The sequence below is a fragment of the Microchirus variegatus genome (genome assembly GCF_963457635.1).
Source record: "Microchirus variegatus genome assembly, chromosome: 7".
Taxonomy (NCBI): Eukaryota; Metazoa; Chordata; class Actinopteri; order Pleuronectiformes; family Soleidae; genus Microchirus; species Microchirus variegatus.
In genome coordinates, this window is record NC_139808.1 from 7,427,084 (window position 1) to 7,549,338 (window position 122,255).

Genomic DNA, 122,255 nt, shown 5'->3' on the forward strand with positions numbered 1-122,255 from the left:
ACGCGCACGCACACGCACACGCACCCACACACACACAATGACATGTAATATTAAAGAAGAAACAAATCTATGCAGACTTTCAATTCCCAATCTGATCCCATAAAAGTGATATTTACAATCACACTGTGACAGCTCAGTCGACCGAAACAGGTCTTTAATATTAAAAAAAAAAAAAAATCTTTTTTTTTTGTTTGGTTTCTCTTCCCCCCCACCCAAGAATTTTTTTTTGTTTATTCATTTGCAGCCCCCACACCCCGTAAGCAAATCTTCCATAACATCAAGAACCCGTGCTGAACCTACTAGAAGTTAATATTTCTCTACAGTACAGGGCCCAAGAAAAAACTTTGCAAGGCAGAAATAAATAAAACAACGATAACAACAATGGCAACAACAAAAAAAGGGGTAAAAAAAAAAACAATAATACAAATTAAAATGATTAAAGAAAGGGGAATAGTAGTTGTTTTTTCTTCTTCTTATTCTAATTAAAGCTGGATGGGTCCCTGAAGGGGACTTTGATGGTGACGTATAGGAGAGGAGCACTCTGCAGCCCAGCCTTTATCACAGGGGGCACAGGCACACAACTGAGAGGAAGCATGGGAGGGTACGGGGCATAATAATAATAATAATAATAATAATAATAAGTGCTTGGCAAATGTAAAAAACAGCAAGAGGACTGCTAACACATTAAGTGGTACAGACAGTAGTAAAACAACTCTGCTCACAAACTCTTCTAGAAAAGGAGAAAATGAATAGTTACACTGACAAAAAAAAAAAGTAGGTGGTGTTTGGGAGGCAGAATGTGGGCATTGTGTGCGTGTTAAGTGTGCACTGTGTGTGTGTGTGCATCAGAGGGAAGGGTGCGGGGGGGTGGTGGTTGACGGGGAGGGTCGGGGTGAGAGTAGACTCCTCTGCGTTGTATTTTGTTTGGCAGAGATCTTCTGTTTTCAGGTGAGGTAGAGTGGCTTGTCCCTGCCTATCATGCTGCCACTGTACACACACACAGAGAAACACAGAGGTACAGGTTAGATTAAAAAAAAAAGCTGAATAAAAGAGTAAAGAAAAGGGATTCAAATGCACATTTTTACAGAATCACGTACAATGCAACCTAGCGTATAAGGCGTTAAATGCTCAAGAGGCCAAAATACACATATTTGGGATACGACATGACTAGATTGGCAACGCTAATCTAAGCATTTAACCCTTAAAGGTACGTGCCAAGAAAAAGCAAAGGAAAAATGTCTTTGCATTTTTTGTATTATTTTCTTTTATTTACTTATGATAACAATAACGACAATCAATATTTATTTATTTTTAACATTACATTAAGTGTTAGTGAGTTCAGCTTGATGCATTTTTCAATGAGATATAGTGACTTAAAGTGTGGTCGACCAAATGGTTGAGTAGTACCTTAAAGGGTTAAAGGTGCTATATCGTTAGCCTGATAGCATAGTTGCCTAAGTCATATTTGAACGTTTTCAGGCAAACAAGTAAAAGCTTTTTTTTTAGCAAGCACATTGGTAAAGTTAGACCTTAGGCAATTAGGCTATTAGGCTAACGATATGTAATAAATGTATTGTTTTAGGTCATACAATAATAATTTATCATCTGCGAATATGTACGCTGTAATTACTTGAACATACTGTGCTAAAGAACAAACAGAATTTTGGCAAATTTGAGCCAAACTTGAACTGCAGGGGCTTCTCTGAGAAGCACAACATTCAACCACTACATCTAACTTAGTAAATATCTATAATTTGACATCATAACTATTATTTTTTTTATCAATTCAGTGAAAGAGCTTCTACACACTTGTGATTTAACCATTACAGAAATAGATATAAAAAAAATGATTTTGATAATTACCAATGCTGCTAATTTAGGGCAGCTGTGGCTTTAGGGCAAACCTAAAAAGCCTCACTACACCTCTCAAAGACGTCTCAACCTACGGAGAAGAAAATTGAGGGTCTGAAGTGGGAAATGAGTTGGAACATAGATAGACTGTGAATCATTTTCTACAAGACAGGGAACAATGTTTCTCCCTCACTGGACATTTAACACATGGTCCTTTATTGTCATCTTCTCTAATCACATATTTAGAGTAGTCTCTCAATGCATTCGTACAATAATGACTTCATCAAGCAAAACAGGTGTGTGAGGTCACAGTGACCCTTTGACCACCAAAATCTATTCCGTTAACCCCTGAGTCAAAGTGACAAAGCGTGTGTGTTGTCCCTTGTGGTATTCCTGAGATATCACATGAAACGGCCACAATTAAATGCAAAAACTCCAACAGCTTCTACGTTATTCTCAACCAAACCCTCCGGTGGACAGGACAACACAGCCTGCCAAAGCCTTTAATATAATAACCGTGAAAAACTAGTGTGAGGAACATCTGTTTTTACTGCCGTTACTGACAAACACATGACGAGCTCCATTATCTCGCCATTACCTCTGCAGCTGTCTCTCTGTAACAGACCTGACAGCGTTCAGTGCTCTGCAATGTTGTGAAAGCAGCGATGACTAAGGTGACAATACACGGCTATTCCTGAAGGGGGGGCTCACATACGAGCTTTATCCAGAAAGGTGGAACTAAAATACTGACATAACGTTAGAGTCCCGTAAACTTGACATACTTTTACAATAAAGGTCAGTTGATTGCCTCCTTCACTCAAGAGTTGATTCAGAGTCACGTCTTGATTTGATTTCCGGTTCAATTTGAAGTCAATTCATTGAGGGATATTTCAGTTACAACACAGAACCAAAAACATCGTGTTCAGCTCTCATTTCAAAGTTTTATTTAGATCTGAAATGAAACTGGTAGCGCGGTGGAGGAGCTCCCACTGGTGCCGTGCTTTCAGGTTCGCTTCTTTTCACGTGGATCCAGATCTCACGACACACGTTTATAATAAATATGCTATTTTATGAAACACAATATTGGATCACTTTGACCCGAGGATGCAGAAATCTCAGAAGCGACTCCTCGCTCTCTTTGCACACTCACCTGAAGTGGTTGCCACACTCCCGATTGCAGTATTCGCTGTCCCAGTCATGGCTCTGAGCCACTCCAGAACCTGGACCAGGGCCAGGGGCTCCTGGAGACTGGGGACCCCCAATGCTCTTCTGATACTCTGACTGGAGGTGAGAAAAACCCTAGGGAAAGACGGGGAAATTAATGGGACGCTTCTTGACATCAAAAAGTGCACGAGCGTCTCGGTTTGTTTACGGTACCTGCTGCCCATGAGGGGGGGAGTGAAGAGAGGCCTGCAGCCCCATCTGGTGAGAAATGATTTGCTGGGACTGGGCCTGCTGCATGCGGATAGGCGGGTTGAGGAGCGAGCTCTGGTGCAGGGAGAGCTGCTGGTGGGGGTGAAGGGGTGGGCTGATCTGGAAGGAGGACGGGGGAGAGGCACTAATGCTGGGCAGAATCTGCGATTGGCTGAGCGTCTGCGACAGGGTGTGGCGAGGGGCGTGTCCCGCGTAGCTCTGCAGGTCGGTGAGGGGGAAGGCCCCCGGCCCCAGGTAGGGTGACGACGGCTGGGGAGGAGGCGGCACGCTGTACAGGGGCGCGTTGGCGGGCATCATGTGCGGAGAAACCTGGCTCGATTGGGCACCTTTTGTCTCCACTGGATCGTGACATGTCTGGATGTGAGAGAGGAGGCGGGATTTGGTTCATCGGTTCACTGCAACAGTATCTCAGCATCCTAGGATAATCCTGTTCCTTTATTTTTGACCTCCGCCAGGAGTTTGTCTGTCTGTCTGTCTGTTAGCAACATAACTCGGAAAAGTCTGGCACAGATTTGGATGAAACTGGAACAGGAAATGTCCACAATGGGACCAGGGACAATTGATCAAACTTTGGGCGAGATCCGTCTACGATATCATGATTTTTATCGCTATTTTGCGACACTTTTCTAGTTGTACGTGTGGACACAAAGGGGGGTTATTTGTATACACTTAATAACGTCTCTTATCCTGTCTGATTTCATTGAGGGTCAAAACTACAACAACGATGCATCAAAACTGAATTATCGACTGAGAGTTAAAGGTCGGGATTATGTGGGACCTCAGGATGTGCTGTGTGTAACGGCTAATGTGGGTCTTACGAATAGTAGTAATGAATAGTTTTGCACTTTTTTGTCACAGTATCTCACAGTAGTACTTTGACCCAGAGCATATACTGTATGTACTGTATGTGCAGCAGCTGAAAATACACAAATATATACAGTGTATATATAATTTACAGCTATAATCACATAACAGCTGATAGAGCAGATGTGATAAAGACACTACACTGGCTCATTGTGCCTATACCACTGCACCTCCTCTTACACTCTTAGAAATAAAAGTGCTAAGTAGAACCATATAAGGTTCTTTGGCTTGTCCTCATGGGAGAACCCTTTTTGGCTCCAAGTAGAACCTTTTTATAAAGGTTTCACCTGGAACCCTGTTGGAGGGTTCTACCAAGAACCCATTTGAAACCCTTTATTCGGGAAAGGGGTTTTAAAGGGTTCTCTGGATCAAAATGGTTCTTACTGGAACCATTAGTGTTACCAAGAACCCTGTTTTTTCCAGAAGCAAATAATTCCAGGTAGAACCTCAGCCCTTGTAGAAGGACCCTTTTGGAACCCTTATTTCTAAGAGTGTAGGGGAGGGACAGTATGTCAATAAATTGAAACATTTGACTATAAATACTCTATATATTTGACTATATAGAGTGTGAACATGGTCAAGTTTACGTAATAACTCTTCTTAAACTTCTTAAACTTTCTATGCAGATTTAAAATTCTGTCATATTCTGCTCTAGTGCAGCCTGGTTTTGCAGCCTCTCTACCTGCCAAACTCAAAACCACAATCAAATAAAAGTTTGTGCAGAGAACATTTCCCAACCCATGGCACACTCTTTTCAAGCAGCTCCAAAAAAAAAAAAGAAGAAGAAAAAAAAGAGAGCTCTTGCTCAGCCATGCTCTCAGTGTCTCCCTGGCCTCTCTCTGCATGTGTTAAATTCACCAACACAAACTTCTGCCAGAAGAGATGATTTTCAGAATCCCTCTTCGTGTCTGCATTTTACACCTTTATCTAATATGTCACGGATCTATAGAGAGATATATCATGACAATGTCAATGTATTGTATGTTGGTAATGTGTCATGAAAAGGAAGCTATAATATAATAATAAGTATATGCTGAGTGTATACGGCAGGACTTTAGACTTTATTAATGCAGTGACTTTTCAAAGTCTTTCAAAATCACATTCCGTACAAGTTTCCGAAATCAAATAAACGCCATAACGACAGACGTCGTTCCCTGTGACACAGCATGGTGCAATCCAACTTTATCTTTTATTTTTTTCACTTCTATTACACAAACTGACATGTGTCACAAAACAAAAAGGCAACAGGTGCACACTGAAGATGTGAATCCTCCAAATGATGCTCCAATTACCTCTAATTCCATCCAATCCAATTCACTTTGAAAAGACTCCTTCATTGGTAATTAAAAGAGAGAGAGAGAGAGAGAGAGCTGTGTTGAATCGTGGGATTCGGCGCTTCATTCTGATTGGCTGGTAATGAATGAGTGAAATGGGGGGGGGGGGGGGGGGTGTTGGTTCTGCAGGTTTATTTTTGTCAGTAAATTTTTTTTTTTTTTTTGACTGGCAATCTACCAACATATAGTATCAATCAAGTCTCTCTATAGAAGCTCTGACGTGAATGTCTAATTGCACCGCCGAAGACAAGCGATGAGAACGGTCTCTTTTGGTTGAAATGATGCCGCGGTGAAAGAGGCTGATGAATTAACCATTCATGCCTTAATCAAGGTGCTTGTTTTCAGCCCATAAGCGCGAGAGGAAGTGTGGCGCTGTGCCGGAGCGGGGGGAGGAGGAAGAGGAGGCGGAGGAGGAGGTACAGGGAGAGGGGGACGTGGAGGAGGAGGAGGAGGGAGCTCGGTATATGCTAATGTAATTTAGGACTGTGTTGAGAAAACAATGCAGGGGAAAAAGTGAGGAATGAAATGCCCTGCAGAAACAACCCAATAGTGGGATAACTTTTTTTTATGGAAGAGGGGGGGACGAGGGGGGGGAGGGCATCTCAAGATTCAGCTCCATCTACAAATGTGGACGATGAGAATGTTCTCAACTGACGCTTGAGATGGAACCTCTCGGGGAGAGGACAGAGAACACGGGGGGGGAGGACAGCAAATGATAGGTAATGTCCACTTGTGCTCTTAAATGTGCTCACAAACATGCTCTTTCTCTCTCTCTCTCTCGCTCCGTCTCTCAAACACACACACATTACTTTTTTATTCCTCCCCAGGTTGCAAATTGGGTGTGTTTGAGGCCTAATTTTCACTGTTGTCCTCTGAGCACACACACACACACACACCTACCTCCCTACCTACCTACACACACACACCACTCAGTGCAGTAAGTGGACCCTTTCCATGGAATAAGAGTGAGAGGAATTCTGTGTCTAATTTATCATCCCTTATATCGCCGCTGACCCATGTATATCAAAGACGTGACCCCCGCCCCCCCCCCCCCCCCCCCCCAGTTACCTTGGAAACCAGGCTGGCTCTGTAGGCGGCCAATGCTTTCAGGTACTCCTTCTTTGCAGCCTCTGTTTTCCTCTTGTAGTTCTGCAGGAGCAAACACAACAACAAGAAGAAGAAGAAGAAGAAGAAAAAACGATTGATTACAAGGTTGATACCAAAGGCTAAAACGACCCTGCGGTCATAGTCATATATATGTACTGACTGATGTGGATGAGATTTTGGGGGAGTCATGGTTGTGATTGTGTGTCCCGCGGGGGCAAAAGAAAACAAAACACATGAGACGAATTCATCGCAACACCAAGTTGTCGAGTCAAAGAAAGCTTTTGACCATCTACGTGAACCCTCGCTGCTGCTGCTGCTGCACCTGAAACATTTCAAAATAATAGAAAATGTGGTTTGATGATTACTGATCGGTGTCCGAGGCTCCATGCGTTTTGTTTGTGGGGGGGGGGTAGAATAACCATTAAGCATTCATGTGTTGCAGCAGCTCACATATGCCGTCAATAAACAGAGTAAACAAACCAAAGAATCAAGATGGACATAACCTCTCGCTCAAACACTCAATCCATATTTACATTGCAATTATTCCCCCCCCCTCCATCTACAGTATCGTTCAGATTTTTTTGTTCATACGCCACACACACTTTTGTAACAAAAACAAGATTACGCATTATTTTAACGTGAATTAAGAAAACAACAACAACAAAAAACAGAGAAGTCGCAATCTCACCGCTCACCACTTAAAGGTACAATATGTAGTATTTATGGGTTTATATAACCCAAAATCCACTTTTTTATACATATTATGTGCTCCTGCATTGTCTAGTCGCTGTATAATAGTTTTTGTTTCATTTTCGTAGTGTTTCAAAAAGTCATGTAAAATAACATGGTCGCGGGCCGCGGTTGCATAGCCACTGTTAGCAGCGAGACGCCATGTTTCTACCGGAGCCTGTAAGGACAAACGCGAGAGAACAAATCAAGCGTCTCTTTACTTGTAGCAGAAGTCCCGCCTCCACTCTCTCCGCTTACTCTGCTACGGCCGCGGTAGCTCGCCCTCTCCCTCACCTCACGAACCTCATCTGCTGACACGGAGAAAGACGACGAGGACGACATTTGACCAGCTGCGGATTCCGTAGCGCTCAAGGGAAGGGAGGGGGTGAGCAGAGCAGCAGGTCTTTGTTGTAAATTTCAGCCTCTCCTCTAGATGGCACTATAAACTACTTATTTCCCCTTTAAATACTGACAGACGCCGCCACTTTAACGAACCCCCAAACTACGCTCGCTCCAAACGAACGTAACGCAGGCTAATGACTCGTACAATGACGGATACTTTTAAATAAATTACCATGCCTGAGGATGTCTAATTATTCCAAAGTGAGAGGATTCATTAGCAATTGAAGCCGTCAGAGGCCGCAGGTCAGTGTGAATTAAAAATAACAAAGCTGCGCTGGGAGAGAGAGAGAGAGCGAGAGAGAGCAAGAGAGAGCGAACGTACGCCTGCCTCCTCATCGCCGTCCTGACACGGAGGTGTCCCGCCTGAATTAGCCCCTAATTGTACCTTAATGAAATGTTCTTGTTTGATAACCAGTTAATTACAGGAGACAATAACTTTGCACCCTGCCGACACTTAGGAGAGTGATTACCCCGGCGACTGAGCAACTGGTGAGAGGAGGAGGAGAGAGGAGGCAATTACACATTGAAAGAGTAGAACATTCTTTGTACACTCTTAGAAATAAAAGTGCTAAGTAGAGCCTTATAAGGTCATTTCGCTTTTCCTCATAGGAGAACCCTTTTTGGCTCCAGGTAGAACCTTTTTATAAAGGTTCCACCAAGAACCCTTTTAAAACCCTTTATTCAGGGAAAGGGGTTTTAAAGGGTTCTCTGGATCAAAGTGGTTCTTACTGGAACCATTAGTGTTACTAAAAACCCGTAAAAAAACTTTCTTCAGGAAAGGGAAGCAAATGGTTCCAGGTAGAACCTCAGCCCTTGTAGAAGGACCCTTTTGGAACCCTTAATTTTGGGTGTGTTTATGTTCCCTTGTTTCTATGCTGGGTTTTATATTTAAGATTGCTGTGATCATTTTCTGACAAAAAAGGTTTGGTAGCACTTTAGATTAGGGAACAAATATTCACCAACATGCATATAAGTAGCATACTAGCCCTTTATTAGTAAATATTTAGCACGTATTAACACATTATGTAGGAAAAATCTTAATTCATCTCACAATCATCCATAGACCCGACAATTGCATATTACTCTGTTTATCTGTGAATTACTTACAATTTTATTCTGTACATAGCATATAATATTATTTTTGCACTTCCTGTTTGTTGCACTTCTGGTGAGATGCAAAACTGCATTTGGTTGACAATAAAGTTGAATCTCATCTAATAGAGGTAGAAAACGTTGTTAATATGTGCTTAATGATTACTAATAAAGGGCTAGTATGCGACTTATATATGTCAGCAAGCACCTATTGATGGTGAATGTGTTCCCTAATCTAAAGTGTGACCTAAAGTACTGATTCCATTGTTTTTGTTTTACCTCCTGTCCCCAAATCCAGCTCCAACACAGCAGTCATAGTAATATAATAAGGTAGCTCCTCCCCTCCTCCTCAAGTTCATTATCATTGCCCCCTCCCCTACTTTCTTGTAAAGACTGGAAATTGATCTTAATAACAAAAACAGTAAAAAAAAACAACAACAACAAAAAAAAACGTTTCTTTTGTTTTTCTGCAGCAGCTTTAGCATGTTAGTCACCTTGAGGGATAACAGCAGCGCAAACACCTCATTGATCTTACACAATAAAGCGTGGCCCCTTTGGGGAATTGAAAAAAAAATAACGATAAAAAAAAATGCTGTATAGCGCGGAAGCCGCATGCAGGAACATCTTAATAAAAAGGAAACAATATGAACATTAATATGAATAAAAAGAAGAAGAAAAAAAAACCAAAACACAATGATGCATTGGAGAATACACACGAGGAAAAGAATCACAAGGAGCTGAACCTGAACTGAGATGTTCCTTGAATAAAACCATGAAACGAGCTGCTTTCAATGCACTTTTGTAAATTCAGCTGCACGGTGTGTTTGAAAAAAAAAAAAAAAAAAAAAAAAAGTAGTGTAGTGCGAGGGTAATTGGAAACAGGGGCCGCGCGTCCTAGTTAAAACAAAGCTGTGTATATGGGGGGGGGAAGGGGTTGTGTTTACATTATGGTGCTCCTGCGTGGCTCCACAGGGTCTGACTGTGATATTATAGAACGCACCTCATCGCTCCTACAGGGATGACGTGACAGCCATAACTGTGTATACATTGACTGATCAAGAACAGGGGGGTGGATGTATGGATATTAAAGCTGTGTGTTTAAGGCATGAGACCGTGCCTCGGTTACGTTTTAAACCGTGTTTTTTACGATATAAAGGCACAGAAACTCAAACGTGAGGATTTAGCTGTGCTGTTTGTGGTGGAACCGGTGACAGTGCCCCCTGTCAGCGGGAATAATTAGAACGATTATAATAGCGTTATTGGCCCAGGCGCGGCGCTACATTTCGGTCCATAATGATATCATTACCTGGAGCTAATTATCGGTCTTGTGAGGTGACATGTTTGATGAAACACATGAGCGCAGAAACAAATCACAAAATTGGCTGCGGAATGGCACAACAAACGGACGGATGGATTTATAATGGTGAAAAAAATGCCCTTTTGTTGGTTTCTCCTCTGTTCCCGAGTAAAACTGTGAAGGACAAATGCGTTTAGGATGAGAGAGAGAGAGAGAGAGAGAGAGAGAGAGAGGGGGAATTGCATCGAGAATACAAAGTCGAAGTCAAAAATGGGGCCAAGACACAAAGAGTTAAGAAGCGCAAACAATAACATTTCAGGAGCAGATGTCCTTGAGGGCGAAAACCAAGGACAAGGCAATTGCTAATCTTGTATTCGCAGCATGATCAAATCACCAGGCAACAGATATAAATAAAAGGACAGGAAATGAGGAATTCACATTCAAGGGTGTCAGCGGCGAAATGAAGATTCATGGTGAAGAGCCCCGGTGAAGGCAGCAAAAATTAACTGCAAATAAAAGGGACAGGGCGGCCTCCAAAGTCCAGCGTATAAAGTAGGTTTGGTGGGAGAAAAAACGCACACACACACACAAACACAGACACACACACACACACACACATTCTAGATGGGGTCTCGTCGACGGTGGCTGAGGCAGAGGAGAATGGGCTGCACTTTGTCATGGAGACAGGTGCTTTTATTTGACAGCCAATAGGCTGGATATCCTAAAAATATGAGTCTGCGCATGGTCATCAGACTCAGACTCTCATTTTCCATTCATTTCACACCATCATTTCTTACCACAAACACACGGAAAAAAACCTTATTGACTTTGTCTGTCGGGGCTGCGATGGTGAAGTAAATCGAAAAAACATAACTAAATGTCGTGATGAATGTAGCCGCAGCAGTTTAAAGCAGTTCCATAAAAAAAACAGGTCAAGCTTTTGGTAAAAAAATATGAGGATGTTAAATAAGTCTATGGATTTTCACATCTTTCAGGATATTGTTATTAGAAATGTGACACTATATATGTGGGATAATTCTATACTGTCAGTGTATTAATACAGATTAATGCATTTATAGTTGAAATAATAAAAGTATGAATCTGTTTGAATCATTTCATCACTTTGTATTCTTTTTTTTAGAGAGAAAAACTGTCAAACATAGATGTAATGATTGAATCATTCTCTAGTCGGGCTGTGCAATTAATCTAAACGTGTGTTTCGTTTGCGATTATGGTCCCAAACGATTACAAGTGGTGCCTTTTATTCTGAAAATAATAGTTCCTTAGTTATATATTTTTTTTTTTCCCCATAAACGGGCAGCCCTAATAGAAAGTATATAAAAAATGGACAGTAGCCTTTCAATTTGCCAGCTGAAGCTAAACAGGAAGTAGGAGTATAGTGAATAGCCACAAGGGGGTGACTTTGCTTTTTTCTTTGGGGAAAATATAAGCCATTTAATGGTCTCAATTTTGTAAATGATGTTCCTGTTTCGAGACAATCAAACATATGAGTGGACACCAGTGTGATTGACAGATATCATCAACAAAACAGTCCAGATTATTAACCTTTTAACACCTTGGCCTCAAAATGTCCTGTTATTTTAGCCAAAAAAGTGCCAGAAAAATGTCCTCAAAGTAAGTGATTTTGACCATTTTTCCAGAATAACTTTGAATATCTGGCAATTATTTACAATTTACTGTGTGTTATAATAGTGTATTACTACTATGATCACTGCAGTTGTACACGAACAACAGATCATGTATGTTGAATTTGAATTTTGAACAGTATAAAACATATTTGCAATAACATTTTTAATAAAAAAGCATTTATCTCAATGTGCAAAAAGAGCCGACAAAAATACTGAAACAGTAATAAGTAATACTGTAATAAGCACATAATGGCTTTGATGTGCAACTTCTCTGCTTTCAGAAACTGATAGCACAAACCGTACAGCGTGTTAAAGCGTTAATGCTTGATCTGCATGAGCAAAACAACAGATACACATCATGACTTTCAGATCATTGGCAGTCACAGGATAATGTGAAACACCACTTTACCTGTTTCTGCTCCTCCCCCAGGCCGTCCCACATGGAGGCTACTATCTTGGACACGTCACCAAAGGTGGCGTTGGGGTTCTGTCCTTTAATGGCCGCCTGGGTGTCTCTGAAGAACAACGCGTACGCCGACACGGGCTTCGTGGGTTCGTTGGGATCCTTCTTCTTCTTCTTTTTCTGGGGCTTGGGCTTGGGCTTCATCATCTCTGAAGATGGCCGCTTCTCGCCTGTGATCTACAGAAGACGAACACGCACACACGGAGGGGAGGGAAAAAAAAAACAACAACACAAAACACAACGGTTGATTGACAACGTAGAAACAAGGTGGAACAATGCAAGTGCATCTGTGATGAATAAGACCCAGAGTGGGTGAAGCATGTGAACTTCATTAGATCATTAATTTCGATCAGGGCGTTTGTGTTATTGCAGCGATGTTTCAGTCAAACTCTGACTTTTTACGTTAGTTGAACGTATCAAACCTTTTCAAATGTTTATTTTTCAGTTTGTTCAGCAAGTCATAAATTCTGACTTTTTCATGCTGCGGGTGAGAGAGGAATTTTAAATCACCTGCTGTATCTGCTCTGGCTTTGATGTGGAGAGCAAATGGAATTACCTACTGATACGAGAGATGCTAATCAGTTTTATTCACGTGTGAACGGCACGGCGGAGATGTAAAAGCTGGGAATATATATATATATATATATATATATATATATATTTTAACTTACAGGATCTCCCTCTTGTTATATCACTATCACTGCACAGTCATTTAAATACGCAGATGAGTCTGAAACACTGTGGATGTGGCAGATTAAATTATACACTTTCACATTCCCCTGATGGAAATGAAGCAAATCCACAGGGATAGTTTTTTTTTTTCGAATGCAATTTATGAAAGCAGTTTTGCAGATTTATGGAAACCGAATGAATGCAAACAAGTGTCGTTCTCCTCCTATTTAAATAAATATGTTTTTTTTTTTTTCTTAAAGAAAGGCTGCATATGACAGAATTTGTTGGCTAATTAAAATACACCTCACACTTGAGCACAAAAGGACGTCGTCCTCACTTCAGAATATATATAAAAAAGTGCATTTACAGCAACATGGAAAAACATTCTCACGTCGTTAAAAATGAATTTGTCTGAGGGTGAAATTATGTCGCTCTAAAAAAGAGTGGCATGAACTAAAGTTTTTTTTTTTCTTCTTCTTCTTCTTTTAATCCATTCTGAATTTCACTTTGGATTTCAATGTGCTGCTCACAGTGAAAGGAAGAACAAATAAAACCCGAATGCAATCATGAACTATAATTTTCTTTTCTAATACGACAGGGCACTGCACCACACCATTACATAGACAAAAGGAAGAAAAAAAAAGAAATCACAGCAATAACCCACTATTCCAGCAGAACTGTTCAAAGAAGACTGCGTTTTTTTAAAGCAAACGTAGAAGGAAAAAACACACAATTACTCCTTATTTTCCTGTTTAACTGCCTTTTTTTTTTTTTTTTTTACATGCAAACCATCCTGATTATCGCCGCCAAACGTCGCCGCTGCTGCTCAACTACGACTACAAGCCAGAGAAGCGATGCCGCATCAGTACCTTCGAATGAGGATCGGTCTCCTCTTCCTGATTGGAGCTCGAGGGGGAGGGTGTGGCCGATTTACTTCCAGGAGGTGAGGGGGAGCCGTGGGGCAGAGCACCGCGGCTGACCTGAGAGTTTAGCTGAGACAGCGCACTCATGTGGTTGGACAGTATCGGAGGTGACCTGTTTATCAGGGGGTGGTTACGGGCAGGTTCATAATGAGCGCCGTCTCGATGCTGGTGATGGTGTTGCTGTTGGTGGTGGTGCAAAGCCATCTCCTGCATCTGGGGTGAAAGAACAAGACCAGCTTTACTATCGTCTCTTCCACTCATAGTGATCAAAGATTTGCCAATCAGCTAAATATGCAGTTACTTTAAAGTCATATGCCATATGTGGCCAAAAAACGGTTACTACATTCAAATCAAAATACTGAGGTCTTTTAGGTTTCGTTTTCTGACGTAACTGGCAACCAGGGGTTTGCTCGGCAGCTGAGACTCTACTGACTGCAATGATTGGTAGACGGCGGTAGGTGGCGCCACATGCCAAAACATGATTTACAGTCTGCAAAATATTTTGACTGTACTGTTGTTGTTGGTGAGTTCAGTTTGTTATATGAACATTATTCCTGAGTCTCTGTGACATATTAGGAGGATTTTACGGCCAGTTGCTTTAGATTTATTACATAATGCACCTTTAAAAGGAAAGGTTCTCTGCCTCTGTTGACCTGAGTTGTCCCCAGACATACACTACTCACAAAAGGTAAAGGTTCTTTGGCTTTTGGATTACATTTCACAATGCACCTAAAATGCACTATAGCCTTTACATGTGAACTTAAGTTAACCTTCTCTAAACTTTTGAATGCACGTGTCCAATTGTTCAATGTGTCAGTACTTAGTGAATAACATGCATGTTACATGTCTGAAGTAGTGGTTCAATTCAGTTATTGAACCACTAAAAGTTCGGGTTCAATGACATCATCATGATGTTCACATTTTGACATCATGAGACCAAGACAGCACTTTAAAATGGACCAAGTTATTGAGACATTGAGATTTTGTTGTTGTGGTACACTAAGGGAATAAGGGTTCTTCTACAAGGGCTGAGGTTCTACCTGGAACCATTTGTTTTTCAAGGGTTCTTGGTAACAGTGATGTTCCAGTAAGAACCATTTTGATCCAGAGAACCCTTTAAAACCCCTTTCCTGAATAAAGGGTTTTAAAAGGGTTCTTGGTAACACTAAGGGTTCTCCTATGAGGACAAGCCGAAGAACCTTATATGGTTCTACTTAGCACTTTTATTTCTATGAGAGTACACTCTTAGAAATAAGGGTTCCTTCCCAAAGTGTTCTTCTCCAAGGGCTGAGGTTCTACCTGGAACCATTTGTTTCTCAAGGGTTCTTGGTAACACTAATGGTTCCAGTAAGAACCATTTTGATCCAGAGAACCCTTTAAAACCCCTTTCCTGAATGAAGGGTATTAAAGGGGTACTTGGTAACACTAAAGGTTCAAGGTAGAACCTTTATAAAAAGGTTCCAATGAGGACAAGCTGAAGAACCTTATATGGTTCTACTTAGCACATTTATTTCTAAGAGTGTATTGCCACCACTGTTGTTGTTGCATCCTTCTACTTAAATGCCCTGCTCTCATGGTAGAATATCGCCGTAGCATGAACTTTTCATTGAGATATTCTTGTCCAATATCCCTAACTTTTTGTGAGTGGTGTATAACGTTGTTGAAGGAGTTTGATATTTGTGACCTGGACATTGAAGCTTAGTGAGTAAAAAAGATTCTCTCAAGGTCTTCCTCAGATACAAAACTGAGGGCTTTTGTGAGGTCACAAAACCCCTTGACCACCAAAAAACATCAAAATAAGCTCATCCTTGAGTCCAAATAAATGTTTTTGGCACATGTCTCATGTGTTCTCAGTGTGTGAAGTTGATAAAAACACGAGGCCACCGCGACTCGGACATTTGACCACCGATATCTGTTCGGTTCAGTCGTGAATGTTGAACGTTAAAAAAAGGGAGGAATTTACTCAAAAGTTTCTTGAAAATCAGATCACAGTAGCTAAGAAGTTGTAATCACATCCAGGAGTTCCAAGTGAAAACCTTTAGTAAATTTAAAGGTGTTGTTTCGATGTTATCTTTACACACAGAAAGGGGAAAACATAACGTGGTTGTTTCCTGCCATGAAAGCAAAAAAGGACAAACAATCTTGCAGAAATTGAGATGTGTTGTAAAAGAGGGAAATGTGTCTGCTGGAAACTAGACAAACCAACAATCCTCATACTGGTCACAGTTGAGCTGAGGCTGGTGGTTAAAAACATTCTTTTTTTTTTTTTTCTCCCTCTCCATGCAGTGTCTTTATTTAGGGCAGGAACACACACTCATGCCTGCAGGCTTGTGGCTAAGTTTATCTGATGCTGGTTTTGATACCTACAGTATGTTCAGCAACTGACCTTGATGGAGAAAACCCTGAAAGTTGCCATGCATATCCAAATTGAACAAGATTATAATTAGCAAAAAAAAAATGAACAGTCTCCTCCCAGTCCAAGCCAATGAAGATTACACTATGTACAAGTTCACTGCAGATGTCTACAGTCTCATTCTGAGAACTGGAAGAATTCTGGTTTGTTAACCTGCAACAATCGCTCCATCACATGACCCAGAAAAAACACATTCTCCAAGATGGAGGTGGACCGATGTAAAACTCTTTTTTTCCCCCAACTTCTGGGTTCCTAAATGAGTGAAAATGACCTGGAAGTGTCCAAGTGGCATACAAGATAAGAGTTGGACCACTTCCTTAATAGCGAAAGTGCTGCAATGCTTCCTTCAGCACAGGATATACAACAAAGGACAACCTTTTAGAAAATGAAAAAATAATATTATTCCTTTAGCACAGTTCCTGTGTAAAAAACACAAAATGTTATTTTATGTTTTAGGGACAGGAAATGACATCAGCCACAGAGGCTACTGGGAGCTAACAGCAAGTTAGCATTTGGAAAAGCGATCATTTGCAGGCTTTAGCCGGCACATTGCCGTCATACATAACATGTATCCACTGGACAGATAAAACCTCTGAGGCTGGAAGTTTGTGTAGAACTCTGTGCTGCACTGTGGAGCAAAGAATAGAACATTCCGCGGACTTCCGGTTTTCGGACACCGTTGCCCTCGCCAGCACTCTCGCGTGTTTTACGGACAAAGCGGAGCTCCGCGAGACAACAATTCCAGGAATTTAGCGCATTGTGACGTCCGAATGAGTGCGGAGGTCAACGTTGCGTGTTTTATGTCCTGTGCTTAGACTGAGGAGGACCACAAAAACATGAGTGAGTCATCTTTTTTCATAATTTAGGGCCTCCACAGTCCCCGATATGAGGATTTAAATAATTAAAAAGTTGATTCTGCATAATATCTGCATAATAACAATTGAATACGTCACTACAACACTAAGTATATTTATTTTACAGTTATTGATATACAACTGTATAATCATGATGTTGTATTTCCTCCAGATACTGTGCTTTAGCATGCAACGTAGCCACACACACCAGCCCATTACCGCTTAGATGCAGTGATATATAATTTCCAGGGAGCTTCTCTATTGCAGTTAAGGGTATAATCTGTTATTTTCATTGACTTCTACTTGCAGAAGTAGAACAAGTACCACTCTCTGTGGTCCTTGAGATACAGAGGCCCGGCTGATGGTTCAATTTTATGAGCCAAAAAAAAATGACAACAACTTGATCAATCCCTTATAGATGTAGTGTTCTCTGCATGTACAATAAAGGAGGAACATGCACCATGCTTCCATGTTGTAAGAACACCTTTTACAAACCAAAATAAACTGTGTTGCTCAGCGATGGAGAATGACCCTCGCACGGTGAACACATGCACTTCAGACTGATAAAAGAATCAGACTCTCACTGCTCTTTGCAGCTTTGTAAGATCTTCAGTAATAACTACATCTAAAGCTTTCCCTCAAGAATCATCAGGCTACAACATGAACACGGAGCAAAGGATGCTTTTAATGCAGGCATAAATGGGAATGTTTGGCACTTTGCGGATCAGAAAGTGATGAACTTGCATTTGTTAGCTCTTTTAAACATTTATGAGTTAAATAATACATTACGCATTAGTGCAGTGCAAAAAAAAAAAACCACATCAAATTGAAAGGGCTGAAGCATATGAGGTCTTGATAAACACAAGTAGAGGTTCAGAGATGAAAGCTCAGCTCTCTAATCGTAATTGGTCCCAGTAGATTCGTCGAATAAAAATGCACAACAAAGTAATGTTGTATGAAGCTCTGGCCTGCTTTGAAAACTCATAATATTCACACGACATTATATTCTGCGCCTCAGCAGCTGCTCACAAAAGCCAGCCACGAACAAAGGCATTCCTTTTGCATTTCAAATAACCACGGCTGAAACACCCCCCCCCCCATCCTCAGCGATCTCCAACTTCCAATCAGACGTAAAAAAAAACAAAAAAACATCATTGCCACACTTTTTAAAACAGGGAAGGAAATCACGTCAAAATGAAAATAAGACACGGAATAGAGGAAAGATGAAGAGAAAAAGAAAAGAAAAAAAAATTCTATGGTTTGGCTCTTTATTTGGGTTATTTCTTCCCACAAACCAGGAAGCATTGGAAAACAATTAATCAAACATGAATGGCCTATCATAGATAGAGCACATGCAGTTCCATAGCAACAGCCTCCAGGCAAAACTGTCACCTTTTTTTAGAGAAAGGCACCGATGCATTGTGGGTACTGGCTGTCAGCCTCGTCGTCATACGGGAAAAAAATGATTTACATCGTTTTGAATTCCTGTTACTAATTAATTTGAGACGCGTACTGTACGCAAACATCGGCCTTAGAAAATACACTGTACAAATACTCAGTTACAGGAAAGTCAATGAAGGAGGAGCAAAGGGCTAATATCTGCGTGTTTATAATGTGTTTATAAAAATTAAAAGGTCAAAAAAGTAATAAGTTATAGTTACTAGTTACCCAAAAAGTAACTGAGTGAGTAACTGACTTAAAGTAACTAGTTATCAGTGAAAATTACGACACTTTTTCTTCTTCTTATGTTCAAATGTTAAAGAATTTGGAACTTTGCGTTCAACTGTATGTTCAATTGTTTATTATAATAATAATAATAACACTAATAAACGTAATACTAATAACTAAAGAAAATGGACCCTTCATAGAATAAAATATGAACAGAAAACATTGTACATTAATCAATGTGAGGCAAAATAAAGCTATCTATCAAACTTTATTGCAGATATTATCACGACTATGTTTTATAATAGTAGAACAAAGCCGATGTGTGTGTTTGTGTGTTAGCTTCCGCCCATCTAGAGAAATGCTACTCTAATTTTGCCAGTCATCGTTACGTATGCGGTTGCCCCGCCCCCTCCTCACCAAATAAAATAAAATAACACCGGAGAGAGCCTGGTCGGATGAGGGGCTTCTTCAATGAGCTTAGTTATCGTATCGCTCAGTAACAGTAATGGTGTTATAACGATTTAAACCGTAGGCGTTGGTAACACCTTTTATTTTAACGGCGTTATTCCCATCACTGCCATCTTACTCTTACATATATATACAGTATAATATACTGTATATATATATATATATGGGTTACACCATATTATGTGGTGTAGATAAATGTCTGTTACACATATTTGACACACATTGCTAATTAACCCCGTCGGCTCCACATGACTCCACATGTCTGTCAGTATCGCTGCGTCGTGTGTCACCCGGTGACATTCCGGCATTCTGTCGCGACAGATGGAGGCGGCGGCAAAAAACAGAGCTGGTAAAGTGACACGGAGTCGGAGTACGAGACGTGAAAAAGACAGTTTCAGGGAGTGAATTCTGCTGCTCAAAAAGATGCTTATTGTCCCTGCACTGCCACTGTAGTCCCTCAGTCAGGTCTGATAGTATTGCCTGACAGATGAAGGCATTAAAATGTTATGTTATTGAATTATAAATTATTATATTATCATATATAACTTTTTTTCCCAGGCATGTTGGTTCCAAGAAAGAGATGATCTCCAACACCCTGAGGACACAATGCTAAAACACTGTTATTGTGATGATTTACTTTTAATGTTTCTATTTCTTTTTTTTCCTCCCACCCCCGTGACCTTCTACGAAATGTTTCAGTGCTTTTGAGTTCACCTGTGTTTCGACAGAGAGACCAAGAAGTTATCACAAAGCCCCATCAAGCCTGAGCTAAATAAAGCGAGCAGCAGACGGCTGCACAAATATTATGAAATGAAAGGTTGCTGGTTGCCATAGGTACTGTATGCTAATTCGTAATGGTATCATCCAGCTGGCTGGACAAGTGAGGTGGTGGTGGGGGGAGTGGGCACTGAGGAAGAGGATTTAGTTGGTCATTACATTTGTGTGTATATGTACATATATACAGTATATATATGTGTGTTTTACTTTTCTTTACCTGGACGTTGAGCTCTCTTGGGCTTTGTCTTAGTTGTGTTTTTTAAACACCAACAATTGAGGTGTTTGTCGTAAAGCCCCCGGAGATTAGAGTCCCACATACGCAAAGGAGGAAAAGTACGAAGTAAAGAAATGATGAACGACAAAACACAAGGACAAGAAAATGAAACAGATACAGGAAAAAGTCCCATATGACCAAAGCATTAAATTCCATCTTTTATAAGTTAGCACGGGGACAGTAAGATATTGCTTTTTTTGGGGGGGGGGGGGGGGGGGTCGTGATGAGAAGCCAGTCGGACCCAAACCGTGACGTAGGGCGAGGAAACTCGTCGCGAGCATTACGCCTGTCGTGTTTGTATTCACATCTTGTACATCATAGTCAAATGGGAGTCAAATAACAAAGGCTTTCCAATTATGTGCAGCACATTGTGTGTGAGATGGAATATCACAAAGCCATTGTTCCCCCCCTGCTCCTGCTGACCTTACCTTTGAAATGGTTTCACGGCCGCTTCCAATTGCCTGCACCATTTGATTTAGCTAAGGGGATTTGACCACCAGCACATAAATGAGAGAAGGGTAGAAAAGAGAACTATATACAGCTACTCGGAGAGAGAGAGAGAGAGAGAAGGGAGAGTAAAATAGCTAACCTTGCTTTGTCCTCATGATGATGAAACCAGAGCGGCATCTGTTTTATTACTTAAATAAGCAGGTTGATTGCTATTCAAACCTTTATTACACTGACATCATAATAAAGCGAACTCAGTGCTACAAAAAAAAAAAAAAAATGTTATTTGCAACATCTAAAATAAATCTGTCTGTCACATTTTAATTAAGAGCCATCTGTGGAGCTGCAGTCAATAGTTGTAAACTAAAATTTACTCGACAGGGAAAGAACATTTTGGACCTGGTATCACTTACTGTACTGCATTTTTAAATCCCACACTTCTTCTTCTCCTTCTTCCTCTTCCTCTTCCTGTCCATCTTGGACATAAAAGATCGACGCCCGTGCCAGTTTAAAGACTTCTCCTCTCCTCTCTCCGCTACCCTCTCTCCCTGCTTGACTGGAACCATCTTGTTTAGAGTGATGGCTCACTCACACAGGTTCACGGCTGCTATTGTAAAATCACCCAGCGTTTAATTGAAACAAATGACTATAATAATAGAACATTATCCCTGCAGGCACCCAGCCATGACAGCTTTAATTAGAGGCGCGTTCGAGACTGATCCTTCAAAAGCGCCGCCGCTGTGCAACACGGCGGTAAACACGCCTTTAGGCTGGGGGGAGCCAACCCTGGGCTCCACAGCCCCTCAAAGCTACTTCTCATTCACCCCGAGGGCAAAGTACTAACAACTCCGTTCCTCAAAGAGCCTTCAAGCCTTCGCCCTGCACTCTCTCCCCTCCACCACCTCCTCTCTCTCTCTCTCTCTCTCTTTCTCCTCTGTCCCTTCATCCATGTCTTTGGTTTATCAAGCTTATAAATGCCCAGAAGGGTCATTTACACAAGCTGAGGAGAATTAATAAGAGAGAGGATATATGAATCACACGCTACTTAAGTATGAAAGCAAAGGCAATGTGCTGCCTCTGCTTTTCCTCTGCGACATCAGGCAGATGCTAAGTGAGGAGACGTGATGGGCAGTGCATGCTGCACGGGGTGTTTAAGGAAAAACACACACGTTTGTTAAGAATACTAGTGCAGTGCCCGTTAGGAAGTATGTATTACTATAGTGGGAGGTGAAGAAGATTTTGCAATTATGGTAATGCATGATAAGGAACGACTGTGGCGGACAGTCACAACAGCTAGCTACGCTAATGCTAATCGTAGCCTCGCTAGCTCACCTTTGGAAACAGGTTCGCCAAGATAGCCGCAAAGTAGTAGCATGCTAATGCAAAATAAATAATAATAAATATATAATACATTGTTTCAGTATAACACCATGTTCGGTGCGGTGAACCGTTAAAATGTTGAAAATGTCTCACCCACCGCGAGGACAGCGCAGCTGCTGCTGATGAGCCGCTGTCTGCCTGGAGTAGCGTGATAAATCCGCGAAAATTTAAATTCCTCCAAAAAATTAGAAAATCAAGGATGCACACCATCGGGCCATGCTCAAACCATATCCAAAGTCTTAGGGCGATCTGACTAACGGCCAGCGAGATATGCCCGTCACAGACACACATTCAGCAACTTCTTTTATACACTCTTAGAAATAAGGGTTCCAAAAGGGTCCTTCTTCAAGGGCTGAGGTTCTTACCTGGAACCATTTGCTTCTGAAAAACACTTTCCTGAAAGACAAAGTGTTTTCAAGGGTTCTTGGTAACACTAATGGTTCCAGTAAGAACCATTTTGATCCAGAGGACCCTTTAAGAATCCCTTTTACTGAATAAAGGGTTTTAAAAGGGTTCTTGGTGGAATCCTCCGAAAGTATATCATAAAAGTTCCACCTGGAGCCAAAAAGGGTTCTCCTTTGAGGACAAGCCGAAGAACCTTATATGGTTCTACTTAGCACTTTTATTTCTAAGAGTGTATATAGATGCACTCATAAGGCTGATTCGAATGTAACACGAAATGATCCACGTGTAGCATCAGCCAGCTGGATTTAGCAACGCAATTTTCCTTGCATTAGCTTTGAACGTCAATGAAATGTAAACACTCGCTGGTGCAGCTCCTGCACTGACATGTGATCGAGCAACGAACATGGAGGGAACAAAAAAACAACAATATCTCGCAGAAGTGGCAGCACGGGGAAACAATTACGAGTATCGACGCAAACTTTGTGTTTTTAATGACATCTAACTGAAATGGACGTGGTTTCAAAGCCAAGCGTGATGCGTCAAAGCCAAGGTGTATAGTTTCATGTTGTGCATTCTTTAAAACACACACACACACAGACAGGAAATGACATCCTAGTCCTTTATTATCATTATTATTATCATAAAATAAAACATAGCTGGGAGCACAAAGCACAATCAAGAAGAGAATGTTCTCGTTTGTGATTGACTGGTGGCTTTGAAAAACCGTACCGTACCGCCCCTGAACGCCTCACACATAGAATCTGTGGGAGCAACAAGGCAGTGGTTGATTTGCAGATAGTAATGTCATGATGTCCCCCTTGGCACCATCCTCCATGTTCCTCATTACTGCTAATGTCAGAACCTACTTTGCTTTTATTTCCTCTCTCTCTCTCTCTCTCTTCCCCTCTATTTATCTCTCCCCCTCCAGTTCTCTCTCTCTCTCTCTCTCTCTCTTATTTGACTTTATTTTTTTTCTTTCTCTCTGGCTTGGTTGTGTGCGCTCTCAGCCCGGGCGTGTCTCGCTCTCTCTCTCTCTCTGTGTGTGTGTGTGTGCGTGTGCGTGCGCTCACCTCACAAAGCACGGCGTCACAGAATCAGAGCCTTGTCTGACATGACATGCAGGAGATGGTTGTGAGGAGCGGTGGGGACGTACAGTCTCTGACAGCAGAAGGCAAAGCATCCTCTGCTCCCACTAATGAGACTCCTGACTGCCGTGTCAAACACACTTTGTGTATATATGTATGTATGCGTGTTTGTGTGGGTGTACATACATATATATATATATATATATATGTATAAAACAATACAAAAGAAAAGAAAAATAGAATGTAGATGCAGAAATAATGAATCCAAAAACAACAACAAAAAGGAGCACACGAATGAAAGGAAGCCGGCCGTGCTACTGTATGTGTCGTACAAGGTTATGACAAGCTGATTTGCATTTGTTTCAAAACCTCACTCAGACCAAAATATATCTACTTTATTCTGACATTACTTTCTTAATATTAAAGATCTCTTCTCTCATCAGTGCACGACAGTACACTCTTTGAAATAAGGGTTCCAAAAGGGTTCTTCTACAAGGGCTGATGAGGTTCTACCTGGAACCATTTGCTTCTAAAAAAACCCTTTTCCAGAAGAAAGGGTTTTTCAAGGTGTTCTTGGTAACACTAATGGTTCCAGTGAGAACCATTTCGATCCAGAGAACGCTTTATAACCCCTTTCCTGAATAAAGGGTTTTAAAAGGGTTCCAGGAGCCAAACAGGGTTCTCCTATGAGGAGAAGCCGAAGAACTGTATATGGTTGTACTTAGAACTTTTATTTCTAAGTGTGTATAAAATGTAGAGTAGAGAGATTTCTCATTTTATGTGAATTTTCGCACCAACAGTTTCTGCATCTGATTCTAAAATTGCCTGATTTTCACAATAAGAGTCCTCTTTATTGGCACAAGCACACAAGGATATTTGACTCCAGTTGTACCCTAACTTTGTGGCTTTGCACATGCGGTGCTAAAACAAGGGGAACAAAAGTATATAAAACCAAACATCACATTACATTTCAAGGAAAAAATGGCACGAGAACAGTGCACGAGTAGTTAAATATGTGGAGGCAGAAGAAAAAAGAAAAAAAAAAAATATTATGGCCCAGACTTTTAAAAAAAGGAGCACATAAAAAGTGAACAGCTTTTACCCATAAGATTTATCGTCCCGGCAAAAAGCTACAGTATGTCTCCTGTACTGTAAGATAACACCTGCATGTACGTTTACGGTCAACTTAAGTCTAGAACATTGGTTCTCAAAGTGCGGCCCGCGAGCCAACGGCGGCCCGCAGAAACATTTCTGGCGGCCCGCACTGAATTACAGTTGATAGTTTTAATCCAGGAGCTTCTAAGCTTGTTAAATGTTTACTGGACATTACTGGAGACAGACCAATCTTTGGCGGCCCTCAGTCCAATGTTGGGTTCCTAAATTGGCCCTCAGGTCCCCTGGTCTACAAGTAACTGGAAGTGGAAAAAATGCAACGGAAAACATAGTAGAAACATTAAAAACAACTCAAACTGTGGTCTGTGTCGCATATACAAGTGTCTTAATCGTCCCTGGCTCGAGCCGCGCTTGTACACATTAGCTGGCATCGTGGCGGCGTAATGTTGTCGTGGTGGCTGGCGGCACAGCAGGGAGCTACGTCCCTGAGCGGAAGAGGACACGGTACGAATCTCGGGGGGCCAAACATTCGCGGCGGTGGCGGCGGCGGCGAGAGACAAGAATGAGCTGATGGATGGTTGAGATTAGGGCCACAGTGCAATATGGACACGATTACACGGCGAGATACAGCTCAGCGGGGGCCCTCTGGCTAAGTGTAATATGAAATCCCTTATCTTATGTATCTGCTTCATAACGCCGGCGCGTATCTGCCCGCTGATGAGTCTGCCTTTGTGTCTTTAGCCACTCTGAATGACACGGATGATCACATCTGCATTATGGAGGAGGACAATATGTGTGTGTACATGACGTGATGAATTATCAAAGTGAAGATTTGCCACAGCCAGAGATCCTCGTCCGTTACCCGGGATCACGGCGATAAGCGGCGTTATTAGCGAAAAAAAGGGCTTCCGCACACCACACTGTATCAGCTTATATTTGTACAAAAGCAAGTTTAAATTACACCTCGCAATATAAATGAAATGTAATTTGTCTCCCGGCGCTGATCTCTTTAAAGTTCAGAGTTATTTAACACCCTCTCTTTGCAGTTTTCTGATTAAAAAGAAGAAGAAAGTGAGTTGATATGTAATCCTCTGATTTCGCTTAATCTGATAGGTTAATTGACTTTATCAGGAAAAAAAAAAAAGAATTGCCACCGTCCCAGCCTGCAATAAAAAGCCATCCAAAATGATGTAACTGGAAAATAACCTACACTTCTTTTAAGATATTTCTTAATATACAACTACAGTTTCATATCACATTGCCAGAGAAATAAGGCACTTTCTCCCAGGAGATGAGAAAAGAATTGAATTTTTCCTTATCGGCCATCTATTTTTCCACAGAATGCTATTACTCGCTGCCTGCCGTTGCTAAGCAACAGGACATATTAATAGGACCTTTTATTAGCTAGGCTATAGCAGTGGAGTACTAAAATGAGGAAGTGGAAAACATGAATGTGTTACATAAATCTCCAAACCTTTCAGGGTTTGTACAAGTCTCTGTTTGTCCAGTGATTTATGGCCCGCGATGGTTCATTTATGGGGGAGGGAGGTGTGAAAAAGCCAAAATGGAACATTAGCCCAGGGGATGATTTGAAAATAAATAATCACAAAAAAAGTGTGTGGGGGGGTTTAATGAAGAGCCCCTCCCTTTTTCATGCAGATGGTGCAGAGACGTTGAAACACAGGCTTGACCATTCAGTATCATCAACAGTGGAATAACTAACACAAGCCCCCGCTCTATCACTGGGCTTGTTCAAGTGTAGTAAGGACGCGACAGACATTCCATCATTTTTTTTTTTTTCTTTTTTTTTTTTGCAGAGCAGATGCTCTAATCCTTCTAAAAAGAAAAAAAAAGGACTGAAAATGATGGTCTTTCAAAGGAGAAATGGCTTTTTTTTTTTTTCTTCATCGAAATGTAAAGCCTCAAAGAGCAGAAAGTCTTTCATGTCCATATTGGAAGAAAAAAAAATGTCATTACATAAACATTTAATTGCAATATTTTACAAAAACACTTGGCAACTGTGTATAGGTGATTTAATAATCATCCCTTATGCCTAAATACTAGCTCCTGTATAACTTTATTCTCCAGTCCGACTGTACGGCGTGCGATTAAGCGTCCGCTAAGACCCTCCATCAGAAGAGAGAGAACGCATTAAAACACACCTCTGCTCTCTTGTCATTAATTCACCCCAAAAGCTTGTCTGTGACAAGTTGAGTTGACATTGCAGCTCGTATTTCATTTCGCACACAGAGTCTGAAGAGCGACCACCTGCCACCGGCACTTAATACCTTGTGAGGGAGGAGCGATAGATAGATAAATAAATAAATAAAGGGATAAAAGAAAAGAAAAGAAAAAAAGTGCAGGCGTCCAAACGAATTAACATGACAATCAGGGGTTGGGTTAACACTTGATAATTAACCTCCACGACCGCAGATAAGGACCTCGTGTGGAGGGAATTCCTACGTTTAAGCGTCGCAACAAAAGAAATTACGGAATTAATTCTGATTATGAATATTAAGGTGCCACAACCCTCATTATGAATAGACTGACCCTCCTTCAGGCACTTTCTCATCTTGTACTCTGCAAAAAAAAAACACCAAATAATTAGATTATACCTGACTGCACCAAAGGCTGCATCTGCATCATAACGTCCCCTCGCGTTCATCACCTGCTTCATATTCAGAATATCACACCGGAGACAAGCTTGACGACGGCTAACGTTGCGTAATTACACGTCATTTATTCCACTTGGAGGGTAAATAAATGACAAAGTGGATTTAACAGATTCCACATGTATTATTGTGATACATCTTTACGTTTGATAGTAAAGGTAGTTCTTTTTTGTTATATTTTAATAAGTTTTAGTGTAAATAAAGATGCAACAGACAACAAACGGAGGAGGGGGGGGGGGGCATTTTGTGTTTGTGATTCCAGAGTCGAGATGTGCATCTTTCTGGGCTGTATTGATAAGATCAATGCAACCTGAGCATGGCTATTAAATGTCTAATGTGTTTTGGAACATGTAGATGCAATGACAGTGTGTGTGCGTGTGTGCGTCTCACAAGAGTTCTATGAATTGAAAAGGGGAATTAGACGAGACATTTAAAGGTCACATTTATTCTTATTATTTCAATATCTCTATAATATAAAGCGGGTCAAACCATTTAATACATTGCATCAGGGTAGGACCTCTTCTCCTGATAATCATACCATATTTATTATGAGGTATTTATGAGGGCATATTTTTCTTAGTATGAATCATATTTTAAAAAATTACCTTCAAAAATGTTTTGTTCATACAGATAGATTTTTTTTCGGGCTAATTGATCCTTGAATACACTACACTATGCTGTTATTTATTTCCATTCTGTTAGTTTTCATTGGTCAGGAAGGTCACAGTGTGTGTAATAGAACCTGAACGTCTGCAGTCTAAACAGCCTCTTTAGTCCCACAGTCCTTTTTGAAAATGAGCCATTGTCATACTCTCCTCTCCTCTAAATACCGCCCCCCCCCCCCCGTCTTTGTTGCATAATCATTCTATTTATTTTATGTTTACATCGCTGCACCTGCAGTGGACCACTTTCACACACTCGAATCCCGTAGGCGCACACATGAAATGATAAAAAAAAAAAAAAAAGAGAGGCTCTCAGCTCCTTTTTTTTGTTGAGACAGAATAACCTTATTTCACTCAACTGAATTATCTCTAAAATATCTAATAATGAAATCCAGGCGGTACAGAAAACTGGAGGTATATTCTCATTCTGAATAAGAGTTACCTCTTTGCAATTTCTCTCCTCCACTATCCTTCCTCTCTCCTCTCTTCATCCAAAGTCTATTGCACTCTTTTCATTGCCCAGCTCACGTATTGAATCTGCCTGATGAAAACAGATCTCACTGCAGCACCACAATAGAATGGCTGATGCAGGAAAGATGAACCCTAATGGATTTTTTTTTTTTTTTTCTCAGTGTGCTCAAGATTGAATATAAGGCCTGACCTCCAGATGTAGTGGATCCATTTCAACAGCAGAGATATTGTTTATAGTGAAGCCACAGAAACGCACAGACACACTTGGACACACACCTACAGGGCAATGTCAACAATAGCAGCAGCAGCAGCAGCAGCAGCAGCAGCAGCAGCAGCAGCAGCAGCAGCAGCAGCAGCAGCAGCAGCAGCAGCAGCAGCAGGGAAAAGGCCGTCTCTACATCCACATACTGTAACAATAACTTTCAGCCACCGAAATAGTCTTCAAAATTAGAATTAACCCTTGCTATTTATCTATCCGTGTCAAGTGAGGTATTCATAATGATACCAATCTCGTGTTTGAACTGCTCAGTTTGCTTAATTACTTTGCTCAGCAGACTGTGTCAAGGTGAGGCACCGATTTTAATAGACACTCTGCTCTTAGCGAGAAAAAAAAAAATAAATAAAATGAACCTCTGCTACGCTTTGGTAGTTCTGCCATGGTGTCTATTTGATTTAGAAATTTCAGAGTTTGCTTTATATTCTCCCTGAGCTGAAGAAGCAGAGAGCTGCCATATCAGCGAGTGGCTTCTCTCTCTCTCTCTCTCTCTCTCTCTCTCTCAGAGAGAGTGTTTGAAATTTTGAAATAACATCAGATATCAAGATTGGGGAGGTTATTCAAGTTAAACACATTTTTTCTTTTTTCTTTTTTTTGATAGGAGTGGTAAAAATGTTTATTTTAAAAATATTTCATGAAATATTTACTTTTGTATATCTGAGCACTGGAAAAACCCCCCAAAAAACGCAACACTTAATCCATCAAGGCCTCGCCGTCGTCACCAGCGTTTTGTAGTTATCGCACACGTAGAATGGAAGCAAAGTGAACGTTGTGAAAAGAAAAAAAAGATCTCATGCATTTTTATCACAGAGCTGGAGCAGCAGTATATTTTCAGCCTATTAAAAACCACCGGGTGTGGTCCTTTCTGTAACAGTAACAAATACCCGCACTGCCAAGCAAAAGACTCTCTCTATCAACCACTGTCTCCGTAGTAAAGGTCACGACCAAAACTGAGAAATGAATATCAAGATAAATGACACATGAATCCAATATGAAGGTGAAGAGGGGGGGGGGATTTGTATAAAATATACAGAATGTTTATATTTCCGATCTTTATCATGTCATATTTGGGTTATTTGCTGACTGTTTATCGTTGGATCTCTACTGGGAAACATTTGAACGCATCCTGCTCGACCTTGATATGCATCTGCGTGTTTAATGCGTTAATGTCTTCTCTTGTCTTTAAGCACATTTAAACTGACTCCAAGACGAGACACAAAAAGAATATTAAATATATATAATACTGTAAACCGTATCGTGGTAATTCATTAAATTAGATGGGGGGGAAAAAGGCACAGCTGTCGAGTGCAGTTACTTCTGCATCTGTTTGTATCACAGTTAAAAATCTTTGGAGGTTTGAATTCTGACCTTCAAACCATATACTTTGCTGCAAGTTATAATAATCATTTACATTGGTATGTAATTTCAAATAGATAATAAATATATGGCACCATCAAATACTGATGTTAACCCTGACTTTTTGTTTTGCTTATTTTAAAGGTTCATTATGTAATAAATCTAAAGCAACTGGCCATAAAATCCTCCTAATATGTCACAGATTCAGGAATAATGTTCATATAACAAACTGAACTCACCAACAACAACAGTACAGACAAAATATTTTGCAGACTGCAAATCATGTTTATGTTTTGAATCATGTTTTGGCATGTGGCGCCATCTACCGCCGTCTACCAATCATTGCAGTCAATAGAGTCTCTGCTGCCAAGCAACCACGGGGTTGCTAGTTAGAAAATGAACCCTAAAACACCTCGGTAATTTAGAATTTTAGTGTAGTAACCGTTTTTGGCCACATTCTTACATATGGCGCCTTTAAATATAAAAGGACCAGAGAATGTCCTGTAACTAAGTGATTATTCCAGCATAATGTTCCATATCTAGCAGTTGTTTACAATTTACTGCATGTTAAAATGCTATTTTAACCATTTAAAACGAAGAAAAACAAAAAAAAAGTTTTATTGAGAAAAAAACACTGCACTTACAGGAGTTCTTCCCGAGTGAAATTACTGAAATAACCGGAATTTCTCCGATTGCACAGAACGTTGCATAACTACAATTATGCGCTTATAAGTGCGTTTGTTTTGAAAGGGTTAAGTGAAACTTCTATATATCACAATATTCACATTGACTGAAACAGAAAACTCAAGCTCAGCCACAGATGAACACAGATAAACACTAAAGTATACACAGCACGTGTGCTACAGAGTGTAACAAGAGAGGCCTGGTATCACACAGCATAGACCGCATGTTTCACACATGAGCTTCACATGCGACGTCTGGTGTCACAGAGAACGCAGCGATTGGTGTGGAGATGCTAATTTGTGGACGAGCGGGGTCTGTGCGGAGCTGAGGGAGCAATCAGTGAGTATTCATTCATGTTTTGAAGGCTTGACACACTGACTCACACACACTGTTGTGGTAGATCTGTAGCTGATCATATCAGAGCTGACAGTGTGACCACGGGAAAATATCATTTAAGGGTGTTTTAATTATGAAATCAGTTGTTTGCCCAATTTCCCACACTGCACACAGGAAGTGATTTGTTTTGTGCAAAGGGTGCAAACAGGTCAGAGTATGACTGGAAACATAAAGGAGTGCCCACAGAAAGAATGAAAACTGCTGACATTCAGCAGATTGAACACTTCTTGCCCATTCGTGCTTACCCCAGAACTCCTGCTGCATACATGGAAACGCTCCCTTAGTCAGGTCTGATAGTTTTCCTTGACACAGCTTACTCTTAGACTAAGAGTAAGACTTATTTCAACCTATTTATGTTGGCCTTAGAGGCCCCATAATTCTATATCTGAAGTCTCTTTCCCCGAAATTCAGCCTTTCTGTCATCGCTGACAGCATTTGGCATGCGTACCTCTCATTACCGTAACTCCTAGACCATTTGTGATATCAAGTAAATTAAAAAAAAACTATGGACTGGCGACCTGTCCAGGGTGCGGCCCAGCCTTTCGCCCTATGTCAGCTGAGATTGGCACAGCTGCGACCCTCATGTGTGAGATGAAGAAGCGGTAGAAGACGGATTGGAGCGTTGCGCTCATATACTTGTCATTACGGTAGCCCCTCAGGACTTCCTCAGAACCACCGCCCCAATCACAGATGACATTCACCAGCGTGTGTCACACGTTTGTGACGCCAGCTTCTCAATACCGTAATTCCTAAACTGCCAGATATCGAAAGTGAAATTTTTTTTTGACAATTCTACAGCCATGAAATCAAAATAAATCAAGGCGGCCTGATCATCTTGATGGTCATAAGAGGGTTAAAGCGGAACTAGACCGGAAGTTCCTATTATCGCTGTTTTTTTTGGTGTGTATCTGCGTCATTACCTTGTTTATGAAGCCCTGACGGTTCGAAACAAACAGTTCAGCCATTGCTGAGAACGTTGTGTTTTATTGTAATCTCGGGGCTCAACGAGATGACTGAAAATCTCGAATAGTTACGTAAGCAACGGTTCTCCTGAAAAAACAATCGTCCTGCTCCGGGCGGTAGTCCGGGCACATCCGGTTGCGTACATTGAACCGCAGAAGAAGAATAACGTCTGTTGTGGAGGTGTTTCACGAGCAACAGTGTCTTCTGACTCTGGGTCTGACTCTGGTTTAAAGTCATAAACGGGACTGCGGCGGGGAGTCGTGAAGAAGCTATTTTTAAACACTGTTAAAACAATGTTTTGATAATGAGGAGCAGTGCATCCGCCGTTCCAGAGGGGGGCGCTGCGCTTCTGAGAACGGATGTGCTGGATAGTACTGGCCAATCACAAGACTCTGTCTTCTGGGGGTGAAAGTTCACTCTGAAATCTCGCAGCGAAAAATCACTGTCAGAAAAGAGGATTTCTATCGGCTAGTTTACAGAAACTAGGAGGTTTTTGACCATAAAAACAAGTTCATATATGTAAGTAGACCTCCATAACTAACATATATGTGCAACAGGACCACTCTATGTGACCTTTAAAGTCTTCCAAAGTTTCATTGTGACCACAATTGTTGAAATATTAAGCATCACATTCCCCCATTCTCGCACGGCCTCCATATGAGCATTCAGGTCATGCAGCGACACACTCACCGAGGGCATTTGGCTGGAGACCAGGTGGCCGTCCTGTGTCAGCATATTGGACATCATGAGTGTGGGCAGCTCTGGGTAGGAATATGGATTGATGAGCCCATTGTGTGACAGCGAGTGGCAGAGGTAGCCTGTAGAGTCGTGCTCCATCAGGTGAAGGAGAGGAGGCTCGGGGTGGTTAGGTGGAGTGATGGGAGGGATCTCGTAGTCTTCGTCACCGTTTCCACTGCCTCCTCCGCCTCCTCCTCCGCCGCTGCCTCCAGCCTGACCTGTGTAGCTCTGAGTGGAGGGAAAGAAAAAAAGATGAGTGAGAAAGATTGGGCCTAATGAACAGAGGTTTATGTCAGAGCTGTTTTGTATATGACTCAGCGTCTCCGATGTAAACATTCAGTTTGCAGTGAAGTGGGAACGGTAATGCCAAGTCTACTTCATTTACTGCTAAAGCCAATATTGGGTGACTGGAGCACTTCCAGGGTTTGGGGTGAGCAGAAAACTCTCACGTTTGAATCGTTAGCATCACAGAGCTTCATAACATCTTCTACTTCTTTTATTTAAAAGTCAATATTCCAGACAACTTCAACGAGTGCCCAAGGTGCATTTTTGGTACGAAACATCAAACCCAAAGTACAGTCAACAGTCTGAGGATATTCTTTTCTTATTTATTGGTTTTATGTTAATTTTAAGTGGTGCCTGAAGTTGTCCACACAGTTTATAGTTAGGTAATAGAGAGAATTTGAATGAGAGGTGTCTGAAGTGTAAAACAGAACTAAGATTGGCTAAGATACTTGTAATTACAGGCCTGTATTCACCCTGCCAAAACAGCCCTGTTCAGAACGCTCGGTTTTGAGTGCCTGTCTCTTTAAATGCAAATGTAATACAGGAAACTACGTCAGCGTCACTGAGGCTCCGGCTGCTAACAGCAGTTAGCATTTGGAAAAGCCATCATTTGCCGACTCTAGTCGGCACATTGCCGTCAAATGTATCCACGGGAGATAAGAGAGATAAGATAACGTAAATCCTCTGAGGCTGGAAGTTTGTGTAGAACTCTGTGCTGCACTGTGCAGACCAGAATAGAACACTTTGCGGACCTCGGCTCTTCCGGATCGTATTGCCTTATTACTCGCGTTTTTTAGGGCCAAAACGGAGCTCCGTGAGACAACAATTCCAGGAATTTCCACATTGTGACGTCACAATGAGTGCGGAAGTCAACATTGCATGTTTCATCTCCTGTACTTAGACTGAGGCGGACCACAAAAACATGATGGAGTCATCTTTTTTCACACTTTGCCTACTCATAGGGCCTCCAGAGTCCCAAATATAAGTATTAAAATGATTAAAAAGTTGATTTTGCATAAAATGTTCCCCTTTAATTCCCCCTCTGTAACTGAGTTTGACACCCCCGTTCTTGATTATACAGTTCAATTCATCCTGTAATCTGTCATCCCAATGCTATACACTGACTTTGTTTCGAGCAGGTGTTTCATCCATCATGTTCATACATAGTATCAGGAAACATTGTTGCTTCACTGTTACTGTAGAAACAGGAGAATTTCTTGCTCAAAAGTGGCTCAAAATGTATATAATATGTGCCTGTCTGTCAAAAAATGAATGATAACGGTGGGATATCCTGATCACTACACACACACACACACTCACTCTCTCTCTGCTGCTTTGTTCTGTCAAAGCGCTGATTGATTCAAACCTTTTGCACAAACTCAAACAATACACTCTTAGAAATAAGGGTCCATCTACAAGGGCTGCGGTTCTACCTGGAACCATTTGCTTCTGAAAAACCCTTTCCCGAAGAAAGGGTTTTTCATGGGTTCTTGGTAACACTAATGGTTCAAGAACCATTTTGATCCAGAGAACCCTTTAAAATCCCTTTCCTGAATAAAGGGTTCCAAGTGGAAGTGTTATAAAAAGGTTCTACCTGGAGCCAAAAAGGGTTCTCCTATGAGGACAAGCCAAAGAAGCCTTATATGGTTCTACTTAGCACTTTTATTTCTAAGAGTATAATTGGTGATGGCGTCACTTTATTTTCTAGGAAAAATAGGCAATAGCATGTCTTTTCTGTTTCCTGTAATTTGTCTCAAAGCACTATTAACTACTGTATTTCACCCCCTCCCCCCGATCTGTCACTCGTGTGTGATTCAGTTTCAAACACGTCGTTTTTGAAACAAAAGCGACACACTCAGTAATAAAGACGCACAAATGCCTCCTGTGTTTGTGCGCCGCGCGTCCAATTGGAGCTGCTGCACAGTTTAAAAAGAAAAAGAAAAATAGCAGGGGGAAATTCAACAGGGGAATGGAAAGCAATTTTGTCTGAGTCGATCCAACTTGACTCCCATTGTAATGACTGAGTCAAATTAATCATCACAAATAATATTCTGGTGTCAGCCATTCAAGGGTTTTTTAATAGAATTTTTATGATTCATGTCTAGCAGTATACATCAAACAGTCAGTTCGGCAACATTTCTGAAATCAATTCAATATCATCTTTGTGTAGGCTGTCATCCTCAGCCGCCGAGTGGTCATTTATCTCTCAAACAGATACTTTCAGAAAATAAGGGGCAAGAGGAGACAGAAGAGAAAGAATAGGAGAGAGAGAGAGAGAGAGAGAGAGAGAGAGAGAGAGAGAGAGGATGCAGGACCCATTTGTCTTCCTTGTTTCTCTCAACCCTTACTTTATTGTACATGTGAGTGTTTTTTTGTGTTTGTTTTCCATATAAATTACAGGTTACGCTACAGAGGAGATGTATTAAAACATTAACAGTTTACATTTGAAAAACAACAAAATGTGTCACGATGTTCTGACTTATGTCTCTTCTCACATTCAGCCTTTGTACAACCAATCTAAAATCCCTGAAGTGCAATGAGAGAGAATTCACTCTGTTTTTGCATCAACACCCATCTACCTATAAAGCAATTTGCGTCTGTGTGTCTGTCTGTGACGGGCATATCTCGTTGACCGTTAGTCAGATTGCCCTACGACTCTGGATATGGTTTGAGCATGGCCCGATGGTGTGCATCCTTGATTTTCAAATATTTTGGAGGAATTTAAATTTTTGCCGATTTAGCACGCTACACCAGGCAGGCAGCGGCTCATCAGCAGCAGCTGCGCTGTCTGGTGCGAGGAGGTGGGAGTGAAGAGGCTGTCCTCACGGTGGGTGAGACATTTTCACACGGTTTATACTGAAACTACAAAGTCGGTCTCTGTTCACCAATACGCAAGCACATATTTATTTTATTTTGCATTAGCATGCTACTACTTTGCGGCTAACTTGGTGAACCAGTTTCCAAAGGTAAGCTCGCGAGGCTATGATTAGCATTAGTGTAGGGCTAACATAATACAAACACTGTGCAACCTCATTTGGCACAACGCGTATGTTTTCATCTTCGATTAGCATTAGCGTAGCTAGCTGTTGTGACTGTCACGTAACACAAACAATAGCTACAGTGTTTGTATTATGTTAGCCTTCACGTTCCTTATCATGCATTACCATAACTGAACAATCTTCTTCAGTTCCCACTATAGGAATACATACTTCCAACGGGCACTGCACTAGTTTTTTAAATTTAACCACAATCATTGTGAAGCAAGAATGTAAACACAGACACAGCATTAACGTCTCACTTTCATCTTCCTACAAAAGCAAAGAAAAGGAAGAAGAGCGTCGTGCGATTGATCGATTTGATTCACGTTGACCTGGCAACGCCTGTAAAAGCCAGTTGATATGAATTTGTCTGGACTCTCCTTTGAAGACAGATGTTTTTGTGAACCTTGTGGGACTTGTGGCTGTTATTGTTTGGTCTAATGGGCACGAAAACAAACATTTCCTGAGATTCAATTCCCCTCATAATTGTTGGAAGGAAACTAAATTGTCTACTGTAAACAGTGTGTGAAGTGTGTCCCGCTGTCATCCTCTGGGGTCGATCCACTGTGTGATCTCAGGAGCCTCGTGCGTGCCCTGAGTCATCGCGAAGCATGTTCATCAACCCTTTTTTTTTTTTTTTTTATTTGCTCACTTTTATAAATATACGTCCAGGCTGCAGAAACATCTCATCCGTGGCTTTTGATTGTGCAAAGGAATACAAAAGTGAGCGCGCGTCATGCGTTTCGATCGCTGTGAAGGCTCATCCAGTGCCCTTGATGATAAAATGTAAATACCAAGGACATGCCCAGTTGGATTGTGGCAAGATACATTATTCATATATGCCTCCATCCAGAATAAGATTGCATGTACATACATACACCTAAGCTAATGTATACTCTTTCCTGCCTTAAAAGTAAAATCCAAACAAAGGCAATGTATTTGACGGATTGCATAGACAAACATGTGTCCTAGTATGGAATTGGCTTTTCAAACAAAAGCCACCTCTTCTTCTCTTTCTCCTTTCCCCCCCCCCATCTCCTATGAGCTAATCGTCATTGGTTTACTCGCAACACACTCCGACTCCAAAAAGGCTGCATTACACAGATTCTATTTTCTCACTGGGAACAAAAAAAAAAAAAAAATCTTTTATTTTCCTCCTCAAATCAATACCCACACACTATAGGGAACATTATTTCCAATACACAGTATGCTCCGCGTGCACAGCGAGCGAAACACAATCTGTAACATTTTAATTAAGAGGCAGATCTCTCGACTGTAAGTGTTACATAGCAGCACACCTTTCATTTAAAAGAAACAGATGAATAGACAGTTGGTCTGGGACTGAGAGAGAAAATAACATTGATTGGGGAGCTTTCCAGCTTGTTTTTCTTTTTTTTTCCTTCCTTTCTTTTTTTGGCACAGATCTTTTGCTTCCTCTGTAACACTGCCTGAGTATTCAAGGCCTTCTGAAGACGATATTGACTGTGACTAATGGCTCATTATCTGTATATTCTTCTTCTTATTATTATTATTATAATAATAATAATAATAATAATAATAATAATAATTAAAAAATATTGTTGCCATGCCAGTGCAGACTTAATCCAGTTAATATGACATTGCACATTGTATTTGTACCTGGTATGTGTAAAACACAACATGATCCTTAACATTTGTGAGGCTTGAAATACACTAAGTTTGGGGTCACCTATACAATTTTTGCTGTGTTTTCCATTAAAAGTCACAAATGAATAGAAAATATCGTCAAGACATTGGAAATAATGATTTTTATTCAACATAATCATTTTGCCCTTTCGTCAAAGAACCAGCAAAAGTGTTTTCAGCTGTGCTAACATCATTGCACAAGGGTTTTCAAGGGTTTTCTAATCATCCAATAGCCTTCTAACGCGATTAGCAAACACAATGTACCATTAGAACACTGGAAATGGGCCTCTATACACCTATGTACATATTCCATTAAAGAACAGAAGCAGCTAAAATAGTCGTTTACCACATTAACAATGTATAGAGTGTATTTCTGATTCATTTGATCTTATATTCATTGGAAAAAAAGTGCTTTTTCCTTCAAAAATAAGGACATTTCTAAGTGACCCCAAACTTTTGAACGGTAGTGTACAAAACTATAAACTATATTTCTTCCTCTGCTATGTCACCTTGGCCTCGAGGTGAAGTTTTTGACATTTCACAGACTAACTCAACTAAACGGCGCATCGATTTCCGCGATGAAATAAATGATAAGTTGCAGCTCTACATCATTATCCACATCATTATTTTGACAGTTGGCTCACACTCTGCCAACCTTTTTTCCCTCTCGCAAATAATCGAGTAAGACATCGCAGTCAAACACTGTGAGCCACGTGGATGCAGACTTCGCTTTAGTTTTTGGGAGGAGATGGCGGCGGACGAGGACAGATCTTCCTCACCTCCTAATGTGCACTTATCTGCCTATTGGAGAGCTTTGTCACCTTGGTGATTTATACTTAAAATCCCCCCCCCCCTCCCTCTCTCCAGGTTCCAGCACCCTCCTGTAACCACTGTTCACACTCATGTGCATACTGAGACAAACTCTGTTATCGCTGTAAAGCGGAAATAATTTGAGAGTTTATATATTTACAAATCTTTACAAAAGAGCATGGACTGTCCTGCTATATTTTTTGTTTTGTTTTAATACCCTTCCTCCCCCTTTCTTCCTCCTTCCTCTCTCTCTTTTATCCATCCATCTCTTTCCATCAACCCCCGGCTTAATTAAAGCCACACCATCTCTTCTGCTACAATATCATGTCAGAGGATATCAACACGCCACAAAGCCCAGAGAGAGGGAGGAGGGAGGAGGGAGGAGGAGGAGGAGGAGGAGGAGAGGGGCAATGGATCCAGTTACAGCCCCACTACACCTCCACTCTCCTCTTCTTCCTTTGGCTGACCCAACCCCAAACCTTTGGACTGTCCGTTTCCAACGCCAAAACAGTTCTGGTCGCCCTCTGCTCATCCCCAGATCATCCTGACCACCATCCACTGTCCTCTCTCCTTAAAGCAGCCGAGCTGCATTACTTATCTGTGACTATGTCACTGTTTTGGAAAGTGTCTGTCCAGTGAATGAAACACGTGAGGTGTGAGGGGAGAAGGTGGGAGATGGGGAGGGTAGCAGAGTGGTGTGATGCGGAAAAATTATAGTTGAAAGCATACTTCTTTTTCTTTTTTTTTTCTCTCTCCCACAAAACAAGAAGAAGAAGAATCCGGCTATCTCCTCCGGAGATGAAATGATGCAGTGCTGTCACAGAGATGTCTTTTTTCAATCATCACTATAGGAGGAGAAAACATGGAACGGAATGGAGATAATAATTTACGCAAGCACCAAACCATCCAATACAAACTTCACCTCCCTCCCACTGACGAAAAACAGTATGTTTTTAATTGCATACGTTCCCCCCCCCCCCCCCCCCCCATTCTTTTATGTTCCCTTCCCCTCCTGTCCTTCATCCCGTTCCCCTCGCTTGCCTCGCTTGTCAGTCAAGGTCAAGAGGTCGTCCTGGTCTGATCGTGTGTCAGAGCGGATTAGAATCAGAGCTTTTGTGCCACGTCATATTTCATTATGCGTTTGACTCATCTCGCAGGTCGACGGGTCAGCGTGATTTGATTGGATGACAGAAATGATATAATTTGTCTTTAACCCTAGGCTGTACCGAGCTCTGAGCGGCGCAGTAATGCAGTTTTTTGCAAACGTCGGGGGGCAAGGCCCTTTCTCAGAGAGCGACTAATTTGAAGTGGCACGCCGCAGAGTTAAGCCAGAGCTGTTGCACAACATGCTGAGGTTATAAGGAAGGCTTTATCATATAATAAACACAACCTCCTTTAGTCCTCTCTGTTTCTGTCCGTGTCTTTCTTTTCTCTCTGTGTGAGCAGCTGCAAGAATCTAAGAGAAGCTCAAGCTCTGTCTGTGTCTTAAAGGTGCCATATGTAAGAATGTGGCCAAAAAACGGTTACTACGTTCGAATTCAAAATACCGAGGTCTTTTAGGTTTTCGTTTTCATGACTTTAACTGGCAACCCTTGGTTGCTCGGCAACTGAGACTCTAGTGACTGCAATGATTGGTAGACGGCGGTAGGTGGCGCCACATGCCAAAACATGATTTGCAGTCTGCAAAATATTTTGTTTAATGCGAATATTTTGGCTGTACTGTTGTTGTTGGTGAGTTCAGTTTGTTATATGAATTGTTATATTGTTATATTTTTTGTTTTTCTTCGTTTTAAATGGTTAAAATAGCATTTTAACATGCAGTAAATTGTAAACAACTGCTAGATATGGAACATTATGCTGGAATAATCACTTAGTTACAGGACATTCTCTGGTCCTTTTATATTTAAAGGCGCCATATGTAAGAATGTGGCCAAAAACGGTTACTACACTAATTTTCAAAATTACCGAGGGGTTTTAGGTTTCGTTTTCTAACTAGCAACCCGTGGTTGCTTGGCAGCAGAGACTCTATTGACTGCAATGATTAGTAGACGGCAGTAGATGGCGCCACATGCCAAAACATGATTCAAAACATAAACATGATTTGCAGTCTGCAAAATATTTTTTTTAATGCAAATATTTTGGCCGTACTGTTGTTGTTGGTGAGTTCAGTTTGTTATATGAACATTATTCCTGAGTCTCTGTGACATATTAGGAGGATTTTATGGCCAGTTGCTTTAGATTTATTACATAATGCACCTTTAAACATTACCTGTTTCTCTTTTCTTTATCAATTTGGTTCACAGATCCTTGTTTGCGTCTCTGTCTCTTTCTTCCACCCTCTTCTAAACAGCTCTTATAGCTCTTGATTTTGGCAAGCGAAGGAAGCGAATAACTGAAGCGCTGTCAGCAACAATAACCACAGCATTATTGCTGAGCAGTCATTTAGCGTGGAAAATGAAAAGAGATTAGACATGAAGTGGGGGGACCAAAAAAAAAAGTTGGGATAACAAGAGCATTTATTTTGTAATAAATATTGATTTATGATATGATTTATTTAGATTTTAATTATTTTTTTTTTTCTGGCAGCCACGCTCCGTATACGCACAGACGAGAGTTCAAGACCTCGCGGCGGAGTAATGATATGCAGATGCTGCCCAGTGTCGGGGCGAAAAAAAAAAAAAAAAACTCACTCAACTGTGATCTCCGCTAATGCGGTCGGAAAACAAACCACGGGTGTACAAGATATCTCAGGTTTCCCAATAGTCTCATCGAGAGTGATTGTGATGCTGATGTTGATACTGCTGTGGAAGACAGGGAGGGGGGAGGGGAAATGGAGAGAAGGGAGCAGTGTGTGTGTGTGTGAGTGTGTGTGTGAGTGTGTGAGTCCAACATTTCAAATGAGGACCATAATCAAACTTATTGCCTGACAGGATGAATCTAGTATTACAATGTTACTCTGGCAGACACACACTATTATTTCCAGGCTCCTCTGTCTTTTCAGTTCAGAGCAGACATACAGTATTTCCTTTAGAGAGAGAGAGAAAGAAAGACAGAGAGAGAGAAATGCCTTTATAACTTTAGCTCATCAGCACAACACTGTTGGTTTTTTTTTTTTTTTTACTGATCTGATCAAATAAAAGCTGGCCAGAGACTCAACAGCGACCAAACGGCAGCAGCGAGTGCACATTTCTCTTCTTTATTTATCTCTACTTTTCTTCGCCTTTGCTGTCACGCTCGCTATTAGCATATGGACAATGGTGGCGTCTGTGTCTGAGTGACAAAAAAGTAATTATTGTTATAAGAACAAGTAAATGGACAAAACAGTAGCACAAAAAAAAAGAAAAGAGGAAAAAAAAAGGGCTGGTGGATCTGTGGATCCGACTGACTCTTAACAATGTTGAGAATAACAAAGGGAGAGCTGATGGTGCACTCAGTCAAACAAATGCTCTTTATTCTCTTTATTCTGACAATTGTTAGGATCTTGTCTCCCACAAATAACTCTCTGCTATACACCAGGAGAGGTGTATCTCTAGAGAGACATACACAACCTTTCAAAAGTTTGGGGTCACTTAGAAATGTCCTTATCTCTGAAGGAAAAGCACTTTTTTCAATGAATATAACATTAAATGAATCAGAAATACACTCTATACATTGTTAATGTGGTAAATGTGGTCTGGTTTTTAATGGAATATGTGCATAGGTGTATAGAGGCCCATTTCCCAGCAACCATCTCTCCAGTGTTCTAATGGTACATTGTGTTTGCTAATCGCGTTAGAAGGCTATTGGATGATTAGAAAACCCTTGTGCAATGATGTTAGCACAGCTAAAAACACTTTTGCTGGTTCTTTGACGAAAGCAACGTTTGAAGGGCAAAGTATTTTCTTTTTGAATTTTTTTTTTATTTTGAATAAAAACCTATATTTTCTAATCTTGTCAATGTCTTGACTATATTTTCTATTCATTTTGCAACTCTTTTGATGAATAAAAGTGTGACTTTTAATGGAAAACACATAAAAATTGTATAGGTGAGCCCAAACTTTTGAACGGTAGTGTACATATATATATATATACAGTATATATATATGGAATATTAATTTGTGCTCCACCACTCTCCCACTCTGCTTGTGTGTGTGTGTGTGATGTCAGTGTGTTCTTAAGTGTCTCCCCTCCCCGTTTCAGAGTCAATGAGGCTGTGCATCGGAGGCTGGCACAGCTGGTGGGAGCAGGAGACGAACATCTGGAACCTCGCACTCTTGGTGCCATTGTTAATAAGAGGCTGGTGGGGAACGGAGGAGAGTGGAGGAGACAACTCTCCAGTGTCAATGGACCTCCCTGTCTTTCCCTTCAACGTTGCACTGCAACTCATGCTGAATGCATTACATGTGTAGAAAAAAAAAAAAAAAAAAAGTGGAACCCCCACCATCGCAGCATATTTGCAACTAAGAGGTCGGAGGTAAATCCTCATAAGTGCAGTTAACAATATCCAAAAAATAGCGACATTAATGGACCATTTCATTCCTCTTGGTCAGAAATTGCCCAGCATATATTTCACAATAAAAGAAAAAAAAAATACTGGAATCATGCTTTTAATATGAAATGGGTACAGATGTGACGGATATATTGACGCAGATATTCATTAGCTGTGGTGAGGTGTCTACAAAGTGACTTTGGGGGGGGAGCAACAACCAAGAGGCTCAGTCACTTCATCAGGAAGCGAGGCGAAGCTCATGATCCCACACAGCGCTCTGATGTCCTCAAACGAGGTCTTTTGTTTGTGTTTTGAGCGAGACACCTCCAGTAGCAGACATTTAACACAGTGCATTTTAATTGGGCCGGATTTGTGTGGGCTTTTAGCAACAATAACATTGTCTCTCTGAGTATAGCAATGTCATTCTGTTTCACAGAGACATTGATATTTTTTTCAGATGACACATCTATTGGATGCATTGCCATGATATTACAGGCAGACAGTTCTACAGTTATATAAGGTTATTAGCAATCTTATTCTGCTAATAATGCTATTGCAGTTGTTGTTTTTTTTGGTACAGAACTTTTCCATCTTGTATTTAAAAGTGTTTTATGAATACAGGACGATACAATCCTTCTATCCACGCAGCAGTTCCTTGTGCCAGCTGACACTGGGTGAGAGGAGGGTTTCACACTGAGCAGGTTGCCAGGCTCAACCTAAAGAGACCCACATTTAAACCTCCGATCAAATTTTTATGCGTCACTCTTTATAAGAAAATACATTATCACCTTATGTGAACTTTCTCTGAGCAGAGAAAACCAGTCTACATGATTTGATGTAAGTGCAGTTACTGTGCTTATACTTTTAAGATACCGCATCAATAATTAACCTCGTATATTTGTTTTGCTCACAGATGTTGATTAATTGCATTCATTTTCCTCTTAATTTCCCTTTCCCCCTTTTACAGCTATGAAAGGCCAGTTTTATTTCTACGAGAGGATAAAAATCTACGGGGGATGAAGAGGTTAAACAGACACGGGCCAGTTCATGTCTTTTATATTAGTCTGGTATGTGATCTGGCACAAGAACGAGTGTTTGGACGCTCATCATTCTATCCAGTGGGGTGAAAGGCCTAGACAAACACATTAAGGTTGCCATTAGTTTCATCCGATCACCTGGGGCAACAGGGGGACGGACAGCTTGGCAGAGCGAGGGCCTTACACAAATATACAGCTGTGCATTTATACACAGTGCCATGTCAGATGAGTATTTCAAACAGAGGGCTTTTAAAATGTGTGAGGAAAGTGAGGTGTGTGTGTGGGGAGGTGTTTCTGAACGACTAAAAAGGCCACAGGGAGAGAGAGCTTTCCATCTTTCTGCTGTCGCAACAAATATGCCTGCGCATCTTTTTGCTTTGTCTCGGCACCCTGCTTTGTCAGCGAACAGCTATAGAAATATTTTGGCAGGCTGCTCTTTGTTTTCATTTCCACCAAAAAAAAAAAAAAAAAAAAAATGTGGGGACAGAACGAGAAAGCACAGGGTGTGGGTGAGGGGTGGGGGAGGGTTGGGTAGGATAGAAGAGAGGGGAAGGGGTAGGTGGGGAAAAACGCTGGGTTCGGAAAGGTGACGGACGATATGTCGCCAGAGGTTTCGGTGGCATTTGGGAGAAGGAGGATAAGGTAGTTGTGGTACGATGTGTTAAAGGGGGCATATTATGCAAAATCAAGTTTTTAATCAATTAAATCCTTATATTTGGGACTCTGGAGACCCTATCAGTCGGGAAAGTGTGACTAACTCATGTTTTTGTGGTCTTCCTCAGTCTAAGTACAGGAGATGTTGACTTTCGCACTCATTGGGACGTCACAATGCGCTAAATTCCTGGAATTGTTGTCTCGTGGAGCTCCGATTTGTCCGTAAGTGCTGGCCAGGGCGACGGTATTCAAGGTTTGCGAAGTCCACGAGAAGTTCTATTCTTGGCTCCACAGTGCAGCACAGAGTTCTACACAAACTTCCAGCCTCAGAGGATTTATCTGTCCAGTGGATACATGTTATATATGATGGCAATGTGCCTGCTAGAGCCTGCAAATGATCACTTTTCCTTAATGCTAACTGCTGTTAGCGCCAAGTATCCTCTTTGGCTGATGTCATTTCCTGTCCCTTAAGTTTTGTTTTACTTTTTTTAAAGGTGGACCTAAAGAGATACTACTAAACTGAGTGTTCTGAACAGGGCTGTTTTGTCAGGGTGATTGAACTGCTGTGGTGCTTCATCAGGTATTTTGACCAAAGCATGTCACAGACATGTTCATTAGGACACCAGGGAACTAGGTTAACTTGGAGAAATAGGGTGTAATATGTCCCCTTTAATGAGATGAACCGGGTGACATTGCAAGAAGGTGGAAAGGAATGGAAAAGATTGGGGTGACGAGTTGAGGGTGAGGCAAACGTGGGAGAATCAATAGGCAAAAGGGGAGGGAAGGTGGGAAAGAGAAGTCTGCCACTCTGGTCCCCAGCTCCAATATAAACACCAGGAGGAAGCTGTAAATCAGACTAATGCAGCAGAGTTGTAATTCAGACCAGCAGGGCCAGGGCTCTGGTGCAGGGACCCCAAACGCTGGGAGTTTACAAAAACGCCGCCGTAAGGCTTTAATCAGTGCAACAATCCGAAGATACTGTCTCCCTGAATCAGTAGGCTTCCTGTCAGTTACACACGGCTGAACCTGACCAATCACGCTCCAACAAGGATCCAGACATGATGGCTAGGCTTTGGGCTGCAGCCAAACAAGAGAATTACTAATCTAAACTGAAAAAAAAAAAAAAGAAAAGTGGAATGAGCCTTTAATTCAGAGCACAGAGGGACGAGGTGATAGATTTGTCAAAGGGTGGACATTAAAGACGACGGGATCGTGTTCCGCAGTGTTTCATCAGAAACATATGGAGGGAAGATGGAGTCGAGCAAATCTAATCATATTTGTTAGAGTGGAGCGCCGACAAGTCAAGGCTCTCAATCTGACTAAATCTGTACAGATGAGTTCTTACACAGCTCCATCTTTAATTAAAAAAATATTAGGAAGAATAACACGGAGGCCGTGGTTTTGTGTTAAGTCTGTCGGTGTGCTCTGCAAACCTCATCATAATCGCATCTGTTGCCTTCCATATAAAAAACAAGAGACTTCATCGATCTGCCTCCGTCTCTGCTCCTCTGCGTCTCACAGATCTGCTGTTGACGCTCAAATACCTCCCTAATTGTCATTATAACTCCGAAACGAGGGGCCAGAATAATCCCTGCCAGCGATGGCTTACGGCATAACAAACTGAGACAAGAAATATCACGAAAAAAAAAAAAAGAAGCTACAGTTAAAGCATCATTTGAACTGTGAATATGTAAAGCAGACGGGCAAACTTTCAAACCCCTCGCTGCCTTTTTTTATACCGGCAATGTATTCTGAAAAAGAAAAAGGAGGGCAACGCATTCACTTACTTAAAAGTGCGCCGCGAATGCAAATGTAGTCCACTTTATCATCGGGCATTCAAATAAACCCTTTTAATTCGACAATCCATAATATTTTAGCTGTGATGCTCGGGAAATTGAAGGTAACGTTGGGGCTGGATTCTAAGTGGGACTATAGTGTGATTGGCTGGGCTACTGCTACACACACACACACACACACACACACACACACACACACACACACACACACACACACACACACACACACACACACACACATACTGTGCATGTTAAAACCACATGCAGTGTCTTGGCAGCAAAGACGCTACAGCAGCAGCCAATCAATAAAACCTTGTTACGCTAATTGCGAGATCATAATCTCCGTTCCTACTTCTGCTGAATATCCAAACAGTCACTCCATTAGCCGAATTATTCCCCTGTGCAGTTTCTCCATCTCTCTCTCTCTCTCTCTCTCTTGCCCCCCCCCACACACACTTTCCAATTCTTGCTCATGGTCTTTTTTTTTCCCTGTGACATATTTCTCTCAAACAGCAGTTCTGCTAAATTAATTCACAAGTCAGGGATAGGGAGAGAGAGACATCAAAGCAAAGCATTGTCAAGGCAAAGTGCTGATGAAGTGTAGCATTTCTCTCCGTTTTGCTGCAGAGTTATGAGAAGGCATTTTCCGCCGCATCAATATCATCTTTGATCGCGTTTTTGCTCCTTCACTCTCTGTTAGTGCGAGCGAGAAAGTCCCACTTCAGGTGACTTGTCTTCTAAAAACCTTTATAATAAGCCTCTTAACTCGCGAGGTGCTCCTCCACTTCTTGCTGTGGAGATTTGGTGCTCTTGTGTGTGTGTGTCTTTTGTGTTGAGGGTCAGATTAAACCTTGGTGAAGACACTGAGGGAAAAAAACAACAACAACAGCACCTCTTGGTTATTTACTCCTTTGGACAGTGCTGCCATGATAATGGCCAGTGGCCACAGGGGCAGACAAAGAGCTGGCTGATGCCAAGACCAGGATCGGCGACCTTGTCATTGAATCACTAACACTTTGTCACTCTGCTGGGGGCGATGAGAGACACTGGAAGAAAAAACACTGTCGAGAAGTGAGCGCGTTCTGACTATGATGCTAATGGGAACATCGATATGACAATAGCACTGACCCTGTTTCCCTGTGACTCATCGTGAGAATAGACTCACCCAAGCGTCTCTATGCGGTTACTTGGTGGCAGGGTCGTGCTTATGTCCTATAAACATACTTTTTTTTTTTTTTCTTGCATGGGCAATGTATCGATATCGACATTAAATGGAGCAATTACACGGAGGTGTGCGGCAGATGAGTTGCAGAGAGAAAGACTTTTCACACAGTCTGGAGGTGGAACCGCTGACCCAAATACATTTAAATGTCTGTGTGTTTGAGTGCGCTCGCTGAACACACACACACACACACACACACACACACACACACACGCACACACACAGTTACAGTGATTAATTTACAAATTCATTTAAAATGTAATGGTCCAGTGTGAAATAGTTAGTCACATCTCATGTCGAGGCTGCAGATTTGAACAAACGGACGACTTCTCCGCCTCGTTTCCAGTGTATTTTGGCAGCTGTGGTGGCCTTTAAAGGGATTTATGGGTTTATATGACCCCAAAATCCACTTTTTTATACATATTATGTGCTCCTGCATTGTCTAGTCGCTGTATAATAGTTTTTGTTCCATTTTCGTAGTGTTTCAAAAAGTCATGTAAAATAACATGGTCGCGGGCCGCGGTTGCATAGCCACTGTTAGCAGCGAGACGCCATGTTTCTACCGGAGCCTGTAAGGACAAACGCGAGAGAACAAATCAAGCGTCTCTTTACTTGTAGCGGAAGTCCCGCCTCCTCTCTCTCCACTTCGTCTGCTACGGCTTCCCTCACCTCACGAACCTCATCTGCTGACACGGAGAAAGACGACGAGGACGACATTTGACCGGCTGAGGATACCGTAGCGCTCAGGGAAGGGAGGGGGCAGTTCTTTGTTGTAAATTTCAGCCTCTCCTCTAGATGGCACTATAAACTACTTACTTCACCTTTAAATGGGGACATATTAAGCAAAATGAACTTTTTAATCATTTTAATACTTATATTTGGGACTCTGGAGGCCCTGTGAGTAGGCAAAGTGTGAAAAAAAGTCTCAGTCTAAGGAGATAAAACGCAATGAGACATTCCTGGAGTTGTTGTCTCGCGGAGCGCTGCTTTGTCTCTAAAAAAACGCGAGAGTGCAGGTGAGGGCAACAGTATCCGGAAGAGCCGAAGTCGGCGAAGTGTTTTTATTCTTGGCAGTGCAATGATTTTTTTTAATGTTAGCTTAGACCAGGAGGGGGTTGTTCTATGTAAATGTGATGATTCTGTCTCTTGGCTCTCAGAAGTTGTAAATCTTTGAGGCTAAAATTTAAAGTTTGAGGAGTGCTTACATTACAAATGACCACATCTTCGTCAAATATTATTCGATTTGCATGTGTTCGACATTTTTGGAAAGCTTAGAAATCACACCTTCATAGTCTGTAAATAACTTGAAATGTCCCTCGGTAGACTTGTGACCGGTTTTGCCACAAATGCTAACTGCTGTTAGCTGCCGGAGCCTCAGTGATGCTGACGTAGTTTCCTGTGTCTCATTTGCATTTAAAGAGACAGGCGATCAAAACCGAGCGTTCGGAACAGGGCTGTTTTGGCAGGGTGATTGAACTGCTGTGGTGCTTCATCCTTAAAGGTATATTGACCAAAGCATGTCACAGACATGTTCATTAGGACACCAGGGAACCAGGGGATAATATGAGTCCTTGAACATAGCATCTGTTGTTGTCCTTTATTAGAAGTAAGTTTCCAATATATTGTATGTGTGTGTGTGTGTTTGGTAATTTTCCTTGTGTGTCTATGTTTTGTTGTCAGAGTGCATGTCCCCCCCTCAGGCCCTCTCTGATTCTAGCTGTCAGAGGCATGGAGAGGCTGGGCTTGGTGAAGCAGAGAATAGAGCAAGACACATGTCAAATATGAGGGGAGTCTTGAGTAAACAACATCTAACACAGAGCAAAAGCAAAATCGTCTCTCATCGCATCACCTTCTTTCCGTGCCGTTTCCCACTCCCTGTCTCTGCATGCTTCCTTGATCCCTACCTCCACCCCCACCCCCCCCCCCCCACCTTCATTCTCTGTGTCTGTCTTCTATGCAGCTTTTGCAGAATTTCACCCGTCCCCCTAGCAAAAAACACCGTGGACATCAGCACACCTTGTAAACAGTCAATCAGCACCGCCGTAAAAAAAAACAAAAAACTTCGAAACAGCCGAGAATATGCACGGCTACAGTAACAGAAAAGAAACTACTTGGCGACAGACGTGTTTGCTGCGAGTGTGCGTCTGAAGTAATGTTGATAATCATTAACAAGAAGCGGCATATGCTGCTCTTTGTCTCATTCGGGGCCCTGAGTCACACTGTAACGAACCACAGCGATAAGAAATGAAGCAAAAACAGGGAAAACGCAACAGGGAAAAAGAGCTACTGTAGCCGACGGGTCGGTGCTAATAATTGCAATTGACAGGGACAAATTCCCTGTTCCCCTGTGCATGTCAGATGGGCTTATTCCCAAACTCCACAAATCCCTCTGTCCAAACACAACCATATGGTCTCCCAGTTGTTCACAACCAGCTGTGCTACAGTGTATCTGATATGGTTGCCATGTACTGTCAAGGAGCTCCCAACCCCCCACCCCCCCCTGCACTCAAACATAATAAATCCTTTGTAATGAGGCCAGGATTGATGCAGCATTTTCTGCTTGGCTTTCTCCAAGTCAAAAGGCGATGCAGAAACACGCATCGATTTATTGCATAATTTGGAAAAAAAAAAAGTGTAAATTTGAATTTCTGTAGTTTAACGGTTAAAACCGCTGTCAGCTCCGAAAGTAGAAGAAGTGCGACACGACCGCTCACACGAACAAATACGTGGAGAGAATGACTCCCATTAAGTGCTAGAGAGCCGCGCTACATCTGTCAGTGCAGATCACGGCTGAAACTAAGTGGAATACTTCACTTCTCCTGCTTTCAGCTGATGCCGTACAACTCCGCCGGTTGTTTCGCTAACAACGATTCGTCATCCATCCTGCTAACAAGCACACTGCTAAACAACACGCGCATGGAAATCGGCTCTGTGCAGCAACTGGGGGCAACAGCAGGTATTCCATTAAGGGCAATTTTGAGCTCACCTGGTTCGGCGGGAGGAACTCGTGGTTGTTCTCATTCATGTACATGTTGTCACCATCAAACTGTGGAACGGGAAGGAGGGAGAAAGAAATGAGGAAAAACAGTCGGGCAGAGAGTAATATATAACAAGGTCAGAAAACAGATTTTCATTCAGTCAGTGGAGATACAGAGCGAGTGTAACACAGCAGCCTAATGACTCCAGGTCCTCGGCTTATAGACCTTCGATGCTCCGGTGGATGTCAGTAATTACAGTTCATTAGAGACGCGTATAATTAGGCCCTGTCAAAGCTTGTGTAAGTCTCACTCTTCACCTCAGCTTCCCTGAGATTGTGTGTGAGGAAGCACACACACACACACACACACGTGATTCCACGGGTGCCGCGAGGGAGCCGGGAAGTTTTATTTCTATAGCACCATTCAGAAACAAGGTGATGCAAAGTGTTTCACAGAGGCCTGCAAATGCATTAAAATAAGACATTAGGAGGACATTAAAATTTAATTTGAAGACAATAAAAAAAAAAAGGCCAGTCCAAAGTGCTTCACAGAGAGCATGGAATAATTAAAAATATTTAAAATAAGACATTAAGAAGACTGTAAAAAAGTAATTTATAGGTAAACCTCGGTAGAGAAATTACGTTTTCAAAAAGTAAAAGTAAATTTGCGGAGTTTGACGAGTTAAATGTTATTATTAGCGGACCCAGCGGCACGGCTACGCAAATAAACATTTTCACCCACAATGTGAGCCAGCCATCCAACTGAGTGAGAGGCAACAGAGTCCAAGAGGTGGGAATTTGCCTTTTTTTTTTTTTTTTAAATAATTCTTCATTTTACCACCAGAGTAAAAAAAATAAATAAATAAAGGGGGGACACAAGCGCAATCCTGATAATTTAGAGACATAGACACAGCAACCTCAAGAGGCTGGAAGGGAAGGTTTAGGCTAGACGAAAAGGTTAAAAAAAAGTGGTTCTTATGGCTGCGGTGTGAATAACACTGGCGTCACAGCCAGAGGCCACAGCTTGAAACACACACACACACACACACACACACACACACACACACACACACACACACACACACACACACACACACACACACACACACACACACACACACACACACACACACACACATAGACAAACACACACCAAACTCCTTCCCTGTCTGACACTATTTGGCAGGAGCCATTTTTTGAGGAAACAAAACCCACCCCGCGACAGCTCGTAGTAGCTGAGATTAATCGCTGCTGCTACTGTAAGGTCAAGCAACGGCGCTGGGTTGTGATTACGGACGCTACGGTTTCTCAAACTGTGGGCGGGGACCGAAAAATGGCCCACATGTTTTTTTTTTCCCCCATCGGTCATACATCACCTCGCGTAATGAGCCGTGACTTCCGTGGACTAAATTTATGGACTCCGCGTCCTTCAGTGTGCAACCTTCGTATAGGGACTTTTTTTTAACGGAATATTTGAATATCTACCATTCGGATTATGGACAATTTCGAATTCATTTTTCTTGTAATTTCTATCTTTAAATGTGCTGGCAGAGCAGCAAACACACAACAAAGGCTGTTCTTTGTGACATTATTCAATTTAAAAGCCCACTCCGCATTATCATTCAGCCCAGTAATGGAACAGTAACTCCTCATGCAATGATTTCTGCTTGATAGCACCATTAGTTTGCTGAAGGAACAATCGTTGTGTTCTGCAACGAAAATGAAATCACTTTCTTTATTGCTCTTAGAAATGATTTTACATGCTGTCCTAATCACATTGTGCGAGATGTAATGGCGTCTCGGAGTAGGTTGTTTTCAAAACCTGGAAACCGGAGGGGGAAAAAAAACACAGTACACAGAATGTCAACATGAAGTCTGTGGCGGTGTTTCTGCTGCACAATGGCAGTCAGTTCCTGAGAAAAACAAGCAATATTCGAATCAAGGGAAAACATTAAATACGCTGTGGAAACTGTTTAAAGTGTGAGTCTGTAGGTCAACGCTTTAAATGTATTATGTCTTAGTTTGCAGTTAATTACCTCAGGCTAATTTGACTTCAGAGAGTGTGAGCAATGAAAAGTAGAATTCACAAAAAAAAAAATTTAACCTTGAATCAACAGATAATTAGCTTAGCAAAAAGTTTGTAAATATGGAGACGCTGCTCTGCTCTCACTGATTAACCAATATTTGGCCAACAAAAACACAGAAAAGCTCATGATGTTGAATTATATTTAAATTAAATTAAATTAAATTAAATTAAATTAAAGTCAATAACTTTATTCACTAACTTTGCAGAGGAATAAAATGATTCTGAAATCAAATAACTTGACAGAGACAGCTTTTTATGTTTCTGCAGAATGAGTAGGAACTCACAGGAACCACTTCCTGTTTTATTTTGGTGACGAGTTTCCCGCTTTCTGTGTTCATTGTCTCTGTCTTCACCGCGCCCTGCTGATTGGTAACCACTTGCACCTGGTGATCATTACCACTGCACCTTTAAAAGCTTCACTCTCCGCTTAGTCAGTGCTTCACAAATGAGTGTTCAGAGAAGACCAAGTAGCCGAGTCTAGTGTTTTTAATCTCGTTGTTCCCTCGTTCATGGGTGTCATTTTGTTTTCTAGTTTTCGAAGCTTGGCTGTAGATTTGTTTTCTGTGTTTTTTGGGGAGGTTTTCATGGCTGTTTGCTTTTTGTTTGGACCTTTGGTTTTGCGCCTTTTTGAATTGCTTCATCTAGCAAATAAACCTATTTTTGAAACCACCTTCTGCTCTTGTGCAATTGAGTCCAAGATCCTGACTCCGGTCCTGACAAGAACCTTATATGGTTCTTCTTAGCACTTTTATTTCTGAGAGTGTATTGACAAAAGATAACGAACATAAGTTTGACCAAAAAAATGATATGCCACTTATTTATATTTATTCACCCCAAAACCACAATCAAATTCCATAAATGTGATCATTTATGTTATTTTGCAGCAAAACATTACTTCCTTCCAGGTGGTTGGTTGTCATTGAGCAGAAATCACATACAAACATGTGCATTTCATTGTATGTAGATCTCACCCCAGAAGCCACGATGTGCTCAGTGTGAACATATGGGCGTTTGACATAATACAGTATGAGGGGAAAAGTGGGGAGGTCTGTCTCTCTGTTTGCTTTCCAGAGGCTTTGAGGTCATTAATCATACAGTGGTCAAATCTACAGCATAACAATGGAGCAAAGGAAAAACACAGACAGAGAAAGGGAGAGAGTGGGGGGTGATGGTGGGGGTTGGTGGTAACGAGTGAAGGTGAAAGACGCAGTGAAAAGCTACGTTGAGGTGGAGGAGAGGGGAGTCGTGGAGTAAGATTGAGGCTCGAGAAAGAAAAAGGGACACACAACGTCTGTACGAGTGACGCACTTGACACCGCACTCCTGTTTGCATTGCAGAAATGCAAATACATGATGGGAGGGGGGAGGGGGGAGGTGGGGGGAGAGAGAGCGAGAGAACGGGAGGAAGAAAATAAAGTGGGAGAGATGCTATAAATAGCTTTGTATGAGCGTTAAAAAAAAAAAAGCCAAACCAATGTCAGTTTGATGCAGGAAGTGTGCGCCGCAGTCATCATAGAGGTGATAGAACAACTGTTGACTGGAACACAGGCCTTCATTAACGACTGTAAACTGTCACTTTTATTTCCCAAAGTTCCCCCATTCAATCATAAAACACGTTTTCTGTATGTTTTGGTGTAAAGTTTGTAAAAAAGTGTATATTTGAAGACAGAATTTGTGTCCAAAAACACATTTCTGAATTGCTGACATAGCTACTTATTTGTCCCCCCAGTGGTCCAAATCAGTAGCACCAAATTCCAAATTCTCTTATGTTGTGTGCTATTTACGTACTACATTGTATGTCTTTTGTAAAAGTTGTTTTAATGGTATAACACAATTTAAACTGTGTGTGGTTTTGCTATTTAGAATGTGTTAGGGTTAGGACGGACACATACATGGGGGAAAGATATAGCTCCTCCTCTTCCGTAAAGCATAATTAGCAAATATTCATGGTCTGTGTTTTCTCATGTTAATTTCACGATCAGTGCAAGTAAACACAAATTATCCTATGCTAATTTGCCTCTATTGGTAAAAAAAACCCTCTAAACCTCAACTCTTGGTGATTGAAAGTCCCGTTTAACTCTTTCGCTGCCATTGACCTATATATATGTCAATTACGTTACGAAGTGTGGTCAAGAAGAGTGTCGTGACAAGGGCCCTTGTAAAAGCCCTTTAAAAGTGTTGTTTGTTGTTTTATAGAAGGAAAACACTGTTCAGACGTTTGAGGTGTCACTAAAGCAACAAATATTAGCCTCAAAGTCACTGCTCTGCTTGAAATGCTTCTTTTCACAAAAATCTTGTTTTCTCAGTTTTTTTTGGTCAAAAACTGTGTTTTTGATGAAATCAGCTTATTTTTTTCAAATGGAAAAAGGTAGAAACAAACTTAAGTTTCACTGTTTACGTGGTCATAGAGCACAATATTCACAATATGGGCTAAAATGCTCGAAAACGGCTGGCAGTACGGAAAGAGTTAATACTGTTTGAATCTCATCATATGGGATGTATGGATATAAAATCCACTCTATAAACAATCCACTCACTACTATATCACTATAAAGGGGGCATTTTCAGATCAGGTTCATATCACTTCCATCATCCCTTTATATACAACGGTTGTTTAGCATTCTGCGCTACGGCGCCGCTAACCTGCACTGATCTACACAAGGGGCTTTTTTCTGTAGGTACTGAATACCAACCAGTTAACTGCAGCCAGGTGACATTGTAGATTTAAAGAAAGATGAGGTGAGAGACTTTGGAGAGGAGGAGAGGACTTAACCCTCCTTTCATGGTTGCAGTCGGCGTGTTCCTCCCCAGTTTTTTTTTTTTTTTTTTTTGTAACCCGGCGTAACGAATCACACGTCGGTCACTGCGCCGAAGGAAAAGAGGCAGCAGTCAAAATACATGCGTCAGGACTGTGGTCATTACAGCATTCAATGACTCCATGGCGCACACACACACACACACGCGCACACACACACATATAAAGCCAAAGCACAGAAGGGTATGGGGGGATGGTGCTGTAAAGGAGATATGGATTGCCAGTGTGTATGCGTGGATATTGTTGCTGCTGCTGCTGCTGCTGCATTGTGTATTTCACCTTCATGTGTTCCTTATGTACGTGCACGTGCGCCGACACAACGCCGTCAGCGTGCACGTGTCACGCTCTGGGCTCTGAGAATGTGCACACACACACACACATTGCATGCCGTCATGTTTGTGTAACGTATCCCGTCCAATAATATACACATTGATCCCAGGGAGATAAAGACAACAAAGTTAGAACCTTCCATAATATTTATTTTCCCATAACGGGACCTGTTTTCGGCCACGCCCAGTCGTACAACTCCATGCAGATGAAATATGGTCTTCATTAAATCCGAAAACCTCAACGCAGACAGAATCTACCGACGGAGGAGCAGAAATTGCCCTTCTCTCTCTCTCTCTCAACTGAAAGAGCACAAAATGAATTGGAGCAGCTGAGATTTTTACATTACCATGACAAATACGGTGAAATCGGGAGGGGAGAGGGAGAAGAGAGAGAGGAGAGAGAGAGAGAGAGAGAGATGCCGATGAAAGAGAAAAGGGCAGATCAGACAGAAAGACCAAATTGTGCGAAAAACACATCGGCTTCATTTTTGCTTGAGTGTAAGCCGCGAGCAGAGAGAAAAAGGGAAATAAAATAAGGCATTTAGCTGGGGGATCATGTTAAACCATGCAAGTGAACGAGTCCCCAGAGAAGAGCGCTCCCTCGCTCGCATATGATGGACTTAATTGCCTCTATCAATGTTAAGATACAACATTCATCTCAGGTTTTTAGTGCCCGCTTTATGGTCTTGTCCATCATACTGAGGGGTTTCAAGAGGCAGGCCACTCCTCAACTAGCTCCTTAAAATAATGAGACAAATTACGGAGGGGAAAAGAGGGAAGGAAGGGGGGGGGGGGGGGGAAATGTTTGAAATTAAAAGACAAGATCTCCGGATGAGCACAGACGTGGTGGTGGTGCGCGAGCGAGCTTAGATGCTAACGCCGACTGGATAACTGGACGGTTTCAGAATGCAAGGCTCGTCAGGCTTAAGGTTCGCACATCACCCCCTCGCCCCCCAACTCTGACCCTCCAGAGCTCATGGGTAGGTGTAGGGTTTCAGATGGCCACACAAACGCACCATTGTGCTCCTGTTAACACAATGAAAACAAAGCTAACACATCGGTGACATTCAACCTCCACCCAACCACCACCACCACCACCACACACTCCTCACCCCTGACTCAGAACTTTAACCCAGACACAGAAAACGCAGCAACACGAAGTCGATGTTTGTGATCGGGGGAAATAAATGAATGCAATTACTTTCATATGTAGATCGGATCAAATAATCATATTTAGCTTAAAGGTGCATTATGTAATAAATCTAAAGCAACTGGCCTTAAAATCCTCCTAATATGTCACAGAGACTCAGGAATAATGTTCATATAACAAACTAAACTCACCAACAACAACAGCACAGCCAAAATATTTGCATTAAAAAAAACATTTTGCAGACTGCAAATCATGTTTATGTTTTGAAATCATGTTTTGGCATGTGGCGCCACCTACCGCCGTCTACCAATCATTGCAGTCAGTAGAGTCTCAGCTGCCGAGCAACCACGGGTTGCCAGTTACGTCAGAAAACGAAAACCTAAAAGACGTCGATATTTTGAATTTGAATGTAGTAACGTTTTTTGGCCACATTCTTACATATGGCACCTTTAAATCTAACTAAAAGCTAAGCTAATGCTTTCTGGAGCACGACGACGTTCCATTTCTTTAAAACATGTGGGGTACGACGATCGCCTGAAACGGGCTCGATGACCACGTCTGTGTGTGTTCCATCAAATCTATTAAAACTACTCGCATTATATCATAGTGCTTACTGCACAATAGAGACCTTTCAAGGGCAGTCCCACAGAAAGTCAACAAAGGGCCCTCTCTTCCAGGGACTGGTCAAGTAATTTGAAAGAGACCAAACAGCATGATGTGTGTGTGTGTCTGTGTGTGTGTGTGTGTGCACCTGCAAGCATGTGTGTGTGTGTGTGTGCATCATCTTCTCTACCAGACCCACAATCAGCTATTTCACCAAGTCAAGAAATAGACTGTCAGAACAGCAAAAGAGAGCAGAGAGATACCTGTTTTTCCCACCCTCCCTTCTCAAGTACCTCATTAAAAAAGAAACAGAGCCTGGTGGAAAAGCATTCTTCCCCAAAGTCTCTGGAATAAAAGAAGAAGAAGGGAAGGAAAAAAAAAAAAACACAGACCAAGAAACAAAATGCGAGGAAGCAATCTCAGAGCAAATGAGGGTTCCACAAATACACACATTTGCATACGTAACCATTGTTACCTTAACACACAGAGGAGTCTGTCAATCTCATCAGACAACACTATAACCACACAAGGAAGAAAAAAAAAATCACACACGATTACATCCGTTGTGTATTTATATACAATTATAGTTCTAGTTATAAAAGGTGATTCACCGCTGAACTGCTACACAAGCTTTGGTATCACATCAAACGCACGCTACTTTAATGATGAGGTGCAAAACTGGCCAACGTGGATAACAATGCAGAGGTTATCAGAGAGCCTTTAAAAATAAATAAATAAAAACAGGTCAGATTCCACTTACTGTGGTTCACAATGTGCAAACTTTGTCATTGGGTCATTAGTCAGTTTCCCTTGTGAGTTAAAGATTTGCCTGGTTCCAGGTCTTTCTCTATCTGAGGATGTTACAACTGTTAGGCAAAACAACACATCTGGAGACGTCCTGTTGGGTTCTTCATTGATATTTTATGAAGACAAAGATGTTGGTAACTAATGTTAGAAATAGTCACAATCACTGCAATAGTTTTAACTGCGGGTAGTGCAACAGCAACATGATGACGAAATCCAACTTTCCTCAGTGGTGTTGATTCTGACACATTTGAAATCATGAAGGAAGTGCTGCTGAACAGACCTAAAATCATGTGTTAACCCTTTAAGACCTCATAATGTCTGTCTGGGCTTGTTTTTTTGTTGTTGTTTTTTTGCTTATTTTGACCATAAAAAGTGCTTTTGCCCATTTTTCCACAATGTCTTATATCAATATATCAATATATGTCAGTTATTTACTGCTAAAGGTGCCATATGTAAATATGTGGCCAAAAACGGTTACATTCAAATTCAAAATACCGAGGTCTTTTAGGTTCCGTTTTTTGACGTAACTGGCAACCCTTGGTTGCTCGGCAGCTAAGACTCTCTCCTCTCTAGCTAAAAAGCCTTCCTGCAACAGTGCGAGTGAAATTACCGTAATAACCACACACATTTAAAGGTGCATTATGTAATAAATCCAAAGCAACTGGCCATAAAATCCTCCTAATATGTCACAGAGACTCAGGAATAATGTTCATATAACAAACTGAACTCACCAACAACAACAGTACAGACAAAATATTTGCATTAAAAAAAATCTTTTGCAGACTGCAATTCATGTTTATGTTTTGAATCATGTTTTGGCATGTGGCGCCACCTACCGCCATCTACCAATTATTGCAGTCAGTAGCATCTCAGACCTTGGTATTTTGAATTTGAATGTAGTAACCGTTATTGGCCACATTCTTACATATGGCACATTTAATATGCGACTTATCAGCTTTCAGAAACAGTTGGTATTTTTCAGATGGCACAAACTGCCGCGTAATTAATTAAATGCAAAGTAATTTGTCCGTCGCTCACATTTATACTTGATATACGATTTCCAACATTTACATTGCACGGCACTCGCTAGTTGTATTCGATCGCAACCTTGTTACGAACACATTTTTAAGGAATCCTCATAAAACGAGCTCATCTCTCTCCATTTGCATCCGTGCAAACACGTGTTTCTTGACCGCTTGAATCCCAATTATCATCGCTCGCCATCCTGCCAACAAAAACTCCGCCGTTTAAAAAGCTGTTTTCCCAAGAAAACCGACCTGATGTGCTCAAGTACAATAATTTAAAAAGCACACAATACAGCGAAAAACCCTGTCCTTCTCCATTTTGGGACTTCACCATGTATTTAAATCTAAATGCAGCATCCACAACCATCTACTTCTGTCAATATGGCTGAAAATAATTCTGCTGTTGATTCATTCACTGCCATGCTGACTCCACATCCAGGCTCTGCCACTAACAGTCAGGCAGAATTTTCTATTACCAATCTAATTGCACATTCCACCCTGACAAGAGCTCATTAAACCTTAATTATACACATGTTGTTTTCTACAAACATCTCTATTTGGGTCTCTCTGCCTTGTAATTGTTCAGCAGGGACGACCAGTTGAGATTTCGCAGATTGAGAATGAATAAGAGTGAGCAAGAGAAAGAAAGAAAGAAAGAAAGAAAGAAAGAAAGAAAGAGAGGTAAAGGGAAAGAGAGAGAAGGAGGAGGAGGGAGAAGAATGAGGAAAAAAATACCAGAGAACGAGAGAGAGAGAGAGAGAGAGAGGGAGGAGTGACTAGAAGTAGGTCATGCCTCTCCATAAACAAGGCATGGTTTCTAAAATAATATACCCATCCAGTGGAAGTAATGCCTAACAACTGAGTGAATGTGGATCTCATGTAATATTTACAGAGCACTAATACATAAATGGCAAGTCTTTTTCTCATTCTCAGCTCCCCCACCCCTCCAAAACCAGAGGTTTCTTTCTTATTTTCTCTTTTTTTTCCCCCACTCTTGCCATTTGAATTTCAGAGAAAGTCAACTGCATTGATATCTGGCATGGTGGTGGTGGTGGGGGGTTGTGGGGGTGTTTCTCCCTTCGTTCTGCCTCTCCGGTATGTTTTTATTGCTCTCTCCCTCTGCCTTTCTTCTTCTTCTTCTATCCCTTATCCTCTACACATTGGCTTTCGTGTTTTTTTTTATTTTATTTTCCACACATTAATCTTGTTACATTTTAGTGAGGGAAAGTGGGCCTTAATCCAGACTCTTTGAGGCATGGACAATGATATTACTGTGGAGAATCAGCCCTTTTTTTTCTTCTTTTTTTATTATAAAGACTTTAAACTCCAGCTGCTGCTGTAAGGTCACCGAGCACTTGTTCGCCGTCTGGCCCAGCGTGATGCTTCTGGGCTCGGGCCTCAACTGACTGTGTCGACAACCAGGCCCCTGGCCAGGCCTATAGCGCAGCTACTGCAACTGGGGGAAAAAAAAAAACACTGTAAAGGAAACATCTCTGTCATGTTTGCAGGTCAGGTCTGAGTCCTGTGGGAGTGAGTAAACACTGTCTGGTAATTATGATGTTTGATATGCAGGAGATTTGAAGTAACTCTTCCTGTTTTGGCAGCTGTTGGCAGAGATCTTTCCTTATTTCTAAGGATGTACACTCTTAGAAATAAGGGTTCCTTCTACAAGGGCTGAGGTTCTACCTGGAACCATTTGCTTCTGAAAAACCCTTTCCCAAAGAAGGGGTTTTTCAAGGGTTCCTGGTAACACTAATGGTTCCAGTAAGAACCATTTTGATCCAGAGAACCCTGTAAAACCCCTTTTGTGAATAAAGGGTTTTAAAGAGGGTTCTTGGTGGAACCCTCCAAAAGGGTTACAGGTGGAACCTTTAATAAAAAGGTTCTACCTGGAGCCAAAAAGGGTTCTCCTATGAGGACAAGCTGAAGAACCTTATATGGTTCTACTTAGCACTTTTATTTCTAAGAGTGTACATGGGAAAATCAAAAATCCACCCCGCTGATAGAGTTTATTAAAACATAAGTATCCTTAATGTAGACAAAAAATACCAAACAACATCTAATATAATTATATTATAAGCCTGTAGTGTTTGGTACATAATAATACCTTTTTGTTCTAATTTGAGCAACTTTATCACAACTAGAAAGCTAGAAGCTCACAGAACTTCAACAATTCGCCAATTAAAGAAACTATAAGTAGTCTTTTTATCATTATTTGGTGTGACTGAGTCTGCTGGATGTGTCAGTTTGTGAGAGTTGCTCACATCACATACTTTAATGTTGATGACATGCGATGCTACGAAGGGAGAGAGAGACGTCTATCACGGACCATCTGGTGTCACCAACAACCACAACTGGCGACACTGGAGCCTCTCTGTTCCTCAGCCTGTTGCAATTTCACTGCATGCATCACATCTATCTTCATTATCTCGGTAGCGTTTGTTGTTGTTGTTTTTTTTACAGTATGCATTTCTTTGGTGTTTTTTTTTTTTTTTTGCAGTTGCCGTGTGCTAAAATATTCCATTCTTAGCGCAACTACAGTGGAACGTCCCCTCCGTTTTTTTCGCCCACAACAACAAACACGCTTTCACTGCATAAGTGTGATGTGAACCATGTCAAGATAAACAAACATGACATATTAAACAGGCAAAAACGACTCACTCTTATTATCCCACCAAAATAAATCTGCAAAAATACTAATTATAACAACCTGATCCTGACTGATTCACCCCCCTCTCTATCTGTGTGTGTGTGTGTGTGTGTGTGTGTGTGTGTGTGACATTCTCCTCCTGCTGCTGCCTTAATAGGCAGTCACTTAGATATTCGCTACAGAATAGTGCTCATGCAATATTAATATCACACCAAAATATGGAAGCCAGAGCCCTACACCATCTCTTTCTTTCCCTCCATAATTGACTATGCACTCCAAATCAGCTTGGAAAAAGAGAAAGACACAGAGAGAGAGAGAGAGGGAGCTCTAGAAACCGGTGGGGGGGGGGGAAGAGGAGTCCTGATACAATCCCTGTCATCTCTGTGCTGCGGCACATTCTGAACCTTCACCCGATGTGTCGCTGTCACAGGCGGTGGAGCTAAAACATCAACACCAACAATGTACAATGTTTGCTCAAACAGTTTGACTCGCTGCAAACAACAACCCTGACGCTCATCCAACAAACCGCCCCGACGATCCGGCAGCCTTTTTCGAGAGTCGACGCGCATCAACCCTCCATGTGTTTCCCCCGTATTCTGTGTCGTCGCGCTTTTGGACGCCTTTAGTTACGCACACACTGCAGACGGCAACACTGACAGATGACAAAGCCTGCCACTGTTTTGATGCAACACACCCGCCGCACGATAGTCACATTTGGATTTGCTTTTTTTAAGGAAGTTAACAGTGTGTGCGCTGCAACTTTAGGGGACTGTCAGTGTTTTCTTTCACAATTTTATAGTTTCTCTTTGTGTATGTAAAAAAAACAAAACACAAACTAAATGAGTTGAGTACGAGAGGAGCGAATTAGTAGATTTTTGACTTTTCTATTCAGTTTATACCCTATATACGAGTAGTTGTATAGAATTTTAGGTCCCCACAACATCAGGTCACTAAAAAACCATGTGGACCCAGACACCATCCGATCCAGACCTGTACATAATATATAGCCAATAAATCATTGATGGTTGCCAGGTTTTGACAGAATGTTTGTGTTGTAGCTGCTGTGCACTCTGCGAAATAAGGGTTCCAAAAGGGTCCTTCTACAAGGGCTGAGGTTCTACCTGGAACCATTTTCTTCTGAAAAACCCTTTCCCCAAAGAAAGGGTTTTTCAAAGGTTCTTAGTATCACAAATGGTTCCAGTAAGAACAATTTTGATCCAGAGAACCCTTTAAAACCCCTATCATGAATAAAGGGTTTTAAAAGGGTTCTTGGTGGAACCCTCCAAAAGGGTTCCAGGTGGAACCTTTATAAAAAGGTTCTACCTGGAGCCAAAAAGAGTTCTCCTTTGAGGACAAGCCAAAGAACCTTATATGGTTCTACTTAGCACTATTATTTCTAAGAGCGTAGCTTCAGTCTTTATGGAACCTAAAGGTCCAGGTAATGCAGACCAGTTGCATGTGTTGCAAGTCATCATGTGATGCATTTCAGCCAATCATGTCAGTCGATTCTGATGAGCGTTTACACTGGTGTCAGACAGTGACACAAACACCAGAGAGGGAGACGGGAGAAGAAAGAACAGACATTTTTTTTGGAGAAATGTAAGAAAATATTTTTCCAGTTAACCCTTAGTACTCACGCGGCACAGATCTGTGCCACAGGTGCACCCGTGGTACATTGCCATGGGAATGATACACAACTCCTTATATGGACATCCTGGGGGTGTGCTTTTATAGGTCACATGTTCAGGCTTCAAAAGTTTTCTTTTGTGTTGTTGAGTCAAATTTTTGGTCGTGATATAAAGTAGCAATAATTGTGCAGAAGTTATTAGAAATTAGACTGTTTTTAGTTTCTTTTTGTTCATTAAAATGAGCTCAGGTGTGTTTGTATAGTTGGGTGAAAACCAGATGGATCAGATTGCCAAGTCTGTGCTGAAAAGAAAGGATATAAGACACTCTGTATTGCACGTTCTTATAGCCTCTGTATGTTTGAAAATAGTAATTGAAAAAAGCAGCCAAAATGTGTTAAACCAAAAGAAGCAAATGGAGGTCTTGATTTACACTCTTTCTGAACGATACATCACTGTTTTATTCTTGGCTTTACGTGAGGAGAAATACTTTATTTTGCACAACTTTAAAGTATTTATTTATAATCCCTCTAGTTCAACAGTAAAATTGGCACTACACGGAAAAACATTACTTCTTTCTTTGTTTACAGAGTCAGTTGTTGACTCCGCCAAAAACGCAGGTGCACAAGTTTAAATAGATAGGAACGCAGTGAATCATAACAGTGATTAGACGTTTATTATATTCTGGAGCTTTGCTGTCCAAGCTGTGAATTTTAATCAAATAATACTGCTGCTGTGTATACTGTATGATGGGGATGGCAGGATCACTGCAGAGCACCGGAGGGTCATGCCCTCTGCACTAAGCATTTAAAGAAAAAAAAAAAAAAAAAAAAGAACTGTAGGCATTTAGACCCATAATAGATGTTGAAAAAGAAAAAAAGAAAAAAAGAAAAAGGTTGCGGGGGCAGAGTCGGAGGTTGGGGAGGAAGGGGGAGGTGGGCAGTGCACCTTGACAGGAAACACAGAGGTGAAGAGCAGCAGTCTGAGGTTAGTTTGACAGAGAGAAAAGAAGTGGTGAAGAAGAAGTGTGTGTGTGTGTGTGTGTGTGTGTGTGTGTGTGTGTGTGTGTGTGTGTGTGTGTGTGTGTGTGTGTGTGTGTGTGTGTGTGTGTGTGTGTGTTGGGGGGTAGGGTTGTAGCTACGGAAGTGCCAAGCCCAATTTTAACTGAACCAAGGGTGGTGAGGTGGTGGTGGTGGAGGGGTGAGGGAGGGAAAGAGATAGAGATCAGGTGAAAATAAAAGGGGGGTGCATAAGGGGAAGGAAGAGGGGAGGAAGCAGAGGAGAGGAGCTGGGGTTAAGTTAAGAGGGAAGGTGGGGTGGTGGTGGTGGTGGTGGGGGCGGGGGGGGGGGGGGACCTACTGCACCTTCACACTTGCTCTCGCCACAACACCTGATAAGTGCAATGGAAAAACGTTTGGTTTCCTCCTGCATGTTAAGTGGTTTATATTCTCCTCCTCTCCACGCAGCGCACAGCGTCTGCTACAGTACCTATGCTACACCCTAGGTAATAACAGACAAAAGGAAGTGCCAAAGACCAAGGCAGAAAATAGCGCACGACATCGTCTCTCCTTTCGATGAATTCTAATCCACGCGTTGTTTGCGAGCAAAAAGTGCTATTTCTCCCCCCCCCCCCCCTGCGATCCATCGAAACGTATCCGTCACCTCTGACGCGCCGCGTCTTCTTTTATAAACAGATTCCTGCCGGAGATTTAGACGTGCCGTGTTTAAATTGCACAACAGAGGATCAGATGAAAGTGGATATATATCTTTACTACCTCACGCATGTCCTGACAAGGAACTCATTCCCATGATTTGTAAGTGGGTTCTCCCTGCCACACACACACACACACACACACACACACACACACACAACAGCATTAACAATATTCACTTTAGATAACGTATGATTCCAGGCCCTGGGAGAGGATGGGTTTCTTAGAAATGCTTTGTTAGCACTCTTCTTCTCCTTGATAAATGATTTAGGACATGTGGCCTGAGACATCAATACAATCTCTTTTGTAATTAAAAAAAAAAAAAAAAAAAAAGGTGCACACACAATATTATGCAGCTTTCACTTTGTCTGTCTCGTCCTCACTCACCATCTCACCGAGCCCCGGAGCAGTGAAGAGATAATTCAAAAAAGCAACAGCATGAAGTGAAACATGAAAAAAAAAAAAAAGAAAAAAAAGAAAAACGGAAGACATAAGAAATTAAATTTTTGCTCTTTTGTTCCTTCAGTTTCTCTCTCTGGACATGAATTCATAAAAGCAACTCAAGATAGATCCTAATTATGATTTGCACTATCCCCAAAAAGATGTAATTATTTTTCATTTAAAGAAAAATGAATGAAAGAAAGAAAGGTTTCAAAAAAAATAAACTACTTTAAATAAGTTCCAGCACTTTGTTAAAGTCAAGGTACTACAAGTGCCCGCATTGCTAAACTTCAATCACCTTAATCCTCGTCCTTTCTTCTGGAACAATTATAGCTATAATAACATAGTCAAATAATTCAACTAAGTTTGTCCTGATTTGGCTGCTTCCGACACAGAAGAATCATATCCCAAAAACCCCCACAACGTGCCCTTTTTCTGTGTTAACGCAGCAAGGCACTTAAATGACTTATCAGCTGCAGTGGTGTGTGTGTTTCTGTGAAAATCCACCAGCCAGTGTTTACCGCACAAACCACCGTGTAAGACGGGGCTCTGTGCCCCGCTGGGGGCCGCTGCAGTAGCCAATCACGGCACAGGGATGAGGAACGCGGACGGTCTATCGGAGGGAGCATGCGGCGCTAGTGAGGGTGGTTAAAGAGTCATGAAAGAAAAATAACCAACTAAAAACAATGTTAAATGCTTTAAATGTCACTCCACACTGCGGCTTGTTTTTAGGTTGTGCTGCTGTGCACATGGTGAACAAGAGGTAAACTTGAAGTGCAAGAGGTGAGTGGGGGGGGGGGGGGAGGCTGAGAGAGATGAGTCTTACCCCAGTAGAGGGCAGTCTCTTGCCGTCAGGGTTTGGGCGCATGGGCAGGGAACTGTAGAGCCTCACACCTCGATCTGCAGCAGCGTATCTGCTCTGTAAGGGAGAGAGAGGAAGAAGAACAGTCAGTGTGAAACTTCACTTGGATAAAACTTCTCCTCGAACAATAATAAAATCAGACTTGACTTTAAACCTGTTTTCCAGCTCATTTAGCTCAAAAAGTAACTCTAGATTTTAAGTCGCCCATTCCTTGTTTAATTAACAGCAGTTGCACGCATTTCCTTCAAATTACAAACACAAGCACAGCGTCACTTCATGGCGATGCACCGCACGCGCGCAACAACTGGATTTTGCTCGTCTGCCGCACTGATGGGTGCTAAGTTGTTGTTGTTTGGTTACCATGGTCCCTGAGCCGTCTCCGTCTATATATTACACAGCTGATATCTGCGGTGCACTCGGTTTGCGAGCTTCCTGCCAGCTCCTCTTGTGTGTCCTTGTGTGGCTCGCAGCTGTGTGACGGAAACCTGAAGGAGTGTGGACAAATCCCTCTGTGGTTATGGGAAGCTAATGATTTGCAACAAGTGGTCCCTTTCCCAGGGAACGATGGCGCTGCGCACACAGTGGGATTCGTACTGTGGTTTCGCAGCCACAGCAGTGGTACATCCCGACATTAAATTCAAATCGCACTCTCTTCATGGCCTCGTTTAGACAGCAGCGCATTTGTAGGCAGATCCGAATCAGAATCTGTGTCCATATCGTGTAGTCTAGTCTACCACATGGATTTCTATAGTTACAGGCCACGCTTGGAGAAACAAGTATAAGGGTGAATTCCAATTCCTTGCTTAACCCTCAATCTCAAAAAAGTGCTGTCCCGATTCTCAGAAAAATCAAGTTGAGGGGCAAGTTTAAGCGCTGTATCGCCCTCAATATTGAGATTTTCCGAGACCACCCTCGGGAGCAAGGGCTACCCAGAATGCATTGCGTGTTTTGACATAACAAAGGTGGCGCCGAAAGCAGCAAAACGAGTACGCTACAAATTATTATTTGTAGCGTTATTATAACAAAGTATTTTCTTTGTTAATAGAGATATAAAAATGATGAAAACCATTGTATTATCTTAGTTTAGGCCCATATTATGGATTACTGACGTCATTGTTGCGTAACATTTATTTTTATTTTACCATTTTTGTCGGCCGGTGCGGACAAGCGATCGTTTACTTGTCAATAAGCCGTGGTGTGTGGTAACTGTCAGCTGAATATGTCCGTGGTTGTGGTATTTGTATGAGTATCATCTTATAACTAACTGACAACCTAATAACTTGACTGACAAACGGATCGTAATAAATAATTGGGATATAAATGTGTTCTTCTGCTTCTTTTTTTGGAGTTGACAGACTGGACGCAGCTTTCGCGTTATTCTGCCCCCAGCAGTCTGAAGACGTATCTGCATTTAAGGGGTGTCCCATTTCTAAGTGACAAAATAACCCTCAACACTTGGTTTTGAGGGCCAGTTAAGATTAAGGGTTGAGTTTGAGGATTAAGATTGAGGGTTAAGATAGGAATTGGAATTGGCCCTAAATAAAACCTGTGGAGCCGTGGCACAAACTTCCACTGTGTCGATCGTTTAACGCGCCTCCAATTAACTTCCATATTCCCAGATCTACGTCGTTGTTGTTGTCGTTCCGGTCGCGCTGTGAGTGACGCAGAAGACACTTTGAAATCCTATTTGAGTAAAGTTCAGATTGGAACAGATCTGTAAAAATCTCCAACTCACTTCACCAATTTCTCCAAACCGAAAACAACTAGTCCATCAAAAAAGACTCTTTTCTGACTAGCTAAAAAAATAGCTAAATCCACTGTCTTTGTGTGTATGCGCTAGCTTAAGAATGCTACCTGCTGCTAAAATAAAAGCTGGAGCTTTGTAAGAGGACAAAAATATATAGATAATGTTATATGTTATATTTGGTAAAATAGCCCTTTCTAGGCAGACGTGTGGACAAGTCCATTCAGTGGAGCGCTTGACAGTCCCGCGTTGATAAAAAGGGAGACAATAAGCACAATAAAACGTGTCATGGGTGATGGAGCCATTCATAGATTGTCTGTCGCATGTAAAACACGTCATTATCTCGTGTGGGGAGCTGAGAATCCCATCCTACAAATGTTAGTATTCAACAACCATGGGGATGAGACTCAACAATCAAGTATTTTTCGAGTAATTCAGTATACTGTGTATCCAGTTCAAAGACGAGCACAGGAATAACTACCATTAAAACACCTTTGCAAATTTGCATTTACTGGCCTAAAGCTATGGCCGTTGCAAGATTGCGGTATAACCTGATCCACGAAGCAATGTATGCAGTGGCTTATGTAATGTACCAAACATGAAACATATTCGATAGCATGTTCAAAGAGCATGATTTATACCCCATAAACAGCATTCTATACAAAGGAGTGCACTGAATGTACAGTATATGGTGCAGGCACAGTATATATACTGATGTAGGGGTGCAGCATAATTGCTGTGTAAGGTTTTGATTTCCTGTGCTCATTATGAGAGGTGAAAACAGATGAGTAGACACCAGTGGCCATCTTGTCAATACAGTTCACATACTGATGATGCAGCATGTTAAAAAAAAAAAAAAAAGGACTCTCATTTACAGCTTTCCTCGGCAACAACCGCAGAGATTGTGCTTTTTGCATCTTGAAAAAAACTTGTTTTGTTTACCAAAATCAGAAGCTTTCACGTGGAACATTCTTCAGTCAAACATTTCTTTCCCTTCCCACTTAGCAAGAGCAGCTACTGTGTACTAACTGCATGTCTCGCTTGAGACTTTTCCCTTTGTGGATTCTTAGATAGCTTGCCAGCATCGTGGCTAAACAAATGCCCGGAAGAATAGCTGCTTTATCCAGCGCAGGAGCCGCGGTAAGTGAATGTTTGATATTTCTCCAGTGTGCCAGGCTAATCTGGCCCTGTGGCATGCCATTATGGGGCTAATAACAGCTGTCTGCGGTCTGGAGGGGACACAAGCCGGGCCCCGGCTGTGCTAACTGGCCCTGACAGACTCATTAGGAGTGCTGGCACCCAGAACAGCAACAGCAAAACTCCTCACATGTGCACGCTCGCTCACAACAGTTTGCAAGTGCGAGAGGGCATTGTTCTCTACACTTGTTCTCTGACACCTTCCTTTGTTTTCCAAACCCTCACTTCAGACACTCTCACCCTTGTCACCTCCTTTTCACTTTTTGGCTGGCTTCGTTTTTTTTTTTTTGATATAAACCTAAACCAGATGCTGGCAGCCATTTAACATCACTGCTTGACACCATGTTGAGCCAAATCTCTTTCTTTTTTTATCACACCCACACTTTTGTTCTAAACCAGAACAGACGAGTAGAAGGTAGAGTTCTGATCTTAAAGGTGCCATATGTAAGAATGTTACAGTTACTACATTTTAGGTAGTAACTTTTAGGTTTCTTTTTCTGTCGTAACTGGCAACCCGTAGTTGCTCGGCAGCTGAGACTCTACTGACTGCAATGATTGGTAGATGGCGGTAGGTGGCGCCACATGCCAAAACATGATTTCAAAACATAAACAAGATTTGCAGTCTGCAAAATATTTTTTTTACTGTCTGTACTGTTGTTGTTGGTGAGTTCATTTTGTTATTTGAACATTATTCCTGAGTCTCTGTGACATATTAGGAGGATTTTATGGCCAGTTACTTCAGATGTATTACATAATGCACCTTTAATGTTACCGTGAGAACCGAAAAGGTAAATAATAATAATGAAAATAACATCAATACGTATTCTGCTCACTCGTATTTACTGACTAACTTTGGTGAGCAGCCACAGGAAGATGCTGCACCACACCAGGAAGACACTGTCATCCTCTGAACTTTGTTACTGTAGCTGTGCCTGTTTGAGGACAAGAGGGACTTCCCCCGCGCAGGCTCAGACAGCAAAAACAAACATTGTCGTGTCGCTCGGTGGGACAGAGCCAATCAGCATGAGTAAGTAGATCAGACAATAAACACAAAGAACCCAAAATGACGGCCGTCTGGGTCGAGAACCATTAACAATAGGAGGAGGGATGGGAAGTTTGGTTCTCGTGTGACGAACACGTGCGTTCATGCACAGATTTACGTTATAACGGTACGTGAGGCAGCATTTGTCACATTGTGGGACGAGTGTGATGATTCATGCTTGGAAGTACACTACTGTTCAAAAGTTCGGGGTCACTTAGAAATGTTCTTATTTTTAAAGGAAAAGCACTTTTTTTTCAATGAATATAACATTAAATGAACCAGAAATACACTCTATACATTGTTAATGTGGTAAATCGACTATTCAAGCTGCAAATGTCTGGTTTTTAATGGAATATGTACATAGGTGTATAGAGGCCCATTTCCAGCAACCATCTCTCCAGTGTTCTAATGGCACAAAGTTTGAAGGACAATATTATTATTTTTGAATAAAAATCATTATTTGTAATCTTGTCAATTTCTTGACTATATTTTCTATAAATGTTGCAACTCTTTTGATGAATAAAAGTGTGACAAAAAGTGTGACTTGAAAAAAAACAAAAGGATTGTATAGGTGACTCCGGATCCTATGTTCCCTGGTCACATAAAAAGCGGGGAACATCGGACCCGGGGAACATAGGACCCGGGGAACATAGGACCCGGGCAACATAGGACCCGGGCAACATAGGACCCGGGGAACATAAAACCCGGGGAACATAGGACCCGGGGAACATAGGACCTGAGGAACATAGGACCTGGGGAACATAGGAACCGGTCACATACAAAGTGTGGAATGTAGGACCCAGGAAAATAGGACCCGGGAAAAATAGGACCCGGGAACATAGGACCCAGGGAACATAGGACCCAGGGAACATAGGACCCGGGGAACATAGGACCCGGGGAACATAGGACCCGGGCAACATAGGACCCGGGGAACATAGGACCCGGGGAACATAGGACCCGGGGAACATAGGACCCGGGGAACATAGGACCTGAGGAACGTAGGACCTGGGGAACATAGGAACCGGTCACATACAAAGTGTGGAATGTAGGACCCAGGAAAATAGGACCCGGGAAAAATAGGACCCGGGAACATAGGACCCAGGGAACATAGGACCCAGGGAACATAGGACCCGGGGAACATAGGACCCAGGGAACATAGGACCAGGGGAACATAGGACTAGCGGAACATAGGACCAGGTGAACATAGGACCCGGGGAACATTGGACCTGGGGAACATTGGACCTGGGGAACATAGGACCTGGGGAACATAGGACCTGGGGAACATAGGACCTGGGGAACATATGACCTGGGGAACATAGGACCCGGTCACATACAAAGTGTGGAATGTAGGACCCGGGGAAAATAGGACCTGGGGAACATAGGACCAGGGGAACATAGGACCCACGGAACATAGAACCCAGAGAACATAGGAGCAGGGGAACATAGGACCCAGGGAACATAGGACCCGGGGAACATAGGTACGACCCCTAATGGGGAGTAAGACTTTTGGCATAATTACATTCACACATCATAACATACTGCAGTGCTATCTGATTTTATTTATAACACCAAAAAAACCCCTCTGCAGTCTCCTAAACCACACTAGACTCTGTACAATGTCGACTCATTAGATACATATCGTATGAGTGCTGGCTTTGCCTTTTTATAGGCTGTGGCCGGTGCAGCGTTGTAAAGCCAGAGGCACAGCTGTGAGGTTATAGTTACCTGTAACGTAAGCTGTTGCCTGTTATATTATTTACGCAGATCTGGACTTAATGTAACACATGTGCGGCTGTTGACATTCTTCTTAGATTAGCTGAAAGGCCTGCACACATCAAACTTCAACAATGAGAGGAATGCGAAGGCCCAGACTGGCTTATGATGAAACCCAATCACTCATCTACGGTATATAGTATACTTACAACCTACGTACACACACACACAATCATGCATGTGCACGCATACTGTATTTATACATTACATTAAGGGTCCCACACTGTTATGTGCAGTGTGCACACAACACTGCATGCACACTCAGCTGCAGGAGAGTTCAATTCTGCTCCCTTCGAGTGATGTTTTTTTTTTTCCCCCTCACATTTTCACTCATAAAAAACAAGTCATCCTGTCAATCGCTGTTGCATAAATACATTACATAATATCAGCTCGATTTCTCGCCGCGATGGTTTGACAGTCAATAACAGAGAGTGAATCACTTCTTCTGTGGTTTTTGAGAAATGTTCGTCTGAGGCCCTAAACACACACACACACACACATACACACACACAACTGCAATGTTTATCAGTGTTTGCGTCGCTAAACATTGCATTTGTGATGACTACGCTTATACTTCATGAATTTTTCATTGCATATGATACCCTTTAATTTGCTAATATCATAACAGTGTCGTTTCCATGGAGCTTTACATTTCCTGTGTTGTTGTTTTTGACAGATGCAGCCCTTTGTCAACTCATACTATATAAAAAAAACATTGCTTCAAGGTGCATTATGTAATAAATCTAAAGCAACTGGCCATAAAATCCTCCTAATATGTCACAGAGACTCAGGAATAATGTTCATATAACAAACTGAACTCACCAACAACAACAGTACAGACAAAATATTTGCATACTGCATTTTGCAGGACGCAAAATATTGCATTTTGCAGACTGCAAATCATGTTTATGTTTTGAAATCGTGTTTTGGCATGTGGCGCCACCTACCGCCGTCTACCGATCATTGCAGTCAGTAGAGTCTCAGCTGCCGAGCAACCACGGGTTGCCAGAGAGAAAACGAAACCTAAAAGACCTCAGTATTTTGAATTTGAATATAGTAACCGTTTTTTTGGCCACATTCTTACATATGTTACCTTTAAATATTTAGGGAAGGAGTCAATGACATATTTTAATGGTAATTTAAACACAGTATTTGTGCTTGTTCAGGCTTTGAAGACACTGACATAAAAGTGTTGTTTATATTTAAAAGGGCAAGGGTGGAAGCTGTACCCATAAAAAAAGAGTGTGTATTGTTTGGAGTCTATTGTGATGCCGTGTACTTGTGTAATATAATGAATCAATACAACACATTGATGACCATAAGCCACGAGCCACAGGGTTGAATTGTAAAATCATATTGATGCAAATTGTACATGTGTTTATAGGGATTCTTCAGACATTTCCAGTTTGTTCCATATTGCTGCATAAATCAACAGAGGTGTTATTCTATTTTGCGGCGGCACAGTATATGCCTGCGATATGTCTGTTTAAAAGTGCCTGCAGTGAGAGTCAGACAGATTTTTGTGTACTTGTGTGTGTGTGTGTCTGTGAGAAAAAAAAAAGCATAAGCACCTCGAAACCTAACCAAGGCATGAATCCAGGGACTACCTGCCTCAGGCCACTACTGATCACACCACTGGGAATATCCAGTCAACGCCAGCATTTGTGCTCAGGCTATTTATAACTGACCACAGGTTTTCCAGAGACCCTCCATCCAGTCCTGGTGTAAATATGTGAGTGTGTGTGTGTGAGAGTGTGTGTTGACATACTTTTGCTTGTGCTTCTATGGTGCAAAGAACTACTGATGTAATAATGATAAATAAATTCAACTTCAGACATAGCCGGTCCAATTTTGTTTTCACACTTTTACACTTAAGTGAAATGAAACCGAAACCTTTTGAATAACGTATTTCCCCTCCTAGCCTGAGGCGGCGCTGCATCACAGAATTACTGCAGGAGAAGAGCAAGAAAACTCGCTCGTCTGTTGGTTAAGGCAGGGCAACGTCATCAAATCCTATGGTTTTATGTGAACATACGACATTTTTTGGTTGTGTTTACCTACAATGCTCTTCTTTGTACCCACAATGCCCTGCATTGTAGTGCACTTCCTGCAGACCTATGTTTTAGGCCGACCAGAGTTCTCTTCTTTGGTGCGGATCAGAGTTCGGTTGCACATTCACACCTCCCCAGACGAACCGGACTTTCCGAGCAAATGGACTAGGATTCAAATTCAAATTCAAATCAATTTATTTTCTGTTGTGCGTTTAAGATTATATCCATGATAGCAGTTGTGTGTCGGAGCACAGTAACACAAATTAAGTGCAGATTAGATTAAGTGCATCAATGCCTGTCAGCCTTGGGTTGAGCTTGGCTAGAACCCTTTCTGGTTCTGTTGGGTTCAGACAAATAAAAAGTAATCTATTCTCCAATGCCTGCGTCACAACAGCATATCAACATTGCAACTAAGGTAACAAACTTTCATCTAATAACATTGTTTTTATCCTTGAAAAATTAATCCATGTTTTCAACTCAAATATAAAAAACTGCAATATACTGTTTTTTATTGGTCTTTCTCCAAAGTTCATTTAAAGGTTGCACCTTATCTGTTCTGAATTCTGTTGTTTGACAAAAACAAAGAGAAAAAAATAAAAATCCCAGCTGAGGCCACTCCGCAATGACATATAGTTGATTAAAAAATACAGACATAAAAATATAGTAGATTTCTACATCAGATTCCCTTCTGCCGACGAATACTTCACTTCTGGTTTTCCAAAAAACCCCAACACCAAGAATAACTCTTTTCACCTGTGCTCCAAAAGTGTGAAAATGAGCTACACTCTAAGATATTAGAGAGGTGAGCTGTGCACATTTTATGCTTCTAAATGTCTTTTTATTACTTGATTTTGTTTTTAAATGTCCCGATATATATATATTCACCGACCTTCTGAATGATTAGCGTTCTCTGAAGTGCTCTACCTTCAGTTTGGCCCGGATTAGAAACAGTGTTTTTTTGCTGTTGCAACAAAAGAATGGTCCCCACTCTTCTCCTGTATCTAACTAATATATCTACTAATGTTGATATTTAAAGAAATAGGATTAATGAGGTCAATGGCATTATCATGTTGAATTTCCCCTCACGCTCCTCTCCGAGCAGAACCTCGGTTGGCTTTGAGGAAATGGAGCAAGGCCGCAGAATATTTTTTATTAATAAGTGATTATACTCTGATGAAACTAACACATAATCCTTATCATCTCTAGATTATTGCAGTAGTTCCTCAAAGTAACTGACACAACATACAGTATTAGCACATAAGCTAATCTTACAAAACACAACTCATGGAGAAAGTGTAAAGTCATGTATCTGCAATCCAGTTTGGTTTTATGGCATTTCACTTCTCAAACTTTTTTTTTTTTTTGACACTTTGCTTCCCTCCTGCCTCTCACTTCATCTCAACTTTGTGTGTGTGTGTGTGTGTGTGTGTGTAGCAACAGAGGCCTGTCACAGAGCGCAGCTTCACTATCTATACTGGAACAACAATGCACAGAGCGCGCCTGCATGTTTTTTTGAGGTGCGATAGGAAATTCAGCAGCACTGTCTAAAATGTTAGCAAAGCCAAAGATACTAAGAAGAGCCAACTAAAATTTCTGCACGTTTGCCTGCACTTTTTTTTTGTGCAGGCAAGTGGATGTTAAAAGATATAATGTAATTAAAGATTTTTGCTCCAGTCGACGGTCAAGCTCTGCAGAAATGATCATAGCGCATAATGTAAAGTAAATTCCTTTCACGAAACGTAATCAAGCTTCATCTGCATTTCATTTGAATTTAAGAGAAATGGAATCGGTTGATTGACCGTGTCTTTTCATTTACATCACGGGCAGTTTGAAAGATCCCACAAATAGTTTTATACTCCTACAACACGCACGGCAGTAACCGCCGATGATATAAAATGTGTTCTTTTTTTTCCCTTTCACTTCCTCTCTCACACACACACACACACACACACACACACACACACACACACTTTTCTATTACCTTTTACAGAAAAGCAAGAGAAAGATGGAGCACATTAATAAAGTGCAGGCTGTGTCCTCTACCTGATACAAAGAAAACATTTTATTTTTATTTATCTTTTTTTTTTCCCCCCCTCTCCCTCTCATCTTTTTCCTGAAGGCGAAACAACAACATGATGCTGCAACAACACAAACTTAACAAACACCACAACTGACAAGCACCTCTGTTTGCATGCTGGCCACACAACGAGTCAGAAAAACAGATGGCTGGGAGAAGATTGAGCTAATGCAAAATAAGGGATTTTCGACTTTCATGTTTTTGTGTGTGTGTGTGTTTGTGTTATAATTTCCGATGGAGGTACAAGAAAAAAAGCAAGATAATACAGGCGAGAGCTGCGGGAGAATTATTCCTTTACAATTGTGTGATGCTGCAGGGAGAAGTGATTGTTGAATATCAGGCTGCATCTGTCATTTGACTTATTCTTGACTGTGATATAAACGCACCTTCAACAAAACTACACTGAACGGCAGAGTTTAAGTAATAATGGTAAAAATAGTGAATATACAATACTGAAAGTCAATTTGATTTCTTATAAAAAGCCTTCAATTCCAGCTTGTAAAATGTAACAACTGACTATATTTCTGTTTTACATCAATACATATTAAATACTGGAGCTTTTAACATTTAATCTGTTACGCTAATGAATAACAAAACAATATTGTATAGCTTAGTATTTTATTCTATAAAGACACAGTAGAACTTAAAGGTGCATTATGTAATAAATCTAAAGCAACTGGCCATAAAATCCTCCTAATATGTCACAGAGACTCAGGAATAATGTTCATATAACAAACTGAACTCACCAACAACAACAGTACAGACAAAAATATTAAAAAATAAATACATTGCGGACCGCAAGTCATCTTCATGTTTTGAAATCATGTTTTGGCATGTGGCGCCACCTACCGCCGTCGACCAATCGTTGCAGTCAGTAGAGTCTCAGCTGCCGAGCAAACCACGGGTTGCCAGTTACGTATTTTGAATTTGAATGTAGTAACCGTTTTTGGCCACATTCTTACATAATGGTGGCTTTAATAAGTGGTGTCTTGTCCAAGTAAGAGTGAAGGCAAATGAAGCATGATGCATGTTACAAGTTGTAAATGTGATACTTTAAAGTTGAATTCTTCTTTAAACACAAACATGCACGTCAGTATTTTTGATGCACTTCTTCCGTACAATAATGTGCAGACAAAGCTTTGCTTTCTATTTCAAACGTCGTACGGTATAAGTCAGCTTGAGCGACACAGTCAGAGGTTCCGATCACACATTTGAGAGACAAGAGGTAGAAAGCGATAGAAAGAGAAAGAGAGAGTTGGAGAGTGAGAGCAAGAGAGGAGGTAAGAACAGAGGCAGCGATGGAGAGATACTCGGAGAAAGTTAGTGCAGAGTTGATATGCTGACTACAGGCAGTTGATTTGGTTTCAGAGAGCATTGTTAAAGTGCTTTGAATTAATGCCTCCCAAAGAGTCCAATTGTGATTCTTGGGTTGTGCTGACAGAATATTTGACAGCCTGGGGTGAGCTGCTGATCTCAGCTGAATCCTCTGTTCAACACCCCCCCCCCCCCCTCCACACACACCCACTCCTGTGTGTGTGTGTGTGTGTGTTCCCATGCTCATGTGTGAATGTATGGTTGCTACACACTGCTATACACCTACACATGTTCACATATACACTAAGTTTGGATGTGCAGAAACACTCCAAACACCCACATAAATACAGTATATATATATGCGCACACACACACACACACACACACACACACACACACACACACACACACACACACACACACACACACACACACACACACACACACACACACACACACACACACACACACATACAGTGTCAAGCTTGAAACTTCTCCACTTGATATCTACAAAAGCTGAACCTTTACATTTTGTTTCAAATACAATGATTTGGGTTTTACACTCACACACTTTCAAAGTTCCCACTTTGCTTAATATTCACCAGAGCATGTTTGACATGATTTTAGCTTGATTTAAAAAAAAAAAAAAAAAAAAAAAAAAAAAAGCATGACAAAGTGAAGACCTGAAAATGTCCCCTGTTCAACACGAGTCCCCTCTTTGTGGGTGTGTGACGACACAGAGGTCCCCCGTTCTACTGGTTGACGAGTGCACATGCACGCAGAGGACAGCGTGTGATTGAGACACCAAAAAACGAACGCATGAATCAAATCATAAGTGACTGTTAACTAAACACAGACACACAAGCGCAAACTTCCTGACTGTGCAAACAACTGTCAGCTAAAAGGAGGACGTTCACTTAATCAAGATAAAACTGTTTGACTGAGTGCTTTTTTTTCTTCTTCTTTTTTCCTTTTGTTCTCTCTGCAGGAAACATGTTGTTCCTCTGGGCTGCTGAATAAATAACAAAAAATAATCATAATAAAAGAACACACACACACACACACACACACACACACACACATAGACAAAACCCAGATTCTTCATAACAGTGATGAGAGGAACATTGAATAGACAATGCTTCATCGGAAAAAACCTGCAGCTGCGTATAGGACTGACAGCAGCATGACATCATGAAACATGTATGTATTATTAAATAAATGTAATTATACATTAAACTTATTAGAATTGCGTGATAGCAAAAGTGACTTTATGTTTTCTATGATAAGGTAACAAGACTCAGAGGCAGTAATATTATTTTTATTAATTACTAGTGCATACTGAATGTTTTATATACCACAAGAACGTTAAATAAAAAACACAACACGGCTAACACATGCTAAGTGCTTAACTCACAGGTGTCAAACTCGAGGCCCGTGGGCCACATCCGGCCCGCCGTGCATTGTAATCGGCCCACAAAATAATACATTATATCTTTCCTGTTTTTTTTGTTTTTTTTCCCACTGACTCACTAATAAATAAATAACGAAATCAGGAAATCAGACCAACACAGATGGAAATGGACAATCGTTTGACCTCATCTGGCCCTCGACTAAGTAGTGGTAATTACAGCAATGAGCAATTTACATATTAAACCTCTTACATAAATCGCGAATGAAAACTTGCTGTAATGGGTCGACCAAGTTGTGAATTGCTTACAAAGGTTCAACTCGGTTCGACACTTTGACAAAACTGGGCTTTGACTCACGTCAGAAGGGAATTTAACCTGCGAGAGGAAATAACACACGTTACAGCGAGGCCCAACGATTCAGAGTCAGATTTTTGTTTGCTCGTGCCACAAGCTACGACGCTAATGAACGACTGTAAGCAGCAGATAAGTCAAAGGCCTGCATTTATAGTTTACACCACTTCCTTCCTATTTTCTTTAAAAGGGAAACTAATCTGAGAACTTTACTCGGAACAAAATCATAAAACATCATAAAACATTCACAGTGTACAAAGTTTCCCCATGTTTGTTCATAGGTCTTCTTCAAGCCAATAGTCTTGTCTTTTGCGGTTAAAAATGAAATGGAAAAAGGAACAAAGAAGAAAATCTGTGGTAGAAGTAGCGACAACAGGAGAGTATCACTGTAATGTCAGGTGTTGACTTTGGGAATAGACGGTTTCTCCTTGTCCACTTCTCACTTTCCAGTCTTTTCCTTGTCCCCCCCCCCCGTCTCTTTACCTCCTCTCCCTCCAACTTTCATCCATCCCTTCTCTCCATCTTGAGTGCTGTGCCTCACCCTAATTAGACATTCCCCCTCTGACCAACTGAAATTGAATTGCCCGTCATTTGCATAATGGGAGCTCACCAGGCTGTCGGCCGATTTACCATGAGATGAAATGTAGCAATCACTTAAGAGAGTGACCATGAGAATGAGAGAGAGAATATATACATATAAATACATATGTATGTATATATATATATATATATATATATACTTATATACATAGAGAAAGAAAGAGAGAGAGATGATGTAGGAATGAAATGAGATCACAAAGATAGAGCGAGGCTGAGAATCACAGCGAGGGAGAAACGGAAAAAAATCTGACAGGTATTTAGGTTATTGTCTCATACAGTAGAAATATTGCTGGAGGGAAGGCTGTGCCCTCAATGTGACAACAGCGAGACACAACAAGGACACGTAAGGACACTTACGAAACCCAGATGCGAGCGCACAGGTAGCACGTTTCACACAGACGCAGATGTTCTGCATTTTCAGAAATATTAAATACTATCGTTTACTCTAAATTCACATGTAGCTTTGGTTTCAGGTAATTAACCCTTTTGTTTTAAGTCCATTGCAAACAACGTTAACTGAAATACTCACACTAACACACCTAAGGATAAAAATGTGCTAATTGAAACCCATTCAAAACACTATTTTTGTATTATTATTATTATCATTATGACCAAAAAAATAAATAGGCAGTAATTTAATGGTTAAAAACGTTATACATTAATTAATTTTTCGATATGTATGATGAGTGAATGAATACAATTTTTAATATTTTATACAATTTGTATAGCTTATTTTTTATGAGCATTTTATGTTATATTAAACCAGCCTGTAATAATCAAACCAAAAATAATCCAGTTTGCATAATCTATATCGAAAGATAATAATAATAATAATGTATTGTGCTTTTTAGACCATAAAACAACGGTGCATCACAACAAAAAACTTAATGATAACGCTGTGAAAACATAATGTCTGACATCCAGAAACCCTAAATATCACATAGTTACTTCACTAAGCATAGGTAAAAAGTGATATGCGTCTTGTGACTTATTTTAGATTCACAGGAAATTGTGATTAGCCACTTTAAAAAAAATAAAAAAAACTTGGTTATGGCTAGGTGACAAATGCATCAGCACAAATGTGTTAATTGGTTAAAAAAACCGATGGGAAAAATAAGAGTTATGTGCCATTTCTTTTCCCAGGCTTCAAGAGGATTTTGTGTGGGGTTATGTTTGATATTATTATTATTAATAATAATAATAATAATAATAATAATAATAATAATAATAATTAACTACTGTATGTGTGTAGTTTGAACTCAGTGCAGGGTCAGACTTTTTTAAGGAACATCTGAACCACCCAGAGTTTTTAAGAAGTGGTCAGGAAGTCGACTGTGTAGGTGTCAGTGAACGCCCCATCACACCGTGTAGAGATGACTGTAATCAATGATATGATAATCATCTCGCTGCCGTCTTTGCCTCTTCTGGACCATTGATCTCTTATTCCACCAGGCGGCTAAATTTGACTTGAAGAAGGGGAAAAAAAAACAATCCCTGCTAGAGCGTAGGATATCACGTATCTAAAATCAAATAATGCTACACGGTCAGTGTGATGTGACGGAAACACAGTGTCTGCTAATGCGGACAAAGTGCTCTAAAATTGTTAACACTGAGACAAACTTAGCCCCCCCCCCCCCATAAAGATTTCATATTCACATGAGTGAGTGTAGGGCTGAGGAGAGTGGTGCAGAGGTCATCTTTGTTTCAAATATTCAGAGTGATATGTGTGGCTATCAGGTTGGAAGCTCTGTCAGGAGTCTGATAAGGCCACTGTTTATTGTCTAACTTCCACTCGCAAACCTAAGGAACCTCAGGCTCACACACACACACACACACACACACACACACACACACACACACACACACACACACACACACACACACACACACACACACACACACACACACACACACACACACACACACACACACACACACACACACACACACACACACACACACACAAGGTACTTTCCACTACCTCAATGTGTGACTGTGTGTGTGTGGTTAGTGCAGCACTGTCTGTGTATACAGTGAGTGTGTTAGCACGTGTGTGCGCGTGTGATCTTTGGTTCCCATCACCAAAGTCTTGACTTATATTATGGAAGGTTGGTGTTGATGCTTAAACCTCTTTCACAACTAAAATTAGAGATTATAATCCTGATATTTTTGTTTAAATCCTTGTGAACCTCCTAAAGAAAAGGAAATGGAACACAACACAATAGAGGTCAATGACAGCGTTTCACCGTTTTGTACGGTTTACCTCTGTCCCTTGTTCAAACTCAACGACAAGTCTTAAGATCCAAATAAAATCAAATAAGAAAAAAAATAAAAAACACTGACTATATCATGAGTTTTAAAGGTGCCATGTGTAAGAATGTGGCCAAAAACGGTTACTACATTCAAATTCAAAATACCAAGGTCTTTTAGGTTTCGTTTTCTGACGTAACTGGCAACCCGTGGTTGCTCGGCAGCTGAGACTCTACTGACTGCAATGATTGGTAGACGGCAGTAGGTGGCGCCACATGCCAAAACATGATTTCAAAACATAAACATGTGAAGGTCCAACTCGGCTAGCTGGCTGGTCGTCGCCGAAGCTGATAACAAAAAACGGGTAATTTGACCTGACAGTGAATGCTGATTAAAGACATTCCGACATTTAAAAATCGAGATTGGACTGGATTTTTTTTTGACCAGTGGTAAAAGGAAGAGAATAAATGAATTGTCAGGAAACACATGCACACATACAGACGCATAAAAAATCATTTATTCAACTCCAGTCCATCTCTACATAAGTGATCAGTGATCACATGTCACACATTAGAGTCAGCCGGCCCAGACAGGAGGGAGTTAAGTCCCTTATCTCTTCTCCCCAGAAGAAATTCCTACTAGAGGCCTCGCTCTGCTGGTTTCCTGCCTTCTTGCCCGATGCCCTATTTTTACTCATCAGGGCTCTACAATACCAGGGGCAGCTTTTTCCTTGTCACTAACACATTTCCTGCCATTCTCACTGTGACATTTTCTCCCCTCTGCACACTTCGCTCAAAATCGTTCCACCTCCTCTTTATGGGTCATAACCTTTCAGTCGGGGGGGGGGGGGGTGTTCATATTCTAATGTACCTGCCGATGCCAGGACCTGCTGCTGCTGCAAGCTTATCCATCATTTAGTTTAGTCCTTTTGTGTGTTCACGGGGTTTCTATAACACGAGCTTTCGCTCACTTTTAATGCAAGAAAAAAAATCAGTGCCACTCTGTGCTGCTGATGTCAGGCTGACTGATGAGGGTGTGTGACGGCTCATCCGCGCACAAAAAAACCCAACAGTCAGTCGGTTTCAGAGTCGTGGCACGAAAATAACAGAAAATGCATTTGATTTCTCTTCAGATTCTATTAGTGGAAGCATTTATTTGACAAACCTGCAACCTGTTGAGCCGTTTTGTGTTTCACGCTAACACTGGGCAATAGCTAAACCACCGAAACTTACATTACATCTGTCTGTTAGCAAGATAACTCGAAAAGTTGCGGACGGATTTGGCTTCAATTTTCAGGAAATGGTCCGCAATGGTACTAGGAACAAGTGATTGAATTTTGGCCGTGATCTGTAGACGATATCACTGGTTACAACACTCGCTGTCTGACCGTAGCGTTATCGCTGGTTAATGTCACTGACAGCGTTTCCCCATTTTGTACGGTTTACCTCGGTCTCCTGTTCAAACTCAACGACGAGTCGTTGCTAAGTTGCTAATAAAATCAAATAAGGAAAAATTAAACCGACACTGACTATATTATCAGTTTTAGAGTAAGGTCTATGGAAAAATAACGACTATGCTAAGGTTGGGAATATTAATGCGCGCCTTAGCGTCATTGCTGAACATGAAGTAGACGAAGGTCCAACTAAGCTAGCTAGCTGGTCGTCGCCGAAGCTGATAATGAAAAACTAGGTTACAACACTCGCTGTCTGACCATAGCGTTATCGCTGGTTAAAACTCTCGCCGTCTGACACAGGCGCGCCGACAGGGTGTATTTTGTGGGCACTGAGCTGCCTTGGCGGAGGTCTGCGCTCTCCGAGTGCTTTTCTAGTTTTGTTTGTGTCGTTTCACCGCCTACATTGTTGAGTTTGTCCAACACTGTTCAGAGCAGAAATTAACTATCTGAGAAAAAACGAACAGATTTTTTTTTTGGAAACTTTAAAGGCTTTTACTGATGAGGTATGTTTTTTTTTTTGGTGCTACTTAAATGTGTGGTAATATTATTATTAGTTGAACCTTTATTGAGTCAGTGCCAGCTTTAACGTCAGCAAGAGGCTATTGTTGAGCAGTTATTTCAAAGCTCAGAGTCTGTGACCTGACATTCCTAATGCTCAAATGAATCAAGCACATGTGCACAACTGAATGTCAGGCTCCGCCCTTCGTCTCCTCCTTCCTCTCATGCATTGGCCTCAGCATGCAATCAGTTCACCTGCTGCTGGAGCACACCTGCTCTCAATCTAATCATCCAGCCTCTACTTAGTTCCTGGCTCTGCAAGCGTCTCGTTGCCAGTTTGTTGCAGACCTCTGTGTGGCAAACATGGCGGCTCCCGCTCTCTTGAATATATCTCTGTTCTCTGGTGTTTATTTATTTACTTGTGCTTCCTCTGGTCCCTGCTTTGCTCATCTCATGTGTTAAACCGCTCTTCAAAAAAAAATGTTAAACCTTTGCCCCTGACACTGAAACTCTTCACAAATGGGACAAGACCTTTCTTCAAATCTTAAACAAAACTGTCCAACAGTTACCAAAAAGTAAAATCCTGACATGTTGAAGTGGTTGTAACCAATAATGAGGACTCAAATGAGCACCAGCCAATCTGTTTTTTCCCCCCGTACGGTGAATTGTTTTTTTGTGAGCTTAAGATGCAACTTTTAAAATACCAGTCTTGCTTCAATCCTGAGTGCAGTAACGTTGCATTTTGACAGCTGGAGCCGCCCCCGTCAGAGCCACCAATCAAGACCTAGATATTCTATTTTTTTTTTTTTTACTTTTAGTGGAGCCTTTTATAACAAGCTTGAGTGACAAGTTAAGTCAGAAGCACTACTTCACTCACACGGCACGGGAGTCTCTGGTACAGAATGTGCATTCAGAGACGTTTTAAAGCCTGAGGAGCAGATTGAATGTCAGTTTAATGAATGCCTGAGGAGATATGATATCAGCGACTGGCTCCTTCAGCGCAGCTTTCATCCTATTCATACGGCAGAATGGTCTAAAGCGCAGGTGGATCGATCGCTGCTTAAGAACACTGATGGCACATGAAGGGGGAGCAGACTTCACCGCTGTGTTTCTTTCCCGCCAAGGTCTGATCTCCACGAGACTATTAATGCGATGCAGCTCTCAGAGAAGAATCTTCAGCCTAGGTACAGGTGAAATAATAAAAGTCCATTGTTGGGAGTCTTCAAGGCTGCTTTTCTTATAATAAAAAAAATGGTGGCACCGACATCCTAGAATGAGAGAAGTTTGACTTTTCATTCGCATGAAATAAATGTGTTGGAATTCATTCTAACGAGCAGGAAGTCATGAACCCAGGGATGGTGGACACCTGTACTTGAATAACTATCTTATGTCTTTTTATGTCATTTAATGTATTCGTGAATATAATGAAACATTATTATTTCCCACCAGGAAATAATGGCTGCTGAAGGGGAGAGTGATCAGCTCACTGACGGAGCCATTCTAACATGTTATCTCTCAATCGGTGTGCATGTGCCTGAATATCACCCCGCTGCTCTGTCTGTGTATGCATCTCTATTGACAGTATGCGCATATGTGCGAAGCCTGCAGCCTCCACCAGGCCATGTGAGGAAAAAAAGTTCACGTGATGCAGGCAAATACAGCCAGTCAGCAGGATGGAAAGAGTGTAATCAAACCATAAATCAGAAATCACTGAACTGCCATCCACCCTCTGCCTCTCTCTCTCTCTCTCTTTCTCTTTGTTACTCGCCTCCTACTCCCCTCGACTAAGCTCCCTGTAAAGCATGGTATGTTATATATATATATATATATATATATATATATATATATATATATATATATATATATATAATCAGGCATATGCTGCTTTAGGAGCTGTGAAGAGCGGAAAGATCAATCAAAGATGCCTGAATTTAACTTATATAGTGGGGGGAAAAAAAGACAGATCATTCAAATTCAAGGGGACATATGCAAAATCAAATTTTTAAATAATTGTAATACTTATATTTGGGACTCTGGAGGCCCTATGAGTAGGAAAAGTGTGAAGTACAGGAGATAAAACATGTGGTGTTGACTTCCGCACTCTACGTCACAATGAGACATTCCTGGAATTGTTGTCTCACGGAACAGCGGGAAGTCCCCACAGTGTTTTATTCTTGGCTGCACAGTGCAGCACAGAGTTCTACACAAACGTTCCAGCCTCAGAGGATTTACGTGTCCAGAGGATACATTTTATATGTGACGGCAATGTGCCGGCTAGAGTCAGTAAATGATGGCTTTTCCAAATGCTAACTCCTGTTAGCTGCCGGAGTCATAGGGTGAATTCCAATTCCTTGCTTAACCCTCAATCTCAAAAATGCGCGCTCCCTCTAGTGCAAGTGCTGTCCCGATTCTCAGAAAAATTAAGTTGAGGGGCAAGTTTAAGGGCTGTATCGCCCTCAATATTGAGATTTTCCGAGACCACCCTTGGGAGCGAGGGCTACCCAGAATGCATTGCGGGTTTTCACATAAGAAAGATGGTGTCGAAAGCAGCAAAATGAGTACCCTACAAATTAAGTATTTTCTTTGTTAGTAGAGACATAAAAATTATGAAATGCATTACTGACGTCATTGTTGCGTAACATTTATTTTTATTTTACGATCTTTTGTCAATAGCGGCACACGCGATCGTTTGCTATCGTTTGCTATCGTTTACCCTTCAATAAGTCGTGGTGTGTGGTAACTGTCAGCTGAATATGTCCGTGGTTGTGGTATTTGTATGAGTATCATCTTATAACTAACTGACAACTTAATAACTTGACTGAAATAAAATAATAAATAAATAATCGTGACGTAAATGTGTTCTTCTTCTTTTTTTGGAGTTGACAGACTGGACGCAGCTTTCGCGTTATTCTGCCCCCCGCAGTCTGAAGACGTATCTGCATTTAAGGGGTGTCCCATTTCTATGTGACAAAATAACCCTCAACACTTGGTTTTGAGGGCCAGTTAAGATTGAGGGTTAAGATAGGAATTGGAATTGGCCCAAAGTTTCCTGTGTCTCATTTGCATTTACAGAGACGGGCACTCGAAACTGAACGTTCTGGCAGGGTGATTGAACTGCTGTGGTGCTTCATCATTAAGGTATTGTGACCCAACACATGTCACAGACGTGTTCATTAGGACACCAGGGAACTAGGTCAACTTGTAGAAATAGGGTATTATATAACCGAGCTGAATATCATGATTTGCTTCGAGCAATAAAAACCCCGTTTCTATGCGACACAACAAACTGCAAACGTGCATTTTTTTCCGACTGCTCCCCGAACGAACACATGCGGTCCATATTTATGTGGCCGTGACTTTCACAGCGAGCCACCTGGTGTGCTGTAATATCAGGAGAACAGTTGGGTCATTGTGAGGGGAGCTGTGTGATATCAAGGAGAGTGACCCATTTAGAGCCCATGCCACAGAGCTGACAAGCCTCCGTTATGTCTGGGACATCTGGAAGGCCGGGGGGCCGCTCGCATCGCTGTACTCTGCATGCGAGAAGTCAACCTTCCCAGAGAGAGAGAGAGAGAGACATCTGACATGGTCATGCATATTTCACACACTCACCTATAGGTTCCTGTGCTCATACGGTGGGCGCTGTAAAGGGTTACAGTGTAACAGTGTACTGTTAACAGGGAAATATGGACGCGATCCAAACACTTGTATGATGATGGGAGTTTCTCCTTACCCTGGTCGAGGGTCTAAGGACAGAGGATGTTACCAACCCTGTGAAGCCCCCGTGTTTTGTAATTGTGGGCTATATACATACAATTTGATTTGATTTGATGTTATGGGTCTTATTGCAGTGATTTGCTCTGCAAAGATTAAAGGGGAAATAAGAAGTTTATAGTGCCATCTAGAGGAGAGGCTGAAATTTACAACGAAGACCTGCTGCTCTGCTCACCCCCTCCCTTCCCTGAGCACTACGGTATCCGCAGCTGGTCAAATGTCGTCCTCGTCGTCTTTCTCCGTGTCAGCAGATGAGGTTCGTGAGGCGAAGGAGAGGGCGAGCTACCGCGGCCGTAGCAGACGAAGCGGAGAGAGAGGAGGCGGGACTTCCGCTACAAGTAAAGAGACGCTTGTTTTGTTCTCTCGCGTTTGTCCTTACAGGCTCCGGTAGAAACATGGCGTCTCGCTGCTAACAGTGGCTATGCAACCGCGGTCCGCGACCATGTTATTTTAAATGACTTTTTGTAACACCACGAAAATGACACAAAAACTATTATACAGCGACTAGACAATGCAGGAGCACATAATATGTATACAAAAGTGGATTTTGGGTCATATAAACCCATAAATACTACATATTGTACCTTTAAGTGATCATGAAGGGGGGGGGAATAAAGCATGTCAGATAAAGGTATAATCCATCTCCCATCAAAGTGACACCCTAAAAAAAACCCACAAGAAGACTATCTGGATATCAGCTCTGCTTCAGTTTGTTGTACAGCTGCACTGCAGCCAAATGACAGACTGAACGTTTTCTGAGACAACTCCATAGAACGATAAAGAAGTGCTTCTGAAAACAAATTACAGACCCTATAAGCTTTAAGAGAATTAAGATTTACTTTTTCAGTTGTTGTTTCACTCTGGTTAAGCTCCAAAACACAGACGTTCATACGAACATTGTGCAAAGGCAATGGTCGCTTGAAGAAGAAGAAGAAGAAGAAGAAGTAAGATGAAAGTAAACTGGTGCTGCTACATTATATAAATGAATACATGAATGCAATGCATAATGAGAGGCCACAATGAGCCAAGGAAAGCACAGTGAACAAAGCCCCCAGGAGGAAAGGAAATTATTCAGGATAGACGAGGACACAATTCATAATAATATTGTGAAGTGAAAGTTTTTCCTTTCATAATTCAAAATCCATGCTTTAAATCTAAAAGCCAGAACTAAACCATACTGTATGTGTGGAGCATCCATGAGCAGTGAGATAAGGATTTTTTTTAGATTACGGCCTGAGGTGAGATGATATATAATCAAAAATACAAGCGAACCTGATGTTTTTATCTTTGCACAAACGCCACAGTGCAAGAGCGAAAAGCCTGATTATTGACTCTAAAACAAGCGCCGCCGTCATTTCAATTTCTGCAGCCCAGACAATAATTCTGTATCATGAGGTAATTCATTTCAGTACGGAGACAAAATTGGCTGCAATGATTGAATCATTGGGCCTTGTTTCATTTTCCATGTAATTAAATCAGCCTCTGAAGGAAAAAAAAAAAAAAAAAAAGTAAGCTGGCACACATTTAGGGAAAATTAGCATTTTTAATCACAGTACATTATTTTAATAACTCAATAAATCTGTGGCAGCTGGAGCATCTGAGAATGTTGTCATAGCCACTTAGTTCTGCATTTGCAACTAATACAGGCTGATGAGAATCCGCCAGAGAGAGAGAGAGAGAGAATAAAAAGCGTTAAGAGAATGGAGAATGGAAAGAAATTAAACCGTGAGATTTGGGAGAAAGGGGATTCCAGCGCAAAGGAAACAAAAAAGCGGTGCAGGTGAGAGACAGAAGTGAGCTTTGGCACAAAGATGGGCTCGATGTCTCAACTCTTTCAGTTTTTTTCTTTTTAAACAGTTAATCCCCCAATTAGCTCAGCTGTTCCCTGGATGTTGTACATGAGACTTGCTTATACCCCTCATGCTGCTCTGTTGCCTCTCAGGAGCGACGGCTGCCAAACACAACAAACAAGACGGAAAACAACTACAGAAAGCAAATGTTGTTTTACTGCGAAAGGGATGTCAAAGAAACGGGAGAGTCCTCTATAACAGCCATGTACTGTAGGATGTGTGTGTGCCAAACTTCAGGTCAGATTCACATTCTATACTGTGAGAACAGCACAGATGCAAGGTACTGATATGGAATAAATACAATGTGGCATAACAAAAGCAGTGCTTTTGGCACAAGTTGTTAATACACTACTGTTCACAAGTTTGGGTTCTTATTTTGAAGGAAAAGCAATGATGAATCAGAAATACACTCTATACATTGTTAATGTGGTAAACGACGATTCGAGCTGCAAACATCTGGTTTTTAATGGAATATGTACATAGGTGTATAGAGGCCCATTTCCAGCAACTATCTCTCCAGTGTTCTCATTGTGTTTGCTAATCATGTTAGAAGGCTAATTGGATGATTAGAAAACCCTTGAAAAACCTTGAAACCCTTGTGCAATGATGTTGGCACAACTGAAAACAGTTTTGCTGGTTCTTTGACGAAATTGCAAAATGATTATTTTGAATAAAAATGTTCTAATCTTGTCAATGTCTTGACTATATTCATATATATCCATTGTGCAACTCTTTTGATAAATAAAAGTGTGACTTTTAATGGAAAACACAACAAAAAATGTATAAACGGTAGTGTATGCAACCAAGCAATGGTCAGGGCCATATTGTATTTGCTAATCCTAATTCCTAATTCTAATTATTATAATTCAGATTCATGTCATCCAGCGCGTCCTGCACTGACAACCTGACAACCTATACAGTGTAATCCAGCTGTGGTCACTTGCACGGAGAATTATAATGTGATTACATTGTGGTCGGAGAGCCCTTTTTTCTTTGATGTAGGGTTATCTGCTGTGATGAAAGTAAAAGCGAGCAGGTGCACGAGCACAAATGAAAGTGAGAGCTGGGCGTCGCGTCGGCACGCGCACGCCCGCAAATAAAGGCCTTTGTGTGTGTGTGTGTGTGTGTCCGCGTACGGTAAATGCGCTGCGCTCTTACACTGATTCTTTGTCTGGGTTCACATGCGCATGTTTTACTCGCATCCTTTTTTCCGCGTCATCGTACAGTGTCTGGCAAGGCACGCGTGGAGTACGACGACAACAAAACACTACGCGCCTTACCGAGAAGTGAGTTTACATTTATCACAGGCGTGAGAGGCACATGAAAGCATCGCGGCACACAATATAAAATGCCCTGAAGGTATATTGGCACGCATCTGTGCCTGTTCCCCTCTATCTTCGCTGCTCCATTGAGGAGACAGAGGAGCCTTGTTGCCACTGATACACAGCTTTTTGATTCACTTAGCAGGCTTTGTCGTGTGCATGTTGGATTAAGCCTCTGACTAGAAATCAACTGTTTTCAGCGTGAGGCACAGAAGCAAGCAGGCTGCAACACCCACAAATCTGCCTCTAAACAGCCATTAACACAATGGTGGTGAAGCCCTCTGCACTGTTTCACGACTCTGACTTCAAACTTTACTTTCCACACCAGTGTCATGATGGAATTGTGGTGTAAAACATAGGAGTTATATATTTTTAATGCGTTCTCTCCGGGGACGAGTGGTGACACACACAGGACGTGGAGTTTCCTCTATCGACGAATGCCAACATTGCAACCAGAGAGTCTGAGTTGATTTGACAGAGCACACACACACACACACACACACACACACACACACATACACATACACACACACACACACAAAATAGCAAGTATAATGCCATGCCAGGCTGATTTTTGTAAAAGCAGCTCTACTGGACAGCTCAATGAATTTGCAGATTAGGCAGCTAGAGGATCTAAATCAGCCGAATTTTTATGACGCTCTCCAGAAAATAACTTGCTTATACTCACGGTCCGGAATGTATCAGTTCCTTAAATTAACACTTCTCTCAGCCCTATATCTGTGTGTTATTATACGCAATATACACGCACAAGACTGACAGTTAGTGGGTTTTTTTTAAATTTGGTCTGAGGACATGAAGAGAGAATAATTATACGAGCGGCAGAAACGCAAACCTCAAGTGTCATTTAGTGCTTGTTTTAACACGGAAACGCAGATGAAAGGAAGGGAACTCGGATGTTCTATTATCTACGTCCTTATTTACGTGTCACTGCGGATTGGAACAAATATCGTCTTTGAAAACGTTTTAATTAAAATCCTTGAGCATTATTTTTTCTCAGTACAGATGTGTCTTGTAAACCAGGACTTGCCATTCAGCACTTACAGAATGGCTGCATCTTAAAGGAGTCACATTATATCCTATTTCTCCAAGTTAAACTAGTTTCCCTGGTGTCCTAATGAACATGTCTGTGACATGCTTTGGTCAAAATAGCTTAAGGATGAAGCACCACAGCAGTTCAATCACCCTGCCAAAACAGCCCTGTTCAGAACGCTCTGTTAAGTACTATCTCTTTAAAAAAACAAAAATTAATGGACAGGAAATGACATCAGCCACAGAGGCTACTGGGAGCTAACAGCAGTTAGCATTTGGAACAGTGATCATTTGCAGGCTCCAGCAGGCACATTGCCGTCATATATAACATGTATCGACTGGACAGATAAATCCTCTGGAGGCTGGAAGTTTGTGTAGAACTCTGTGCTGCACCGTGGAGACAAGAATAGAACTTTTCGCGGACTTTGCAGACTCCCCGGGTATCGGATACCGTTTCCCTCGCCAGCACTCTCACGTGTTTACAGACAAAGCTTTAAAAATCTCTCGGTATATGTGAGAACATTCGCAGACCACCACAGATTTACTATACCTTTGCTCATACACTGGAATTCCTCCAACACGTTTCACTTCTTTATGTGTTTTCTCCTCTTTCTTATGTCTGTCCTTACATGTCATTCAGGAGATGATTATTTTCAAATTAGAGACGTCTGTTACATGTCTGAGTGTGGGTTTGTTACTTTGCGGTGGAGGTGGAGGAGGAGGAGGAGGAGGCGGAGCCACTGAAAGATTCACACACTATTATATGTGTGTTGTTTCATGTGTAGCCTGGGAACAAACAACATGGGGGTTTACACGTGACTATATATATATATATATATATATATATATATATACACATCATCTCTAAGACTGTTTCTGCACTGTGGCTTAGTGGTTTCTGATAGGGCACCGTGAGTGTAATGGCAGCGAAGCCAATTTACAGTTTATAACTCAACCACACATCAATAATAGAAAAAAAAAAATAGATTACAGTAAATCCATGGTTCAAAAGCTGCATACCTTTGAAATGTCAAAGGGGAAACCGCAACGGATAACTCATCTCAAAACTCATTTCAACTGCACAATGCAAGCTGTATTACAAATATTCAGAAGCCCTGTTCCCTCCAGGTATTTTTTCTGCAAACCATTCTATACATTTTCATTTGAGATGAGAAGAAAGGAATGTGTTTTCTTTTTTTTTTTCTTTTTTTTTTTTTTGTCGTCAGTGGCAAGCAGCCAAACCAATTTAATTACATTCCAAATGGGCACAATCTTCACATAGCAACCAGGTTTATGTTTTTTTGTTTTTTTTTCTCAAAACTTCAACAACCTCCTTGACTTTCTCCGAGTAATTGAAATCTTCCACTCATTCGCCCTCATCATTATGCGAAGCAGCAGAAAGTACAACAAACCTCACCGAAAAAAGGAAGAGGGAGATCTGGCTCTCAAAAAAAAAAAAAAAAAAAAAAAAGAGCCGTTTTAGCCAATTTGTAACTTCATCAGCATGTTTTGATATAGTTTCCTCTGATGTCAATTAAAAGAATATTAGTCGGCGTACGGCGAGGAAGAGCTGACACCTTTTCTCCACTCCTGCCAAAATGCCGGTGATTACCCGTGGCTTTGTGTCAGCGAAATCCTGTCAAAGTCTAAAGAGAAGTCGTCACTTGTTTTTCATTTTTCATTTAGAATTCATTCATTCAATGCAGCCTTGAGCCACGTCAAAAAAAAAACACACAGAAACAATCCTTTCAATGTGAAATAAAATCACTTGATATGAGTGGGAGAGAAGAAAAAAACTGCATCTGCTGTGTCAAGAGGTAACATTTAAGCACAAATAAGCAGGATTGCTGTAATTAATTAACACCGCTCTGGATAACATGACAGATTGAATGAAAATAAATTAATCAGATGTTTGTCGTTTCACTTGAACCGTTCCCATCATTACACGGACGGCAATATTTCCAATTAATGTTTCGTACAATTATAAAACATCCACAGACATGTACGATTGCTGGCTGGCAAATCTTTAAAAGTGCCTGTTTTTACAGGAAAAAAAAAAGTAGGTAATTATGGGATGGTAGGCGTATATAAATCCTCCATCCGAAACTTGTGGGACGCTTCTGCACAACCCAGAGTTAAGAGGCGACCAAACTTTAACAAACATATCAGTCACAAACTGTTGAAATGTCACAGAAACATAAACTTCCAGTGTAAATGAAGATGTACCAGGAATGCTTGTTTGCATTTTAAAATAAAAAAAAAAATGATTATCAAACTTTTTTATGTACCGTCACTGGCCCTTTTCTGAAAGCGCGGCCACATGCCAGTGCCTTTGTGTCAAAGATTAAGTGAAACCAGGAGGGCGAGCAATGCTGTGTTTGCACAGTGAAGACACTCGGTTTCAGCTGCGCCAACAAATCGCATACCATTCAACGCACTGAGAGAGAACACGGGCCCGAAAGCACAATTAATAAAGAGGAGGTACACTACTGTTCAAAAGTTTGAAGTCACTTAGAAATGTCCTTATTTTTGAAGGAAAATCACTTTTTTTTTCAATGAATAACATTAAATGAATCAGAAATACACTCTATACATTGTTAATGTGGTAAACGACTATCATAGGTGTATAGAGGCCCATTTCCAGTGTTCTAATGGTACATTGTGTTTGCTAATCGCGTTAGAAGGCTATTGGATGATGAGAAAACCCTTAAAACACTTGTGCAATGATGTTAGCACAGCTGAAAACAGTTTTGCTGGTTCTCTGACGAAAGGGCAAAATTATTATTTTTAATAAAAATCATTATTTCTAATCTTGTCAATGTCTTGACTATATTTTCTATTAATTTTGCAACTCTTTTGATGGAATAAAAGTGTGACTTTTAATGGAAATGGTGACCCCAAACTTTTGAACAGTAGGGTAGTTAAAAAATACAGAGCCCCAGAAGTAACATGAAAAAAAAAAAGACAAAAAAAAAAAAAAATCTCGAGTTTCAAAGTCGAGATCTCGAGTTTCCCAAAAAATATGAAAAAAAAAAATTCATAATTTTTTGGAAACTCGAGATTTCAATTTTTTTATTTTTATCATGTCATTTCGGGGGCTCCGTAAAAAACCAAGAATATTAGAAGAGTTATTGTTTATACATTTAGGTATAGGTCAAAGATCGCTGTTATACAATCATTTCCTTCCTGTAAAACAAAACAAAGCTACGTTGAATATACTATGAGCAAAAAGGCCTAAAACACCAGAGGTGATTCTTTAGACTGAAGGAAAAAAGTGACCTGGGGGCACAGAGGGTTTTAGGTGATAGAGATGGGAGTCACTCACAGACTCGGCTCAGCTAAGACACTGAGACAGACGACGCATGGCAGAGGACCATGTCCTTAATCACCTCTGTGTCATCCTGAAGTAACTCTTAACACGATCCACAGACAAAAACAATCCGGATCACAGGCGGCTCAGCTTAAGGTGATGTGAATGTGTGACTTGAGAGCTGTATCTGGCATTTATTCATATTACTATTATCGATGTTGTCTTGTAATGAAGCTGTTCCCCCTCATACTGATGTTTATTACCTTGGCCTAGATATGTTATGTTTGCGGTGCTGTCACATATTACTCAAAAACCACCGGCCCAATGAAGCAAGGAAGAACAGATTTGGAGCAGATGTGATTAAGGATGTTGTTTAGCGTTATCTTTCATGTGATAAGGTATTTTTTTTTTTGTTTTAACGTTAACAGAGGCAGAACTCACTCTCTCTCGATAATTTCATTTACGAGTTGGCTTTCTGTAAACGCACCGTGGCGATTACAGCAGAAAATAAAGAGCCAGATGTTTGAATCAGAAAGTAAAAGCAAACAAAGCTTTTTACTTTTGTCGTTCTAATCGATCTACCGCACACACACCTCGACCACAAATCTTTTTCTTCCAAAACAGTTAACGTGTTCACAGTCACACTTCAGTGAATGTGCTGAATGTTTTCACCAAACAACAACAACAGCAACACAATTTCTTATTCATACACTATCGCATCACTACAGCAGTGGGTTCAGGCTGTTGCTGCACAACGACAGCAACACGACAACGACGACGACGACAGCATTTGCTCGTGTTTATTTACTCATCTGCACGTGTGTGTGAATCTACCTCTGTATGAGTGTGTGTGTGTGTGTGTGTAGACCCACGGCCTGTGAGTGTGGACCTGAACCAGTCATCTCCAGTTCTGTTTGCACAGGACATGCCTCAGGAAGTTAAGACAACTGCTCATGTTTGCCCAGGCCTGCGATCCTCGCTTAATACGACCAACAGCGAACATTCTACATTCGACAACAACCCTGCAGTCACTGTGTTTATCAGTGATTTCATACATTTATCCTATGGAATCTGCTGGATCATGTATAGGCCTTTTCTGAGGAAAACATCCATCCCAAGTAGAATATACAGGTAGATATGTACACTACCGTTCAAAAGTTTGGGGTCACTTAGAAATGTCCTTATTTTTGAAGGAAAAGCACTTTTCTGTCAATGAATATAACATTAAATGAATCACCTATTCCAGCTGAAAACGTCTGTTTTTAATGAAATATGTACATAAGTGTATAGAGGGCCATTTCCAGCAACCATCTCTCCAGTGTTCTAATGGTACATTGTGTTTGCTAATAGCTATTAGAAGGCTATTGGATGATAAGAAAGCCCTTTAAAACGATGTGAAATGATATTAGCAATGCTGAAAACAGGTTTGCTGGTTCTTTGACAAAAGTTTTGACGATCTTGACGATTCGTTACCCTGGATTTCCACCGGGCGCGTTACAGCAGCGGAACGCCAGTGGCGCGGTCGCCGTTGCTGATTGTTGAGCATTTCCACGGGGCACGTCTCAGCAGAAGCGGCTCGCCGCGCCGTAGCGCTATCAATAGGTAGCAGTTATATTCGTGCCGTAGCCGTTGCCGAATCACGTCAAGCTCAACAGATCCGCTTGAAACACTTCCGCACCCCCTTTCAAAATAAAACACAATACGCAGGTCATATAGCCTATCGCAAAACCACATCAACATTACGTCGTAACGGGTGTTGCCAGGTCAACAGTCAATTGATCAGAGTGCATCGGAAAGACCGATTGTTGAAGTGGAGAAACATAAAATCATTGATGACACCAGATCAACAGTTCTTCCACGTCGGAGAATGAAAGAAGTGTTGTTGTTGTTTCCTTTATACACACAGTCTATCCATTCGGGATTATGGCATGATCTTCCGTGAATACCGCTGGCTCCCAAGGCCCCGCCGTAACGCGCCTGGTGGGGATTGACGCCGGGCAGAGGACGGTGCAAAACTGCGCCGCTGATGTTCCGCTGCTGTAACGCACACCCGGTGGAAATCGGCCTTGAGAAAGGCTATTGGATGATTAGAAAACCTTTGAAAACTCTTGTGCAATTATGTTAGCAACAGCTGTTTGGCAAAAGCAAAGTTTGAAGGGCAAAGGTCATTATTTCCAATCTTGTCAATGTCTTGACTATATTTTCTATTCACTTTGCAACTCTTTTGACGGAATGAAAGTGTGAGTTTTAATGGAAAACACAAACACATTGTATAGGTGACGTCACACTTTTGAACGGCAGTGTACCTCATGTCATATTATAAGTGTGACAGGCGACATTCACTGTTCCTCTTCTGCAGTCTGAGACATTATAAGCCGTACCTGCATCAGCCGTCTTTGTGGCAAACATCTAACGATGAATCTAACGCAGAAGCACTGTCACTCCCAATCCTGTGACACCCACAACATATAGGAAATCACTCAAGGCCACAAGCTATAAAACGGTCCACATGCTGTCAAAGTGCCTCAGAGGTGCCCCCCCACCATCACCACCACACACACACACACACACACACACACACACACACACACACACACAAAATCATTCTCCCTCATGTTTCATTTCCTGTGCAAAGACTACACGGCAACCTCCAACCCGAAAAAAGGAGAGATATTGCCAAAAACATAACTGTAACATAACATTCCAAAGAGAGAGAGAGAGAGAGTGAATGAAAAACAAATTGTTGGATAAACTGTGAGATCTTTGCCGAGTGTGAAAGTGAGAGATGATGAGCTCCATCTGTGCTTATTTGAAATGCTTATATGGGTTTTCTTCTTCTCAGTGATTACGCTAATGTATGTACCAACGTCTGCTTTGCACAAATCTTGCCAAGGCCGGGAACTCTGCTCATAATCTTTAGCATCTAGAAGAATCACTTTGTGGTTCGCTTGTTTATGAAATGAAATGAAGCAATTATCCTAATGAAGATCAACTTTCCTTGCACTCACTTGGGGGGTGTGGGGGGGGGGGGGGGGGGGGGGGCTGTAGCATGTTTAAACACACAGAGAAAGTGCGTTGTCTTTGCCGCATCCACGTTGGCATCCTTCACAATAAAACAACAGGAACAATGTTAGTGTGTTATAATTGAAAGGGGTGGGCGGGTCACAGTTGGGATACTGAAACTCTCTTGCAAACAAACTGCGCACTTCCTGGCCTACAGTCTCAACCACATGCATGTGGATGATGATGCTTAAATGTCAGCAATAAAACAATGAGTTCAGCCGTGCCCTCGGTGAACCAAAGACACAGCGTTGCTCCACAGAAGGTCATCGGAGTTTGAATGTAAATATTGACGTTGGCGGGAAAAAACGACATATATATATATAATTTTCACCGTATAGTGAAACATGTTAAACTGCCTTTTTTTATTCTTTTACGCTGAAGAGAAACATAACGTCCTCCTTCTGTTGATATCAGAGGGAAATATAACGAGGCCTGATGGGGTTTTTTTTCTCTCTCTCTCATAACGGCGTGCTGATAGAAAGAAAATGAATGTGGTTTTAAAATGCTACCGTAGCATATTGAAATGCAGTTTTTCCCCCTTTGTCATCGACAGGCAGAGCAAAGGAGTGAGCACAGAAATGGTTAAATAAATCACATGAAGCAGATGCCCCTCTCTCTCTCTCTCTCTCTCTCTCTCTCTCTCTCTCTCTCTCTCTCTCTCTCTCTCTCTCTCTCTAACACACACACACACATTCTTTAGTGAAATCCATCAATCAGCATTTCATGCAGTTTGGGCTTGAACCACACCAAATGCACTAAAACAATAAACGTCTGTCTTTCAAGTCGTTATCTGGACTGGAACACATCTGGTAGCAGGGCTCATTTTGGTTTCCACATTGCTGAATGACATTAGAGCAGATTCGAACGGTGAGCTGAAAAATAAAGTACCCCCTTAAAAAAAAAAAAAAAAACAACTCTCCATTTTGCCTCCATCTACAGCCTTCTCTCTCTCTCTCTCTCTCTCTCTCTCTCTCTCTCTCTTTCTTTGCACACAAGCTAAATCTTATTCCCCCTCTTTCCCTCTCTCTCTCTCCACTAACCAGCTAGCCTCTCAAAATGCTATTCCACCACCACCACCATCCCCCATCCAATCAAGAACTGAATATAAAACAGCACAAGGAAACTGGGGCTGAGGAGGGAGGCGGTGGAGGCTGTGGAGAGAGGGGGGGAGGGAGCGAAGGAGGGAGGGGGGGGGGGGGTGCAGACAGTCAAACAGGGAGAAAGAGAGACAGACAGGCAGTCAAAGGCTATAGCCGCAGCTGACGTGAAGACAGACTAATGCTTTGGCACATCAGACACCTTTAAACAAGTGTGCGGAGAGAGGAGGATGACGGAAACGCACACCGTGCATCCAGCTGAGAAGCCGCCGGTCAATCCCCGACTGAGTAGATTTGAGTTTCAAGGGGCAGCGATGATAATTAGGGTTAATGTGATTGGGGGGGGGGGGGGGGTCAGCGCCGGCTAACTATGATTTCACAAACAATGTCAGAGTTGGAATCGCGCAGACGTCTCGCGACGGCGGTCGTGTTTCATATCACAGTTTACCATGCGTGCGCGCATGTCACCGAGCCAGTAATAACAATAAACAGACTTACTAGATGATGGAGATTACACTGTGATAGCAGCATAGAAAGTATTTGGCTAGAGGAAGTATATTAGGAATATTTAAAAAAAAAAAGAAAATGCACTGTCATGACTGAATTATTTGCAGTTAATACAATCAATCATAGACATAAATAGCCACTTTCTATGGACCTACGTGATTAAGTGGCTAAGCAGGCAGGATAAACTATACTATCTATTTTCAGCCATACATGACTTATGACCCTCTTAACACCTCAAGTAGATCTGAGACATATCTGGTCTGTTATAAAGTGCAGAGCAGAGAGGAGCGGAGGGATTGCTGCAGTGTATATAGTTAAGGCTTTGTCACCTTCACTATCCTGCAGGTTAAACTGAAGTCAACGGTAGTAAATCCCTGTTATGTTTTCGGTGCTGTGTCCATTTTCACCCGTCCTCCTCCTCTAAACACTCAATTGTTGCCCGGTTAAAATACGCCGTGAAAGCATGAAGGAATAAAAGGAACAAAAAAACTTGAGCTCAATTTTCTACGTTAAACCGGTGATGAAAATGAAAATAAAAAACCTTTAAATAGTGCAGTTTTCTCGGCACATATCTGCAGCCCCGCCGCTCCACAGAATAGCTACTTATCATTAACTCAAAGACACAATCAGCCCCGGGCGGTCTCGGCTTCCCCGCGTAACCTATTGACATTGCTGCTGGGAAGGTAAATGAGAGAAGGAGTTTGACACAGAGAGGAAAATGTGTGGAGGCATTGATTATGAATAGAGCCAGGTAGTGATTTGGCCAAAAAAAAACAACTTCATTATGTAAAAATAGTGTAATAATATCCTTTCCCTAACTCCTTATAATGTTACATTATTTCCTCGGCGTTAAAGGTGCATTATGTAATAAATCTAAAGCAACTGGCCGTACAATCCTCCTAATATGTCACAGAGACTCAGGAATAATGTTCATATAACAAACTGAACTCACCAACAACAAAAGTGCAGACAAAATATTTGCATTATAAAAAATATTTTGCAGACTGCAAATCATGTTTATGTTTTGAAATCGTGTTTTGGCATGTGGCGCCACCTACCGCCGTCTACCAATCATTGCAGTCAGTAGAGTCTCAGCTGCCGAGCAACCACGGGTTGCCAGTTACGTCAGAAAACGAAACCTAAAAGACCTCGGTGTTTTTCATTTGAATGTAGTAACTGTTTTTGGCCACATTCTCACATATGGCACCTTTAATCGACTGTAACGACGTTAGAGTAAACGCGCCACTTTGCGTATATATGTGTATATATATATATATATATATTCCCAGTTCTTGCAGTATTAGATGTTTTTCCACCCTCTTGTGTGCACTTGAGTCACGCATGGGTTAACGTTTTCCCAGTGAGAATGGTTGGGATATTGCAACTTGGACTGACCAGTCAGCAGAATGTTATGAATGGGCACAATGAGGAAGAAAGAAAAAAAAAAAAGAGAGAGAGAGAGAGAGAGAGAGAGAGAGAGAGAGAGAGAGAGAGAGAGAGAGAGAGTCCACACTGTGGACCCAAGAATGCTTGCCTCCATGTAATTAACTTCTCTCTGTATACAGAATGAGGTACTGGTAGAATAACTCTTAATTTTCTGTTTCTATTACGGTCACATTGTGAAGAGCGAGAGAGGGGAATTCAACATGGCCTGGCTGTCCATACTCCATAACATGGTAAATAGAGTGATAGAGTGGTGTGTACTCTTAAAAGCCTGCTCTCATGCTCTTTAGGTGGATACATGTCCATTCTTTAGTAATTAAAGAGACAAAGATCAAGGTATATTAAAGTTTAGGGGATGCTGTGCACACACACACACACACACATGTATACAAATCCTTAAACACAGATTAATCTCTGCACGCCAAACTCTATATCAGTGAAAAATGTTTGCACTGCACTGCGGAGAAAATGGCTCAGTTTATATAAATAATATACAGTGCATTTAGACTGTGCACTGCAGCTATGTAAAGAATAACATCTGCAAACCATTGGATTATAAAGCTACAGTATAACTACAGTATAATTATACCAGAGCCTCTCTCTCTCTCGGGCACTGCGCTGTTAGAGGGGAAGAGAGAGAGAGAGAGAGAGAGAGAGAGAGAGAGAGAGAGAGAGAGAGATGAGGAGAAAGTGGAACACCAACAGTAATCTATCCAACTTCATTTCACTGGAGTGATTCTGCCCGGGGGTATGCACAAGTCATAATGCATTTGACAAATAGTCTCCTCGCTAAAAACAGGCATTTGCGAAGAAGTGGCCTTCAGCGCTGGTGTACACGCAGCTGAGTGTGTACGCCGAACAAACAAGCCTCCCACTCAGCCAGGAAAGATACAGAGAGGCTTCAAAAAGATTAGGAGAAATCTTGGGTGAAAAAGTGAAGATGACTCACGGTGATTGTGCAAGTGCAGGACAATGTGAGCTGGATGGAGCAGGCAGAGCCACGGGGAGCTCACAGAAATACAAATCAAGGCCATTCTCGTGTGCTGTTTTTTTACAAGGCTTTTTTTGTTCATGCAGTAGACGCTCGATTGTTTTTTTAAAGGCGCCATATGTAAGAATGTGGCCAAAAACGGTTACTACATTCAAATTCAAAACACCGAGGTCTTTTAGGTTTTCGTTTTCTGACGTAACTGGCAACCCGTGGTTGCTCGGCAGCTGAGACTACTGACTGCAATGATTGGTAGACGGCGGTAGGTGGCGCCACATGCCATAACATGATTTGCAGTCTGCAAAAGATTTTTTTTTTAATGCAAATATTTTGTCTGTACTGTTGTTGTTGGTGAGTTCAGTTTGTTATATGAACATTATTCCTGAGTCTCTGTGACATATTAGGAGGATTTTATGTCCAGTTGCTTTAGATTTATTACATAATGCACCTTTAAATAATTACTTTCTGATCAGATCATGGATATCAAAGCGTAAACCCATTAAACTCACTCACCGTTTGTTTGAAACGACGAACACGTGAGTGTCAGTTTTGGAGCTTTTGAGTGAGAACCGGCATACATCAGCATATATTTGGTTGCGATGATTCAATATGCAACAGACGCTGCCTTTTATGTTAATTTAAACTCATGCACTCAATGCACTTTGGCCTATTTATGTGATCTAGAGATGACGTGCAGATTTTTCTCTCTCTTTGTTTCCCCCGCAATCAATCACTTTGTTGAAGAGCAGGTATATATACGACAGTCAGTCGATCCCAACTTTCCTTCAGTCACCCGAAGCGTTTTTTTGTTCATGTAACTCGGTCTGATTGCAAGGGAAACTGTTGGCTAAATTAAAAAAAAAAAAAAAAAAAAAATCAAGTGCATTATAGATCTGTGGCATCAGTGTTCAGTGTCATTCATTATTCCTGGCAGGCTTCAATCAATCAATCATCTCAAGTCTCCATTTGGCTGATCGGCTAAAACCAGTTTCAGCTTCTACACATTCTTAACATTTTCTGAATAATTCACCCTCTCAGGTAGAAAACAGTACACACACATGCAGTCGTTATCACATCACCAACAGTCACTCTCAGAAATAGATGTGTTTTGAAATGACACCAGGAATTAATGGGCTCACTTCCAGCTTGATGTGTGAAATACTGTACAGTTGCAGCGTTATATGTAAAAAGTATATATTTGGCTTATTTTGGTGGGGGGGAAAAAACAGAAATAACATCACTGAAAAGAACAATGTAAATCCATCAGGATTTATATCATCTTAACACCTGCATGAGACGTAGCATCAGACCACTGCGTTACTGTTAGCACAGTAGGGGTCAAATCCATCCTGCCATTGAGAAGAGACGGCCGTGAAAATGAACTATTGCCAAAATGTCATGTACATCTCATCGTGGCAGCAAACGCAGAAGATAATGTGTCACTTTACATCTTAGTCACAGCTGTTACTTTAGTAATGACAATGTTATATGATTCTGCCCTTGAAACCTAACCCACCAGGGCCTCTCACCGGGGCCAACATAACCTCTCCGCTCCCTCCCCCCCCCATGAATCCAGTATTAACTCAGTACGACTATTCGCTGTGTGTTAACACTGCGAGAGACCTGAGAGACGGTGTCTGTCAGACACAGCCAGGCTCCATTGTGATCTTAATTACTGTATACATCTGCAGCTGCTGTGTGTGTGTGTGTCACTGCTACACACAAAAACAAACAAGTGTGTACTGTTAGTGCGATTAGCAGTGTGGGAGATTGTGTGCACGTGCAGCTGACTCTGTGTGTGTGTGTGTGTGACTGTACGAACAGGGGGAGATTAACAATTCAAATATTGTACTGTGCTATAATGTTTCATTTTGTCATGAGCAAATGTTAACTGCCTGCTGGCTTCCCTCCAGGTGCTAAGGCAGGCAAACCTTTGTGAATGGCTGTGGGGTTATAATGCCCTCCAGCTCTGCCCAGTAATTTTTTCATTTTTTTTTTTTTTTACCTTGACCACAGAAAAAGAAACTACAGCCTTGTTGCTTGTGACTCATAATCTTGGGACAAATTGATGGGTTTTTGAGTCTGTCATCCGTCTAAACTTTGGTGTTTTTTTTTAATCCATAAAGCATCAAGTCAGTGCATGTGATTTATTTACAGCTGAATACATGAAATACAAATAACCGAACAACTAGAGAATTTAATCGTACACGGACCAAAAAAAACACTTCCCTTTAACTAGACGCTTTCATGTCACATCTTCCGTGCGTAATTACGCACGAGTGCAGTGCAACTTTAATGAGCTGGAAATATGAATAAACAATATTTACTGCTTTCATTTGAAGACAATATACTTTTTTTTTATTGTTCAGGTTGCTGATAAACCTCCTGTAAAGTTATTATGTGAGGATCGAGATGCGTAAAACAAAACTCCATGGGTTTTTTTTTTTCCATGCTTCCCGAACTAGTTAAGGACCAATTAATATGAAAACTGATCAGTGACAGGACGCGCTCCAAACACTTAAATACACCACAAACAACCGCTGTTAATATTTATAATTGCGCACATTGACACGTGGGGAAACAGAAAAGAGACATTTCGCAGTTTAAAATATACATGTTTTCCTGCTGCAGATGTTGTCATTAAATAATTGACAGGCGTCCAATGTGACTCCAGGTTTGTTGAGGCGGGACAGGACAGCACTGTGCGCCGGAGAGGAGAAGGGTGCGCTGCACACTCACACACAGGACACCTCCGGCACAATCATTGTACCCCATAATTCATCCAGGTGAGAACACACTGACATCTTTTCATTAAAGAACACACACACATACACACACACACACACAAACACAAACAGAGGGGAAAAACGCGCGTACACGAAACCGGACCATGTGCCATTAGTGATTTGCTGCAGAGTTTGTGACAAACGCAACAAAGTTGACCGATAACAGAACCGGTCCCACTCTCGTGTCCCGCTTCTTAAACCACGCAGAAGCTCAAAGTGCAGCACTGAAGCTCTCCCCATGGGCAACCATTGCAGGCGCACCATCAACATCATCATCATCATCATCACCACGCTGCACACATCTGATCGACTGTAAAAGAAACAGCTCGTCGTGTAAAATAAAAATAATAAAAAAAAAAGTGCGAGATGATATTGTTTATTACCTTGTTTGAGTGGTAATAGTCCAAACCGGAGTCAGTCGGTAACGTACATGAACCCACGCTTGAAGGGGGAGCTGGATAAAATCTGACGTCCATCTCAGAGTCCGCAAGACTGACGGCATGAAAGCGTAGCTCCGAAAAACCTGTGCACCTCTCTCTCTCTCTCTCTCTCTCTCTCTCTCTCTCTCTCTCTCTCTCTCTGGTGTGCGCACCCACAGTCTGTTCTCTCTCTCCCTCTCTTTCTCTCTCTCTCTCTCTCGCTCTCTTTCTCTTGAGTAATAAAACCGAACAAAAAGTGGAATAAGAGGAATAAGTGGAGCGAGTCTTTACGCGCGTCCTCCACTCACTTCAACACTGAACTGGACACTGGAGCGCGCGGTGGTGTGATGCTGCTGCTGCTGCTGCTGCTGCTCTCTCACTACAACATCCCTTCAAAGTTCACTTGGAGAAGCAGAGGAAGCAGAGATCGCGTTAATGATCTCGGGAAAACTAACACAAAAAAAAGTCTTTCTCGGTCACTGTTTGCAGGCAGAGATGCAAACTCTCGTCGACGGTTTTTCTTTTCTTTTTTTTTTTGCTGAGATCAGTTCTCCTAGATTCCAAACGTGCTGGAGCTTTGTCATGTGGGAGCACACTCACTCACTCACTCACTCCCTCACTCACTCCCTCCCTCACTCACTCACATCCATCCCTGCGTCCCCGTCCTTCTCAGCCACTGCTAGGGTACGACCTCTACCGGCCAGAGGGGGAACAGCTGTGTGGCGTGGAGTCGTCCCGTGAGTCCTCCCACACTGAGGTCAGGTTACCTCTCCAGTGTCAGTTACAGAGGACAGTATTTGGACATGATGATGATGATGACAAGATCTGAGTTGTAATTCTAACCCGGGTTAATTTAACTGTGCGTCGAGTCTCATCAGTCCGAGTTAAACATTCTTTGACAAACGGTTTGTGACAAACTTGTGTTTGTGTTTCCACAAAATCAAACCAACTATACTTATTCCTGTTGATTTTATATGACTGGATGAAAAGAAGATATTAGGTCCTGTAGATGAAGGGATGAAGGGGGCTAACACAGTAATGCAGGGAGGGAAACTTAATATAGCCTAAATATAATTGCTCCATTATCACAGTAACAACAAGCATGGATTGGCAACTTTAGGTGGATTCAACCTGGAGTGTAGTTCATAGTAGAATATGATATGATATGATATGATATGATGACATGGCATGACATGACGATCAAGCAGGTTACTATTGTAATTGGTGATTATACAATTCATCGATTATTAATCGTTTACTCATCATTTACTAAATTAATTGTCACCTTTGAATTACTTTTAATTATTATTAATAATAATAATAATAATAATTATTATTATTATTATTTTTATTATTTTTAATAATTAAAGCCAGTTTTCTGATTTTCCAACTTCTTAAATGTGCATATGTTCTGGTTTTATTGCACCATTTGACAAAGTACTCATTAAAACAAAAAAGTACAACATTAGTACTGTAAAATGAGAGCCAGTTTTATGTGCCGAACAAATACTCAATTGTGGAAACAATCATCCTGTTGCCGCCTTAAATGTAAAAGAATATAATGTGATTTGAATATCATACATTCTGGTGATGGGGTGGTGGTATATTTTAATTTTTAATTATACTTTCATGAATTAAAATGTTTTATACTGTGTTGCCTGTGTTGTTGACGATGTATCATATAGCATATAATATGTATCATATATTACTGTCAACATTTAGGCCATGATATTTATGCTATGCTATGACATTTTAGAGCATCATTGTGTCACAAAAGTTCCATTTTATTAATTGTTTTTTTTTATGCTGCCGCTCTTATTTTTGACGCTGACCACTAGTACACGTGGTTATGGTTTAAATAAGCGTTAGTTTGTCATGTTAGTTCAAGTTAGTGTATTCAAATGACACACACTGCTTTTCAGTTTTGACCCCACACACACACACACACACACACATATGAGGACACAACAGGATGTAAACATAGAACAATGTCCAACCAGAGCTTCAAAAAAAAAAAAAAAACAGTCTAGAGAAGGAAAATAACATCAGTCACAGCCAAGTGTGTCTCACACTGTTCTTAAGAATAAGGGCGGAGTGTTGTGACGAGTTCACTTGAAATAGAAAAGTCATTAATGTGTTGTTTTTTTTCCCAGACAGAGCAACATGTAAGTCTCCACATTTTTATTTTTTTTTTTTTTGCATTTGACTGAGTTTTAAGCGTGTGCTGTTGATGTTAACCAAGCTGACGCTGTCCTCCCAGTGGGTGATATGTTGGCCTCCTCAGGACCCGGGAACTACAGTACGTCTGTGGAGCTATTCGGTGGCGGTGGCGGTGGCTCTGGCCCTGGGGTGTGTGAGCCTGGCTTTAATAGCAGGCACAGATGGGTCACACAGCGGGCTCACTGTGGCAGTCTGCCATCAGCTGCCAGATCAGGCTGTCCTGACTCCGAGCGCATGAGGTTAACCGGGACAAGGATACTGATTTCTTCTTCTTCTCGGTGTTTACCTTTTGTGTCACTGTCTGTCTGTCTGATGCTTTTTTCGCTCGTCTCCCCTCTTTCTGTCTCTCGCTGTCACTTGTTTCGCTGCCATTGTTACGGCAGAGAGAACGCGGCGCAACGCTGGTATCTGGCATGACTCGACTTGTGGCTTCATGGGAAAGGAATGTGTGTAATTTATTTGTGTTGCAGGCTGTGTGTTGGCCAGACAGAGGGGGGAATTATGCCATTACAGAGAAGGGGGAAATGTGTGATATATTTTAAAGAGACGGTGGAATACATTCGGTGGAAGGAAGAAGAAAAAAGGAAAGTGAAAGATATTAAGTACATTCATCTACTCAGTGCAATTAGTGGAACAAACACACTTTTTATTATTATCATTTTCAGGGTAAGAGCTTCTGCTTCCACCACCAAATGAGAGGAAAATGTTCAACAATATTTTCCATTAAAGGTTGCAACACAATCAGAAGTAGTACTAGTTTATTCCAACATCCTGTGCTTAATTCATATTTCTTTTTTTTTAAATGTATTCATTATTTCTTATTCTAATGTGAGCTTTGTAGTGGAGAGGCTACGTTTCACATTAAAGGTGCATTATGTAATAAATCTAAAGCAACTGGCCATAGAATCCTCCTAATATGTCACAGAGACTCAGGAATAATGTTCATATAACAAACTGAACTCACCAACAACAACAGTACAGACAAAATATTTGCATTAAAAAAAATATTTTGCAGACTGCAAATCATGTTTATGTTTTGAAATCATGTTTTGGCATGTGGCGCCACCTACCGCCGTCTACCAATCATTGCAGTCAGTAGAGTCTCAGCTGCCGGGGTTGCCAGTTACGTCAGAAAATGAAACCCAAAAGACTTTGGTGTTTTGAATTTGAATGTAGTAACCGATTTTGGCCACATTCTTACATATGGCACCTTTAAAAAAAACTAAACACTTACTGACACAAGACAAAGACGGAAATATTATTTTGTCTTCCTTTGCCTCTTTGACCTCTCCTCTAATTGTGCATTAAGTGAGCTTTTTTCATTCTTTATCACCAACGAACGATAAGCAAATCCAAAAGAAAGGATTGATCCTTTTTTATCTCCAGACACAGTGTAACTGTGGGGTTTGGTTCGTTGTTTGATTGTTCACTGTATAACTTTAAGAAGTACTTTCATCATATTATTATGAAATAGTTAGCAATTTTCCCCCTGTCTCTATAATTTCTATGCAAGTATTAAATAATATAAATGGCTCTTTGGTTAAGAAACCACTTTATGTCTTTTATGACTCGCAAAAGACCCAATAACAGAAAAATATTTGGATTTATAAAGGAAGCTTCAATAGGCAATATTATAAGTAGAAAATGAAGATCGCCTGATAATGAACTTTGCATTTCTCATCACACATGGTTTAGGAATGGGATTATTGGTCACAATAATGGTTATGTTTTGGTCCATCCTTGCAATTTTGAAACACTGATGCATTTTTCAAAATTTCACTCTGACAATGATGTCACAAGAACAGATTCTGACCCTGTTTTTAAAGCGACCATAGAGTGGTCCTATCGCACATTATATGTGAGTTATGGAAGTCTACTTACATACATTAACTTGTTTTTATGGTCAAAAACCTCCTAGTTGCTGTAAGCGAGCCGATAGAAATCTCTCCTCACTGAAGCTCTCCTCAGCTGCGCTGTTTCAGACTGAAATCTCACCCCCAGAAGACAGACTGTGTTACGACTGACCAGCCAACGTGAGCGTGAACAATACCTGGAAGCTCCCCCCTCTGGAAAGGTGGATGCACTGCAACTCATAATCAAAACATTGTTTTAACAGTGTTTAAAAATGGCACTGTTGGCTCAGAAGACACTGTCGCAAGCGAAACACCTCCACAACGGACGTTATTCTTCTTCTGTAACCGGATGTGACCGTACTAGTACCCGGAGCACGATCTGCTGTTCAGGAGAAATGCTGTTCACGTAACCGGACCGGGTTTTTTTCAGAGATCTCGCTGAGCCCCGAGATTACAATAAAACACAGCGTTCTCAGCAATGGCTGAACTGCTGGTTTTGAACCTCCAGGGCTTCATAAACGAGGCGATGGCGCAGATAATCACCAAAAAAACAGCATTAATTGGTACTTCAGTTCTATTGGAGCTTTAAGCTGATAAGATGTTGCATAATGTCCTATTAGGGAAGAGGCAGACCTTTGACTTCATATTATTAGCATACTGACCCTTATTCGACTCCCCTAGAAAGTTTTTTTGGTGGCTAATTTAATCGATAGGTGGTGGCGTTGATGATATCACCAAGTGGCACGGTTTGATGTTTTATGCAATCATTTGCATTGTGAAAAGTTGCGACAGGTAACAAAATAATTGATTGGTACCAAGCCACGTTTTTTTGGCACCATGATGTTTGGACACATAAGTGGACACACGGTCACAATCCGTCGATTGCTGACGCCAGAATTTGGAGTAGAATTTCCACCGCTTTATCCTCCTCGTGAGGGTCGTGAGGTTGCTGGTGCCAATCCCAGCTGACATAGGGTGAAAGGTATGAGGAAAACAGGTCGGCCAATCCGTCACAGGGACACATGGAGACAAACAACCGTCCGCTCTCGCACCTACAGTCAATTTAGAGGGTCCAATTTCCCTAATCCCTAAATCTGGATGTTTTTTGGACTGTGGGAGGAAACCGGAGAACCCGGAGAAACACACACACACACACACACACACACACACACACACACGGTAGGAGAACAAGCAAACTCCACACAGAAAGGCAACACTGAGCACATATTTTGTTTTAAAATATATCATTAGTGGCTACGTAGTGTCACGTTGGTATGGTGTCACACTGTTTAGGTTGATGGCAGCCAGATCAAGGTTTCCTGTTCCAAACCACACTGTGCATGGCAAACTCAACTGCACTGACACTGTTTCGTGGTAATGCAACTAAACTGAATGGCAGATACTGTAAAATAGTATTTAAAGCAGCAGCAGAAAAAATGTATTGTATGTGTTTGTGTGTGTGTGTGTGTGTGTGTGTGTAGCCTTCTAGTTGAAACGGGCTTTACATTACTGTGTATCTCAGAGGTGCATGTGTGTATTCATGTGTCTCTCTAATGGCCTCCTCCTCCTCCTCCTCCTCCTGAGAGAATACACATTAGCCTATTCTCTCATCTGTAACACCACAGCAGAGTTATGCAACTGTTATTTAATGTCACTATAATAAGAAGTTTGGTTCCAGCCACCAGCTACGTACGTGAAGGCGAGGCTGTCGGGACGCAGTTTTCCCCCGAGACAACGCAGGGCTTTTTCATTGTTGTTGGTCATTTTAATGTAAAATATTAATGCTTATTCTTTTGTCGAAGCTTTCAGGTTCACACATTTACAGAGTTGAGTTTTATAGGTCAAGTGTTTTTTTCTTTTCTTTTCTTTTCTTTTCTAACGTCTGACGAGGATGTTTTTATGTTCTTATAAAGTCCAGTGGTGAAGTCTAAAGGTTGTCGTACCCTTCTTCTCTCTGGTTTCATGTAGCGCTAAGGTAAATGTTGTAACAGCACTGGTAGCTGCTCCATATAAGGTCGTCCATGAGGAAAGCAAACAGAGCGGCAGCGGTAAACAGGAAACAGTTGAATGGGGTCCACTAAGTGCAGCGATGATGACTCATTAATGACCTCAAAAACAGAATATTACAGAGAAACATCATATACATGGAAACAAATAATCGAATCGTGGAAAGCGGTTAGGCTGAAAAGGTTTACTCTTCACTCACTGATTTATGTCATTTGTGATTGTTGAGTCACTGCCCGATAGAGCAGCTTATAAAAATGCTCTGTAAATAAATACCTTTCCGAACGACTTTCGTTGTCATACCCTGACCTTCGCTTCTTGTCAATTTGAGCTAAATCACAGTGATACTCCGGTGCTTAAATGTTTCCCTTTCACATTTCCTGCTTGTCTCCAGCCATTAAAACATGCCGAACGGAAAACAGCTCAGCTCACTATGTGGGCCACGTCAACTCTTTTACATGATGTTGTTCATGTTCAAAACTGCCTGTTATCGCAAAACGGAAGACAAAGACGTTGATTTTAATTGGAAACGCTCAGAAACAACTGTGAAAACAAACAATGGAAATAATGACATGACAGGGTTTTTGGTGAGGGTTTTTTTTTTCTGTGTTTTAGCGAAGGCTTATAACGGCTCCAGATGCAGCATCCAGACCAGTGAGTAGCTTCGTGTTGCTCCAAATGTGACTCTGACCACCGTTTTACAAAGGACACCATTGTTGTCTCGAGATATTTTAACACAGAAAGCTTCTGACCCTTGACCAACTTTATTTGTCCCCCCCTGTGAGATCATATATCTGTTTTGGTCTTCGAGAGACAAGAGTAAAGACGTAACAGCAACTATCTCAAGGAAACTTTTACTCTTACTGCAACATGTCCTGGTGTAGCAACTGCACGACACAGTCACTCGCCAAATAAATACTTTGCAGAATTTGCACATCTCTTTAACAAAGCGTAGTTGAGTTTTGTATCAAAGCTTGTGTGAATAAATTCTGTGTGAGGCCGTGGCACAAAGGGCCGTTCACCAGTGAACCTTTGCTAACCTTTTCTAGCCGCTGACCTTCAATAATGAGACTATGTTGTCTCTTGTTCCTTTGGACAATCGGGCATTGAAACAACTGCCATTCACAGACTACGCTCCACCCTCTGCGTGACCCTTTTTTTTTTTTTTTTTTTCCTATAATAGCAATTAGCTACTGTTGCATTTCCACCAGATGCAAACTAGCAACATGCAATATTTAGTGTTGCTATACAGATATGAGTTTATCAAATGACACAATATGCCAATAAAAGGTACAGCATCAAAAATTTATGACATTATAACATGTAAACTCTTGGAAATAAGGGTTCCAAAAGGGTCCTTCTACAAAGGCTGGAACCATTTGCTTCTGAAAAACCCTTTCCCAAGGGTTTTTTCAAGGGTTCTTGGTAATGGTTCCAGTAAGAACCAGTTTGATCCAGAGAACCCTTTAAAACCCCTTTCCTGAATAAAGGATTTTAAAAGGGTTCCAGGTGGAACCTTCATAAAAAGGTTCTACCTGGAGCCAAAAAAGGGTTCTCCTATGAGGACAATCCGAAGAACCTTATATGGTTCTACTTAGTACTTTTATTTCTAAGAGTGCACTGCTCTCACTCTTGATTCAAACACACATTTCCGTTACTGATATACGCCAGATTTGCTCGGTGAAAAATGTTATTCATGTTTTCATAGCCCTGTCATCCACTCATCTTCCCATTCCACTGCTGACTAAAAAACCTCCACTTCATCACCCTCTCATTCCCCAACCTTCTACTTGTGTTGCACACGAGAAATGAGAGAAATGAGAGGGGGGGGGATGGGAGGGAAGATGAATGAAACAGGGAGTGGGGAATGAAAGGGAGGAGGAGGTGGAGGACGAGGAGGGGGGAGAAAAAGAAGAGAGCAAGATTGGGGAAAAAATGCCCTTTGACTGGATTTAAAAGTCTGTGGCATTTCATTTTCAGAGAGAGGGGAGCTTCATCTCCTTCAGATCCTTTAAGGGCCAACCTAATTGATTAATGTTTCCATCTCATTGGGAAGGGAGGAGAGCCATTTGAAGCTTAACTGGAGCCTTTCACATCCCAGAGTCTTAAAACAAGAACCGCTACAGAGGGAAGATGACGACAGAACGAAAGACAGAGTGATGAAACTAAAAGTAAAAAAAGAAAAGAAAAGAAAATATAATGAAATATTAAAATCATTTGTTGAAGGTCGACACAGTTTAAACAATAATATACAGACTCTTGACTGTAAGATCTGTCTGTAATGAACTAATGTGCATGGTTTTAGCGATGAGGTATTCAGTTTTCAAAGAGGCTGTTTAGGTTTCTGCACCTGTCACATGGAGCCGGCAGCAGGCACTTTATATGATTGGGAACTCTAATGCAAGAAAATCCAATGCTATTGCCTTCGAAATAATGTCTGATAAAAAAAAGAAAAAAAAAAAAGAAAGAAAAGATGGTGACATTAAATCTGCAGGCGAAGGAGAAAATCTACTGTATATTCATATCTCGATAGTTTAGTGCTTGGAAACAGGTGATAGTTTCCCTGATTACAAATTGTTTTACTTTGCAAACCGTGACACGCGATACGTCACGGTCTTAAAATAATTCCATTTTTTTTTTTTTTTCGCCACATACACAAGACTTCGGGTCATAAAGGAGAGCAGAGAAAGAAGTCGAGAGAAGGAAACTCATAACATTATAGCCGCGCGTGCGCCGGTGTAAGCTCAGGGGCGATCCTAGAGTCTGTAGGGGCCCTAAGCAAACATTCCCAGGGGGCCCTTCCTTCCAACCAGTGTTCATCACCATTATGTTACAAATAATCTGACACCAACGAAAAATGTATTAGTCCAAAATAAAAAATAAAAAATTCATAATGAATGAAATAACATGGAAAAACCTTATAATTAAAAAGTATGTGAAACTATAAATGAAATACTGTAAATAGCTTTTAAAAAAACTATATAAACTTAGTAAAAAAAATACATTACACTGTAAAGAACCCACATTATAAAACAATATAACAATAAAATACTGTAAATAACTGAAAAAAACACAAACTGAGTAAAAAAGATATGCATTGCACTGTAAATAATCCTCTTCATTTTCCAACTTGCAGAACGATAACTTCACACAGGTTAAAGTGAGGTGGGGCCCCTTAAGGGAGGTTTCCTACTGAGATGTCATTGCAAATCGCAATTGCAGTTGCTGTTTTTTAAGGGGGACGGGGAGGAGGCTGCTCACTGCACATTTCAGTAAAAACAGCCCTCAGGCTCCGAGTGTCGGGGGCCCCCTATCAGCTTGGGGGCCCCCAAGCAAATTTTGCGTGCACTTGCCTGTTCACAAACTGCGCCTCTGTGTAAGCTAATCAACCCGTGATGTGATTAGAATTCTCAAAAATCACTTACAGAAAATGTACCATGATTACTTGCCCTTTGCATGTTTTTTGACGGCAAACGCGGACATATATTTATATATTTTAAGGACTCGTGAGCATTTTTCCAATCTCGCAACAAAACCGAACAGAGAGAAGCCAAAACAGTAGTGACCTTTACCCAACATGCTATATTAAATATGAAAGGTCAGCTTTGGTGGTGGTGGTGGTGGTGGTGGGGGGAGGGGAGGGGAGGGGAGGGGTGAGACGGCACTAAAGTCTTGCACATAGCAGACACAGACAAAATACTGCATCCCATCCCTGTGCTTGCTTTTCAGAGGACATTTGAATGTGAAAAGTGTTGAGGGAAAAGAGAGGAGGGGTAGAAAAGAAAAAAAATCATTCATGGTTCATTTTCTCATTGATATCCTTCTGCTGCTCTTGAATTTGAGATGCTCCATTCTGCAGCACATCGGCCTTTTTTCCCTCTCAACCGTATTAATCTCACAGTTTCTATTAAAATCCATTCTCCTTCCCGACTCCGACATCACTGTCACGTGATCAGTGTTATGATTCATTTATAAATAAATCAATTATATCATCGCAAAACGATTTATGTCACGTTATAATTGAGGCGCCGCGTTCGCCGTCAAATGGCTACGGAAAGAGGAAGAAGAATGTAAAAAAAAAAAAAAACTAGAAGCAAAATATTATGAATAACATGGAATTCCATAATAATCCTTCAGCATAATGTAACTCAGGTGATCTGGGCTGTTTGTAACAGTGGAAATGTGACACACAATTGTCCAATCACAGGACAGTTCAGAGTGGGCGCTCAGATTGGCTACCTGCACGTACACGAATACAGTTTCTTTAAGCGAACCTTAAAAATTAAGTCAAATAATATAAAGCACTCAAGTATTGACGGAGAATTATGCTTGAATAATGTGTCATGTGTGAAGCTTTTGCTTCTGTTATTCAGAATCATCTGGCTCAGGACAGAAAGCCCAAAACTTAAGGATATAATCACCTGGTGATGAGGCTCAAAAAGCATTCACTTACAATAAAACCACCTCTTTTACATTTAGTAGCAAGTTTCTTAATATTTGGCATCCAATTTGGTGAAAGTTACACATCCTATACAGAAGAGTGTTTCTGTCTCTGGGGGAATAATAGAGACTGCCTCGATCAAGTTAAACATTAGTTTTTGATTAGATTGCTTTTAAATTAGGTTTGATCTAAAAAAAAAAAAATAAAAAAAAAATGGCATAGTCTTTAATTTCATTTTGGCTCTGTATTATCATCAGAACCATATTCCACAGTATAAATCTATTTCAAATCCATTAAGTTTATTAAAAATAATTACATGTTTGAAATGAGAGAAATTGTTTTTGAAAAATGACGCGTTTACACGGGACTGACACACCATGCCATCATGGCCCCACTATTCAAAATGACAAAGTCTGCTTTTGTACAAATCTGCCCCGCTGCAAACATATTCTGAAATATAATCCAACAAATAGGTTTTATCAGTCATTTCATATCATCAGAAAATGATCCATTAGCCCCGATGCACTTTGACAGTGAGCTGACTTTCTTCAAAAAAACAAAAAGTATCCCGGAATGACTTGAAATTTACCATCATAATAGTCGGCATCGCCCTGAACAAGGATCTGTCGAAAATATTTGCAAACCTCTTAAGGAATAATTTTAATGACTTTTTGAATTTCAGGAAATGATCCATTTGCCCTGATGCACTTGGACAGTGAGCTGACTTTCTTCAAAAAAACAAAAAGTATCTCGGAATGACTTGAAATTTACCATCATAATAGACGACATCGCCTTGAACAAGGATCCGTTGAAAATATTTGCAAATCTCTTAAGGAATTATTTGAATGAATTTTTGAAATTCAGGAAATGATCCATTTGCCCACTTTTACACATAATATGGTCAAATTAGTGTATCCAATTACCTAATCCTCACATGGCATGTTTTTGGGCTGTGGGAGGAAGACGGCGAACCCAGAGAAAACCCACGCACACGAGGAGAACATGCAAACTCCATGCACAAAGGCTGTTGTTTTCAGAAGCCACTTCGGATCGTCTACAGATCACCTCAAACCTGCCCCTCCTATGCTCTCAGAGACTGTGAGTTGGTACAGTCAGTATAAAAGAGGCTAAATGTATGTATTTGTATTAATTTATTTTTCCTTTATTTAACCAGGTAAAAAAAACCTTATTGAGATTTAAAACCTCTTTTCCAAGAGTGACCTGGTCAAGAAATGCAGCTAAATAGGCAACACTGTGGCAATAGAAAGTGTGATGTTTCATAATAAGACAGCTGCGAGTTTAAAAATACATACACATTAAACTGTATGTCAACAATAGATTAAATACACTCTGTAATGATCTGTGAAGAATATTTACATCCATTTTCACTTTCACTGACTTACGATAACCATATGAAGCCACATGACAAAGCTCTCAGAAAACTGGCTGATTAGAATATTTGCTATTGAACGCTGCAAAGGATATGAGCCACTTTTCTGTTCTATTTATGTATTTACTGCTTACTTGTTTTGCACTTGTTTTGTGAGTGGAGCTGGACTTGGAAAATGGGGCAGGAGGCCTTGTTATATACCTGTGATGCACACTCGGTATAGAAATGCTGACAGCAGGAGATCCGGCTCCTGATTAACTATGGTGATTGTTTCATACTTTCCACCACAACAATCAGCAGCCAACAGGAAGCAAAGAACTAAGTAACTTCCTGCCTTACAGTATCTCTTGGCCATATTTACGATAATATTTGCTGAATATGGAATTTTACAGTGGTGAGGAAATGAGTGGTACGACAGACAAGTTTGTGGGGGCTGAGGCTCAGTTTTGAAGTTAAACTAAACTAAAAAAAGTCCACACAAAACAGAAAAACACGCCTGCCTGAGCAGTCACATCTGAGTTTGATTACTGAATGTAAATCGAAAATGAAATATCACTTGAAATTCAGCATGCACTGGCGTTCAAAAGGGCTTAGTATCATGCTTTCAGTAGCAGACTGGCCATCTGGCGAGCCTGGAGTTTTCCCAGTTGCGAGTCGACCTGTAGGGCAGGCGGAGAGCCAAAGGAGGCTGATGCAAAAAATATATATTTTAAACCGTCCCTAACTGTAGCCTGGTCTGACAGCAAAAACTGGCAGGAAGGGAAGCTGAAATATTTGTCGAAAAAAATCTGAAAACATCAAATTAAATGCCCTAAAATGATTTATTTTATGGCGCTCTGACACCACCAGAGCTACTATTGATGCAGCAAATGTTGGTTTGTGCTAAAATCAACCTGCGGAATAGAGAAACTGGCGTTCACAAATTATAGCTGTGATCCGAGCAACCTGATACATTTTAAATATGGCAAGAAAATAATGAGAAAAACATCCTGTTTGTCTCTGAAGTAAAAATACATGGATTTAGAGTTGTAGTTTTAGTGTCGGTGACTAAGTTAGTAAGTAAATAAGTAACGGTAAGTCAGGTAAATTCAGGAAGTAGGAAGTGTGTGCACACCACAAAACAAATGCGCCTTGTAAAGAGATTCCAGCGTGGCTGACAGTCGCAAAAACAGCTAACTATGCTAATGCTAATCGTAGCCTCGCTAGCTTACCTTTGGAAACAGGTTCGCCAAGTTAGCCGCAAAATAGTAGCATGCTAAACAAATGTGTGCTCGCGTACTGGTGAATGGACACCGACTTCGTTGTTTCAGTATAACACCATGTTCTGCGGTGAACAGCGCAGCCGCTGCTGATGAGCCGCTGCTGATGAGCCGCTGCCTGCCTGGTGCAGCGTGATAAATCAACGGAAATTCAAATTCCTCCAAAAAGTGTTAAAATCAAGGATGCACACCATCGGGCCATGCTCAATCCATATCCAAAGTCTTAGGGTGATCTGACTAAAGTTGCTTTATACTGTAGGTAATATTATATGAAGATATAAATAGTGTCATGGTGGGATAACTCTAAAGATCATTTCTGCACATTGCACAAATTGGGGATTTTAGATTTATTTTGAAAGTAGCTACCTTTGCATCCATGTCTCCGGAAGTTTATCAATAATTCCATGGAAAATATCTTAAGCTGTAGAGAGTTAGAAAACTTTATTTATTTCCTACTCTAACAAATAAACATCAGTATTGAAGTAAACTTTGAAGTATCCACCTGGCAATAAGCGATGACATCCTCTCATAAACGTCCAACCAGCAGACTCAGACCATGTGAAGAAAAGAAAACCTATATGTATTTGAATCGGCGCGTTTACATTCGTAAACAACCCTCAGAAATGATTTCAGCTCGTGAATCACGGCAGAGAGGTAAATAGACCTCTGAGTTAATGCCTTTGGTTTATGTAATGTTCCAACCACTCATCCAAGAAGCACTCACAATGACAGGTTTGTCTTCGCCGCATCATGGTTTAGTCAATTTGAGGCCAAATTCAACAGATTTCCATCTGCAGCTGTATAGCTCTGTGAGCAGCCATTAAGCTCTATTGTCATCAAATGGCTATTCGGTGCTTCTGCAAAGACTTGGAAAACATCTATTATGAATTTCTGCAAAAAAAAAAAAAGAAAGCCAACTCCTTCTTGCAGTGTATGACATTAATTGTGGTTAAGAAAAAGATAAGTGGAGAGACAGCAGCACCCACTTCAGAGAAACCAATCTCATGCACAAATCAAGAAAACTCTCTGGGAGCAATTTTCATCAGCATAAATGATGTATCTTGGATTTTTAGATAAGTGAAATTAGAAGAGAGAGGATCTACAGATTCATAGCGTCTTGTAAAGTTACATAAGCCACTCTGGGCTCATGACATACTTCAATAAGCAAAGGTTATGTAACAAGCTCCGTCACTGCACTTTACCGTCGTGCAGCAAAAGCAAATTAAGTAGGTGCACAGGAATTTACAAGTGAAGCAAAAACATCGTGCCCCCGATTCCTGCTTTTGTTCTCCGCGTGCATTAAGCCGTGTTTTCGCATTAAAAAAAAATAAAAAAATAAAAGTACAGCTGTAAAGTATTTCCTCCCCTGCTGGTGAGTCACAGGAAGTTGAAGGGAAAAGTGAAAAAAAATAAGTCAGAGCTGCACAAACACTGCACGCACGCACTTCCACGCACGTGCAAGAGAGAGAGAGAGAGAGAGAGAGAGAGAGATGTGAAAGACAAAGGAGTTGTGCAACGTATGTGTCACTATGCTGTGTAAATGTGCAGAATAGGCCGCAGTTATGAGCAAAGCCTTTCATGGAGATATTAATATTTGAGAGAAAACATGGCTTTTTTTTTTATATCTGACAAACATTTTTACCATTTCCTGCCCCCCGTGTCACTGCACTTTACAGGGTTTTGCTTTTAACTCGCTAGGCTCTGTCTGACCCCCCCCCTCCCCCCACCACCACCACCACCACCTCGAGATTATGTATTATTTCAAGACAAAGCATTTAGTCCGATTCTTTGATCTCGGTCGCCCGCTTCCTCCTCGATCTTTGAGACGTTTCCTTTACATTCACGTGTCCCACTTACGAGCAAAACCTCAAACGTCTGCACGGTAAAAAACATGGCGAGTTGGCTCTGTTTTATTTCATTTCATTTACCTGTTGTTGTGTTTTTGCTCATAATATGCAGACCGTAGTTTTATCACAGGGCAGTGGTTTCCTCATGTTGCAAGAACATGTACAGAACCCGAATTTGTTGACTACTGTCTCGATTAAAAATAATGCATAGATCACGTGCTTCTATCGCAAATTGTATTGATTTTATTACACACTTTGGCATAGATACATATTGACACTATGCAATATTAAAGCTGAGGTCGTTTTACTGATAGACAAAGAAATGTATGAAGTGATTAATTATTGAGTTATGATTACTGCCACCTGCGGTAGATTTGAGTTATACTGTTGCCATAGTAACCATAGGCACAGATCCACAGTTGTAGTCACATATAACATTTTTAATATAATATATACTATAGTGAGTAGTTATAATTTCTTATATTAATTATATTAATTATTATTATTATTATTATTATTATTATTATTTGTAACTGTTGTTATTTATTGTCTGATGCTTGTTCATATTTTTTTTTCTAACCTGCAAATCTTCAAAACGTGATTTTTATAGTGCTTGGCTATGATCAGGCACATACATAATCCTAACCTAGATTATGTTAGATTATGTTTATAAAATGTTAGGTAAAGTCCTATTTGATGCATGAAGCAATAAATATGTAATAAATTAACTCTTATTTAACATATATAAATAAAAGTTACTCAAACATTTGGATCTTTCTTGAATATTTATGTCAGAATTTATTTACATAAAACCGGCGTAATATTCTACAATTACGCGACTTCAAACTATGAAACCACGTCCTAATCACATAAAAATACTCTTATCTTAATATATTCTCT

The 122,255-nt window shown here is 41.2% G+C and overlaps 1 protein-coding gene across 1 annotated transcript; it reads right to left on the reverse strand.

The window, feature by feature from the left end:
* Nucleotides 1-850: 850 nt before the first annotated feature.
* tox2 (TOX high mobility group box family member 2) lies at nucleotides 851-106,398 on the reverse strand (the record flags this gene model as incomplete). Its single annotated transcript, XM_083891851.1, has 10 exons — nucleotides 851-987; nucleotides 3,002-3,150; nucleotides 3,229-3,639; nucleotides 6,552-6,632; nucleotides 12,169-12,399; nucleotides 13,764-14,030; nucleotides 32,870-33,145; nucleotides 50,879-50,938; nucleotides 66,938-67,030; nucleotides 106,306-106,398. The coding sequence occupies 10 exons, from the start codon at nucleotides 106,396-106,398 to the stop codon at nucleotides 945-947; spliced, it is 1,704 nt and encodes a 567-aa protein (XP_083747977.1). The 3' UTR covers nucleotides 851-944.
* Nucleotides 106,399-122,255: the final 15,857 nt, after the last annotated feature.